Source organism: Silurus aristotelis (genome assembly GCF_946808225.1).
Source record: "Silurus aristotelis genome assembly, chromosome: 4".
In the NCBI taxonomy this organism is placed as follows: Eukaryota; Metazoa; Chordata; class Actinopteri; order Siluriformes; family Siluridae; genus Silurus; species Silurus aristotelis.
This window is the reverse complement of record NC_139577.1, coordinates 27533874-27678052: the sequence shown is the minus strand read 5'-3', so window position 1 is coordinate 27678052 and position 144179 is coordinate 27533874. Positions and strand designations below refer to the sequence as shown.

The 144179-nt window shown below is 38.9% G+C and overlaps 7 protein-coding genes and 1 long non-coding RNA gene across 11 annotated transcripts; 6 read left to right on the top strand and 2 right to left on the bottom strand.

The window, feature by feature from the left end:
- Positions 1-33843: 33843 nt before the first annotated feature.
- Positions 33844-43711, top strand: scoca (short coiled-coil protein a). Of its 2 annotated transcripts, XM_083538886.1 has the most exons (5): positions 33844-33936; positions 33998-34230; positions 40632-40703; positions 40797-40877; positions 41563-43711. In XM_083538886.1, the coding sequence occupies exons 2-5, from the start codon at positions 34167-34169 to the stop codon at positions 41703-41705; spliced, it is 360 nt and encodes a 119-aa protein (XP_083395012.1). In that variant the 5' UTR covers positions 33844-33936; positions 33998-34166; the 3' UTR covers positions 41706-43711. The 2 variants fall into 2 exon arrangements, with proteins under 2 accessions (XP_083395012.1, XP_083395013.1); XM_083538887.1 differs by lacking the exons at positions 33844-33936; positions 33998-34230 and adding an exon at positions 38760-38912.
- Positions 43712-44605: 894 nt separating this feature from the next.
- On the bottom strand, positions 44606-55365 carry clgn (calmegin). Of its 2 annotated transcripts, none has more exons than XM_083538728.1 (15): positions 55168-55365; positions 53371-53550; positions 53204-53277; positions 52756-52814; positions 51568-51709; positions 50912-50993; positions 50630-50822; positions 50169-50358; positions 49877-49990; positions 49109-49265; positions 48066-48281; positions 47664-47780; positions 47286-47445; positions 46890-47059; positions 44606-45521 (listed from the first exon to the last, which is right to left on the bottom strand). In XM_083538728.1, the coding sequence occupies exons 2-15, from the start codon at positions 53548-53550 to the stop codon at positions 45438-45440; spliced, it is 1938 nt and encodes a 645-aa protein (XP_083394854.1). In that variant the 5' UTR covers positions 55168-55365; the 3' UTR covers positions 44606-45437. The 2 variants fall into 2 exon arrangements, with proteins under 2 accessions (XP_083394854.1, XP_083394853.1); XM_083538727.1 differs by lacking the exon at positions 55168-55365 and adding an exon at positions 54550-54901.
- Positions 55366-62535: 7170 nt separating this feature from the next.
- Positions 62536-86302, top strand: naa15b (N-alpha-acetyltransferase 15, NatA auxiliary subunit b). The gene is made up of 20 exons (XM_083538665.1): positions 62536-63049; positions 71660-71744; positions 73241-73345; positions 73774-73931; positions 75083-75217; positions 77238-77391; positions 77761-77880; positions 78047-78142; positions 78279-78385; positions 80030-80102; positions 80212-80381; positions 80553-80705; positions 80841-80969; positions 81504-81717; positions 81840-82033; positions 82546-82654; positions 84510-84608; positions 84704-84847; positions 84952-85049; positions 85669-86302. The coding sequence occupies exons 1-20, from the start codon at positions 62996-62998 to the stop codon at positions 85867-85869; spliced, it is 2598 nt and encodes an 865-aa protein (XP_083394791.1). The 5' UTR covers positions 62536-62995; the 3' UTR covers positions 85870-86302.
- A 5740-nt stretch (positions 86303-92042) lies between these two features.
- Positions 92043-93981, top strand: rab33bb (RAB33B, member RAS oncogene family b). The gene is made up of 2 exons (XM_083539539.1): positions 92043-92342; positions 93246-93981. The coding sequence occupies exons 1-2, from the start codon at positions 92151-92153 to the stop codon at positions 93687-93689; spliced, it is 636 nt and encodes a 211-aa protein (XP_083395665.1). The 5' UTR covers positions 92043-92150; the 3' UTR covers positions 93690-93981.
- A 65-nt stretch (positions 93982-94046) lies between these two features.
- Positions 94047-95050, top strand: LOC310724997. Its single transcript, XR_014533233.1, has 2 exons — positions 94047-94517; positions 94584-95050. It is a non-coding gene; the product is annotated as an uncharacterized lncRNA (long non-coding RNA).
- Positions 95051-97859: 2809 nt separating this feature from the next.
- Positions 97860-109450, top strand: htra3a (HtrA serine peptidase 3a). 2 transcript variants are annotated; one of them, XM_083540573.1, is made up of 10 exons: positions 97872-98573; positions 100594-100693; positions 102358-102580; positions 104288-104482; positions 106796-106828; positions 106922-107036; positions 107229-107288; positions 108197-108254; positions 108557-108652; positions 108746-109450. In XM_083540573.1, the coding sequence occupies exons 1-10, from the start codon at positions 98156-98158 to the stop codon at positions 108912-108914; spliced, it is 1467 nt and encodes a 488-aa protein (XP_083396699.1). In that variant the 5' UTR covers positions 97872-98155; the 3' UTR covers positions 108915-109450. The 2 variants fall into 2 exon arrangements, with proteins under 2 accessions (XP_083396700.1, XP_083396699.1); XM_083540574.1 differs by lacking the exon at positions 106796-106828 and having other exon boundaries at positions 97860-98573.
- A 16639-nt stretch (positions 109451-126089) lies between these two features.
- On the bottom strand, positions 126090-127385 carry LOC310725432 (uncharacterized protein). Its single transcript, XM_083540370.1, is given in 3 exon segments — positions 126090-126715; positions 126719-126936; positions 127362-127385. Coding segments are annotated over 3 exon segments (735 nt in total). The 5' UTR covers positions 127381-127385; the 3' UTR covers positions 126090-126217.
- Positions 127386-127571: 186 nt separating this feature from the next.
- On the top strand, positions 127572-130345 carry LOC310725622 (GTPase IMAP family member 8). The gene is made up of 3 exons (XM_083540617.1): positions 127572-127580; positions 127976-129293; positions 129387-130345. The coding sequence occupies exons 2-3, from the start codon at positions 128015-128017 to the stop codon at positions 129455-129457; spliced, it is 1350 nt and encodes a 449-aa protein (XP_083396743.1). The 5' UTR covers positions 127572-127580; positions 127976-128014; the 3' UTR covers positions 129458-130345.
- Positions 130346-144179: the final 13834 nt, after the last annotated feature.

Here is a 144179-nt window from a genome sequence, read left to right as displayed (position 1 = left end):
ATTCTGGACATTCTGTAAGTACATCTGTGGATATTACGGTAAGTTATGGATCTTCAAGCACAGTCTCGATTGTTGTAGTTACATTAAAACTTGTTTTTTTATTGATGGTGTTTGAGTAAAAGACAGGAGATGGAGCTGAAGATAGCAGACCTGAAGATGCTGAGATTTCCATTGGGAGTGACGAGGATGGACAGGATTAGAAAAGAGTCTATTAGATGAATAGCACATGTAGGACGTTTTGGAGACAAAGTGAAATGGTTTGGACATCTGCAGAGGAAGGACATGGGGTATATCGGTAGGACAATGCTGAAGATGGAGCCGCCAGGAAGGAGGAAAAGAGAAAGGCCAAGGAGGAGGTTTATGGATATGGTGGGGGAAAACATGCAGGTAGCTGGTTTGAAAGAGACAGATGTAGAAGACAGAGTAATGTGAAGATGGATGATCCGCTGTGGCGACCCCTAATGGGAGCAGCCGAAAGTAGTCGTCATCGTTGATGGTGTTTGGCAGAAAACCTTATCCAGATTGACATGGAAATGGAGAGATCAGTGGAGCAGTGGGAGATGGAGAGATCAGAGGAGCAGTGGTGGAGGATGGAGAGATCAGTGGAGCAGTGGTGGAGATGGAGAGATCAGAGGAGCAGTGGTGAAGGATGAAGAGATCAGAGGAGCAGTGGTGGAGGATGGAGAGATCAGTGGAGCAGTGGTGGAGATGGAGAGAAAAGTGTAGTAGTGCTGGAGGATGGAGAGATCAGTGGAGCAGCTATGGGGATAAGGGCCTTGCTCAGGGGCCCAGGAGAGGCAGTTTGGTGTGGCGAGGACGAGGGTGATTTCAGTGTTTTTATTATTTTAGTAAAGTCATTTGGGTTTCAGAATGTAAGATGATTATTAAAGAAGCAGTTGAAGGTTAAGGGCCTTGCTCAAGGGCCCAGCAGGGGCAGCATGGTGGTGCTGGGATTTGAACTTACAACCTTCAAATCTGAAGCCCAAAATTTGAACACTGAGACACCACTTTCACACTCATTGGGCATAACTAATACAACAATTCCGTAATGTCCTGAAAAAGAAAAAACAACTAGTTTACTTATACCCCAAGAAAACAAGCCAAAATAACAAATTGGTGGCATCATAAACAAGGTATGACAATCAACTTTTTTGGAATACAGAGAAGAAAAATTAAGGAAACAACCCAAAAAAATAATGAAAATGTAATTCTTACAGAAATCTTAGAAATAATGAAATGGATTCAATTTCGAGTCTGATTAAAAATAAAAATCAATAAGAAAAATTATTGGCATGTTCTTGTAGATTCTTGTTTTACGTATCCAATTCATGTGAAAGCAATGTCCTACGTGCTAACAACAGAGCAACAAACGGGAGAGTGGAGGGATAAGATAACAGAAAATTAGCAATAAATGTCATGTGATATTGGAGTGTAATTGCTGATCATGCATGACTGCTAATTGAGACAAGGCCACACCCATGAAGATCAGCAACCCCTGTGTCAAATTCTCTCGGTGTTGGTCATCGTTTCTCGTTGCACCAGAAGACACACACACACACACACACACACACACACACACACACACACACACACACACACACACACACATATTCAGGACAACAGGTGGTCTAACCACTAACAGCTCTTTGGAAATTAATGGCCAATTATCTCAGTGACATCACCAGGCTGTGTTATGATGTCGAAACCGACTCAAGCCTGTCTGAGCGCAGAGCAGCAGACTGGCCCTCGTTTTTTTCCTCACAAGCGCTAAGCACTTGATTATTGTTTTTTAAATTCGCAGAGTTGTGCTGAGTCATGCCGACTACAGTCTACTGAAGTGTGGTGTTTCGCCCTTTAAATTCCGTAACACACACCTGCACACACACCTGCACAAACACACACACACACACACGTAATATCGCCTTATCACGCTTTATTTATCAAACTAAATATAATTGTATTCATTTACACAATAAATGTGATGTCCATGAATTAGAAGTTTGTTTGTGGGAAAAAAATGTAAACAGTTTGTAAATGTTTATATGCATGTAAACAGACATCAGTATCAATATGAGCCTTGATTGTGCTTCAAACCACATATTGAATAATGAGTTGCTGTGATTTTATATACAGGTCATGTTGTCAAATATAAGAATGAAGATGATTTATTTCTAATGTGCCAACAAATCTGAAGAAAATTTTGCATAGTTTTTATGAATGACTTTCAGGACAAACCCATAAACAAGATAAGATACCATTCAATTAAAAACAACAACAACAACAAAGAATGCTGAGGAGCTGCAGTGGCTGAGCTGTGTTATTAGATGTTGTAGTTTATGCAGCACTTACAGTACAATTGCTCTGAATGTTTGTGAGCTCTCTGAGAATTTTATCTTTAATTAAATTAATATGTTGGTATCATTGAATGTAAGTCAACTACAGTGAAAATGCTTTGGTTTTCTGTTAATGTATTAAACTGACAGGAATTTGTAAATATAATAAAAAAAACAAATGGTTAAAATAATAAAAAGGTTCAACACTCAATGGTAAAACAGTGCTTTGTAAAATTCTGGATTTTTAAATAGTATTAATTTGTTAGCTTGTTTATTATTTTTTGTTGGGACGATTTGCGGTTTTATTACTGATGGTTTCCTATGTGACTCTCTGCTTTGTGACATTTAGCTAATGAATGTAATGTTTAAGTACCTCTAGAGCATGTGTCTCTAAATCCTGAATAAAACAGTAATACAGAAGGTTAAATAATATTATTATTTGTGTGTGTGTGTGTGTGTGTGTGTGTGTGTGTGTGTGTGTGTGTGTGTGTGTGTGGTACAGAGCATTAGAGAACGATTGGAAAAGGAATGAGAGAAGAGAGAAGTTATGTGTGCTTGTAAAATAACAGTGTAACTGCTTACAGCTCTTCTGAAAACCTGAAGTGGATTTCTGACAAATGGATTGGATTGAAAATCTTTCTCATAGCTCTCTGTCTGTCTGTCTGTCTCTCTCTCTCTCTCTCTCTCTCTCTCTCTCTCTCTCTCTCTCTCTCTCTCTCCCTCTTTCACCTCATCTCTTTTGTGTGTGTGTGTGTGTGTGTGTGTGTGTGTGTGTGTGTGTGTGTGTGTGTGTGTGTGTGTGTGTGTGTGTTATCGGCTGCATCTAAGGCATGCATACAGTTATCACAGCCATGCACTCCACTGTACGTTCAAAACACACACAAGATAAACCCCACAGAAGTTTTCAAAGTATGTAAACTCTTTTTTCTTTTGATCTAACACAATTGTACAAAATCACACTTGATCATGGTTTCCCTTTTTCCCCCTAACAGTAACAGATGTTATCAGCTTTTGCTTTCTTTTTTTCTCCATCTATCCATCTTCTCCCGCTTATCCGATGCCGGGTCGCGGGGGCAGCAGTCTAAGCAAAGATGCCCAGACTTCCCTCTCCCTAGACACTTCTTCCAGCTCTTCCGGGGGGACACCAAGGCGTTCCCAGGCCAGCCGGGAGACATAGTCTCTCCAGCGTGTCCTAGGTCTTCCCCAGGAAGGCGTCCAGGAGGCATCCGGAACAGATGCCCGAGCCACCTCAGCTGACCCCTCTCGATGTGGAGGAGCAGCGGATCCACTCTGAGCTCCTCCCGAGTGACTGAGCTTCTCACCCTATCTCTAAGGGATCGCCCAGCCACCCTGCGGAGAAAGCACATTTCGGCCGCCTGTATCCGGGATCTTGTCCTTTCGGTCATGACCCAGAGCTCATGACCATAGGCGAGAGTAGGAACGTAGATTAACCGGTAAATCGAGAGTTTCGCCTTGCGGCTCAGCTCCTTCTTCACCACGACAGACCGGTACATCGACCGCATTACTGCAGAAGCTGCACCGATCCGTCTGTCAATCTCCCGTTCCACCCTTCCCTCACTCGTGAACAAAACCCCAAGATACTTAAACTCCTCCACTTGCGGCAGGAACTCCCCACCAACCTGAAGTGGGCAAGCCACCCTTTTCCGACTGAGGACCATGGCCTCGGATTTGGAGGTGCTGATTCTCATCCCAGCCGCTTCACACTCGGCTGCAAACCGTCCCAGTGCATGCTGAAGGCCCTGGTCTGATGAAGCCAACACGACAACATCATCTGCAAAGAGCAAAGACGAAATCGTGTCGTCACCAAACCGGACACCCTCCGACCCCTGGCTGCGCCTAGAAATTCTGTCCATAAAAATTATGAACAGAACCGGTGACAAAGGGCAGCCCTGCAGGAGTCCAACATGCACCGGGAACAAGTCTGACTTACTGCCGGCAATGCGAACCAAGCTCCTGCTTCGGTCATACAGGGACCGGACAGCCCTTAGTAAAGGGCCCCCGATCCCATACTCCCGGAGCACCCTCCACAGGCCGCCGCGAGGGACACAGTCGAATGCCTTTTCCAAATCCACAAAGCACATGTGGACTGGTTGGGCAAACTCCCATGAACCCTCCAGCACCCTGTAGAGGGTATAGAGCTGGTCCAGTGTTCCACGGCCTGGACGAAAACCACATTGTTCCTCCTGAATCCGAGGTTCTACTATCGGCCGTATTCTCCTCTCCAGTACCCTGGCATAGACTTTCCCAGGTAGGCTGAGAAGTGTGATCCCCCTATAGTTGGAACACACCCTCCGGTCCCCCTTCTTAAAAAGAGGGACCACCACCCCGGTCTGCCATTCCAGAGGCACTGTCCCCGACCGCCACGCGATGCTGCAGAGGCGTGTCAGCCAAGACAGCCCCACAACAACCAGAGACTTGAGGTACTCAGGGCAGATCTCATCCACCCCCGGTGCCTTGCCACCGAGGAGTTTCTTTACTACCTCGGTGACTTCAGCTTGGGTGATGGACGAGTCCGCCTCTGAGCCCTCAGCCTCTGCTTCCTCAATGGAAGACGTGACGGCGGGATTGAGGAGATCCTCGAAGTATTCCTTCCACCGTCCAACGACATCCCCAGTTGAGGTCAACAGCTCCCCACCTCTACTGTAAACAGCATTGGTGGGGCACTGCTTTCCCCTCCTGAGGCGCCGGACGGTTTGCCAGAATCTCTTCGAGGCCAGCCGATAGTCCTTCTCCATGGCCTCACCGAACTCCTCCCAGGCCCGAGTTTTTGCCTCGATAACCACCCGGGCTGCAGTTCGCTTGGCCTGCCGGTACCCGTCAGCTGCCTCAGGAGTCCCACAAGCCAACCAGGCCCGGTAGGACTTCTTCTTCAGCTTGACGGCATCCCTTACTTCCGGTTTCCACCACCGGGTTCGGGGATTGCCGCCTCGACAGGCACCGGAGACCTTACTGCCACAGCTCCGAGCGGCCGCTTCGACAATGGAGGTGGAGAACATGGTCCACTCGGACTCAATATCTCCGGCCTCCCTCGGTATCTGGTCAAAGCTCCGCCGGAGGTGGGAGTTGAAGATCTCTCTGACAGGAGGCTCGGCCAAACGTTCCCAGCAGACCCTCACAGTACGCTTGGGTCTGCCGAGTCTGTCCAGCTTCCTCCCCGGCCATCGGATCCAACTCACCACCAGGTGGTGATCAGTTGACAGCTCCGCCCCTTTCTTTACCCGAGTGTCCAAGACATACTGCCGCAGGTCAGATGAAACGACCACAAAGTCGATCATCGACCTACGGCCTAGGGTGTCCTGGTGCCACGTGTACTGATGGACACCCTTATGCTTGAACATGGTGTTCGTTATGGACAAACTGTAACTAGCACAGAAGTCCAATAACTGAACACCGTTTGGGTTCAGATCAGGGGGGCCGTTCCTCCCAATCACGCCCCTCCAGGTGTCACTGTCGCTGCCCACGTGTGCATTGAAGTCTCCCAGTAGAACGACGGAGTCCCCAGTCGGAGCACTGTCCAGCACCCCTCCCAGAGACCCCAAGAAGGCCGGGTACTCTATACTGCCGTTTGGCCCGTAGGCACACACGACAGTGAGAGACCTATCCCCGACCCGTAGTCGCAGGGAAACGACCCTCTCGTTCACCGGGGTAAACTCCAACACATAGCGGCTGAGCTGGGGGGCTATAAGCAAACCCACACCAGCCCGACGCCTTTCACCATGTGCAGCTCCAGAGTTGTAAAGAGTCCATCCTCTCTCGAGGAGTGTGGTTCCAGAGCCCAGGCCGTGCATAGAGGTGATCCTGACTATCTCTAGTCGGAACCTTCTTTTTTGCGTGAGGTTCTTTTTTTCTTTTTTACTTAAAATGTATCTTATATACATACATACAGTATAATGTTTAAATACTATAATCCTTTATTGGCTGGTTAGGATATTTATTTCAATATGCAGTAGATTGCTGAAGTGGCATAGCATGTAAATGTAAATTCAGTAGTGAAGATGAATAGATGAAAAAAGTGTAAATGCATATCTATATAATCTTATCTATATACAGTGGAGTCCAAAAGTCTGAGGTTCTACTGAAAATGTGAGTTTTCTATGTAAAATTTGAAATAACAATATGTTTAAAAGTTTTGTAATATTTTAAACACAGGGCGTAAATTTCCATTATCTTGAATACGAGGTGGTATCAAAAAGGTTTCCAGACTAGCTTTGTTTACAAGAAACTACTTTTTGTATCTACGTTTACACAATATCACTTTCAAAATAGTCCCCTTGCACAGCAATACAGCACTCTCAGCATTCTTGCCACTTCTGGAATGTGTCCTGGAAATCTTCTTTTCAAAGCACGTCAAGCACCTTTTGTGATTCACGCTGGATCTCCGCAATGGTGTCAGAACAGCGACTTTTGAGCTGTATCTTCATCTTTGGGAAGAGGGTAAAGTCTGCAGAAGACAAATATGGTTAGTAGGATGGTGTGGAAGTGAGATCATGTGGATTGTTCTCCGACAATTATCATGCACAAGTTGCCGAATAGTTTCGAAGTTTTTGGTGGTTGAGTCCGTTGAAGATCTTCCTGATCTCACGTCGTCTTCCAGTGATGTTCTTCCGCTCTTGAAGCACGCGTGCCACTCAAAACTCATTGCAGCATCGTCATATGTCAAAGGTATGTCGTCCAACATCTCTGTGGCTGATTTGCCCAGCTTTACAAAGAATTTAACTTTCTCTCTTTGTTCTAACTTGCTGTCCATGATGAATTTTCAGATGTAGTAACTCAAGTGATCAGAGTAGCACCAGATAACACCATTATGTGGGTTATATGGTTTTGCAAAAACATTTGCATGCTATCATTAAATAATACTATAATATAAATACTAATAAAGTACTGTAGTATATAAAAATATAATAAAATGTGATAGAAGGGTATCTGCCAAAAAGTGTATAGGACTGTGGTGAGACCTGCAATGTATTGTTTAGTGGCATTGAGTAAAAGCCAGGAGGTGGAGCTGGAGATAGCAGAGCTGAAGATGGGGAGGTTTTAGTTGGGAGTGACGAGGATGGACAGGATTAGAAATGAGTTTATTAGAGGGACAGCACATGTAGGACATTTTGGAAACAAAGTGAGGGAGGCGAGATTGAGATGGTTTGGACATGTGCAGAGGAGGAACATGGGGTATATCGGTAGGAGAATGCTGAGATTGGAGCCACCAGGAAGGAGGAAAATAGGAAGACAAAAGAGGAGGTTTATGGATGTGGTGAGGGAAAACATGCAGGTAGCTGGTTTGAAAGAGGCAGATGTAGAGGACAGTGGGGTATGGGGAAGGATGATCCGCTGTAGCGACCCCTAATGGGAGAAGCCGAAAGAAGAAGAAGAAGAAGAAGAAGAAGAAGAAGAAGAAGAAGAAGAAGAAGAAGAAAATATACGAAAAAGATTATTTTTGGCTCAAGCTGTTGTCATTTTTAATGATGTTTGTTGTATTAAATTAGATACGCTTGCAAAATTGAAGCACTGTCACTACAGCCCTGTATATTTATGAACCCCACTGTATTCATGTTGTTGATTAAAATGAATGGAGATTCTTAAAAAAAAAAAAAAGCAGTAGAAAGAAGAATGCATACAATTTTCCAGGAAGATGTGAAGAATTTTCAGTGGAATTGAGGTCAGTGTTTTATTAGTGGGCTTATAAGTGAGCACCGATATGAATTCTATCAGTCTTTTGCCCTCTACATGTGCGATTTTTGGCAAACTTATAAGGTCACTGTGTGAGATGGCTCTAATAAGTTTGGGTATGACATGTATGTAGACCAAAGGAGTCAAGACCAAAGAAATCACCAATTTCACGTTAGTCATCTTTCGTCTGGGCCAGACCAAAATCATTCAATGTACACGAGGCATTAGGAGTGAATTGTTTAAATAGTGAGACATTGGCCATAGGATCATTTATGACTTTCTTATGAAATTGTAAGAAACTGTAGAATTACTCATCCAGTATTACTTCACTCAATCTCCCACTTTTTCTGCCTCCACGGATCCAAATTCTGCTACATGTTTGTATGTACTGCATATTTTATGCATATATATATATATATATATATATATATATATATATATATATATATATATATATATATATATATATATATATATATATATATATATATATATTCAATTTTTCACTTTTTGTTATATTGCAGCTATTTGCTAAAATCATTTAAGTTCATTTCTTTTCCTCATGAATGTACACATAGCACCCCATACTGACAGAAAAACACAGAATTGTTGACCTTTTTGCAGATTTATTAAAAAAGAAAAACTGAAATATCACATGGTCCTAAGTATTCAGACCCTTTGCTGTGACACTCATATATTTAACTCAGGTGCTCTCCATTTCTTCTGATCATCCTTGAGATGGTTCTACACCTTCATTTGAGTCCAGAAATTTTTTATTATACTGATTGGACTTGATTAGGAAAGCCACACACCTGTTTATATAAGACCTTACAGATCACAATGCATGTCAGAGCAAATGAGAATCATTAAGGTCAAAGGAACTGCCTGAAGAGCTCAGAGACAGAATTGTGGCAAGGCACAGATCTGGCCAAGGTTCCAAAAAAATTTCTGCTGCACTTAAGGTTCCTAAGAGCACAGTGGCCTCCATAATCCTCAAATGGAAGACGTTTGGGACGACCAGAACCCTTCCTAGAGCTGGCCGTCCGGCCAAACTGAGCTATCGGGGGAGAAGAGCCTTGGTAAGAGAGGTAAAGAAGAACCCAAAGATCACTGTGGCTGAGCTCCAGAGATGCAGTCGGGAGATGGGAGAAAGTTGTAGAAAGTCAACCATCACTGCAGCCCTTCACCAGTGGGGCTTTATAGCAGAGTGGCCTGACGGAAGCCTTTCCTCAGTGCAGGACACATGAAAACCCGCATGGAGTTCTCCAAGATGGTGAGAAATAAGATTCTCTGGTCTGATGAGACCAAGATAGAACTTTTTGGCCTTAATTCTAAGCGGTATGTGTGGAGAAAACCAGGCACTGCTCATCACCTGTCCAGTACAGTCTCAACAATGAAGCATGGTGGTGGCAGCATCATGCTGTGGGGGTGTTTTCAGCTACAGGGACAGGACGACTGGTTGCAATCAAGGGAAAGATGAATGCGGCCAAGCACAGGGATATCCTGGACGAAAACCTTCTCCAGAGTGCTCTGGACCTCAGACTGGGCCGAAGGTTTACCTTCCAACAAGACAATGACCCTAAGCACACAGCTAAAATAACGAAGGAGTGGCTTCACAACAACTCTGTGACTGTTCTTGAATGGCCCAGCCAGAGCCCTGACTTAAACCCAATTGAGCATCTCTGGAGAGACCTAAAAATAGCTGTCCACCAACGTTTACCATCCAACCTGACAGAACTGGAGAGGATCTGCAAGGAGGAATGGCAGAGGATCCCTGAATCCAGGTGTGAAAAACTTGTTGCATCTTTCCCAAAAAGACTCATGGCTATATTAGATCAAAAGGGGGCTTCTACTAAATACTGAGCAAAGGGTCTGAATAATTAGGACCATGTGATATTTCAGTTTTTCTTTTTTAATAAATCTGCAACAGTGTCAACAATTCTGTGTTTTTCTGTCAATATAGGGTGCTATGTGTACATTAATGAGAAAAAGAAATTAACTTAAATGATTTTAGCAAATGGCTGCAAAATAAAAAAGAGTGAAAAATTTAAGGGGGTCTGAATACTTTCCGTACCCACTGTATATATATATATATATATATATATATATATATATATATATATATATATATATATATATATATATATATATATATATATATATATGTGTGTATCCATATTTTTTTCTATGCCATTTTATTTACTTCTACATTGTAAAATCTATTCCGCTATTATAGTTCATTTTCTTTTCTTTTTTTTTTACATTAAACTTAAAGTGGATGGGGGAGTGGTGGCTCAAGCGGTTAAGGCGCTGGGTTACCGATCGGAAGGTCGGGGGTTCAAGCCCCGGTATCGCCAAGCTGCCACTCTTGGGCCCTTGAGCAAGGCCCTTAACCCTCTATGCTCCAGGGGACCCTTACGAGAAAAATAAAACCAAGGAACGTGACGTCGGAGCGACGTGGGGCCGCCTTCCCGTGGGCTCACCACCTGCAGGAGGGACCGTAAGGGACCGGTGCCGAGAGGATTGGGCAGCAGTCGAAGGCGGGGGCCTTGACAGCCCGATCCCTGGACACGGAGAAGTGTCTGGGGAATCTGCTTAGACTGCTGCCCCCGCGACCCGAATTATGGATAAGCGGGAGAAGATGAAATGAAATGAAATGAAACTTAAAGTGGTCATAAAAAGTGTTTAACTGCACGTCGTACTGTGTGTGATTATGTATTTACTAATTTCAAGATTTTTAAGATCTTCAAGATCTTAATTTCTCAATGCATTGATCTGCATGATTTGGGTCCATGTATGTTTTATTCCAGTGGGGAGCCATGCATTTCACACCTAAGCCCTGAGTGGTGTTCTACCTGACACAATTCACCTCTCAATACCATCATTATGACCTTGCCACTGTTTTAGGAATTCTCTATGAATTCTTAATTAGCAGCAAAATCCTGCCAATTTTCTCGATGCCATTCACCCATACTCTCCATTCTCTTGTTGTTTCCCGATCCATATTAACCACTCAGAGCAAAGTCAGAATTGCCAAGATGTTCCAGAGTACCACAAAATGAAATATCTTGTTTAAAAAAAATTATAAAAACATTACAAATGAGGTGTATTGCAAATATTTAACGTTTTAAGCAAAAAATAGTTTTTAAACAGTTATTTCATCATTTGTTTTTCATTTGACAAAAACATACATAATGAATGAATGCAGCATACACAGACCCATTTATAAATTGTATGACCAATGAACATCAATGCACACACATTTGAGCATTTTCTGAATTTAAGAAATTGTTAAGGCTTGGTATGTGAGTTCTATTGTAGAGGAATAGAAAGCTTTTTGGATCGGTTGCTGCAGCTTAGTATTATAGTAAATATTTTAGCAGAATACACTTTCCGAAAGTGTTGTGGACATGTCCCAAGCATCCCCCTCACGCACCGCACTCCAGGCAACCTAATATGTTTAAATTTTAATAGTATATAGCTGTTATTTTTGCACAGGATTTTGGCTATTGGTACAAATGTGTGGCAAATCAATAATTCAGAAATTAAACTCATTCAAACTCTGCTAGGAAATAGAGCTATCGGATATTTCCACAGTAATGTGTTTCGAATAGACATGCATCGCATTTCTTCTAATATTGATTAAACAATCGGTGAGCTCCATTCTTAGTCAAAGAAAATGATTCCTGAATGATTTTACAGAGAATCATGCAGTGGTAAGACAGACCCACAGAGACTCCACAGATTTCTCATCCCGCACACTAGGAAACACACACTAAATTTGAAGAATCAAATATTCACCTGCATTATCTATAAAATTAATCTATAATAGTGTAACAAATCACACAACAAACATGACAGAAACTAGTAAAAACTGTTCACAGCATTAGACATTATAATGACAAAGTATTGGCACACCCTAAATTTTCCACTTAGATGTGTAAACCCCAAATTTGGAGGCACACAATTGTACAGGATGTTTTTGAATTAATAGCATTACATTTTTTCTTCACTTGAATGAGGAGAACCAGACCTGTTCCAGGATGACATTGGCCTTGTGTACAATGCAAGCTCCATAAAGATATGCTTTACATGTTTTGGAGTGGAAGATCTTGAATGGCTCAGCTCTTATCTCAATTGTCCTGAACATGTTATTTGGGATAAACTGGAACACTGACTGCCCCTAGGCCTCCTCACCTCACCTACATCAGTACCTGACTTTACTAACACACTTGGAGCTGAAGGAGCTCCACAAGCACACTCCAAAATCTAGTAGAACATATTCCCAGAAGAGTGGCGCAAATGGTTACCGAGTGGGTGGTTTAAAAAGCACATATGAATCTTATGGTCAGGTGTCCACAAACTTTAATCCATATACAATATGTATGGTTCCCTTTTAGGAACTCGAGCTGTGTCGAAACGCTTTGGGAACGCACCTGAGTGTTCACGCTCTGAAATAATGTGTGTAATCAGTCAATAATTGCGAGAGAAAACCACCTATCTTAGTGTCATATGGGATTTGACTACTTTGGGCACGCAGCTTTCCCCTGCCCACATTGTGGCCATCCTTATGGCCATCAGGAAGGTCAGAGAAGGGCAGCCTCTGATCTGCTTGACGATGCTAGAAGCATGGCCAGCATCTCTAGGCAGTTGATCTGCCAGTGTAGATGGGGCCATTCCCGCAGACCTCCATCAGAGCAATCATGAGTGGGCTCCATGACGCATCTGTCATTAGCATTAAGCGACAACCAGGGACTCCCAGCACGAGCCTAGAGATAGGAACTGGGGATCTCTCCAAACATCTAAGGCACGTAGGCATTGCCACGTAACCTTGTTGGTGTGGAGGGGGTTGCCCCTCTGCGAGAACCCACCCCCTCCACACCGACAATGCCAGGGGTCACCACGTGTTGGTCCATACAGACAATACTGTGGTGGTCTCCTACATCAACCATCAAGGAGGTCTGCGTTCGTGCCCCCTGTGCAGGCTGGCACACCAGATCCTCCTTTGGGCCCAGGGGAAACTCCTCTCTTTGAGAGCAGTTTACATCCCGGGCCGGTTGAACAAGGCAGCAGACACCCTGTCGAGGCAGGGGGTGAGACCCTGGGAATGGCGGCTCCACCCCGATGTGGTGGAGCAGGTTTGAGAGAAATTTGGAAGAGCCCAGGTGGACCTGTTCCCACGGTAGTGGACCTGGAAGCTATCCTCAAGCACCCTCTATGGGAGATTCCTCTAAGGAGGGCTCACCTTTCCCAGCTTGGGGGTGCCATTTTTCACCCCTGTCCAGAGCTGTGGAGGCTGTGGCCCCTGATGGTGGTGTCTGTTCTGCTTGTGGTGTAAGCACCACCAGCTGAATCCAAACCACTACCCGGTTGGTTCAGTGATGGATTTCCTCCAGGGACAGTTCACCAAGGGGTTGGCTCCATTCACCCTTAAAGTCTACACGTCCACCATTTTGGCTTATCAAAGTACCAGGGTGGGACCTGGCTTCAAGCCCCTAGCCGAGGCATCTTGGAGGCACCTTTCCATCAAGACTGCGTTCTTGTTGGCCATCTGCTCTACCAAGAGAGTAGGGGACTTGCAGGCCCTTTCTGTGGCCCCCTCCTTCCTGGAGTTTACCCCAAGTATGGCTAATGCCTTCCTGTACCCCTGTATGTGTTACATCCCCAAGGTGCCCTCGGTCGTCCCATGACCCATAAGATTACAGGCATTCTATCCTCCTCTGTTCCAGGCCTGCATGCACTGGACACCTACGTCCACAGGACGAGTCCTTGGAGAAAGACGATCAGCTGCTCGTCTGCTACGTCCCTCCCAAGAGAGGCCTCCCTGCTAATAAGCAAACTCTGAGCAGGTGTATTGTTGATGCAATCACATCATCTTATGAGTTCTCTGGTCTCCCCGCTCCCTTCAGGGTCAGAGTTCACTCCACCCGGAGTGTGGCTGCTTCAAAATCTTTGTCCTCTGTAGTTCTCTTTTCAAGACATTTGCAACGCTGACCTTTGTTTGGTTATATAACCTAGACTGCAGTGCCACTCCTGGCCTCTCAGTGATCCTCTAGCTGTGTTTGACAGACATACACTAGGCAGGGACTGGTCTGTCTGGCATGATTGGACAGTCATTCCCAAAGCTATCGATGCAGCTCGAGTTCCTGATAGGGAACGTCTCTGGGTTACATATGTAACCCTGGTTCCCTGAGGGAACAAGACTCTGCCTCTCTATGCCACACCTCCGGCATCCCTGCAGCACTTCCTTCTCCCTTACAGAAGCTTCCAATTTTTGACTGATTACACACATTATTTGAGAGTGTGAACACTCGGTAACACTCGCATTCACAAAGCATTTCCACGCTGTGTCTCATTCCCTCAGGGAACCAGGTTTACATACGTAACCCAGAGACATTTGTACAATATGAAGAAACATATTATGAAAAATGTGAAGAAACCATAGGCCAGATAACTGGAGTATCAAAAGCCAAAAGTTGCATATGCATTTACTCTAAATGCATGTATGTGCATGCAAACAGAACATTAATCTGTTCTGTGCACAAGGATAAAAATGACAGGCCAGAGGAATGATGGAAGGATGGTATGATAAAGAAAAAGTAGGAAGCAAAAATTATACAGATTGCTGTAAAGGTGATTGGTACAAATAAATACGCACTACAGCTGAACTTATATTCAAAGACACAGTCTTATTCTTGTCACTCACCAGTAAAACTGTAACTCAAAAAAAAAAAAAATTCTCTATGCAACAGCAACATACCGAGAGATGTGTTAAAAAGTCGATGAGAGCAGAAGGCAAATCAGCATGGAGCTGAGAAGTGTCAGATCCCAATTAGATGTATAATGAAATGACTTCGTGCTAAATGACTGGAGATGTAGAATAACATTTAGCTTCGATTTTTGGTGTATTTTAAAATTCAGTAGGTGAACAGACATCCTGGGCATACAGGGTCAGAGATATAATGTATGTTTGCCAACACTTACAACACACATAAAATGCTTACACATTATAAAACAAAATATATAAATATACAAGAACTTATACTCTGATCTCCCCATGTCTTGATCGTACTGAGGTCATGCAGCAGGCAGTGCCACAGGAATAGAAGAATAGGATTAGGAGGATTCCATAATTATGGGTCACTGGCCCTGTGTGGTTGTGGGCCACACTGACCAAATCCACTTTCGGTGGCGCTACCAGCACTACAACAGTTTAATGTGCACCCAGAAGTGTAGAGGATTCCTACCTCAGGGCACACTGTTTCTATAAATGCTAGCCTGTAGAAGAGCATGAGCGAGAGAGCTCCCACATGACATATGATTTAAAATCCTGGACCTACACCTTAGTGTATCCATGTGGGAGTAGAAAATCCTCTTAATGCAAAAGAGCAAAGGGTCTTGAGAAGAAGTTTCATCAGCCTACAAATGAATGAAAACTAGCTCAACAAGTAAAGCCCCCAAATCAGTGGCTGATCATGCTGTGTGGTTCCAGACATGAATAATGAGGCTCCAGTTAGTAATAAAAAAAAAAAACTATTTGAGACTGGAGCAAGTCACTGGGGAATTTTATCTGTGCAGTGAAACATTTTAATCAAGGCATTTAGAGAGAAAGAAAAAAAGACAAGAACAACCATGAACAAGAACGCCTCTATTTTCTAGTGTTATCACTGATCATTCTTTTCATATAGCACCTCGGCTTCATTTTTCCTCATGTTCATTCTTCTTAGAGAATGAGAAAAAGAAAATGGAAATATTATTAGAAGGGATCTTTGTAATATTTGGCCAAAGTTTAGAAGAAACCAACTGGTTCTTGGAGATAAAAACATAATAGTTCAGTAATAAAACCTGGTATCTGGACATCACCAGTGGAGACCCACACTAGTTTTCAGACTGATCCAGTTTGATTCATAGTACTTTTGACACATCTAATAATTTATCTAAGTATTAATAAATCTAATAATTAGATTATTAATGAGTAAGTCATAGTGCTGAGACAACATGAGGAAGAAAACTTATAGTAGTGTTATTAGCATGTTAGCTAAATAATTTTCCAATAAGTTTATTATGTCTGCAATTAAATTTAAAGTCCATTTTGGAAGTAGAACAATTTTTTTGATTTACCTTTCAGTGGCCTTCAAGTGTAGGTGATCTGTTCCAGATCTGAGTTCCTAGAAACATTTTTTTTTTAAAGGTAGGCATCTCACATGTGGCTGTTTTTTTTTTTTATTTGAACATCAAAAAGTGGACTTCTAGTATAATCTGAGAAGTTCCCTTAGGTCGGTTTTGATCTGAATTCAATTCCATTTGATTTGTATCGTGCTTTTAACAATGGACATCGTTCCAAAGCCATTTTCCAGAATTAGAGACGACCTGAGGTAGAAATCTTGAGAAAGACAAATGAAAAATAATACCCTTTCCAGGTGATTCAGAATATAAATCATTACCCTTCTACAACTTTAGACACCAAAGTCAAACGGTAATAAGTGTGTTTGGAAGGATGTTCATGTCATTGTCTTTCTGACTGAAGCACCAGTTAGGAAGTCTATAGCATCCAATTCAGATTATCCACTGAAGCATGGATAATACTCAGGCAATGCGAAGTGCAAATCTTCAGTGTTCATGTGGGACCATTGACAGGTGTAGAGAGTCACGTGGACTGAAGCGCCATTTAGAAGCTCTTGAGTGGCATCAGGATGTGACTATGCACTGCTAATCTTATACTCTGCATGGTTCACTAAGTTAACCCTATAACACACTGCTCTGTTTGATATTTGGCTTCCGTCACACGAAATTTTTCGTTCCACTGACGAATGGTGGAGACCGCAAACGTAAGCTCGTTGAGAAGAAGTTTTACATTTCACTACACTCCTAATTCTTTATGTTTGAAAAATTAATGCGAGTTCGTACCACATGAAAATAAGTGACCAATGGTGGATGAAGTACACAAACCATGTAACTGCATTAATGGAGAGATACTCTAGGTAAATTATAACTAATTATTACTTATTATTATATTTATTTTTGTTACAAGACTGTTGCTTAATCAACTCAGTTTATGCGAAAACATTCACAAACTTATGCTGAACAAAATTCTAAACGCAACACTTTTGTTTTTGCCCTCATTTTTCATGAGCTGAACTCAAGGATCTAAGACTTTTTCAATGTACACAAAAGGCCTATTTCTCTCAAATATTGTTTACAAATCTGTCTAAATCTGTGTTAGTGAGCACTTCTCCTTTAAGGAGATAATCCATCCACCAGATTTGTGAACAATATTTGAGAGAAATAGGCCTTTTGTGTACATAGAAAAAGTCTTAGATCTTTGAGTTCAGCTCATTAAAAATGAGGGCAAAAACAAAAGTGTTGCGTTTAGAATTTTGTTCAGTATACATTACATTAACTTCGTTGCTGTCCACCACTGCATATGAATGATACAAGTCAAGTGTATTTGTATACCACTTTTAACAACAGACATTGTCTCAAAGCAGCTTTACAGAATTTAACAGTTAAGGTGAACCCCTGATGAGCAGCCATGGTGATACAAGACCGATACATTACAGATGACCTCTTTAGAAAAAAAAAAAACAAGCTCAACAATGCTCTAAACTGTATGAATGAATAGCATTAAGTTTTATACACAGCTTTAAAATAATATAAAATTAACATTTTAAAAAATCTGCCTGGTTTATGCATGAACATTCTGTTTGCTGTACATGTTGCAGCAGGTCCCCAAAGACATTTAACATGCTGAAGGTCTAATGTGACAACCTGTCTGCAATCTGTGACTATTGTCATGGTAAATATTTAATATTCTTGGTACTCACTATGTGCACTTTATAGAGTTATGTGTAGTCTGTGTTGTTTTCGCAGCACCATGTTACAAAATAATTTTACTGTAACAGCTGCATGTGGCTGAAATGTTAATTAAGCTACTTGACCTGAGGTATACCACAAACGTATACCACATCATTGCCATGTTTCTTGTCGGTCAGAAGATGCATTTTAAGTTTACTTAGGCAACTATAAATAGATAAAAAAAATAGTTTTACTTTTTGAATGAAAAATGTAAAAAAACAAAATATGTAAAATAAGTGGAAAAAGATCAGAAAATGCTAATAAAGAGCATTATTGCTAAATACACCTTACAGTGTTTGACTGCTAATGTGTCACTGACCCGATTCACCTCATTACAAGCGGCCCTGGTTTCGAAATACATTTTCGCGGATTTACGTAGCTGTTACAGTACATTCCTCAGCGTGTGCAATTATTTATTCGGTGAACAAATGCTGCTGCGGATTTACTTGCATACCTCTTGGCTGAACTCTGCCTATAACATACCTGTTTAATAATGCTATTTGAGGATTTACTTGTCTGTTTACTGCACTCTGTGTAGTGGAATTACCTGTCAGTTGGCCAAACACATTTTGTTCTGGTCATCCACTTGTGAAGCACATATTTTCATTCTGCAACCTGCTGGACTCTGGCCTTCTTTAACCCATTGTGGTGGTTTTCCTTTGCAAAGTTACTGAGTTAGTTAAAAGTTTCTTAGTTAGTTAAAAGTTTCATGGGTTTCCACCATACAGTATAAAGGACATCAACATCCTTAAAAAACAGCAAAAAGCATAAAAACAAAATATAAAGCCTCAACATACATATTATATTTCAACACAAACACACACACACACACACACATATATATATCTACACTTCCATATGTTCTTATCCGAAGATCGATATCCCCACCACATCAAGATGCCGCTCCTGGGCCCCTGAGCAAGACCCTTAACCCCTATAGATGCTCAGATGTATCAGATGTATGGATGAGAAACATGGGCATCTGCCGAACACCATCAACGTACAGTAAATTTGCATACATATCCACATACACTCACATACCCAGATTCATGACTATGACATATAATACACTATTTAATGCCTAATACATGTTTTTTGATACATGTGCTTCTCCAGTCATAGCTTTTTGTGTTACTTTTAATGTATGAATATTATTCATTATTCATACAATGGTGCATGCTAGTTAATTAATTTTCCAATAAGATTATAATGTCTGCAAGTGAATCTAAATGCCAATATAGAAGTGAAACCATTTTCCAGATTTATCTTTCATTTTCCATGAAGTGTACATGGTCTGTTCCATTGAGTACAGTTTATTATAAAATCCTGAAAGAAAATTTTGTATAGAGATTTAACAATGGATATCATTACAAAGAATAAACTTACTTGAATAGACTGCAAATATAAATTCTATCATCAAAAATTAATCTCTATAGATTTATCCCTTATATGTAACCAGTGATGAGAGTAGTAGTAAAAAACACCCTGAGATTGTATGAGGAAAAAGACTGGAGAGGAACCCGACTCAAAAGGGAAGCCATCCTCATCTGGGTGACACCAAATATCCATTTATTATAGTTTTATCATTGCTGAGGTTACGGATACCTTTCAGTATCTGTATTTTATCGGAGTGTTTTCATTTTAATAAACATTTTAATGTTTTTTACTTCACTACATTTCAGAAAAACATGCCATTCCTCTCAACTTCAAAGTGAAAACATAAACGGTGTTATATGAAAACCTGTGGTGAGACCACAAGCGTAACCCCACGTTTCCTGTGAAAAAGTGTGTGGAGTTTTTGAGTTCTCTCTCTTTGACATTAGAAAACCCTATCCTTAAAATCCATGATGTGCAGGAGAATGAAGAATTGTGGCAGTTATTTAAATATAGTTCTAGTTGATCTGTACTTTCACTTTTGATACTCGAGTCCATTTAATATCAAGTACGTTTATACTTTTATAAGTAATGCAAAAGGAGTGCTTTTACTGTTTGGAGCAATGCTGCAGCAGAGGATTTATATTTTTCCTACAGAAATTATGTGAATGTACTACAAATATTTATAACTCCAAGGCAACACAACAGGTTTTCTAGGACTGACAAACTACAACACACAATAAACACAATGGGTTGTTTGTGGTGAGACAGAAGTTTTTATATATTATTTTCAAAAACCATCAATACATTGAGGTCAAATTGTGGTCAAACCTACACAAAAGGTTTATTGAGTTAATTTGTGTCCAGTTGTCCAGTCATTCCTCTCTCTCTCTCTCTCTCTCTCTCTCTCTCTCTCTCTCTCTCTATATATATATATATATATATATATATATATATATATATATATATATATATACACATACACACACACACACACACACACACAAGATTTGTTTGTTTTAACTGTATTATTATATATATATTGTGTGTGTGTGTGTGTGTGTGTGTGTGTGTGTGTGTGTGTGTGTGTGTGTGTGTGTGTGTGTGTGTGTGTTATATCCATGGTTTATGTGCTATGAATCTGTACTGAGACAAAGGTGTCCTGAGACAAAGATGACATCATGGTGTCATGACAATTGTAGGCAGGGTCACTCCAGATCTCCACAGCAACGCCGGATGCCTCTTCATAGACAAATGCCCCTCCCAGACTCCTTCATTGGGTAAACACTCATCCTCACACAGACACAGACACAGACACAGACACACACACACACACACACACACACACACACATACAGTAGACCAAACTCAACTAAATCATATCATGATTCTGACAAGGAGCATGAGGGCAGATTCTTTTCTGCTATTTGGGTTCAAATATATGGCAGAAAATATCCGGAAATGCCTTATACGAAACACTTTAATATCTGTAGATAAATATTTTTTTTGTAATTCGAATTTTATATATCGATGATATTGTTTTCATTTATTATGATTTCTATAGTAACAACCCCTTTATTGGGACAGCTAAAGTTAATAATAGGTTAATAATAAATAAAGAACAACACAAAATATCCTGCACAACATTTACCACAGAAACCTGTATAATTGTTGACATGGTGAAACTTTCTACAATGGGACATTTATGTAAGAAGTCTTCAGGGACAGTCACTGAATTTGCAAAGTATTTAAGACAGTGGTTTCTGACTACAGGGTAGAAGCAAAAGAGAAAAAAAACCAGGAACCAATGTATGGATCTAGTGGATCTTCTACACCATTAATCATAATTATAAATGGTTATGAAACAGAAAAAATGCTGTATGTTAATAAAACATACATTTTTAATCCTTGGCCATTTATTTTTATGTAGGAGAATGGAAACACTTCATGACATGCATTTTAAGGAATGTAATCCGTAACCCAGGTGGGTAATGTGTCAGGCTGCCTCAACTACTTTGTCATCTTTGTGATCTATTTACATTCATGGCATTTGGCAGACATACAGAGCAACTTACAACTGTGCAGATGAGGGTTTTGGGCCTTGCTCAAGGGCCCGGCAATGGCAGCTTGGTGGGGCTGGGATTTAAACTCGTCACCTTCCATGCCAAAGTCCAATCTCATAAACAATGAGCCACCACCTCACTGCTTTACAATTTTGTAATAAACAGCACTCCCCCCAAGTGTTTTATACGGTATAAATAATTAATTATTGTATTAAATGTACTAATATTTGAATATCGCTTTTAATAATGGCTGTTGTCCTAAGCAGCTTTACATAAATAAATTGATTTCAAATACAAATTTTACATTTATAAATTAGTCTCTAAATTTATAAGTTTCTAAGTTTACCCATAATGAACAAGCCAGTGGTGTCAGTGGCAAGGAAAATCTCCTTTAGATGCCATGAGGAAGAAACCTTGAGAGGAACCAGATTTAAAAGGGAACCCATCCTCGTCTGGGTGACACCGAATGTCCATTCATTATAACTCTATCATTATTAAGGTTATCAACTGTTCACTGATGGAGACTCGAGTGTAAAACTAAAAGCTATTGTATTAGACTATTTGTATTAATTACAGTCCACATCCATCTTAATGGTTCTTGAGTTCAAGCCTCCACAATAATCTCATGAATCTTTAGACTGTTCATGTGTTACCAATTAAAGAGCGCTCCATCAAGAGGATGAATCAGGCAGGTCTGGAAAGAAGAAAGGGACAGGATCACTGGTACCTCAGGACCATGCAGCATAATAATATTAGTTGAAAGGGGTAGCTCACTGGTTTAAGCATTAGACTTCTGATCAGAAGGTTGTAAGTTCAAATCCCACCACCCCTAATCTGCCACTGCTAGGCCTTTATTCAAAGCCCTTAACTGCTCAGTTGTATGATTTAGATTGTAAATCACTCTGGATAAAGGTGTCTGCCAAATGCTATAAATCTTACACTTTCTTTCCCTTTTGGTGAATGCAGCTAGACACACTCCTGAGTAGAGAGAAGTGTGCTTCTGTGATGTTTTTATTACTGCAAAAACAGAATTATTTAATGGCCTGCCTGAGTGTTCTCTCCTACCTTCCTAATTAACTGCTGTATGTGTGTGATAGAGAGTGTGAGAGCTGGAGAACAAGACAGAGTGAGAGAGAGAGAGAGAGAGAGAGAGAGAGAGAGAGAGAGAGAGAGAGAGAGAGAGAGAGAGAGAGAGAGATGGAGGAAGACAGAATGTCCATTTACCAACTCTTTTTAGTTTTAACTTTTAACTTTTTAACTTAAAAAAAGAACAAGGTGGGATTTGGAAACTCATCTCTGGGAAACTGGTGTGTTGAAACGTGAAACACGAAACTCCTACGTGCTGGGTTACTCTGCTGTGCTGGCAGATTGGCACTCAGCTGGCTCCAGGAAGAAGAACTACAACCAGACATGTTTTCTTCTTCTCATCCCTTTATTCCCATCAGGTTTGTTTCTTTATCCTCTATCCTACACTCCCTCCTGCTCATTTCTTAGCCTTATTTTGCTCGACCACATGCTCACTTTCCTCCTCTTCATATTCCATACTCTTTACCTCTTTTCCCCTATACTCACTATCTAATGCACTAGTTGCTTATCCTCATTTTTGCTCTCTGCTTTGGAATTGCGAGCGTTCTCCAAGCAACCCTAGTCATCACTACATTCACTTCTTCCTGTTGTTCTCCAAACTTTCTCCAGTGTTTCTTTCATTATTTTGTTCTTTCTGTCCCAATGGCTGCTGAAATTTGATTCTTTTTCATCTTACCTACACTAAAATGTCTGTCCTTTTTTTTCTCAAACACCCACCTACCCTCATCATCATCATCATCATTATCATCACTCTACTTTTTAATGATTCTAATCCACAAGCCTCTCTTTTCTTCACCCGCTCATCTTTATCCCTAACTTTGACCCAGTGCAGTGTGGGTGTATCAGTGTTAGCCCAACTCACCAGGGTGTCCTTAAACACGGTATGTGATGAAAATAAAGCATTGCAACACGCCCTTTTTTGTTATTGCGTTTATTAAAAAATGCATGAAAAATGTTATAAAATATCTGATGTTGACCCAACACAGCTAATTCATTATTCCTGATAATTACTTTAAGAACAATTTCCACCATACAAAATACAGTCCTAAGCCAAAATATAAAATTTGTAATGGTTTAAACAAGTAAAAGATTTTTTTAAAAGTATTTTTTAAAAATGATACTCTCGAGACGTTCCTTTGCCACCTTTTTTCATATACTCTGCTGCAGAGAACTGTGTGGAGAAAAGCTAGACACAGGAAAATATACTTTTTTTTAGAATACAAAGGTAAACACATGTTTGGGTTCCCAAACTAATCATCAATAATTATCAACACTGTATAGAACAGGTTTAGCCACAAGACTTATACACTTAAAGAAATCAAATGAAAATACTATCCCATAATAACTTACTTGATCTATTTGTTCAATTCTTGTGACCTGTGATTTGTTTCAAAGAAGCTTAGAAGCTTCAAAGCAGCCAACGGCCATGGTTTATTACCTGAACTTTATAATCAGAAACAACTTGGTATTAAGAGGTGTTCCCCAAAAACAAGAAAAACGTGAGGGCTGCGTGTTCAGCTCCTCCGCACGCACGATGGGTCGCCCCAACAGTCTGCCACTGGCTTTTAATCCTGAAGTGTCAAAGTGCGTGTGTGTGTGTGTGTGTGTAGGCCTGGGGTGAAATATGTCTTTCTGTCAGAGACAAGTTGCAGGGCCAAATTATACTGTCAGGGACACCAGACTGAGTGGGACCCTAAATTGACTTTAAAATGGGTAAATTTGACCCACAACATACCACAAAGGTTAAAACCATAAGGATTTGTGGATGCGGTATGTAGCATGTGGTTTTTAATGTTCAGTAGCATAAATGCTGTGAATATACCAATCCTGATTAATCCCGACAATAATGCGGTCTATGTTACTACGGTCATACCTGCCAGTGTAATGCTCTAAGATATGTTTAGGTAAGTCGTTGGATCCAATTTTTCCTAAATTTCCTAGTGCATAATAAGTGAGGCCTTCATTAGGCAAAATGCACTCTTTATTATAAAACTTGTGGAAACCAAATCTGGTCTGATACGTGTCAAATAGTAAGTAAAGATTATAATCAAATACCTTGATCATGTGTAAAAGCCAAAACAATAGTTGGCGTCCCTGTCTCGGCAAAGGTAGACGAAATAAAGTGTTATCCAGGTCCTCAAAACTGTAGAGTGTACGTACTCTAAAACACACACAAACACATTTCACATGAAAAAAACATACGGAAAGTCTACACATTACCCTCACAACTGATTGACTTAGCAACAGGATAGTTAGCTTTACCTAGCCACCTTCATCGCCTAGCCATTGTGCATTTACAAAACACATACAGCTACAAAATCTAATAAAAATATTTGTGTTCAAGGGAACATTCGAAAGACTAAATTTTACTTTCACTATTGAATCGTCACCTGTGAGAAGAGGTACGCCACATCCTTGCACGTTTCTTCATATTATATATATATTATAAATAATTATCATAGCCCGTTATGCTTACTTACTACGTGACAAAGTTGTGTAGTGGATACTGCGCATGCGTACAATACATTCTACTAATGAAGTGCGCATGCGTACTGTACTCTACATTCTACTGTCGTTCGTTGCCATAATCCAGAATTATGCTCACTGTTCTGCAATAGTAAGCATAAATGCATCACACAATATAATCTATTATTAATAAAGAACAGAAAAGGATCATATATGACTTTTCAACTATATGGCGGTTTTTGATTTCCATGTTCTAATTTTCAAAATCAGGTATTTAACTGAGGCTGCATTCAATTTATACTTGTACTGTTTGTCCAGATCTATAGGTTTGGTACAAATGAAAATGAGCTTTTCTAACGATGTTGTACTTACCATTTTATAGAATTGTGTATAATTTCCTCTGAACAACAAGTGGTTAGAAATCCAAGCTGGTGCGTAAAGTAGCAAGTCCAGCACAAAGTTGGTTAAAAAATGCTCTGCAGGCATTTTACCAATTTGTTACCATCTAAAAGAAATTAAGTGATTCAAATAAAAACATTCTTAAAGAAAATAATGAATGGTATGTGGTTAAAAAAAGAGCCCAGAGCAGAGCTGCTGATCTCACATCACTCTCTACAACACAAACCTCAGGGACAGATCTCTCCTATTTACATGGTGGTGAAATGCAAATACATCCAGCCATTTCACTACATCACACACACACACACACACACACACACACACACACACACACACACACACAGCATGATAAGTAAATGCATCAAACATCTAACATAATCGATAGTTTACATGTTATATATAGCTTCTAAAAGGTGTTAAACACAAACTAAATGCATTCATCTGCATGAAAATGAATTGCTTGATTTACATGTTACAAACTTAAAGTCTCTGCCACTTCCTCCCAATCCTAAGCTTTCCTTTTATTCCATGTATATGCAAGTTATGAGAGGTTATGGCAGGATAAGATGTTAATGAAATCATGGTTCCAAGCTTCATCAAAAAGTGAATGAGAAAAACAGGAACACAATTGATCAAAAGAATCATCTGAGCCAGTTGTTTAGTTTTTTTTTCTTTTTACTGTGTCATACCTAATTTGCAAAAAAACTCTCCATTCTGTACAAAATATAACTTCTTGGTTTTAGCTTTAAATATGATGATATTATGGTCACCTGTTGCTTTCTAGGATTGCACACAGGTATGGTGTAGATCAGGGATCACCAAACTTTTTGAAACTGTGAGCTACTTCTTGGGATTAATGTGAAGGGCTACCAGTTTGATACACACAGTTTTCAGTTTGATCTGAAATTAAAAATTTGCTCAATTTACCTTTTGTTATATGTTATTATTAATAACTAATGATATTCATCTATGTGAAGACACTGATCATGTTAATGATTTCTCATAATAATTATCAACAATGATTTAACAAAGTAGGAAACAGCTATTTTTAGAAAAGGCCTGTGGGCTACTCATGTGGTCCTTGCGGGCTACCTGGTTTAGAGCATTCACACCAACGAAAGCAGCATCCTCATGCCATTTTAGGGGTGTAGCAAAAGCAGGGCATGATTACGATGGTTTGTAAGTGACCGGATGGTGTGTCAGAGGTGTAGATCTGACCTGTTAAGAGTTAAATCTACTTATAATTTCCAATGATGGCAAAGCTGATATAAAAAGTCTGGGGAGGCTTAGTGGTGGCTGTTGCTTTTCCAAAATCTAGTGTTTTTACAATTACCAGGAGAGCTGTTGCAAACCACAGACATCTGTTAACTCACAGTGAGTTACAGAGAGAGAGAGAGAGAGAGAGAGAGAGAGAGCGTGAGTGAAATGGAGAGAAAGAGTCTGTCTTTCCTTTCTTGGGGCTAAATTTACCTATTTTTCTTTTTTACTGTCTTATTTTCCTCTCTATCCTCCTGTGGAAACATTCTCACCCAATCATTGCATGTTTTTTCTCTTACTTCTCTCACTCGCTTCGTCAGAGCTGATTGGAACGCACTGTTTACTGTTCAGTATCGATGCAGACAGAATTGAGTGTGTGTGAGTCCAGACATTGTAGCCGTGATTATCATTAAAGCTCACATGTTAGCAGCATTTCTCCTCTATGTAATCTGCAGGCCTGCAAACCGACAGGCCTCTAGAACCCTGCAGACGGAGCGGGGCCCCATCCAAAAACACTAAAAGTTGCTAAAAACAGCCACCTGGTAAATGAGAGATCGTGGTTTGGATCGCACGGTGGTGGAAGGAGCTCATTACAAAAAATCTGCAAAGGTTTAAGTCTTTCCGAAACACTACAGTGCACAAATGCACCCATCCAATTTGCACTACCATTTTCTGCTATTTTTAAACTGAACGCGGCACGACTGAACAATAGGTCCAATTTTACACTAATGTCTAATTTTACATTAAGGCTCTCATGAGGCCCCCAGAACATTAATAATTACACACTAGTGTCTTCATTAAAGCATATTTGAACTGTGGAATTACTCTGAAGTCATTATACAAAAGTTATTTACTAAATATAACTTGGTGTGTGACGACCTGCTGACCTGCCGTTCAAATTGAATAGGATATATGAGGTTACAGAGTCTCTAAATGGGTGGCTTCTGTGTCCAATGTAACACTGGGTGTATATCAATACAATATTGATGCTACTTAAACATTTGATTTAATATTGGGTCTTATTTAGCACTGGATCTATTTTAACACTGAGTCTAATGTAATGTTAGACCTGTTTAACACTGGCTTTATTTTATACTGGGATTCAGTTAACACCAGGTCTCATTTAATATCATGGCTACATTTACACTGGGTCTATTGTTATACTGGGATTAATTTAGCACTGTGTCTCATTTAATATCAAGACTATTGTAACACTGGATCTGATTTAACACTGGGGTGAAATTAACACTGGGTCTATTTTAATAATTCACTGGGTCTATTTAAAAATTGCACTGGGTCCCATTTAGTACTGGGACTAATGTAACACTGTAATAGTCTAATTTAACACTGTGGCCAGACACTATTTTGGGTATAATTGAATTTTTTACATTGTGCCTGAATTCACAATAGGTCTAATTTTACACTGGGTTTAGTTTTATACAGGAGCTAAAGTAACCCTGTGTGTCATTCAATACTGGGTCAAAATTCACACTGGATTTAAATTAACACTTGTCTAATTTTAAACTTGGTTTTATTTCAAACTGCATCATACTGGGTTTTAATTAAATTTACTACTGGGTTTAAATATACGGGGCTTATTGTAGCCTGTTCTTAGATGTGCTTCTGTCAAGCATGATCCAGAAAAGAATTTAGAGTTGCAGGTATCCACCAGGTGGTGCCACAATCTCCAGCTTAATTACAGAAACGTGTTCAGGCGGCCATCTTTATACTTGGAAGGAGATATACATTATATGGACAAATGCACTGAGATACATTCAATTCCCAGCCACATGTGATTCTTCCACAAATAGTTGCCACAAACCTGGAGGCACACACCTGTAGAGGATGTCTTTTGGATGCAGTAGGATTAGATTTTGCCTTTACTTAAACTACGAGACCCAAATCGGCCTCTGTTCACATGAAGGTATGGTTTACAAGGGTTCGTCTCGAAAAGCTTTGACCTCCACCTTAGTGAACACCTTTGGGATGAATTGGAACACTGACTGCACCCCAGGCCTCCTCACCTTACATCGGTACACCCTAATAACACCCTTGTAGCTGAAGGAGCAGAAATCTCCACAAGTACACTCCAAAATCTAGTGGAACATCTTCCTAGAAGATGGGAATTTCATAAAGGGATATTCAAAAAGCATATACCAATCTTATGGTCAGGTGTCTACAAACTTTTTTTTCCATATAGTGTATTTTCAAATGAGCTCATAACAGTTGGTGTTTTACCCTAAAGGTCAAATCTGTCATTTGAGAAAAAAAAAGAAATAGATCTTATAATCTACAATAGTAAACAACAACAACAACAACAACTTTCTTTCGGCTTCTCCTGTTAGGGGTCACCACAGCGGATCCTCCGCATGTTTAATTTGGCACGTTTTTACGCTGGATGCCCTTCCTAACACAACCCCCCTTATTTATCTGGGCTTGGGACCGGCACTGAGAGTGGCTGGGTGTTGGTTCCCTGACCGGGGATCGAACTCCGGCCGCAGCGGTGAGAGCTTCGTATCCTAACCACTAGACCACCAGGGAACCCCAATCTACACTAGTAAACATCTGGCATTTATAACAATATAAGTTGAAATGTACAGACTATACCCTGCAGCATATACAGTATATCATTCTCAGTTTGTGACATCAACAAGTAAATCTCATATGTCTAAATTTAATCACATTTATTCCTACAATAAAACACAATTATTATTATTATTATTATTATTATTATTATTATTATTATTATTATTATTATTATTATTATTATTATTATTTTACAAGATCTTAGATCTGTGTGAATTTGATCTGTTTATTCCTATTAAACAAAACAATCTGTCACTAGAATAAGACCGTTTCAATGTAAACTTGTGTTTAAATGTCTAAAAAATAGTAGAATAAACATTTAATTATCCTGATAAATTATGATACATCTCATACAGGAACATTTATATTGCATGTTTGTGTCTTTTCTGTGTGTGCAAGTGGAAATATTTTTATCTGGTTAAATTCATCTATTATTGATCATTATGTTTATTATAAAGCCTATAATAAAGACGATATAGAAAAACTATTATAATAATTATTATTATATTTCAATATCATTCTGCTCCTTTCTAGTAAGAAACACTTGATCTGTCGATTCTCATTTGATGTTGTAATGAGAAATATTAGATAAATGTAGGTGTATTTTTAGTTGCTATGACTTTGTGGTTAGTGTAGTCTCTCTGTCATTCGCTCTCTCTTGATTGTTTGGAAGTTTAATCTGTGTGTCATTAATCTCATTTGTTCAGCGTATCAGCATCATTAACGTTCATTTGCAAGCCCATTAAAGCTAGAGTTAAACCTGTGTTGCTAAGTGCGTGTACGCATGTGTGTGTGTGTGTGTGTGTGTGTGTGTGTGTGTGTGTGTGTGTGTGTGTGTGTGTCTACATGTTGTTGTTGTCACTTTACAGCAGTCGACAGTGAACCCTCTCGCTAGATGGGACATATAGTCCTGTGAGGCTTGTTGGGGTCTGAGCTCATTACAGCGTGATTTGTTTGTTTGATAGGGCACAAAATGGATGTGCTTGAGGAGTTATTCAAAATGGACATGTTTAATGAATTCAAAACTACACAACTTCAATTGTGGTCTTCGACAGGCGATGTAGTGCACATTTCTGAAATTTCCCCACTGTGGGACGAATAAAGGTGTATATTATCTCTATTTGTGTACACTGACACCATTATTATAATGCTTGCAATCAGGGATTTCTGTTTGAATGTACATGTTTCTTTATGCTCCAGTAGTTCATGCTGGGTTTGGCTTTGGCATGGAGAAGCTGGTTTGGGTCTGTGATGATCGCAAATGTTGAGCTATTTTATGAATTGCTCAGTAGCTCCTAGTTTTATAACCATAAAGACTGTATAAGACTGTAGAAAGAACATTACTTATAATCTTACATTCCAGTGCTCATGTTAGTTCTCATTTTCCAGTGTTCTGTATTGTTTAAAGACTATAATCACTCTTGATGTCACATGAAGTGTGTTTTATAGCACAGAAGGAGTATTTGTAATGTAATGCATCTTAAGTTTAAAATGATATCATTTGTGAAGAGGAGATCTGGTATATTTGGTAAATTTAGTAATCAACTTAAAAAAAAAAAAAATTGGTAAGGGAGGGGGATGGGGTGCCTGATGCTGAAGAATGAAGCTTTTAAATGGAAGTAGTTGGAATTTAGACATTATTAATGTATTCTAGCATTAATAAAGGTCTTCTATTAAAGGGTGCCGTCTGTATTTTTACAGCCCTGAGAAGAACTGCAATTAAAATGATAATAACTTTGACAAGTCTCAAACGTCCTCCAGCCATCACCAGCACTCGCTGTGGTACAGATGTGCTTACATTGCAGGTTTCTTTTTAAGAAAAAGGGTTGGAGCTTAGCTGCTCTTTTTTTTTACCAGAGGTGGAGCTCATTTCCAAACTGAAAGAATAAACTTATACAGCGTAGCAGTTTAAAAAAAAAAATTCCTTCCTCTTTTTGTTTGTCTTCTTCCTCCTATATTTTCTTCCGGATTGATAATCCCAGACTCTAGCTAGCTCATCATTCACATGGTAGTCGAGGAGAGCACTGATTAAAAAAAAAAACTTTCTTTTCGGCTTCTCCCGTTAGGGGTCGCCACAGCGGATCCTCCGCACGTTTGATTTGGCACATGTTTTACGCTGGATGCCCTTCCTAACGCAACCCTCCCCAATTTATCCGGGCTTGGGACTGGCACTAAGAGTGGCTGGGGATGGTTCCCTGACCGGGAATCGAACCCGGGTCACAGCGGTGGGAGCGCTGCATCTTAACCACTAGACCACCAGGGGACCCTTGAGGAGAGTACTGATTATTGTCCCTAAATGTAGGAAAAAATAACAAGCAAAATGTAACTTTATTTGTTAAACTTTTACTTCTACATGATTTCATGATAATATTTTACAAAATCATGTCTCCCAAGTTTGGCTCCCATACTTGCCTTGTGTCCTCATAAAGACCATCTAATCCTGTCAACAGTGTCCCGGTCCAGCCTTCAGGATGACTTCATAGGGTTCTTCTGCTGTCAAAGGCATTCTTAAAGTCTATCTGTAAATAAAAACAAAAATAATTCTCTACATAAACCGCCTAAACCTCCATGAAGTTACTGAGGAACTCAAGGACTATGAGGATGGCTTGGACTGTAATTAATATAAACAGTCCGCCACGATGGTTAAGGACCAAAGTTAGCACTAAGAGTTCCTTGTTTAAATGTCCATCAATGAACGGTACACCTCAACATTGATGGCATTTTAATGAATTTGGTCAAATCAAGACAAGTTAATAAGCTTTTATTGTCATTTCAACCATATATAGCTGATACAGTACACAGTAAAATGAAACAACGTTCCTCCAGAACCTTGATGCTACATAAAATAACATAAAACAACAATCACAGTAACAGAAAACACAGGGCCAAGGACTAGTAAGAAAAATCCTTGCCACATAAAGTGCATGTGTGCAACCTGGTGCAAACAGTGGAAAAGACCACACACGACAGTGCAGTACAACACACAAAACACAAAATAGCTTCGCCATTAAACCTGTCGTAACAAAATTAAGTGAACAGTAGCAGAAAAATGCAAACGGAATATTGTAAACAGAGTATTGTGCAAATGAGCAAATAGCAGCAATCAAGATAAAGTGAACAGGTACACTGATAAAGATAAAGTGACCAGGTACACTGGTCCCACCCAGATGAGGATGGAATCTCTTTAGAGTCTGGTTCCTCTCATGGTTTCTTCCTCGTACCATCTCAATGAGTTTTTTCTTGCCACAGTTGCCACTTGTTGACTTATTAGGGATAAACTTATATATAAAAAAAAAAAAAAAAAAACGTATAGGCACTAAATTTATACGTTCCAATTTCATAACATCTTTATCTCTGTAAAGCTGCATAATACAGATAAAACTGAATCAAAGTTTCAAATACAACAATTTTACAAATTTTGTATGAAAATAATATACATTTTCCCAAATTATAATAGAACAGTAAGTTATTAGAGGGACAGCACATGTAGGATGTTTTGGTGACAAGGTGAGGGAGGCGAGATTGAGATGGTTTGGACATGTGCAGAGAAGGGACATGAATTATATTGGTAGAAAAATGCTGAAGATGGAGCCACCAGGTAGGAGGAAAAGAGGAAGGCCAAGGAGGAGGTTCATGGATGTGGTGAGGAAAGACATGCAGGTAGTTGGTGTGAAAGAGGCAGATGTAGAGGACAGGGTGGTATGGAGACGGATGAGCCGCTGTGGCGACCCCTAATGGGAGCAGCCGAAAGAAGAAGAAGAAGAAGAAGATAATAGAACAGTAAGTTACAGCTGGTGAGTCAAAACAGATGCAGAAAAATGAAAGGTTAATCAAATCAGAAGAATACAAAAACTGGTATAAACATATCACAATTCAGACTGTCAACCAGGGAAAAGGGCTTGATAAGTCAGTTGTGTATATCTCTGAGGGTTACTTTGAAGAACAGGTATCATGGAGTCTACTATATATATATATATATATATATATATATATATATATATATATATATATATATATATATATATATATATATATATATATATATAATCATGTATATATGAATATATGATTACTGAAAAAATGCAATAATAATCAGGTGAATGTAAATGAGTCTGTTGTTGAGAAGTGACGTCTCTGGGGGCCATATTTGTATGCTTTGGTGCATTCTGGGAAACAGAGTTCTGATAAACCATAGAAAACTGCACATTAAACGGTTGTGCAGTTAATTTTCTGAGCACATGGACACCGTTAAAGCTGCAAATTAACTGAACATGCTGGGCTTAAATTTAATTTCTGAAAAAAAAAAAAAAACTTTTAGGTTAAACTCCACCATCTAGTGCACTAGAGAGAGTACACGCTCTATTATTTCCTACCAGGCAGCAGGGAGTAATTCAGGACTCTGATATTAACATGTCCGGATCATAATAATAGCTATAAATGAAGACTGGCTGTGAACTGAATCCCTCCTTAGTGATCAAAGAGCTCAGTAATTAAGGCAGTAATGTTGAATGGTTAAGTGTTATGGCCTGTTCCTGTGGTTAATGTGTCACTCATTAGAACAATAATTCATGTCTTTTTTTTCAAATGAAAGTCCAGTAAAGAGTTCTAGCTTAAACTCGTAAAAAAAATAAAATAAAAAAAATAATAAAAGTGACCTTTGAACTCTTTGCTCCTCATGGTGTTCTTGCCCCGGGGCAACATGTCACATGAGCCACCTTGCAGGTCCGGACTGTTGCTGTGGAGACACTGAATAATTGACAGGGTGCGGCCCAACGGCTTCATGTACCACAATAGAATGAATGTGTGTGTGTGTGTGTGTGTGTGTGTGTGTGAGAGAGAGAGAGAGAGAGAGAGAGAGAGAGAGAGAGAGAGAGAGAGAGAGAGAGAGAGAGAGAGAGAAAAGCAGAGAACTGTACACAGGGAAAGTAAGACAACAAAAAACTAGGGGAGGTTCATTAATTAACTATTAAGAATGCGTTGATTTTGAAGGATCTGGTCGATACACAACAACACACACACACACACACACACACACACACACACACACACACAGAGGAAAATGGAAGGGGAAGTGGACGACGAAGACGGGATGTTCACCAACATTCCCCTGGCTGATGACTCAGGTAAGGGCTCATAATGTCCTGTTTTGATGCCTGCTCATCATTGCTCAGAAACAACATTTGGATTATACTGAAAAATAAACTTTTGACTGGATATGGACAAAGACACACACACACACACACACGCGCATTACAAGGTCCATGTTATCGAGCACAGACATGTGGGCTTGTATGTGGGACATGTGGGTGCTGGTAAATTGAACTTTCCACATGACACGTGAGTTAAAGAATACACGCAGGCTACTCAGTACGGCTCCACTCCAACAATACGGCATAATTAGGATGTAAAAAGGAGGGATAATAAGATTAAGGCCGTACGGTAGGGCTTTTTCTTCCTCTCTCCTTCGTCCACAGAGACAAACAGAGGTATGCACACAGGAAGGAATTTGCTGAGTCTGCAGATTCAGTATATTTACAGCCTCATGATTGCTTACTGCATAGCATAGTATCAGCACTGGTTTTTCCTGCTCAACTCATGGTGTTTGTGTGTGTGTGTGTGTGTGTGTGTGTGTGTGTGTGTGTGTGTGTGTGTGTGTGTTTTAACTGCCAAGATGACAAAAGCTATCTATCTATCTCTTATCCTTGTTTGTTAACCATCTGGCCTTGAAATGCATTTATTCAGACAGTGACAAATTAAAGGAAAAACTAACACGGAGGTGTTCAGTCACTATGAGAACAATTACAACATGACTCAGCATCGATTCTGCACGTCCCAGGACTCAGGATTTTCCCTCTGTCATATTTTGGCAATAGTGATCGGACATGCCGCTCCGACATCTCGCAGCTGACTGTGCTGTGAAGTTCAGACCATGTGATTTACATTCATTTCCATATCAAACCATTTAGTGACACCACTGTGGTTGGGGGTGGAGTCATTCTAGAGGAGACCACGCCCATTTGGTTAGAAATATATTATAGGATGAAGGTGATGATTCAGATTGTATTTAGAATTAATTTGAGTTGAAGGCACTGGAGCAAAAAGAAGTATTTTGGCCTTTAATTTGTTAGAATGTGTGCAGCGAGATGTTTAGTGGTAAATTATAAATATACGCTGATCAGGCATAACATTATGACCACCTGCCTAATATTGTGTTGGTCCCCCTTTTGCTGCCAAAACGGTTCTGGACCACTTTTAATAAATACTGCACACTGCAGACCAGGAACATCCCACAAGAGCTGCAGTTTTGGAGATGCTCTAAACCAGACGCCTAGACATCACAATTTGTCAAAGTCACTCAAATCCTCACTTATATCCTACACACTAACAGGTGCCATGATGAAGAGAAAATCAGTGTTATTCACTTCACCAGTCACAATGTTATAATGTCATAATGTTATGCCTGGTCGGTGTAGATACAGATACTTTAAGTGTTTTATGAAATGTGAGGTAAATAATAATAGAAGACCCCATGAGAAGTTCCAGTTCAGTCAGAAGAGTGCGATACTGATCATTACAAGGGTGAATATTTATTTATGGATTTATCTTCAGTAACTGATTTATATTGGTTGTGGTGCAGAGCCTATCCTAGGAATACTGGTGTAACACTGTCAGGGTAAAAAACCAACTTAAGCACATGAGCACTTGTTTCCCATCAGCCACTGCACCTCACATCACTAATATTAAGTCACAACTTGTACAGCACTCTGTCTAGCATTTGGTTTTTGTTTTTTTACTCCTTGTATGTCTTAGCGTTCCAGTTGATATTTCTTGGTTTGGTATCTAGGATGCCAGTCCGGCGGTTCTCATTCATACACTCATTCTTAGTGCTCTGATGTTATTTGGAGATTGGAAGAAACCCGAAAACCCAGAAAAAACCCCACAGAAACACATGGAGGGAGAACATGTGATTGATTAAGGGTGGGAGTTTGTATAAAAGTATATTTCTTATTACTACTGTATTAAAGAATATGTTTAAAGTATTGTATTATGGTGATGGTGATTCAGTACATAGCAATTCTACCTCACAGTTTCAGGGTCCCATGTTTGATCATGTTTGATCCTGAACTCAGGTTACAGTCTAAACCTCCTCTTAGGCCTTCCTCTTTTCCTCTTTCCTGGTGGCTCCATCCTCAGCATTCTCCTACCGATATACCCCATGTCCCTCCTCTGCACATGTCCAAACCATCTCAATCACGCCTCCCTCACCTTGTCTCCAAAACGTCCCACATGCGCTGTCCCTCTGATAAACTCGTTTCTAATCCTGTCCATCGTCATCACTCCCAACGAAGACCTCAACATCTTCAGCTCTGCTACCTCCAGCTCCACCTCCTGTCTTTTACTCAAGGCCACTGTCTCTAATCCATACAACATCACAGGTCTCACCACAGTCCTATAAACTTTCCCATTCACTTTTACAGATACTCTTCTATCACAAATCACTCCTGCTATCACTCTTCTCCACCCACTTCACCCTGCCTGTACGCTTTTCTTCACTTCTCTAACACACTCTTTATTAATTTTTCACTGTTGATCCCAGGTACCTGAACTCCTCCACCTTCTCCACCTCTTCTCCCTGCAACCGCACCACTCCACTGCCCTCCCTCTCATTCACACATATGTACTCTGTCTTACTCCTACTCTGGGTTAGTAATCAGAAGGTTGTGGGGTTCAAGGCACTGTATGACCATGCTGCCATTCTGGGGCCGTTGAGCAAGGCCCTCTCTGCTCCAAGGGGCATGTATCATGGCTGACCCTGTATTTAAAATATGCAAAGTATGTGACACATATACAGTGAGGAAAATAAGTATTTGAACACCCTGCTATTTTGCAAGTTCTCCCACTTAGAAATCATGGAGGGGTCTGAAATTGTCATCGTAGGTGCATGTCCACTGTGAGAGACATAATCTAAAAAAAAAATCCAGAAATCACAATATATGATTTTTTAACTATTTATTTGTATGATACAGCTGCAAATAAGTATTTGAACACCTGAGAAAGTCAAATGTTAATATTTGGTACAGTAGCCTTTGTTTGCAATTACGGAGGTCAAACGTTTCCTGTAGTTTTTCACCAGGTTTGCACACACTGCAGGAGGGATTTTGGCCCACTCCTCCACACAGATCTTCTCTAGATCAGTCAGGTTTCTGCCCTGTCGCTGAGAAACACGGAGTTTGAGCTCCCTCCAAAGATTCTCTATTTGGTTTAGGTCTGGAGACTGGCTAGGCCATGCCAGAACCTTGATATGCTTCTTACAGAGCCACTCCTTTGTTATCCTGGCTGTGTGCTTCAGGTCATTGTCATGTTAGAAGACCCAGCCTCGACCCATCTTCAATGCTCTAACTGAGGGAAGGAGGTTGTTCCCCAAAATCTCGCAATACGTGGCCCCGGTCATCCTCTCCTTAATACAGTGCAGTCGCCCTGTCCCATGTGCAGAAAAACACCCCCAAAGCATGATGCTACCACCCCCATGCTTCACAGTAGGGATGGTGTTCTTGGGATGGTACTCATCATTCTTCTTCCTCCAAACACGTTTAGTGGAATTATGACCCAAAAGTTATATTTTGGTCTCATCTGACCACATGACTTTTTCCCATGACTCCTCTGGATCATCCAAATGGTCATTGGCAAACTTAAGATGTGCCTGGACATGTGCTGGTTTAAGCAGGGGAACCTTCCGTGCCATGCATGATTTCAAACCATGACGTCTTAGTGTATTACCCACAGTAACCTTGGAAACGGTGGTCACAGCTCTTTTCAGGTCATTGACCAGCTCCTCCCGTGTAGTTCTGGGCTGATTTTTTACCTTCCTTAGGATCATTGAGACCCCACGAGGTGAGATCTTGCATGGAGCCTCATTCCGAGGGAGATTGACAGTCATGTTTAGCTTCTTCCATTTTCTAATGATTGCTCCAACAGTGGACCTTTTTTCACCAAGCTGCTTGGCAATTTCCCCGTAGCCCTTTCCAGCCTTGTGGAGGTGTACAATTTTGTCTCTAGTGTCTTTGGACAGCTCTTTGGTCTTGGCCATGTTAGTAGTTGGATTCTCACTGATTGTATGGGGTGGACAGGTGTCTTTATGCAGCTAACGACCTCAAACAGGTGCATCTAATTTAGGATAATAAATGTAGTGGAGGTGGACATTTTAAAGGCAGACTAACAGGTCTTTGAGGGTCAGAATTCTAGCTGATAGACAGGTGTTTAAATACTTATTTGCAGCTGTATCATACAAATAAATAGTTTAAAAATCATATATTGTGATTTCTGGATTTTTTTTTAGATTATGTCTCTCACAGTGGACATGCACCTACGATGACAATTTCAGACCCCTCCATGATTTCTAAGTGGAAGAACTTGCAAAATAGCAGGGTGTTCAAATACTTTTTTTTCTCACTGTATATGTATATTATGTTTTAATAACTGCATGTAGGGTTCACACCCTATCCCTCTACTTTCATCTCAAATCACACACTTTACCATATAAAGTACACTAAATTACGTGTATAACCTATCCTTTTATCGACTATATAGGGCACCTACATGGGAAGTAGAAAATAATTTAGGAGTCAGCCATGAGTATTGATTTTTGACGCTTCGTTGGCGCCCTCTAGTGCACCGAGTCGGTATTTCAGCAAGGGTCTACCCTCAGCGTGTAGGCAGCATTGCAGAGCGCCTTCGCGTGTGTATTTCTTTTGTATTGTTTTCTCACCACATTTGAACTATTAGCTCACCCAGAAACTCAGAAGAGGTAAGATAATACACGCTGATATAACGAACCAGCGTCTAAAATGTGTCTATATATATCTTGTTTATTCCTGGATAACGGTAGCTAGCAGAAGCCCAGCCCATGTTAACGATTTAGCGGCTGATTTAATTACTTATCATTAGTCCTTTTGGTTATAATACAGCATGTTTTCCATTGTTAATAAGAAATTATGGTGAAGTGTCCATTATTATAGTCGTATATTAACAATTTAAGCTAACGAATAGCAAGAGTTAGCGCCCTCTTTTAGCCGAGATTAGCCTCAATGTTATGTTTTGGCTCGTTAGCAACGTGTAGCTTGGATCTGCGCTATAAAAACGATTTTAATGTTTAATAATATTCTGCTGTTTTATGGGAAAGAAGTTCTGGGTGTTAGAACAAAAACAACGGAGTTATAGCAAAGTTTCTCCACTTTTAAGGGGAAACTGTCCAGTCTGTCGAGAAGCAGCCGCCACGTGACGTCATCGAGTCACTTGAGAATATTCAGGAGTGTATCTGATGTCTATCTGTCTGTCTATCTATCTATCTATCTATCTATCTATCTATCTATCTATCTATCTATCTATCTATCTATCTATCTATCTATTTATTTAATAGTGTATGTAAAATATATAATGCAGGACAAAAGGTGCAGCGATTTATCGGAAAATAAATAATTTCTTTGGTGATCAATAAAATAAAATAAAAAGACAATTTCCGCCTTTGCCAATTTCTCCCACACTTGTTTCAGTCGCCGATTTTTTCCCCCCTTCATCGATAAATAAGGCTTGCACTGATTCTGCATTATGGTGAGCTGCAGTTTCATTATATATGTAATTAAATTAATAATAAATCATATATCAAATATTATTTGCATGTTGTACGCCCCCTACCATGGATTAGCTGAAACTAATCCATGGTGCAATAAAAGTTTGGGGACCACAGCGTTAGAGGGGGGAAGTGACTGGCGTTAATACAAATATATATATATATATATATATATATATATATATATATATATATATATATATATATATAAAATGTGTGTGTGTGTGTGTACTGTACTTGTGTACTGTACTTGCTCAATGCCCATAGCCTTTATTTTTATTTGTGCTACACATTTATCTGCACTTGTCAGTTTCCACAATGCTTATATTTCCTAGTTGATGCTAAACAGCATTTTGTTGGTGTGCACTTGTACTTTGACAAAGTTGTATCAATCGATTTAAACGAAGTCGCTCCGTATTTGTAAAGAGTGGAACTTTTCTGAGCTTTGTCACGTCACTGGACACACACCCTTGCTGATGTCTTGTATCTTTCATTGAATATGAATGGTGTCCGGTTGCTTTGTCGATGAGTCGCTGTTGTGCATGAGACCCGGATTTGTAATTGGCTGAAAGGTGTGTGTTCAAACTATGGAACCATTCTGTATAAACAGCTATATCCATATCCTTTTTCCAAAATCTCACTCTCTTCCTTTTCTTTTGCTCGCTATATATTGAAATGTATTCAAACAAATATTCTTATGGCACTACTTTTTCCCTCTTGCGTTTGATCCACAGCAGATCCGTATAAAAATTACTGGTGAAAATGAACGTTTTTTGTAGCCATTCAGTCGATTTTCACCCAAACCACAGCTTTGTCAATGTTGGCAAATGATGAGGGTATAAGAGATATTAATCTTTGCCTTTTCTTTTTTTTCTTACCATGTCTTGTTGATTTCAGCTGATTGTGACTCTGCAGCCCTGCGCTTTACACTACAGGAGCAGCTCTCCACCATGAACTGTGACATGAATGGTAAAGACACAACAGTTCAGAAAAAACCTTTTCTTTTTTGAACAAGAGTTCAGTGTGCTCGTGTTCTTCTTTCTGTCTTTGTTGTCCAACAAGGAGACATGGAGAATCAGGTCGAAGTGGAGGAGAAGACTCGCCTCATTAACCAAGTACTGGAGCTCCAACACACACTAGAAGGTAATTTAAATAATCAGCAGCTATTTTATCGCAACACTCAGCATTTCTCTCACATCATTCATGTCTGGCTTGTTCAAACCTGTCCGGGTACAGACCGTGTGATTTCAGTTCTCATAACACTATGAAATCTGTGTTGACGGATGTCCAGATGTGTTCTCGGTGTCAGATCCTCTAACGGTAGACTGGCGATTGAGGGAAATGACACGTTCTGCTCTGCTTCTGCTCAGTCAGACTGATCCGAAGCTAGCAGGAACAAGCCTATATACATCTTTAATAAGGAAACAGGAAGCTGTTACTCAACCGTTATTTATTTCCACGCTCATATAACGAGATATCGCAGAGATGTTCTCTCCGCTGATATAATTCAACATTTCTGCTCTGTTTTCAGCCAAAATGCTCACGAGTTGTAGCATGAAATTGATGTTACTCATGTCCAGTTTCATTTCCATTTATACCAGAGGTTGATGTTGGCATGACCTCAATCATCAATTTTAATTATGGTATTTTTTTTAGTGAGTTATTAGAATTGAAAATCAAATCTAATACTTGTCTCTGTACCAAACTGAGACACACCCACGTATTCCACACTGTAATACTGTCTCACTCATAACCCACTCCTATCCTGAAGAGCATTAGTGTTTCGCTCTCATCTTAATGGATCTAATCTCCCTTCCTCTCCTGTAAGATCTCTCTGCTCGGGTGGATGCGGTGAAGGAGGAGAACCTGAAGCTGAAGTCGGAGAACCAGGTTCTGGGCCAGTACATCGAGAACCTCATGTCAGCCTCGAGTGTGTTCCAGACCACTGACACCAAGAGCAAACGGAAATAAAAACACATGGAGTGTCGTCTTCCTTCCCAACAGATAGTTCATCCATTTTAACACAGAGGCCAGTATGCACCAACATTCAGGCTTTCACTCGTACACACAACGCTGAGCTCGGAGTTTAATTTGCTCTAGAAACACTTCTCATTCCTCGCCTCTGCGCTCCCCGTCTTGCCGCCTCGGCAGGTTGTGGATAATGCTCATGCAGGAAGAAGCGCAAAGTCCTTTTTTCAGTCTCTGGTCAGATATCGAAAGCATGAATCGGCATCTCTGTAGCTTCTCTGCAACCTGTTTGATAAAATAGAGCTGCTTCTTTTTTTTCTTTCTTTTTTAAGTACAAGGCAACCTCAATTTTTGTTTGACCTGTTTGATTTTACGATATCAAAATGAAAGCACAGAAAAGTACTTTGCAGCACAGGAAGATTAACCTTGAATGTGTATGGGGTGCCATTATTTATTCTTCCAAAGATACATGCATGATTTAAGACGATATTGATGATTGATTATTGGTGAATGAATGGCAATGATGAAGAACTATCATGGACTGTAATTAAGTGATTTTGCAAGAAGTTAGTGGAAGCAGTTCGAAATATTCAGGAGCCGTACACATCATTCTGCCCCGTTAGACAAAGGGAATATTTGTCCTATATGCAAATACAGTGGACTTGCACTCGTATCCTAGCTAGGTACAGGTGTGATACAGCAATCCTGGAGCAGAAAGGGTTGAGAGCTTTGCACAAGGCCCAGTAGTTTGTTTTTTGATTGTTAGCCTTAAACTAGCAAGCAGCCACTGCCCCAGGGAGCATCCTTGTTAGACATAGGACATCCCTGTTTATCAGGAGATCAATGCTAAAAAGAAAAACCAAACCCTAACATTTTCAAAATCCTTATTTGTGGGAACAACTATGAACTCGCCGTTCCTCATCCCCAAAAGAATACTAGATCCAAAATTATGCGAACACCTGATCATCAAATCCACGTTTGGGCCTTTTCTAAATTGTTGCAATATAATTGGAAGCACAAAATAGCAAATAGCGTCTTGTACATTGTTGCATTATAAATTTCCCGTTTAGAGGCTCAAACATGTTGCGCCTAAACGTGACCAGAGGTTCACTTCTTTCTTGATTTACAGAAACAAGAGCCAGTCTGGATCGTTTAGCAAATTCCCAAGTCAGAATCTCTCACAGTAAATTAATATGGATGACATAATTACTTGCAGCAATATGTGAACACAGTCTTTCACTTTTGAGTTATAAATCCAGACTGCTGCTACCAACAGGGACTCTTAGCTATCGTCTTAGTTTCATAGATAATTTCAGACACTGACTTCCTGTGTCAGTGATCTGTTTGTTTACTCATGTCTTCAGAATGAATAAATATGACTATAGCAAGCAGCAGAGAGAAACAAAAGTAAATTGCACCAACAGTACAGTGAAGTGTAGAAAGAGTGGCTCAGATATAGAAAAGCACAGTGGAGACGGAGATGAGACACCACTAATAAATGCGCTGTCTGGCTTTTACAGTGAAAAAATAAAAAGAGAAAAGACTGCCGTGCTGAGCGATATCGATCTGAGAGAGTACTCTGGATCTAAGCGTGCGTTCGCTTCCTGCAAACCGTGTAGCCAAAGCAGCCGGAAATCACACCCCAATGACTAGATACATCCGCTACCTGATCTGGCAACCGATGCAACGCCGACTCGGCAAATAAACAGCGTATGCTGGAAGGTGGATCCGAATAGATTGTAGTGATGGACAATAATTAGCGTGGATGTTATGGATCTTACGGTTTGACACGGCACAGCAAAAAACAGAACTCGAATCTGAGAAACATGATAGAGCTTCCTTGTTAATGAACATGTATTACACTATTTATTTTTTAATGTACCTTAATACTGTATATGAACATTTCTTCTTCAGGTATTAACTTGAGCCTGCACACATCTAATGTAGATAAAGACTTGTGTGTAAATTGTACTATAACTAAACTTTTGTGTTAATAAATTTTTGCTTGAGTCGTTTATTTTGCACACCGTTTTTTTTTTTTTTTTAATTAAATGTTTATTTCCCAACTGCAGTGTTCAGATTACAAACAAACGGAAAGTAAAAGCATTTTGTTGGTTGCATGAGAGAAACCAGGAAAACAAAAACGCCATTATATTCCTCTTATCCTACATGCCATCCACCAGAAAATACTTTGAGTGCTTTCACACTTGGTGTTTTATTTTCCCCCACTACATAGGAACCACTTTTTGTTCTGATATGAAAATAGATGACAGCATATGATGCACGACTGTATAAGAGCATGCTTACTGGTTCCAGCTAGTACTGGCTACCTATCCAGATTTATATAGATTATTAGATTTATTATAAATGTAGATACAATTAGTTTAGCACTGGTGATGAGAAGGATGTTTATCTATGCTGTAGCCTTGGAGGCAGAAAATATAGAGGATTTCAAAATATCCAGCCAGTGAAAGGTTGGATGTGCCCTAAAAATCGTTTTACATTTATGGCATATGGAAAATGTTCTTATCCAGAGTTAATGGCCTTGGTCAAGGGCCCACCACTGTGCTACCACCTCCCTCATTTTAGGTACATTGCAGTGTTGGACTATTCAAGAATGGATTTTTTTTTTTTTTAAACTTGTGAATCTCAAGTTCACTTAGTAACAAGGCTCATTCTTCCAGCACCTTGTCATCCAAGTTTGCTTTGCTCATTTTTCAAAATGACACACACACACACACACACACACACACACACACAAAAAGCACTTTTCTGAAAAGGTCAACACTGGAAGCAGTCCACTGAGAAAAGAGAAAAGAAAAAAAAAAAAAAACTTTTCCGAAAAGAAAACGTGTAAACAGTGTGCAGGTGGTGCTAATAAAAAGGGGAAAAAAACACACAAGTGTTAAAACGGCACTGCTGTTATTAGTCGAAAGGGACAATCGTGTATATTTCCTTTATGGTCAAACTACTGCATAAAACATTACATCTAATTACATTTGGATTATTTTGGTCCACGTGAGTAACACCAGAATTCTGAAATTTTGGTTGCTCATGTTGCTTGCTGTATCTTCTGTACCTCATCAGATTTGTGTGAGGTATCCAACTGAATGATTGTTGCTGGAAGCTACAAAGCTTTGTCTGGTGCTGTGTGAAAACACTGAGATTCTACAAGTCAACTCAAAACTCACTATAAACTAGGAGTGATAACTGCAGAAAGCAAGATTTTTAAACTCTCCAACATTAAACTTCTCTTTTTTTCTAAATGACATAAATAATAAATATGTTCAGTGCGCTTTCTTTGAAACAATAAAGCTAAAATAACAAACACGCAAAATCGACACTCCTTTGAAATAAGTTAAAGAAAAACTTTGAAATTAAATCACAGGCATGTCGTAATGTCAGGTTTGAAATGAAATGCAGCGTTTTGTGTTTTTTTTCCCTCTTACCCTTCATGTCTGCACAGTCAGTAGTAAAATCTGGTCTCATTGCTACTTGTTTAATCCTCTTTGAAGGAAATAGAGTTTTCATTGGTACGGCTTAACTGAAAGAGTAACCCATATAAACTACTGGTGGAGAGGAAGACTAAGATAGCAGAAGAAAGAGAAGGAGGAGCTCCGATGGAGGGGCGGAGACTGTGGTCATCACAAAGGGTCATGCAGCATTTAGAGAGGCAGAGATGAGGACGAGAAATGGAGAAACGGGAACAGGGAGAAAGGATAAGAAGCAGGCCTTTCAGTCCTTCCGTACTCTCCTTTTTCTCACAGCTTGTTTCTGTCCATCTCCAGCGTTGTCAATACCCTCATCAGCGTCCTTCATCTGCACGAATAACAACAGGATTTATAAACCACTACACTTCTTTAAATAGTCATTACATCAATGGGCTAAGGTTGTCGTAATTCACAAATCGAAGTCACAAATAAAGTGTGCCAATCTTTTCCACAAAGGTCCGGTGTGGGTGCAGGTTTTCATTCCAACCATTCTAGGGAACACCTGATAGTCATCAGGTAGAATTTGGTGTTGCTCTTGCTTGGTTGGAATGAAAACCTAATGAAAAGATTGGACACCCGTCCTCTAGATTATAAAGTCTAATATTTTTTACATATAGGGGGTCAGTCTTACACAGCTTATAACAAAGGTTCCTAACACTGGCCAAGGAGTCCCACCTGTCCTGCATATTTTATGTCTTCTCATATCCCCACTTAAACTAAGGAAGGGGTATTAATATGCTGGTTAGTAAAATGAGGTGTGTTGGGAAAAGACTATCACATACTCCAAAATCAGAAATTCTGTAACACAAATCTAGTGGACTGGAAAGTTTTAGCCTTGACCTACACTTTAGTGCAGGGGTGTAAAACTCAATTGAACAGGGGGCCAAAACTCAAAGCACACTTTAGGTCACGGGCCGAACAGGATAAACATTTATTGAACACACTTAAACTAAATGTTTTTGAACATAAATATGATAAAAAAAATAAAATAAAAAAAAAGACAGGAATATTATTCCAGAATAAAATAAAATTAAACTTTAAATAAATTAAATTATTTTGCTCTCCATTAAAATATATCCTATCAAAATTATACAAGTTAGAAATATGAAAATACTGCGAAAAAACCCGGGAAAATTGTGCTTTTAAAGTAAAATAACAACAAATCAAAACAATCAGATTTCTTTGCTTTTATGCCATTTAAAGAACTGGAATGTTCCCAGGTAGTCTAGTGTTCGGTAAGGCAGCTGAAGAGCTGCATTATGGGATCTGTAGTTTGTGTGTTATCAACGATTCATATCGCCGGGCCATTAATAACAATAATAATAGATCTATAAAAAAATGATCTTGCGGGCCGGATATAATTGTACATCCTTGAGTTTGACACATATGCTTTAGTGGCTTTTCTTACCAACTCACCATTATCCTAATTTCCTTCATCCATCAGACAGCTGATGGCACTAAAAAACAGAATCTTGAGTCCTATATTTTTTTTTCCTGCACCCAACATATCTGATGCAACTAATCAGCTAGTTAACAGCCCTTCCTGAGTTCAATGTGATGTGTAAAAACACACTTTACTGGTGGTTCTCCAGGAGCAGTGTGTGTAACCTGTGCTTTAGTTGAACCAGGTGAGCAAGTAGCTAATTATGTGCTTTATAATTAAATTCATTCAAATCAACTTATAGGATTTCTCTACCTCATCATCTGAAGGCATGCCAATCGATTTGCTAGTTTCCTCCTCCTCCTCCTCCTCCTCTTCTTCCTCATCCTCCTCCTCTTCATCCTCTTCTTCACCATCCTCTTCATCCTCCCCCTCCGCTGGAACTTCATTTTCTTCACCGTCCTTCTCAGGTCTGTCTGCATTTTCTGGTGAGAAATAAAATGTACCGGATTACCAAAATAATCAATAAAACCAAGAAAAATAAAAATTGGCTTTACTTTTAAAAGTGTCCTTTGGCACCTTCAGTAAATTTTCCCTATACTTGCGCGCGCGCGCACGCACACGCACACACACACACACACACACACACACACACACACACACACACACACACACACACACACACACACACAATCCCATCTCTTTACTGACCAGTTGGTTGAGCTGCTTTCTCTGCTTCAACAGTGTCCTCATGCTTCTCTATTTCCTGCTCTTCCTCATCTCCCCCCTCCTCCTCCTCCTCCTCTTCTTCTTCTACCTCTTCCTTTTTGGGTGGATCGATTTTCTTATAGACGTAGTCATCCTCAGACTTCTACAGGTTGCAGCAAAACAAAGTAATTTGTTAAAGTTATGTTTCTAGTTTGCAATTAGCATTAATATATTTTGGCAGTAGTTTGAATAACCATTTTATCATTCATAAAATTCAGTAATGGATCTGTAATGAGCTAATTGTTTCTCTGTATAGGGGAGTCAGGTGGTCAATGTCATAAATGTCCACCATATCATCCATTTCTACTGCTGAGTGCTCACCTTTGGCCAGCAGAAAAGAACAGCCAAACCAATGGGCAGTCCAACAGTCAGAATATACACGATCCACAGCCACGGCTTCTCCTCGGCTGCCAATGTCAGCTGAGTAAACACCCCTGGCTGGGAAAAAGACAGAGAGAAACAGGCACAAGTTTCAGAGAAAGAAAACCAGAGACATAAGATAGAGACAAATAGTAAATGACAGACAGAGAGAGAGAAGAAAAGAAAAGACAAAGATGGGGAAGAGACACAAAGAGTGAGAAAAGGGCAGACAGACCAACAGAGAATTAGATGGAGACACAGTGAGAGAGCATGAGAGAGAAGGAAGAACAATTAATTTCCATATTTTCTTTTCAATAACATTTCAGATCATATGTTACCAGTTATGAGTTTGTGTGTGCGTACCTCATTTGCATTAGCCACCAGTTTTTTGAGCCCCCAGCTATCCGCGGCCCAGCGGTCTGCCACCTCTTTGTCTGCAGTGATGATGAAGTTATCAAAGTAGATGTCAGACGTCATGGACCACAGCTCCAGTCCCACCGCCCGGAATGGGGTCATCTTAAACGGCTCTAGATCTTCGAAATAGTCTGGATTTGGGATTCTCCGAGCGCTCCACGCACCCTGTATTCACACAGATCACTGCCATCAGCACTTAAAATAAACAATTATTTAAATATATGTGGATGGGGAAATAATGCACTCGGCATCTATTTAAAAACAATGTTATACACACCTAATCTGTGAAGATGTTCTATATATAAAGTGAAATTCACGCACTAATATTATCGTTATACCGCCTTTAGCTTTGATTACGACGCGTATTCGCCGTGGCATCGTTTCAATAAGCTTCTGCAGTGCACAATATTAATTCCCATTCAGAGTTGCAGTAATTTTTCACCGAGATCTTATATTAATGATTAGAGAGTCGGACCGCTTCTCCAGCACATCCCAAAGATTCTCAGTGGAGTTAAGGTCTGGACTCTGTGGTGGCTAATCTGTGTGTGAAAATGATTCCTTATGCTCCCTAAAGCACTCTTTCATGATCAATCAAAACATTTTTCTGACCACATTTCTTCCTCGAGGACGATGGTTCCCCACGATCCTTCTAGTTTTTAATAATGAGTTGAACAGTTTTTAACCCAATTTAAGTAGTTTCAGCAATCTGCTTAGATTTTTTAACATCTTTCCCCCCAGGATGTGTCTTTTGACATGGTTGTTTAAGAGATAAGAAGCACATCAGTTAGGGTTAAATAACTTGTTGCCTGCTGAAACATAATCATCCATGCAGGAATTATCCAATGGAAGGCTCTTACCTATTTGTAATTGATGACTTTTGTTGGACAGGCAGTGTATAAAAAGCATATTAAACAACAAATAACACAACCTATAGGAGTATTAACATATATATAGTACTATAAATGTTTGCCCAATCTTTTCAGGGGTAGTACCTGGTAGTTGGGGTTGTCTATGAGCGGAGCTTTCCATTTACCCTTGTACTTAGGGTTATTGATTGTGGGAGATTTCCACTCGCCACAGCCAGGAGCAGTTTCACATGCAGGGTTAGGAACCTGAGGGGCTTCCCACTCACCGTCCATCTCCTCATCCCTTAAGAGAAAAAAATAAGAAATAATTGGTTTCTCTCTGAAACACCTGACAAAATGTATTCAAAAAAAAAACCAGAATATTTACGTCACCTTTGTACTTAGGGGCCAGCATTGTTCACATACTAACACAAATATCGTATGTACTGTAGATGTGAATAATTAAAACACGTTGCATGCTAAATCACACGCCAGAGGCAAAATTTTCATCAATCAGTTTTCCAGGTCGAATAGTAATGTTTAGTGATTTCATTCATTATCTGAGTCACTACTCATGACACATCACTATACAGTTATTACTTAATAACGGTCTTATATCGTAATAAGTATATTTAAAACCAGCCACCCTATAGAAATGTCACATTCATTTCTAGGGATGTGCACAAGCACAGTGCCAAATGACCACAGGATATGCACAGTGGCCATCCTGCATACACGTCTACATGGTTAAAAACAAGTATAAATCAGGGTTTAAACAATACAAAAGCAAAATGATGTCACTAGAAGCTTACTGACTCCGTTCAACTGTCTTTTATTCTTTAGCTGGAATAAAAAAATTATAAATAAATAACTACTATGGATATAATTTGATCATTACTACTTCTAAGTATTTACCAATCTTCAGGTTTCTCAGCTGTGGAATCTGGGACAAATTCAGGCTCATTATCCAGCCAGCCCTCAGGTTTCACTGCATCAGGATCAGGGATTGTTAAAGGGGCATTCTCATCCCTACCGAGAAAGAAAAAGAGTGAGAGAGAGAGAGAGAGAGAGAAAGAGAGAGAGAGAGAGAGAGAGAGAGAGAGGAGAAGAGAGAACACCGATTGAGGTTGGTAAATGATTCATACCGCAGAAGACAAACTCTTCAATATGTAATATTGGATCCTTTATCTCAACTTTATAACCTTACCAATCATCAGGCTTGACTGCCTCTGGATCAGGAATCTTAGCTCTCTCATCCCAGTCACTTGGTTTGGAGTCGTTGGGATCATCAATCTCTTTAGGCGGATTTACAGGTGGAACCACGTCACTCAGCAAGCTTCCTTTGCCAACACTGGATTGGTCAATAAATATCTCGTAGGTATTGTCTGGGTTCAGAACTGAAAGAGGAGCGAACGTGCCAAAAACACAAAAAAGAACATGCTAAAGTATGTACTTACTCTGTCAAACAAAAAAATATTAGAATGTTTTGTTTCTGTTTTAATTAGATTCTATAAATAAATTAATCCCTTCATAGGCAACATCCAGCTTTAACAATATCTCAAAGACAAAAGCATATTGTCACACTGTCTACCTCGATAAACTTTATTTTTTAAACATATGCATCAAATGAGCTGAAATTACAAACAAACACAAAAATAAATTACCCACCCAGTGTATAGAGGTGAGTTTTCTTGTCGGAGTACACCTTTCTGAGATCTGTGTCAGCCCTCTTGGCATGTTTCTCCTCAAAATCTCCATTTAGAGGATTTTTATGCCTGAAGATGAAGTGCAGTTTGTAGTCTTCACCACACTTATCTGGCCCAAACATGATGGTGTATGGTGTGCGGTCATGAAACTGCTCCTGTAATGCCAGGTTAAAGAGTAATTATCGTTCGAATCCCTGCAAACGTCATGTTGTGGCATAATTTCCTTAAAACTGAACACGCTTACCAAGTGCAGTTTGGGGGAATCAGACAGCAACTTAATGTAGGCACCACCGCAGTCAATGCCATCCTGGAAATTTACTTCATACCTGATATAGATATAGATACAATCATTTGTATGAATTAAAAATATATGCAAATATGAGAAAAATAAAAAAAATAGTCAATTGTGCAAAAGAAAAAGAAAAAAGCGCTCTTTTGCTATAAATAGACTGCGTCACTACATGGAAACAATATTAAAGTTCAAATTCATGAGTCACAGTATCGCAACACTGACACGTACTGGATAGCTCGACTGTCCAGGACATCTGAACAGCCTCAATATGCTCCGTCATTTTAATAATATCCAACGCACTCACGTCTTAAATTATATTGAATTATGTTTCAATTAGCTAACAAATTAGTTTATATATTCATTTGCATTTTGTCTTCATCAAATCTACTTTGTGCTCTTTTGGGTGCGAACCATAAATCACCCACAATTATACAGCACCATTCTGTCAGATGGTACAGGCTTTCAAATGACTAAACCCTTCCATCTCTCCCTCAACCCCTTATTCCACAAACACCCCACCCGCCCTCCAGCTTATTGCCACTTATCTTTAACTCATTCCAGCCCAGTGACAGGTTGCTATGGGAACTGTAACCAGGAAGTTCACTCACTGCACCACGAGTGGCTTGTTCTTGAAGACGAATGGTTTGTTGAGAGGAGCTGCGATGGCGTGATGCTTTGCGCGAGACTTTAGCACCAAACCCATGTCACCGGGCACTTTGTTCTCCTTCAGAGCCTCCACCTCCCACTTGCCTAAAAAGTACATGTGTTGTACTCATCAGTGACACAATTTTATTATTTCTTCTAAAAATATCTGAATAAGAAAAGAATGACATTCAGCAATATTAGATTTCATTTACATTTTTCTCTCATTAAGGCACATCTGGGCATAAATGCAATGAACAGGCATAACTTCATGGCCACTGATCAGCCAAAACATTACGACCTCCTGCCTAATATGGTGTTGGTTCCTCTTTTGCTGCCAAAACAGTTGTGACCCATTAACCATTAACAGCATTAATTTCTTCAGCAGTTTGAGCTACAGGAGCTCGTCTGTTGGATCAGACCACATGGATCAGACTTTGCTCCCCACGTGCATCAACGAGCCTCAGCCACCCGTGACCCTGTCGCCGGTTCACCACTGTTCCTTCTTCGGACCACTTTTATAGATACTGACCACTGCAGACCAGGAACATCCCACAAGAGAAGCAGTTTTGGAGATGCTCTGACCCAGTCGTCTAGACATCACAATTTGGCCCTTGTCCAACTCCCTCAAATCCTTACACTTGCCCATTTTTCCTGCTTTTAACACCTCAACTTTGAGAAGAAAATGTTCACTTGCTTCCATTAATATATCCTACACACTAACAGGTGCCATGATAAAGAGAATCAGTGAGCCCCAAGGGAATCAAAAATTAATTTAAAGAGTGGAATTAATAATGACCAAACGTAAGGCACATCTAGGACTATTAGTGGCTTTTGAGTGTCAAAGCAGCGATCAAACTTGTGTGTATTTAAAGCCCAAGAGCCACTGTTATCAAACACCTCTTACCAATACTTCAGACAAGGGCATTTCTAAATTAAGCTCTACATCTGTAGCTGATGGAACATGGATGTTATAAACCCTTTAGGAACTGGAATTATTCACCCAAATGTTGAAAGATTAATATCTTTTCTCATGTTTGGTTCATGTTTAGACCTTCATTGCTTTAGGAATGTTTGACAGAATTCAATACATTCATTATAAACGAATTATGGGAGGGGCATAAAAAAAAAAAAGACATACACTGACAACTCACCGTCGTACTTAGCGATATCATCATCTGTATCCTCTTTCATTGTTTTGGACTTTATCCATCTGTGTAAAAATAAAAACATCAAAAAACTGCATTTTCAGTAATTCCATTTGGGTTTTAACTATTACTGTCGATTCCCACTCACAAACTAGCTCTCCCTTTTTTTTAACACTGACCAATCAGAAAAGATGAACGCTAGCACCCGCTTCCGTTCCGTAGCTTCTCAATTTGCTGTTCACGCTCTTAAAACAGGGCAGCTGAACCACCTTGGATGAAAGCTGCTCTCTTCCTTACAAAAGTACATGAGAGCCTAGTGCCACTGTTTAACAGGGAATAAAATAAATCCATCCCTTCCTCCCCAAGAGAGCACTGCTAATTAAATTCTCTTGGACCATCAGTCATGGAGACTGTGTGTGCTTTTTTTTTTGGTCATAATTAGGCCACACATTACCTGCTGAAAGATCCATCATCGAATGTCTCAGAGAAGAAAACCTCACCAGTAGGTACCGGGGTCTTATAAGTGACCTGTGTAGATGCACAAACAGATCATGTGATCAGTAATAAACTAATAAATTTAGATTCAGTAGCAATGCAACCAAACCGTTAATGACCTCTGACCTGGAAAGAGACGTTAGCGTCAGCATTTACTTCACTGCTGTCTGCCTCAGAGTCCAGGTCTCCGTCCTCCACTTTTACCTCATTATCATCATCATCCTCCAGCGCTTCCTTCTCTTGGGCCCATGTTACCATGGACAGGAGCAGGAGCAGGAAACATGTCCAACTCCACTGTAGATTCATCTAATCACAAAATTGAAAAATTATCAATTTTAAATATATATTCACATAAAAATTAGCCCACAATTGATCAGTTAATGTTGTGCAAACAGAAATACGAGCACTAAGATACTGCATATAATCAAATACATGGCATGTTTCAGAAAGTTCAATTCAATTTGATCTGTATAGATAGATCAGGTCATCAAGCAATAGAATAGGGTTTTTTAGTCCGAATCTTGGCATTATTGTTACAATCATTGCTATACAAATAAACTTGACTTGACTTGACTTGACTTATCAGCTATCAGTGACAAAAAATAAAATTATTACGAAACGAACAAGAAGGTATGAGAGATGAGCTACGCTTTCTGATTGACATAGTTTTTCTGTTAGGAAGGTTTACTTTTTAGCTCGAAGGACCACTTGTAAGGGAGTTTCACTATCTAGTGTACGCTGATCAGGAGATTGTACTCGCCCCAGCGTTTCAGTAAAAAAACGGTACACGATTCAGAACACTCAAATTTTACTGGGTTTAGAATTGATCGTGTGCGACTCTTGTTGTCGATCGCTAGCTGCTGTTCGGTTGGTTGCGTGATGTCGAATGACCACTGCTGGTCAGTTTTCTGGCCTTCATACTCTTGATGGAGAACGGTGCACTGTGATGACACAGGTAACTTATCATGAGTGGTAAATTGTGTATCTGCCTCTAGTGGTGAAGCGTGGAAATACAACTCAATAAGAATCCTTTCCTACATCGTCCCTAGCTGCATTGTTACATTTTCATTATTGGAACTATAGGTTAGGGGATCTGTAAATTATCGAAAACATTTTATATAATTTCTGATCTAAATGACTCAAAAAAAAAAAAATCCGTTAATTTGGATGAAAAAAAGATTCAAAGAACCGAGTCACTAAAATGAACCACTGTATTAGAACTCCAATAAAAAGCTTGCTGCCCTCTACCGGCACAACGTAGTAATTAACGGTGGCACGATTAATTGAAAAACACTCAGCTCTTACCTCAGTATAGCCCTCAGATCTCATCTCTCAACGAAAAGAAATTGGGCCTGCGAGTTCCTTTTATAGCACCACATTTATTTTAATTATGCGTTACATAAGCAGCCTGGGCATGTCCACGGCAGGCTAACAGTGCTAGTCATCTTAATCATCCGTTTATACTTAGCAAGCTAGCAATACCGTTATTCACCCGGACACTAGAGCTAAAATGTCTCTAAATACATTGCTATTTAACTGCTACTGTTTAACTAATCGTTCCTGTAACTGTGAACAAATGTACAAGTATTAATATAAAAAAATACGTATATAAAGAGGATTAAATAGTGCTATACAGGACGCCTCAGGAATAACGGCTTTAATTGTTAACAATAATGGAGAAATTCTGTCAAAAAAGAAGACAAGACAGGTCGTGGGAACTCCAGTGACTCATTAAATCGTGTCGAATTGGATTATTCAGAGTACAACAAGACCATAAATATGTTTTTTTTTTATTTATTTTTTTTTTTTATTCTAATGCAAATATTCATGCTAATGCTAAACCGCCTTGCTAACTAAATGGAAATGACCGTTACCCTTAATTTACTTGTATTTGAATACACAACACACGGCTTTCTCACTCACCTTATATACTGTCGAATATATATATTTCCCCTCTGAAAGACTCCTCTGTCCACAAACCGGCCCTGATACACAGCCGAGAGTCCCTGAATTAATCCTACTCAACTGAATGAAGTGCAGGACAGCAGAAATGGAGCACAGAACGCACGGCGCAACGCGCTGTGATAACAGCGTTCCAAATCACGCTGTTCTCGGTATGCATGTGCACTATGTAGTCTGTAAAATAAATAAGTTTGTACCCTATGTAGCGCACTACAAGATAAATATGGGAATGACGCCTTTTCCTTCACGCCGTTAAAAACGTTTTCGGTTTCGGGGTGTCAAAATAAAAGCTACACTCTATAATAAAAGTAGTGACGAATCTGCTGAACTACTACTATCACTACTACTAGCTACCATGTACTGGAACTGCAATGGACATTGAGTGACCCCCAGATAAAAGTCTGGTTCCTTTTAAGGTTTCTTCCTCATGCCATCTCAGGGAGTTTTTCCTTGCCACAGTTGCCAGTGGGTTGTTCATTAGGGATAACCTTACAATTATAAGGAACAAACTTGTAAACGTTAATCTTATGCATTCTTTTCTACAAATCTATCACTTATTAATCTCTATAAAGCTGCTTTGAGAGAATATTCATTGTTAAAAGCGCTGTACCAATAAAAATAATTATCACTATTACTACCACTACTTTTACTACCACTACAACTACTTGCCACATAAAGTGCACATGATGCTAGGACAAATTACTTTAATCCTTAGCTCTGTGTTGTGTCATGTAGCTCTATGTAGTGTGATGTTGCTCTATGTTGTTTTTATGTAGCACCAGGGTTCTTTAGAAACGTTGTCTCATTTCACTGTGTCCTGCGTCAGCTATATATGGTTAAAATGACAATGAAAGCATCTTGACGTGATTACCACTACCACCAGCACTACAACTAATACTACCACCACTACTTCCACCACTACTACTAGTACTACTACCACCACCACCATAACAACTAGTAGTACTACTACTACCACCACTACTACTACTAGTACTACTAACACTACTTCCACCACTACCGCTAGTACTAATACCACTGCTTCCAACACTACTACTAGTACTACTACTACCACCATTATTACTACTACTACCACCACCATTACTACTTGTACTAATACCACTGCTTCCACCACTACTACTAGTACTACTACTACTACCTCACTATTACTACTAGTAGTACTACTACTACCACCACTACTACTACTAGTACTACTAATACTACTTCCACCACTACCGCTAGTACTAATACCACTTCTTCCAACACTACTTCTAGTACTACTACTACCACCACCATTAATACTAGTACTAATACCACTGCTTCCACCACTACTACTTGTACTACTAGTACTACCACCACCATTACTACTAGTACTACTAACACTACTTTCACCACTACTATTAGTACTACTAGTACTACTACTACTGCTGCTAAAAAAAACTGATGAAATCCTAAACACTTAACATTTATTTTATTGTACACAAACAGCTGGATTTGGAGGAAAACCCGTTAAATTTGAGAAATGCAAAACTTAAATAATACTAATAACAACAATAACAACAATAATAATAATAATAATAATAATAATAATAATAATAATAATAATATTAATAATAATAATTGTTGTAGTAAAAACCTCAAGCAAATATTAACGTTATTCACAAAGAAGACCATATTCAATTGCAAAAATAACTTGCATCTTTCTAGGCCTACAACTGCCTGTGTTTCCAAAACAGCATGGCATGTGGTAGTAACATCAAGCAAAAGGAGTCATTTTGGTGGCTTTTGTGCTCATTTAAATATTGTGTAGAATATGTACAATATGTATAACAATGTTACACGCATTTAAGACTTCCTCATTTTGAAAGTAGTGTTTAGGTTTGCATTTTTCTATAGAAAAAAAATGTAAATCTGAGAAGCCAAAAGAGATTAACTGCCTAAATAAACTCACTTATATCTCATTTTCTATTAATTAACTTCAAATAAATTTTCCCACCAAAAAAAAACACCCCCACACAATCATTTACATTCAACGTTTGTTGCCACTTTAAATGTTTAGAGCTTTTGAAATGCAAAAACAGTTGATCTCATGCCTGAGTTCCACACTATGTGGACGAGAAATATTTATACTCTCCCTCGTCTCTCATATGAGTTAAAGCTTCCAGTATGTGGGTGTGGACAGATGGTGTAGTAGCCTCGATAGAGCGGTGAATTTAAAGCATGTGTCCCAACTGCTTCCTTGGTACTGTTTCACCATATGATCTGCAGTTACAGAAGTGTTCAGGGACATGTTTATGATATCTGATCATATTGTCCCGGATCCCCTAATGATAAAAGCAAACAATGAAGTGTGTGTCATTTATCAGCTTGTTCAATTGTTATATTATGTTATAATTGGATTTATCCAATCATGAAATTCAGAATCATGATGACCATCTAGAAAAGTGAAAGCGCCAATGGGATCCCACTTCATGTGTGGAGTTTTGACATTGGACCTCCTGGAGTGTTTAAAGGCTCTGGCATGGAGAAGCTGGTGTTGGGTTTTGTGATTATCGCAAATGTTGAGCTATTTTATGAGTTGCTCAGTATCTCCTAGTTTTATAACCACAAATGACTGCATAAGACTGTAGAAAGACCATTACTCATAATCTTACATTCCAGTGCTCATGTTAGTTCTCTCTCTCCAGTGTTTTGTATTGTTTAAAGACTATAATAACACTCTTGATGTCACCCAAATGAGGATGGGTTCCCCTTTTGAGTCTGGTTCCTCTCAAGGTTTCTTCCTCATAACATCTAAGGGAGTTTTTCCTTGCCACAGTCGCCATGGCTTGCTCATCAGGGATACACACCTTTCACCTTAACTGTTGATTTCTGTAAAGCTGCTTTGAGACAATGTCTGTTGTGAAAAGTGCTATAGAAATACACTTGACTTGACTTGACTTGATGAATCAAGTCAAAATAAGATCTTGATCTGGTGAGACCTGTTTAATATACTGATTAAGGCTTTGCACCCTGTCCCATATTCTCATATACCCCTCTATCACAGCTTTATGTAACACTGTCATCCCTCAAATAGAAATGTGAAAAAAAAAAAACTAACTTGCATTGTGTTCTCACATTCATAAAAATTCAGCTTAATGATATGAAACTACGTGTTCTAGCCTGTGGATAGTGTATGTGTATATCTGAATACCATTACTTGCTCCTTGCTTGTGCTACATACTGTAAACTCTGTCTTCATGCAGCAGAAATGGTTAAACTAAATGCTTTTCTACCTCCTTTATCTGTTCTAAGCCAAATCTGGTCTTAAATATCCTGATGCAGTTTAGCACTGTCTCGGACCAGTGTGAATTAATTTCCTAATACTTTTTACATGAGAACCTTCTTGCATTTATGTGTCTTTTTTTTCTCCTCTTTTTTTTGTGAATGTAAGTAACATTATTACTCTGGCTATCATGAAATCAAAATACTTCCATTCAAAAAAAGAACAAAAAAAGACCTGACCTGGTTGTTAGTATGAATGGGCATATGGGGCATATGTTGTATGCAGTCAGGTTTATTAGAGGAGAATATGCAAAAAAAAAAAGATGCTCTTATCCCATGTCCATATATATATATATATATATATATATATATATATATATATATATATATATATATATATATATATATATATATATATATATAAATATATATATATATATATATATATATATATATATATATATATATATATATATATATATATACAGTGAGGAAAATAAGTATTTGAACACCCTGCTATTTTGCAAGTTCTCCCACTTAGAAATCATGGAGGGGTCTGAAATTGTCTTCGTAGGTGTATGTCCACTGTGAGAGACATTATCTAAAAAAAAAAATCCAGAAATCACAATGTATGATTTTTTAACTATTTATTTGTATGATACAGCTGCAAATAAGTATTTGAACACCTGAGAAAGTCAATGTTAATATTTGGTACAGTAGCCTTTGTTTGCAATTACAGAGGTCAAACGTTTCCTGTAGTTTTTCACCAGGTTTGCACACACTGCAGGAGGGATTTTGGCCCACTCCACCACACAGATCTTTTCTAGATCAGTCAGGTTTCTGGCCTGTCGCTGAGAAACACGGAGTTTGAGCTCCCTCCAAAGATTCTCTATTGGGTTTAGGTCTGGAGACTGGCTAGGCCATGCCAGAACCTTGATATGCTTCCTACAGAGCCACTCCTTGGTTATCCTGGCTGTGTGCTTCGGGTCATTGTCATGTTGGAAGACCCAGCCTCGACCCATCTTCAATGCTCTAACTGAGGGAAGGAGGTTGTTCCCCAAAATCTCGGAATACATGGCCCCGGTCATCCTCTCCTTAATACAGTGCAGTCGCCCCGTCCCATGTGCAGAAAAACACCCCAAAGCATGATGCTACCACCCCCATGCTTCACAGTAGGGATGTGTTCTTGAGATGTTACTTATCATTCTTCTTCCTCCAAACACGTTTAGTGGAATTATGACCCAAAAGTTCCACATGACTTCTCTGGATCATCCAAATGGTCATTGACAAACTTAAGACGTGCCTAGACATGTGCTGGTTTAAGCAGGGGAACCTTCCGTGCCATGCATGATTTCAAACCATGACGTCTTAGTGTATTACCAACAGTAACCTTAGAAATGGTGGTCCCAGCTCTTTTCAGGTCAGTGACCAGCTCCTCCCGTGTAGTTCTGGGCTGATTTCTCATCTTCCTTAGGATCATTGAGACCCCACGAGGTGAGATCTTGCATGGAGCCCCAGTCAGAGGGAGATTGACAGTCATGTTTAGCTTCTTCCATTTTCTAATGATTGCTCCAACAGTGGACCTTTTTTTACCAAGCTGCTTGGCAATTTCCCCGTAGCCCTTTCCAGCCTTGTGGAGGTGTACAATTTTGTCTCTAGTGTCTTTGGACAGCTCTTTGGTCTTGGCCATGTTAGTAGTTGGATTCTTACTGATTGTATGGGGTGGACAGGTGTCTTTATGCAGCTAACGACCTCAAACAGGTGCATCTAATTTAGGATAATAAATGTAGTGAAGGTGGACATTTTAAAGGCAGACTAACAGGTCTTTGAAGGTCAGAATTCTAGCTGATAGACAGGTGTTCAAATACTTATTTGCAGCTGTATCATACAAATAAATAGTTTAAAAATCATATATTGTGATTTCTGGATTCATTTTTTAGATTATGTCTCTCATAGTGGACATGCACCTACGATGACAATTTCAGACCCCTCCATGATTTCTAAGTGGGAGAACTTGCAAAATAGCAGGGTGTTCAAATACTTATTTTCCTCACTGTGTGTATATATATATATATAGTACAGACCAAAAGTTTGGACACACCTTCTCATTCAAAGAGTTTTCTTTATTTTCATGACTATGAAAATTGTAGAGTCACACTGAAGGCATCAAGGGCTATTTGACCAAGAAGGAGAGTGATGGGGTGCTGCGCCAGATGACCTGGCCTCCACAGTCACCGGACCTGAACCCAATCGAGATGGTTTGGGGTGAGCTGGACCGCAGAGTGAAGGCGAAAGGGCCAACAAGTGGCAAGCATCTCTCGGGGAACTCCTTCAAAACTGTTGGAAGACCATTTCAGGTGACTACCTCTTGAAGCTCATCAAGAGAATGCCAAGAGTGTGCAAAGCAGTAATCAAAGCAAAAGGTGGCTACTTTGAAGAACCTAGAATATGACATTTTTCAGTTGTTTATGTATATAATTCCATATATAATTCCACATGTGTTAATTCATAGTTTTGATGCCTTCAGTGTGAATCTACAATTTTCATAGTCATGAAAATAAAGAAAACTCTTTGAATGAGAAGGTGTGTCCAAACTTTTGGTCTGTACTGTGTATATATATATATATATATATATATATATATATATATATATATATATATATATATATATATATATATATATATATATATATTTTAAAGCCATGTATATCCACAAACATTGACTAGTTTAACTGATATGTTTTACTGGTTAATATTATACAATATTAACTATAGTTAATATACTATCACTGAATTCATTTTATCACTGTTAAGTTTTGATTCAAATTGTATACAAATGTGTGAGTATTTTATTTAGAATACATAAATGTTGGCAGTCCAGACTAAGCCACTGTAAAACTGTATACATTTACATCAGAAAGGTTGTTTCAGTCACCTTGCACAGTGTCCGGTGTCATATAAGAATGAGTTGTCTCTTTGAGCCTGCTCCTTATAATACATTTTATCTAAAATAAGAGCCTTTATTTATCCTTGAGCTGTACATTCATCAGGATTCTGTATTTGTTATTATTCCAATTTACTTTCTTACGCTGCAATGGTGACTATACATATCTCTGGAACCTCAGGAGTGAAATGTGAAATACACCCTGGATAGAATGAAGATGCTGGTTTTGGAAGTAAAAGCTTTACAAGCTTATATGTTTGAGCAGTTTGAACAGCTAAGGTGTGCAGGTGAGCGGGTGAACTACTAGATTCAATTGCTGCTGCATTGTTGTCTATAGGCAGAGATGAAGAGGTGAGGGATTTACTGGCACCACTATCAGCAGGTTGATGAATGACATTGTAAATAATTTAGGCGCAAGAAATTAGGCAAACAACCAAACAAACAACTGTTTATAGTTTTTTAAATCTTTTTTTACATTTTCAAATGGCAAGAACTGCATTCATGACAACTGGGAACTACAACTCAGAACCTTCTTCCTTTGAGATTAAAGCATTCCAGTGAAGTTGGAAATTAAGTAAAAAATCACTGCAAGCTGTCTACAAAAATAAAGTATTGCTATTTTAGTGCTTTAATGTAATGTCTATTTTTCATATCTTCTGGGAATGTGCACATACAGCCTTGTTCTATAAAAATTTCAGAGCATTTCTTTGTTGGGTTAAAACGACTTTGATATAAACCAGATCATTTATATCAAATATCTAAATATTAAATTATATCAAGATCATTATTATATCTTAGATCATTTATCATATATATATATATATATATATATATATATATATATATATATATATATATATATATATATATATATATATAATTGTTCGAGCTTATTTTTTCAGTGTGCTGTATTTTCTTTGGGTGTGTCATGTGTTTGGCATTTAATAATACTTTAATGCATAATAATTATATAATATTGTATACTCCTGCCATTGTTTCGTATGTTTTGAAGTTAATTTAAAATGAAAAACAATCATAATCTATGAGCGCCGCCATGTTAAGTGACGTCACTGAGCCGAAACTGCGCTCTCTGTTATAAAAAAAAGAGTAAAAAAAAAGACACCAGATTTTTTTGGTAAAAAAAAAAAAAAGTTTAAAAAGTGGAAATGGACATGTCCAATTGTGTCCAGGCCGCATTACGAGTTCTCGTGGACGCTCTAGTGTGTAAAAATAAAGCGAGCTTCTTGAGTTCCGACTAGTTGTATTTGACCCTGTTGTCTTGCCTAGGTGCCGGCGCGCCCCCTGTAGGCGGAGAAGGAGACAAGCAGCGGAGAAACCGAGCCGTCAACTTGCAACTTGACCCGGAGGAGAAGCAGCGGCACGGTCGGCCATTTTGGGAAAGAAGGGGCTTTTCTATCACCACGTGAGGACTGGAGGGGTGTCCGAAAAGGGCAACAGAGCTGCGCCTGAACTGAACTGAACTGAACTGAGCGAAAAGGGGGGGGAAATCAGGGAGACGCGACCAGCTTTACAAGCCCGACACTCGTTCCACATGTTCTAAAACCGAGGGAATAGTGTTCAGCCATGCCGACTGTAATCTTACCACCGAAAGAAAACGCTCTTTTCAAGAGAATTTTGGTGAGTACGCCTGAAAAAAAAGTGCGCCGATCCGTGCAGCGCGGCTCCGGTGCATGTTCCCGGCACAATGTGCTGTCAGATGGTGCTTTAGCCGAGTTAGCGAGCTAGCGAAATGAGCTAAAACCCTGGTGTGTGCATGAACTAGTCTGTTGCAAACTTACAACTTTTTGCACTATTTATGAAGATTGATCTCTTGAAAACGCTCATCTCCTCCATCCTTCTCTCTCCCAACCTTCTCCCATCTACCTCATTGCAGTTCCCTACCTATGCTAGCAAGCTCAACTTAGCATTGACAGACCTAGCTAGCCGTTTTAACAAGTGACATAAAAACTATACATTTATACTTTATTTACAAACGTCACGTTTCTGGGCAATATATGAATATTATTGTTTATTATCATTATTTCTAGCCCATATTTTGTACGGTGCAGGGTTAGCTAACAGCTAGCTAACAGCTAGCTAACAGAACCAAAGTGGCTAAAACGCTAATTCCATGTATAAAACCACTCAACGTGTTTATTTGCTCACAATGCGCTCAGAACACTCAAACGATTCTTCTTAGTTATTTTGATTATTATCGACATTTCCTAGATCCGTGTATTTTTTTTTACTTTTAAAACTCGTAGTGTATTTATTATTATTATGAAACGAATTAGCTAGCTAGCATTAGGCTAGCATGTCCCGGCCTGCTAGTAAAGACTGGAGCTGGTTAGTTCAAGTTTTGTACAAGGGCAGTGTGTGGAAATGTCCATGAATATCATTGTTTCCCGACAAAAATGTCAATAAATGATTGTTTTGAAAGAACAATTGCAGGTCCTGCTCTGTTCTGGTATAAGTGTGTGTGCTCCTGAGACTGACAGGCACATGGACAATACAGCTAACTTGCAGTGATGTTGAAGCTCAGGGGTGTTGCATAAAATATTAGTTGTGCAAGAATTATTTAACTCCCTGTTTTCTACCAGATTTAGAAAAGTTCTTCCTTCTGGACATAAAAAAGATTGACACACGTTGAATGTGATTTGAGAACAATAAGGCAGGTGTAATTGCACTAATAAGTGTGCATTACACTTCATATATATTGCATGGATTTGAGTTCAGTAGGAGGAACACGTGTGCAAAGGGATTTATGAACTTTACTGGTTGCTGAGGAGAAATTTATAAGGATAATGTCGACACCGTGCTGGTTTAGTGGTTAAGGCTCTGGGTTGCTGATCAGAAGGTTAGGGGTTCAAGCCCCAGCACAGAAATGCTGCCACTGTTGGGCCCTTAAACAAAGCACCTAACATTGTGTATCTGTAATGACATTTTCCCTTGGGGACTTATGAAGTACTGTTAAAAAAAAAAAAAAAAAAAAAAAAAAGGTCTGCGTTGTTGTGTGGATGTGAGTATCGGCTTACTGTTAAAGATGGACTCGTGACTGATGGCGAAGGTGTTGGAAATGGGTGGAAAATCACGGACCTGGTTGAAGTGACAGCGTTCTATAACATTTTCCTGACCGCGTGTTACTATTTATCTGAACGCTGAAGGCATGCCCGTGTCCATTGCTCAAAACAGAGTGGTGCAACTTGGTGTTTGGAGTTCTGCACTTTAGGAAAGTATTGATATCTGGTAATAAAATAAAATCTAATTCTCACCTCCTCCCAAATGTACTCTCACCTGTCCCACTGCCCTGTGCTTATTATTGTTTGCACCTGTTCCGGATAGTTTGTCCTTTTTGTTGTTTCTGATTCTGAAAAATTAAAACCACATGGTACATGGGGAACCAATGTATCTCGAGGACACGACGTGATCCGTAAAGGTGTTTTTATGTTTTCTGGAGATCAACGAAGGGCAGACTGATGGACAGTGTCCTTTTCCAACTGTATACATTTTTCATCGTTGGAAATCTTCCCGAGCTGTAAAGTTTTCCCGAATAAAAATTATTCTCGAACAACAGAAACAAGCTACTGCTTTTCATAGTTTTATTTGTAGCCTCATCTTTCGTTCATGCACACATTCTGTTCCCAGACAACAAGACGGAGGTGTTTCGAAGCTGCCTTTTTAGGCACAAAATCCGCATTCACTGAATTCGCATTCTTCATACCATGTGTGAATGTGTTCAGTTGTGATTTCTTCACTCGAGACAGAGGCTAATACCAGGTGCCGGAGTTACCAGGCCGGCGTGTGGACGCGTACTTTAACACACTTAATTCCTGCCTTCACGTGCAAAAAATCAGTCGACATCATGCACATTTGCAGATTCAAATAGATCACGTCAAATCGGAAAACATGTGGCCGTCCCGGCAAAATCAGTCAGATGTCATGGGTGAAGGAAATCTGGCAAACAGCTCAAAATAAAAAAATAAAAAAATCTCCCTAGTGCGCTCTTTAACACAAGACATTTTTTAACACTAATATTTTCATGTACTCGTAAATTGCTGCAGAAGATCATGTTTGAAAATCATGAAACTCTCCTACCTTCAGAACATTTGAGGGGGAAATTGTAAGCAAACTTTTATAACATGCATCATAGAAACGTTCCTGAAGACTCGCCCATAAATCCAAAAAACACATACTATAGTTCTAAATAGTAAGCGCATATATGAAGTAGCACATTGTGGTGAATTATTTAGACATTGTGTTTAGTAAACTAGTGATTATGGACAAAGGTTTATTTTTTATTTTTTTGTTATTTATTATTATTATAGTTTATTAAAAAATTCACCCAATTTATGGGTGGACAAAGTTACTCAAATGTGCATTTCAATCATTTGAGGCTCACAAAAAAAAAAAAAAAAAAAAAAAGGCAACATAATGCGTCACAAACGTTGTGTTAACTTTCAGCTTGAAGCTGATTAGGATGTAAAGCACTCAGTACACACTGACTGGTTTATTCATTTGATTTGTATTGGGCTTCTAACAATGGACATTGCCCCAGAGCAGTTTTACAGAAATAGATTATGAACATAAATTTTCTCTGCTAAAATAAGTTCCTACAAGTTTAGAGAATAGAAGAATTGAATAAAATTTACTTGTCGCATATACATTACATTACAGTGAAATTCTTTCATCGCATATCCCAGCTTTCTCAGAAGCTTTGGTCAGAGCGCAGGGTCAGCATTGATGCAGCACCCCTAGAGTACAGAGGGTTAAGGGCCTTGCTCAGGGGCCCAAGATTGGCAGCTTGGCGATACTAGGGCTTGAACCCCCGACCTTCCGATCAGTAACCCAGCACCTTAACCAATATTAACAAGTTTAAGTTGAAAACCTCCCTAAGATTGTAGGAGCAACAAACCCTGGGAGGAACCAGATTTAAAAGGGAACCCATCCTCCCATCATTGTTGAGGTTATCAGCTGTTCACTGATTGACACTGAGAGCCAAAGTGTTTATGGCAATTGTAGCTCTGGCAATTGCAGACTGTTTATAGTAATTACAGCCCAGATCTATACTCCTGCGTCTTGCGTTTAACTCTCTTCACAGCAATCTTGCAGTAACGTGTCCGCTTTATGTCGCTGTGGGAAATTCTGTTGTTTGCATATGTGAAAGTGACCTGACCTTCACCCAAGTCTTATTTAACAAACACCCTTGCAGCACTTAAGTAGTCTGAACAGTCAAAGGAACCTTGATGAAGCTCCAGGTGTCATGTTGCAGTGACTGCCTCGTAAACAAGGGGCCCGGTAGTGGCAGCTTGGTGTGGCCCAGATTTTGTGTTTAACTCTAAATGTTTACGATGCTTTTTTTGTAAGCCTCAAATGATCATAATGCACATTTGAGCAACGTTCCATACCGTGTCAATCCCACTGTTTAATATGATGATATACCTGATAAGAGACGTTATAGTGATTTGCATAAAGCCAGAGTCATGAGGCATCACTTCGGTCAGAAAAAAAATGAAAATAAGACTGAGGCTACGTTTCAATGATGCATGAAGTAAAATTTGGCTTACAAACTTCCTCCTTCAGTGATACTGAACATTATTTTCAGCAGAAACTTGAAAATATTGTTGTTTTTTTTACCCCCCATCTTAAGGTTTGCACTAAGCAAAGTTTTAAATGTATATATTAAATATTTGGAATAATATATTGTGCTGTAATATAATGTAGTGTTTATACAGTCTGTGTTTCCCACCATTATTCATTACAAAAGATCAGGGTTTTTGTACCTGTAAATATATTTAATGCCTAGATTTCCCCACACCCAAACAAACTCCAGTGAACGCTTAGCAGAAAGTGCATCCTCCGGTCACGTAGTGAAACAATAACGATCACACTGTGTTTTTAGAGAGCGGTGATTTCCGTTGTGATTGCTTTTTAAGGACACCACTCGGGTTTGGTTTAGAAGTTTGGTACATCCATGTATTCAGGAGATGCTCTGAGGTCTGTAGATGTCATGCTCTGGGTTACTTTGTCACTTTGTCAAAGGTAAGTTAAAGAGAAGAGTCTGTGCAAAACAGTGTTTGTTAGGCCTGTGCAAGTTAAGTGTCTGTGCAAAGACAAAGTGTTTATCGAGTCCTGTGCGACTCAAAGTATTTTGAAGAGTTATGTGCAAAACCGGAGTGTTAATGTGCACAGTGTGTAGCGCAGTTCAGAACAGTTGCAGATGCTGCCGCCCCAGAACACCGAGTAGGGCACTCGCCACGACATTCTGATAGAACATCTGCAGCAGATGTTGAAGAGCGCCAGCCTTCTGAGCCGGCTCTGTCCTTTCCTGTACAGATAGTCCGTGTTGGCAGTTTAGTCCATTCTATCATCCAGCTGCACTGCCAGGTATTTCTAGGTTTTTACAATCTCCACACCGTTGATAGTCACAGGCTCCGGTTGAGGCCTGGGTCTCCTGCAGTCCACCACCATCTCCCTGCTCTTTGTGGTGTTTAGGTGCAGGTGGTTAAATTCACACCATGCAATGGAGTCCTGGATCAGTTTCCTGTACTCCTCCTCCTGTCCCCTCCTGGTACAGCCCACAATAGCAGTGTCATCCCTGAACGTTTGTACAAGACAGGACTCAAAGTTGTAGTGAAAGACCGATGTATACAGGGTGAACAAGACCAGAGAGAGAGCACAGTCTCTTGCAGCACTCCAGTACAGCTGACTACAGTGTCAGACCTGAAGCCCCCCCCATTCACACGTACTAAGGTCTGCCTGCCAGGTAGTCTGTCACACATGCCACCAGGTGTGAGCCCACTCATATCTCTAAGTTTATCTCTGCGGAACAGCGGCTGGAAAGCATTGGAGAAGTAAAGAAATTTAATCCTCACAGCCCAGCTGTCGCTGTCCAGGTAAGAAAGGAATCGGTGTGACAAGTAGATCATGGTGTTCCCCACTCCCACCTTCTCCTAGTATGCAAACTGTAGAAAGCCGAGGCCATGGTGCACCTGAGGCCTCCTGTGGTGTAGCAGCACCTGCTCCATTGACTTCATTGTATGAGACGTCAGAGCGACTGGCCTAAAGGCATTCAGCTCTCCAGGACGGGGCTTATTTGAAACTGGGATAATTCAGGATGTTATCCACAGCCACGGGACCCTCTCCTGTTTCAGGCTCAGGTTATAGATGCGCTGTAGATGGTCTCCCAGCTCCAACACTTCAGTAGTTGTGGAGAAACTCTATCTGGGCCAGCTGCTTTGCTAGGATGAAGCCTCCTCAGCTTACTGCACAGCTGTTCTGCTGTGATCGTGGGTGGAGGGACATTCTCCCCTGTGCTACAGTTAGTTCCAGGGGGTAGAGAGAGAGAGAGAGAGTGGTTCGCTCTTCCCACATCTGGTGTTACCCCGCTTCGAGCTGTATCCGGTGATTATCTTCATCCCATCCCACATCTTCTCCGTGTCCAGCTTCCACTTGTACTGCTCCTTTGCCTCCCTGAGCTGGACTTTGGGTTTTCTCTGCACACTTTTAAGCTTTTGCTAATCACTGTTCTTTAAGGCCCTCTTCTTCTGGTTCAGAAGGCCCTTGATGTCACTTGTGATCCAGGGCTTGTTGTTTGCATAGCAGTGTACAGCTTTTACTGGAACATCATCATTTATAAAGAAGTTGATGTAGTCAGTAGTGCAGTCACCAGCTTCCTCAATGTTTCCACTGTGCCCCTGCATTACATCCCAGTCTGTATAACCGAAACAGTCTCTGAGTCTGCTCTGGCTCAGGAGACCACTTCCTGAATGAGCATTTGGTTGTGGGTAGCCTCCTCACTCTAAACAATGAGAACAGTGGCGTGTCCAAACTCTCTGGGCAAGTAATAGCGACGCAAACTTAGAGCCAAAAGCAGTTGGAGATTGTCCCTGCAGCAGTTGGAGATTTGAATGCTCACATGCCCAGGATTGCAACACCTAGTGTTTACATATATGGCGAGTCTTCCTCCTTTCCGCTTCCCGCAGGCTTTAGTGTCTCTATCTGCCCTGACTGTGCTGAAGCCGGGTAGCTCTACGCTAGCATCCAGAACGCTAGCGTGAGCCACGTTTCACAGAAGCACAGTAAACTGCATGCTCTGTAGACTTGATCATTTTTCAGCCGCGCAGTTAGTTCGGCAATCTTGTTCGTAATGAGTTCACATTTCCCATGATTACAGAAGGTACCGAAGGCTTATATTGACACTTTTTCACTAGCCGCTAAGCGCAGGCTCTGCAGCCACGATACAGCCTCCTCACCTCATCAGGTGAACCACACCGGCAGGAGATTTTTTTTATTTATTGAGAAAGTAGTTGAATCCCTGAAAAAACGGGTTTCGGCTTGCGATAATCCATATCCGTAGGAAAGATAATCAGATGCAACAAAAGCATACACAAGTAAAGAAGGGAGGGGGAAAAAACCCCACAAAGCTTAAAAGAAAGAGTAAGGTACTGGAAAGGCTGGCACTCTCTGCGGAGCCGTCTCTACTCTCTGATTTGTTAAGATTGATAGTTTATAACATTTGTGAAACTAAGTTATAGTTTTTCCCATTTTTTTTTTCTTCTAATCATTTTACTTTTATTACTAGTCATAATTTATATTTATTCCATGTGCTATTTGTTGTGTTAATGTGCTTTTATTGTTTACATTTTACATTATACCTTTTATATACCCATGTCAGAATTTCATTTATCCAAAACAACGTCTCATTTTTACAACTGAGTAGTTGAGCGTAAAAGGTTGTGGGTTGCTTAAGGACCCAGCAGAGGCAGCTTAGTGGTGCTGGGATTTGAACTAATGACCTTTCAATCAAAAGCCCTGCACTTTAGCCACTGATCTGCCATGTCCCTCTGTGCTTTCTAAGCTGCTTATGATATTTTATTTTTATTTTAATTTTTTTGTACAAATTGTTAAAACTGCTACATCCAGCTGCATTGGGTTTGTTTTGGTGTTGGTAAATGCCCATGTCCATGTAATTGACTGTTTGATTGTAATATTTCTCATTGGGAAGTGTAATTGAGCACATATTATAACCGACAGACGGATAGATCGAGCGTATTTTATTCAACCCAAATGGGAAAATTTTCCAAATTAAAGACTTTCCAGTTCTACTGCAGGTATAACAGTATTTGTCTGTCTGTGATGGCCTTGTTTGTCTTTTCTTTTTTTAAAGTAAGGGTTTGTGGTTTGTGCTCATGTACCAGTGTAATCGTTGTATGCATGTAGCACACTTGCTGGATGAGTGAGGGAGGGAGGGAGAGGAAAAACCCATCAGGGGTGTTTACTGGCACCTTTTCCCACACATTGTTGCTTGCCTTGTTTTTTTTCTTGTTGCTTTTACTGTGTATATACACACACACACACACACACACACTGTAAGTTGCCAGTCTCTGCCCTGATGACCCAGTATATTAGTACACTAAGAACAGTAAATGGAGCATGTCACTTTCAAACAAGGACATAAGAACATGTAGATGTTTTTCAGCTCTCCTTTTTCATTTCGTCTCCGGGAGTTTTTTCTTGCCGTAGTCGCCACCGGCTTGCTCGTTAGGAAAAACATAAACAGCATTTATTCTTACAGTATTATCTGTACGAAGCTGCGTTGAGACAATGTCCATTGTTAAAAGCGCTATACAAATAAAAATGAATTGAAGCTACACTGTATTACATCATGAGCCTGTATTCTACCATATTACTGAGGTTTTCATACTAGTAATACACCTCCTTTGTTCAATCTTACTATCATCAGTATATCAAGCCCATTCTATGATTGTTAGGTTATGATCTAATCGGGGGGGATCAAGCTGATATCAAGCCAAAGTTTTTTTTACAGTGTAAGTCTGCTTAATTGTAGTATTGCATTACATTGGAAAGTAAGAGCTAATCGCTAGTGGCACTGTTTCTAAAGATCGCTGCTTGAAAATGAATGTATTTGTACGCTTGAAAATGAATGTATTTTTTTCACGGCTGTTGGGTAACTAAAACTGATTGCTTTCTACAATTTGTTGGTTTCGTGGACTAGATTATGTTGCATTGGGTAAGAATCACTGTGAAGAATCACTTCCAACTTCACTCTAATGATGTAACATTTTATAGAGGGTAAAGACTGTATAAATTACACACACTGCAAACCATGGCAACCTAGCGAAAGGAAACGGATTTTAAATTGGTGGCATTTCATTCGACTGAAATTGTTGAATAATTTATTGAAATATTTAAAATTTCTAAAATAACCTATGTTTCTTTTGTTTGAAGAGATGCTATGAGCACAAGCAGTACAGAAATGGGCTGAAGTTCTGCAAGCAGATTTTGTCCAACCCCAAGTTTTCTGAGCATGGAGGTAACACACACACACACACACGCACGCGCGCACACACACACCCACACACACCACCTCTACATCAGGATTGTATCATGACCACATTGATCACTGGAGACCCATAGTGATCGTGGCGTCATATATATATATATATATATATATATATATATATATATATATATATATATATATATATATATATATATATATATATATATATATATATATATAAAAGCAATCAATCATTACTAACTGATTTGTGTAGCTTTTTTTAATTATGTCTGCTGCATTGCAAAGACAAGCAAGAATGACAACTTGTTCAGCCACCCCCGCCCCCGCGCGCGCTCGTTCGCTAAGCTAATTAGCCAATCAGAGTTCTATTTCTTGCGGATCATGTGAATGATTCGACATGTTAAATCAGAAGAAAAACAGCTGAAGCCGTCCAAAAAATGCCAAGGTGCGAAACAAAACTAAAGCCCAGTTATATTTGGGTCACTGGTGTTAAAAGCTCATTGAGCAGCCTTGTAATATTTATCTTTTTTCTTAAATAAACCAGAGACCACCCCCCCCCCCCCCACACACACACACGTTAAGTATCATGCAAAAAGTTATTCATGTGGCTTGTGGTTTCTTTTATGTCCAAGGCTGCAGTCATGCACTAAGTGGATTAGCAGATTAGCAAAGAGCTCCTAGCCACATGCACTTCATTCTAAGCATTTTCTTAATGCCTGAAAACACTAATTTTTTCAGAGGATACAATGAAACTGCTGTTAGATCAGACAGTAAATGGGAATTAACCACAGTTAGGAAGAAGTAACAACTGCCACCCCAAAAATGCAATTTTATGAATAGAGTACTGTATTAACATTTTACTTCATTTTATAATAACCAATTATATTTTTATAATAAATGTCATTATTTAAACACAAAACTCCATAAAAACAATTCCCTATAAGTTTTTTTTGGTCTAAAGTGCTATCCGAGAGAGACCGGGAAAATCAGCCAAACAAATTAGTTATGAGGCAAATGCTATTCCACGATAAACCGGGGTCACGAGATTCAAACCGCGGTAAAGCGGGGGATTACTGTAAAAGCATAAATAATTAGCATTAAATTTGCCTAGAATTTAGAGATCTGAATTCAGATGCTTTGTCCGTCACCGTCCATGGAACTGCAGATGTTTGTCACGTACATACATGAAAAATAAATGATTTATGACATTTCTTGCTTACTTGTGTTGTATTGTTTCGGGTAGCCTTAATTATTTATGCGTTTGACAGATTTTTTTTTTTTTTTTTTTTTTTTCCCCCAAAGTGATTTAAGCCCGAGGCAGAATCCCGAGCTGTCAGCTGAAGCATTAAGGCTTAATAGTGGATCTCTAACAAGTCCAGGACTTTAACGCAGAACCTTGTTTTGTATTTATTTATTTTTTGTCACTGTAGGCTTTTTCTTCAGAAATTCTGCCGTATGTGAGCAGAGTTTTCCTTACATGTCACTTTTTTTCCTTCCCTATACAGAGACGTTGGCGATGAAAGGGCTGACACTTAACTGCTTGGGGAAGAAGGAAGAGGCATATGATCTTGTCCGTCGAGGGCTAAGAAACGACCTGAAAAGCCATGTCTGTATCCTAAACACGATCAGAGACACATTTTCAATCACACGGGCGATAAAATTGCCCGCTGAGATGTGCGCATGATGGTGAGAGAGAAGACTGATACGGATGCTGCGGCTGCCGAAGCGATGGCGTCGGGCCAAAATTCCTGCTCTGAGCCTGACTGCAGCCTGTACTGACTGCTAGCTGATACGCACGCACACACACACCCGTGCACGCACACACAGCAGACCACATTTTCCTCATTGTATATGTCCCCTGTGTACAGGCAAAAGAAGTTGCTTTGAAGTGTTTCTAATTTTAATGCGGTTAAATATAGACCACTGTAGTTTGTTTCCAGCAGATAGTTGATACGTGCTAATATAAGTTGGGGACCAGATTGATTAATAGGGACTCGTCCCGGCCATATCGAGTTTTTGCCTTAACACCATTCTGCAGGCTGGCACGTGTACGGTTTGCTTCAGCGCTCTGATAAGAAGTACGACGAGGCCATTAAGTGCTACAGGAACGCTCTGAAATGGGACAAAGACAACCTGCAGATCCTGAGAGACCTTTCGCTGCTGCAAATCCAAATGAGGGACTTAGAGGGCTACAGGGTAGGTGTGTGTGTGAGTGAGAGAGTGTGTGTGCGCCTTATTATAATATTATGTCAGGCCATTTAAGAGGGCATGAACCAATAGAATGCCCAAAAAATGAGTGGGAAAAGGTCAACGACCCCAAGTAAATCGAGTTGGCTTATCATACTCCTAACCTAAACGTTTTTAAAATAACCCGACATATGAGGTAAAGGGTACTGGTGATCCTCATTACAGAGCTTTTACGCTGTAAAGGAGGACATCTTTATGCAGAATCTTTTGTACGCAGCTCTGCATAAGCTTCTGAATAAACTAGATATAATCTACAAAACTGCTGGAGAGAAGAAAACACTAAGACTTTTATTAATCGATGGTTACTGAACAAACGAGCAATCAAAAGACTATAGATTGTAGCCTAGAATTCTGGGAACCTTTTAGGACTTTCAGAATTTGTCCCAAATCTCGGCCACAAATCGCACATTGTTCACCTGACCTCAGTGAGATCCCCTGTTAATCAGAAAGAGAAGAGCACGATGACCAGACTCTTAGGAAGGTTATAGAAAATAAACGCATTTTTGCAACCATGATTGAGAGAAAAGCATCCCAGAATGACAAACCTTGATCTCATTATGATTCATTCCTCTCAGCCAAGGCTACAGTGGACACAGTCATACTGGACTGTTTAATCCTGTAAAAAGACCATCAACTCTTAAATTATAAATACATGTACTGAAAGTCTTGCGATTGCTCGGATTCAAGTGTCCTTTAAAAATGACCGAAATGTTCAGTCATTATCTTATGATTTGTGATGTTGTTTCCAAAAGTTTCTGGTACCTGTTTGGAGCCAAGGATGTAAAAATAAACAACTTGTTTCCATATCCTGCCAGGATCAGTCGTAACTTGCCTCTGATTTAATGTCAATGAAATTATGATCAGTTTTTTTGATGAAGTGATGAAGAATCAGTTTATCATAGAAGGCTTTGCATCTTTGCTCTTCTTTTTATTTATAGATTAATATTTACTAGTGGAAAAACCAGAACAGACAATTTTTCCTCATGTACTCTGTGTGTGTGTGTGTGTGTGTGTGTGTGTGTGTGTGTGTGTGTGTGTGTGTGTGTGTGTGTGTGTGTGTGTGTGTGTGTGTGTGTGTGTGTGTGTGCGTGCACACACAGGAGACCAGGTACCACCTGCTGCAGTTACGACCTGCTCAGCGGGCATCATGGATTGGTTACGCCATTGCATACCACCTACTGGAAGACTTCGAGATGGCCGCCAAGATCATCGAAGAGTTTCGGAAAACACAGCAGGTAAATTCTACAGAACAGACGGAGCAAAGTGAATTGAGTAAATACAGCAGGGGAGTTTTCAGTTGTGCTGATTATCAGATTATTAAACAATCCTGAAGATATATATATATATTATATTAGTGTGTATATATATATGTGTGTGTGTATATATATATATATACACATACATACAGTGGAACCTCGGAGCTCGCGGCCTCAGCGCTCGCGACTTTCATTCCGACCGGCGACTCTCATTCAAATCGGCTCGTGAGCAACCGCAAGCTGCTCAAAACGCTAGTTTTAAAATTTCTAATCAAGGTTTATCTCATTAAAATTGTCTAATAATTAAGTGTTATGGAGTGAAAGTGTTATTTACTCATTTAAATCAATTTCGTATAGTGTTCTTTGGGTTTTTACTGGGTTGGAAGGGGCGTATCAAAAGGTCGCGAAAATTCGGAGCTCGCGAGGGTTAGGGACCAAGACCGGTCGCGAGTTCCGAATTTTTGCGACCTTCTGAGGTTCCACTGTGTGTGAGTGTGAGTGTGAGTGTGAGTGTGAGTGTGAGTGTGAGTGTGAGTGTGTGTGTGTATATATATATATATATATATATATATATATATATATATATATATATATATATATATATATATATATATATATATATATATATATATATATACTGTGTATATGCGTGCTGTATGACACCAGCAATTTGCTTGGCAGCACAGCTCTGTCAGCCACTCCCATTTCCTGACTTTGTCCCAGCATGCATTTCCATTTTTACAGGAAGCTGTGTGCTGGTATGATAGCAACACATTGAGTTTTTTTTTTATATAACCTAGCATTCAGAAAGTAAATGTGGTAATTTTTTTTATAATTTTTTTTTTGGTTGTAGTAAATGCGCTCTCTCTCACTGAAAGATTCAAGTGTATGCAAAAAGAGATTTTTTGGAATAAGTATTTTTTTGTCACAAGCATTAATAATTTCATCGCTTTATGTATAGCTTGTGTTGTTTAGCATTACTTAAAGAATTACAGACGCTCCCAACTTTATAAACATTTACTTTACGAACTTCCGCGGATACAAACAAACCTGTCCTCAAAGTGAAATTTGTTCGGAGTTAAAAAAAAAAAAAAGTGAAATATTTTTTGAAGTGAAAACAAAGGCTGCGTCTACACTAAACCGGATACATTTAAAAATGCTGTTTTCGTCTAAAAAGGCTCCGTCTCCACACTTGCGTTTTTTTAAAAAGTTGCTCATCCACACTGAAGCATCCCTGTACTGCGCCTGAGCAAAACATAAGAAGGTTCAACCCACGTCATTTCCGCCTGCCATTTATTTATTTCCCGGCTCTCTGAAACATCGCTGCAATAACTAAAAATGTGCCATCTTTTTCTAAAGCCTCCATTTCCACAATCCACATTGCGATGTGAAAACGTCATTTTCCAATTCATCCTTTTTGGAGAGCGTTTTCAAAAAGCTGCGTATTCCTCAACTCAAAACGTCGTCTCAGTGGAAACGGAAAGAAACAATTTGTGTGGACATGGCCTAAAGATGTTTTTTCTTAGAGTTTGAAGAAGACACTAAGCGCTGCCAAAAGATCGGCACAAGGCTGGATCTTCACAGCTGTGAGTGGTTGTTTCATTGTGAGGCAACAGTTGCCATGACAGTACCATGCGACTCAACACATCATAGATTCCGACTCTGACATACAGCAGAGATTGTAATGTTACGCATGTTTTATTTGGAATTTAAAATCATTATTTCAGACGTTAAATAGGGTCTTAAAAATCTTTAGGTTCTTCTAAGTCTACATATTTGAGTCTGGAAAAGTGTGGAATTTTGAAGGTGTAGGAACCCTGAGTTAGCGAACACAATTCCACCCTTATTTATACAACCCAGATGATGTCCACTGACGTATTGCAGCCATTTCATCTACAGCCGTGAAGTAATATCACCGTTAATGATACTACGTTCAGCATCTATTAACGTTCTTTTATTATCTTGCTCCCCGTCTGTCTGTGTGTGCGTACATGTGCAGACTTCCCCAGATAAAGTGGATTATGAGTACAGTGAACTGCTGCTGTATCAGAATCAGGTGCTGAGGGAGGCTGGACTCTTCAAAGAGGCTCTGGAGCACCTCACTACTTACGAGAAACAGATCTGTGACAAGCTGGCTGTAGAAGAGACCAGAGGTACACACACTTCAACAATTTCAGATTCAGTCTACATTCTCAGGTGAAAGTGCGGAGGATTGGATCGCCACTTGTGATCGTGTATGTCGGTAAATGCAGAGGGTGACACAGTTAACATCGATGACTAACAGACTGGTGGGAATGCAGAGTAGCGGAAAACAGTAAATCCTGTTTCTCTGCCCTGGAAGAAAAGAAGTAAAGGAACTATGAATTTGTGTTTCGGCCTTGGATATATTATCCACTTTATTGATCCTGTGCATGAGAAATGCCTTGGAATATTCCACTAGAGGTTGATGGTCTGCATACTGGATCAGTAAAACGATGCAAATATACATATTGGCACTCTGTAATGGTAGCGTGTGTATGTAGGTGAGCTGCTGCTGAACCTGGGCCGCTGTGAGGAGGCAGCAGATGTGTACAGAAGACTACAGGAAAGAAACCCTGAGAACTGGTCTTATTATCATGGCCTGGAAAAAGCTCTCAAACCTGGTACTTGCATTCCGTACAGCGATAAATGAGCATGCTGAAAACTGTTAACATACAACTTGTGTCTCATATATATATATATATATATATATATATATATATATATATATATATATATATATATATATATATATATATATACACATTTGTGTGTGTGTGTGTGTTACAGCCTCTACAGATGAAATGTTAAAGATCTATGAGGAATCCTGGGTAAAGTTCCCGAAAGGCTTGGTGCCTCGCAGGCTACCACTCAACTTCCTGTCTGGTAAGTAATGCCAGCTGTAAACCGTCCAGCTGTTGTGTGTGTTCATGGTTTTTATTCTGCTTTAGGTTGTTGCAAAACATTTCCTAGGATTCTAATAGCTGCCTAAAATGTTTTTTAAAATATCTTTCTCGTTCAGGTGAGAAGTTTCGGGAATGTCTCGACAAGTATTTAAGATTGAACTTTAGCAAAGGCTGTCCTCCGGTTTTCACTACACTCAAGCCCTTATACCAAGACAAAGACAAGGTGGGAGAAGTGCTTGTGTTTTTCTTTAGCTATCTGACCTATTCCTTTATTCTGCACAGCAAATTGTTGAAGGCGGTAAATCTGTACGTAAAAGATTCAGAACGTACAATCTATTTACATGCTCATCACCCATGAGATTTACAAATAATAATATACACTGACCAGGCATAACATTATGACCAGTGAACTGAATAACTTATTATTTTTTCATCATGGCACCTCTAAGTGAGTGGGATACATTAGTCAACAAGTGAAGATTTTCTCCGCAAAGTTGATGTTAGAAGCAGGAAAAATGGGCAAGCATAAGGATTTGCGTGAGTTTGACGAGCCAGATTGTGATGTCTAGACGACTGGGTCAGAGCATCTCTAAAACTGCAGCTCTTGTGGGGTTTTCTGCAGTCTGCAGAGGTCAAAATCTATCAAAAATGGCCCAAGGAAGGAACAGTGGTGAACCGTCGACAGGGTCGATTAAGGGTCGATTAATTATATTAATCCTCGACAGGTCAGGATTGTTTTGGCAGCAAAAGGGGGGCCAACACAATATTAGGCAGGTGGCCATAATGTCATTCTGGGTCGGTGTATAATGTTTTAAGTCTGGCAAATTTAATTCTGCTTTTATTATGTTTCCACATATGTTTCTGATTTTGTTAAAATACCAACCAAGTAAAAACTGTTCCACCTTCAACCAGATCATGCATCAGCGAACGCCAAGCGGATAAATGATCTGAAAAAAAAAAATGTTTGCGAATAATTGATTAAGGTGACAAATACATTTTAATATTGAGGGTAATATATATTTTACTGATCTTATAGATTCCCAAAGGTGTAGTTGCTAAGAACACGTTTACACCGAATTATAGATATGCACACACACACACACACACACACCACACACACACACCACACACACACACACACACACACACACACACACACACACACACACACACACACACACTGGTACCTTGACCTACGAGTTTAATTCGTTCCGTGGCTGAGCTCGTAGCTCAATTTGCTCGCACATCAAATCAATATTCCCAATAGAAAATACTTAAAATGGCATTAATCCGTTCCAACCCTCAAAATGCCACCCCATTTTTTTTACGTTTCATGTTCTTTTATTCGGAAAATACATTTCTAAATAACAAATATTGTATAAAAACATAATAGAAAGAGTATGTAAAGATATAATAAGGTTTTATGCAGTGTACTTGCCTTGGAGATGAGACGACTTGAGCTAACGAAGATGCTGGCGTAGGTGGAGGGTAGAGGCGATAGACGGAGGAGGATGGAAGACTCGTTTTTTGGCTATCACTACTGTACACTACGTATCCCTAAACCTTTAATTTTTTACTTTTTCTTCTTTGCTAATCTTAATTTTCATCACGGTCTTCGCTTTCTGGCTTCGTTTCGCCATCTAGCAGCGGCTTCTCGAGCTCGTACCTCAATTTTTTTTGCGTAACAAAGCAAAACATCGTACTTCGGAAAACTTGTACATTAATTAATTCGTAGGTCAAGGTACCGCTGTATTTACACTCAACACTTCCCCGCTCGTTTAGACTCTGGCAGATGGGAGGTGGTAGCAATAAAATGAAGCAGTTCAATGTACAAAAAGTCTGAAGTGTCACTTATTCTCATTTGCAGGTGTCAATAATTGAAGAATTAGTAGTAGGTTTTGAAACGTCTTTAAATAGCTGCCGAATGTTCAATCAAAACGGTAAGTTCAACAACCAAAAACACAACACTGAATATAGAGTCGGTTTCCTAGTTGGTTACTGCATGTGTGTTGTGGTGTCTGATTGGATCATTTTTCTTATGTTATTCAGATGATGGGAAGGAGGAGCCCCCCACCACATTACTCTGGGTGCAGTACTTCCTGGCACAGCACTACGATCAGATCGGACAGCAGACGCTTGCACTAGAGTACATCAACGCCGCAATAGAGAGCACGCCAACACTCATTGAGCTTTTCCTAGTCAAAGCCAAGATATATAAGGTTTGCACATGGACATTTCCTGTATTAATAGTGATCAGTTCTGTAGGATTCTTGAAATGTCGCTTTGTAAAAATTGCGAGTACCTTTCCGGTGTTGTTTAATCTTGGATGAAAAAGGAGGAGGATCTGTGAAGTATAACGTTTAGACCATTTTGGTCTCTCTTTCCTATAGCATGCTGGGAACATACGGGAAGCAGCTCGCTGGATGGATGAAGCTCAGGCTCTGGACACTGCTGACCGCTTCATTAACTCCAAATGCGCCAAGTACTTGCTCAAAGCAGGCCTGGTCAAAGAAGCGGAAGAGATGTGCTCAAAATTCACACGGGTACCAACAAAAGATCCATAGATGATGATTATTTTTTAAATAATTCTTTTTTTTTTAAACACTGAATGCTGTAGATGTTATTAAATAATGTACCACTTTTTTTTTGTCTCCTTTCTTATTTTTTCTTCTCTCCAGGAGGGGGCGTCAGCAGTAGAGAACCTGAACGAGATGCAGTGTATGTGGTTTCAGACCGAGTGTGCACTGGCATATAAATCTATGAAGAAATATGGAGATGCACTCAAAAAATGCCACGAGATCGAGAGAGTGAGTTCATGTGTTTCTTCACACAATAACGGTTTCTATCCGACATGATACTGTTGTGAATTTATTAATGTACACTGTTTAAAAAAAAAAAAAAAGTTTTTTATTACAAGTATTTTATATATACACGCCTCATGAGTTGCCTTTTTAAAGAAAAGAGGCACATACTTCATGCTTTCTTTGGGCTCTCTGTGTGCCCGAACTAATTTCTGGGTAGTTAAATAAATGTGAGCAAAAAGCCGAATTAAAGAAAACAAGCGAGCTCTTTTGAACGTTATTTACCTTTTTAAAGTCTAATTTCGTTCTGCCAAATTGTGTTTTAATAAAAATAACTGGTGGTCTGTCACCGTTTTTGTTTATTAATTTTTTTGACAAATGTTCTGCAGTAAATGAAATAATGGAAAAATGGAGATTGCAATTTCTATAAAAATGCAAAAGTGTCCAAACAATATTTTTAATATCTGCTTTAGAAATAATACATATTTTGGCAAGATGGTTATTTATTAACATTGCCGTTGTTCATCTTCCGTTCTGTAGCACTTTGTAGAGATAACGGACGATCAGTTTGACTTCCATACGTACTGCATGCGGAAGATGACTCTTCGCTCGTATGTAGACCTATTAAAGCTGGAGGACGTGCTGCGCATGCACCCGTTCTACTACAAAGCTGCAAGCACCGCCATCCAAATCTACCTCAACCTACATGATAACCCTCTCGCCGACGATAGCAAGGAGCTACAGACTGATACCGGTAACAAAACGTGCACTTTTACAAACACCCCCGGAAAATATGATGATAAATGATAGCAAACAGAAACACATTAACCTGTGGACTGCATGTGATCGTGTTAACATAGTGTTATGTTTTCATAGGGAACCTTACGGACAAAGAGCTAAAGAAGCTGCGGAATAAGCAGCGGCGAGCGCAGAAAAAGGCTCAGCTGGAGGAAGAGAAGAAAAATGCAGAGAAAGAAAAGCAGCTGAAGAACCAGAAGAAGAAGAAAGAGGATGATGACGAGGAAATCGGAGGCCCCAAAGAGGAACTTGTACCAGAAAAGCTGGCTAAGGTTTGTGGGCTAGTGTGTTTGGTCCTTTTTTTTTTTTTTTTTTTTTTTCTTTTTTTTTTTTTTAACCTAATGCACAACAGGCAATAGAGTTTTTCAGAAACCCAAAGAGGAACTTGCACTGGAACACACAAATTTTTACTAACAAGTGAAAATCCCCCAAAATACCAAACCTGTTTAATCCCGATGTCCATTAAGCATGTTTTGATGGACTGTGGTACTTATAGCACTTGGAGAAACTTGTTTTACTCTGTTGACACTCTTAAAAATGTTTTTTAAGCAAATGAACTTAAACATAATATTAAAGTTTTTAGAAAAAAGTCATCTTAAACATCTTATTTAAAATTTGTATCTAATTGAATAACAAAACCAAGCTTTCACCATGACCATAACCATTGAAGTTGACATGGTGCCTCAAAATAAATAAATAAAAAACTCACACTGTGGATTATTTATTTATTATTTTTTATTAACTGAATATATTTTTCTCTTCTGCATTTGCCCTCTCTGTCCAGGTGGAAAACCCATTAGATGAGGCTGTGAAGTTCCTGATTCCTTTAAAAAACCTGGTGAAGAACAGGATCGAGACTCATCTTCTGGCTTTTGAGATCTACTTCAGAAAAGGTAGAGAATGTGTAGTTTAGAACTACATTAAATAGGTTGTAGAGAAAGCAGTACTCGCACTACATAAAATAAGAGTATCTCGCTTTTTTTATATATATTTATTTAATAGTTGTACACTTAAATTACAAGTCTCAAGAGAAATTACAGTTTAACCTGCACCATGCTGCATTGGTTTGAGCCCTTTAGGTACAACCAAGTTGTCGGATGCAACAAAACTTCATTACTGATGTATTCATTGTAAATTCTCTCCATACATCTCAACAATTGATTGACTTTATAGCGCCATAACAATAAGATCACAGCACCATGGCACTGTAAAACGACAAGGAAAACAAATAAACAAAAATAAACAACCCAACATTTACAATTACAAACACCCACTGCATTAACTTAAGTTTGTTTGTTTTCACGCATTTCTTTGGTAAAATGTTGATTCATTTAAATGTTAAATGTTTAGTTAATGCAGTGGGTGTTTGTAATTGTAAATGTTGGGTTGTTTATTTTTGTTTATTTTTGTTTATTCTGCTTGCTGAAGGGATACTAAAGCTGAAATCTTTAATAATCTTCAATAAAAATTACGTCGATTCTAGTGCCCTCTAGTGGTGACGCCAAGCACGGCGAGTTAAAAGGGAAGGTCATTACACACACACACACACCTCACAAAAGTGAGTACACCCTTCGCATTTCAGCAACGATTTTAGTATATCTTTTAAATCTACAGTACTATAGAAATTAAACTTGGATATATATCTTTGTGGAGAGTAATAATTCTAATTCTCAAATCCTCAGAGTTCTTTGCCATGAGGTGCCATGCTGAACATCCAGTGGTCAGTATGAGAGAATTGTATTCAAAGCACAAGATACACAAATGTGTCCTGTCAAGCAGACAAAAACATGAAAATAATATTACATGTGTCTTTGCATGGTCACACGTCATACAGCTGTCATCATTTAGGGTGTATTCGCTTTTATTGTTAGCTATTTAGTCAATAATGGCTGTATGTTGAGTTATTTTCAGAGGACAGTAAATCTGAACTGCGGTCCAATCTGCAATCTAAAATATAGTCATTTCTATAGTATTGTCCCTTGATATTTACTGAAATGGTTGCTGAAATGTAAGGCGTGTACTCACTTTTGTGAGATACTGTAGTCATTTTTATCCTCACACATTCATTTACTTACTTGCTCATTGACTCAGCCTCTACAAACGACCGGCTGTATATGGTATCAGTCTAAATGTAGTTCAGATTCCCTTTAAACTCTGAACACCAGATAATTTTGGTGAAATTCTGGCTTTCACAGACATCTACACTGATTAGGTATAACATTTATGACCACCTGCCTGATACTGTGTTGGTCCCCCTTTTGCTGCCATAACAGTTGTGACCTGTCGAGCATTAACAGCAGTTTGAGTTACGCTCATTTGTTGGATCTGAACACAGCCAGCCTTCGCTCCCCACGTGCATCAATGAGCTTCAGCCGCCCATGACAGTGTCGCGGGTTCACCACCATTCCTTCCTTGGACTACTTTTGATAGATACTGATTACTAGCCGGTTAGCAATCGCAATTTGGCCCTTGTCAAACTCGCTCAAATCCTTACGCTTGCCCATTTTTCCTGCTTCTAACATCTGTGAGCAATTTTTTGAACAAAATGTTCACTTGCTGCCTGATGTATCCTACCACACTAACAGGTGCCATTATGAAGAGATAATGTTATTTACACCACCGGTCATAATGTTATGCCTGGATGGTGTATATCTTGAGAAGCTTTTCCTTTTCCCAAATAATGTTTGCTAGTTCATGACTTCAGCAAAGATGATTTTGAGGTTAACATCTGCTTTTTTTGTTTTCCAGACAAGTTCTTGTTAATGCTGCAGTCAGTAAAGAGGGCTTATGCTATTGATCCAGATCACCCCTGGCTCCACCAGTGTTTAGTGCGCTTCTTTAAAAGAGGTAAACTATTATAACTGTTGCATCTACTAGCCATTTGTTTTAATCCTAGTATGTTTTTGAGACTGGTATAGTCATTTTTTGCTTTTTATTAACAGTATCGGAGGCTAAAGATGCAGCCGATCCAGTCCGCACGGTTCTCAAACAGGAAATTTCCCGATTGTTTGGGGACAGCAATGCCAAGAGCTTCAACCAGGCTTTCCTCAGCAAACACTCAAACTCGATCCCTCATCGATTAGCAGGTGCATAAACACCAGTTTTTTTGAAGTACACATACACCCTAAATATAATGTAATGTGCAGGGTTAACCTGTTTTTATCTTTTTCTCATTTGCTTTCTCATGAAGCTGCCAAAGGCATGTTCTACTTGGATCCTTCGACACAAAAGAAGGCAGTGGAACTTGCTGCAGCACTGGATGAATCACTTAATAACAGAAGCATTCAGGTAAATCTTTAAGTTATGGGGTTTTCTTCCAGGCATAGTGCTAAATTTACTGATGATAAAGCTGAGCCAAATAAACTATAAAAGTTGAGAGATTTTTTAAGATCAAAAGTCCAAAACTTTTGTCAGCTGCTTTGTGATGATTTTCCTAATCTAGAACCCTTTGGTTGACACGCCGTAAGATCTTCTGGAACAGTCTAGCGTGATTTAGGAACTGTCTCAATATCATTTGTATTGAATTAATCTAGCATTGCAGAAGTCTTTTTTTTTTTTTTTTTTCTTTTCTTTTCTTTTTTTTTGCCCCATGTACCTTCCAACAAATACGATTGGTTTGTCCATAGGGGAAGTTCAGGGTTAGTTCACTTCGCTCAGAAATCCATGTAGTTACTTGCACATACTCATATTCCGTGTTTTGTGACAACACATTATTTCCTGTAAGTGTACTCACAACACTACAGAGCACTGAAATTGAACTACTCAAATTAATAAGGTCACCAACAATGCCTCTTTGTTTTCTTTGCTGTTTATTTCAGGAATGAGTTTTAGTTGCAGATTTAAAATGGATTTAAGGAACATTAACAGACCCTGAATAATCCCAGCATTCTTTTCTCTTCCTGTGTAGATCTGCTCGGAGGTGTTGGAGAGCCTGCGTGGCTGCAGCCTTGGGGCCGCCACGGAGACGACCGAGTGGTACCGGGCCGAGTGTCAGAAGATCTACCCGTATACGCTGGCCTTCATGCCTCCCGGTTACGAGGAAAACACAAAGATTGCCGTGAACGGGGACCTCTCCACGGAAACCGAGGAGCTAGCCAATGACATGTGAACACCTGAAAGGGGGTGGGGCTAAGGGAGCAGGGAGGGGGTGGGCGGAGAAGAACGAGGGGTGACCGCACCATTTTTCAAACACCCAAGATGACATGTTGCAGAACTTCCCACGTTTTCTCCAACCCCCTGAAATCGGGATCAGGGCCTGGAGGAGGCGAGGGCGTCCGCGGAGAGGAGGACGAGAGGGGAGGGGGAGGAAGAATAAAATGGCCATTTTACTTTTTTTTTTTTAACCTTGCTGATGACTACACTCTAACTGAAAACTAGATGGCACACAAGCGCTCTGTCGTAAAACGTGTCTGAAGGTGACGAGCTACAAAGTGCAAAAGGCGAATCCCATAGTCGAACCAACCGAGCTCACCCAAACCCATCTATCCCCCCCTCTGTTTTAAAGAGTAATTTATATGAAAAATAAAAACGGCATAAAACGAGTTTTGGAGCGCGGAGTTGGTTTTGTGTTGGTGTGATGATGGCACTGAGAACTTGTCGTAATAAGGCATGAGTTTATGGGTGGGTGATAAGCAGGTGGGTTATTACCAAGGAGGTGGAGTCTAAGTATGCTGCTTAGGTTTTTTTTGTTTAATGCTGATGTGTGCTGTATGTCATCTTTAATACTTCATTATCACTGAGGTTTGGCTAAGGTGAGCTAAACCAAAGGTAGCAACTAGGACCTCAAAATCAGTCTCTCAGTCAGACGGAGCTCCCTTTTATTTGTTTAAATGCAATCAGTAGCGCATGTACGAGCGCCACGGACAAGAACTTTACGATTTCTGTGCCAATTGGAAAACCTGTTGACTCAAAACTCAAGTCTATCGGCAATTGTTAAATTCCGTCTAACTCGGATGTGCCATGGATTAGCCATGCGTTAGTAACTCCTTGATATGGTGATACTGGAGATAACACACTGATGCTTACTGTTCATTAAAGACAAAACAAAGCAATCTGCGTTCGTGTTAGATCACAAACATAGGTCAATTCAACAATCTGGAAAGACCATTCACTGAGGAAATGATAGAAACGAGAAAATAAAAATATATTGGTGAACTTTAACCTGGGAATTCATGAGCTTAGAACTTCTGAGCAAACAGAAAACAAGTAGGCATGATAAATCTCTTGTGTTGGTTTAAAAAAATAAAATAAAAAGGCACCACAAAAAATCTTTCAAACATTGACGCAATGTGATAAAATTACCTTTTGATTTGTTCTTGTGGTTGTAGTGTGGCCTGAGCTACTAAAGTGTAATAATGAGCCAATCTTTTTTCTGCAGGTGACTAAAATAAATCTACAAAATTCTAGCTTTATTAACATTTTAATTAGACTGAAGAATTCACCCACCGACGTCATCGAGTTTCTTAATTGAATTCAGCAACTACCCTCTGACTTTCATTACAAGTTCTGAGTAAAAGGCTTACATTGACCTTGTCTGTGATGTTCGCACATATGTACTGGAGTATTCCTTTAACCTATAACACACTCTCTTGCCCCTGCTTTATTTTCAATGTGGAATGACTAGTTTGTTGTATGATAATGAATTTTTTTATTTTTTTTTGTAATAAAAAAAAAATAACGAAATGAAGAAAAAAACAAACAAAAAAAACACATTCGGTTCTATGTACATTTTGGTTTGTACATATTTTTTGCCAGAGGGATGCATTTTTTAGGGGGAGTGGTGGCTCCAGCGGTTAAGGCGCTGGGTTACCGATCGGAAGGTCGGGGGTTCAAGCCCCGGTATCGCCAAGCTGCCACTCTTGGGCCCTTGAGCAAGGCCCTTAACCCTCTATGCTCCAGGGGACCCTTACGAGAAAAATAAATCAAGGACCGTGACGTCAGTGACGTGGGGCCGCCTTCCCGTGGGCTCACCACCTGCAGGAGGGACCGTAAGGGACTGGTGCTGAGAGGATTGGGCAGCAGTCGAAGGTGGGGGCCTTGACAGCCCGATCCCTGGACACGGAGAAGTGTCTGGGGAATCTGCTTAGACTGCTGCCCCCGCGACCCGAATTACGGATAAGCGGGAGAAGATGAAATAGATGCATTTTTATTATTATTACATATACACCATAAAAAATGGAAATGATCGACATTATGAAATTGACTCTTCTTAGGAACATAAAGATGTACAACAAAAAACTGGGTATGAATCTTTAAAAAGGTTACATATATGATAAATGCAGAAGGATTTACAGAGCAAGGATGGGTTTCTTATTGAAACTATGAAAGGAACAAAACAAAGACTTATTGTTTGATTTAGCATATTCTTAAGCATAAGTTTTTTTTCAGCTGTCCATAATCTGCCCTCTGGTCAGCGAAGGGCTTCTGAAAAAAAGCAATACAATAAACCTGTGAGGTGTGTAAACTTTGTGCCTTTTAAATCCTTGACGTATACGGTGCTGTGTTGGGGGAAACAGCTTTGTGTAGCCACATGGGAGTGATGTAGCGCTCATGTGCTTTTGGTGGGGGTTTTTAAAAGCAGTTTAATTTCTCAACAACTTAAATCATATGTTAAACTGAATATGAAATGTTTGTGTTGTTTTGCTGACATTGAATCTGATCATTAAAATGCAGCAAAGTACTTACATTCAATTCAAACTGAATCCCTGAAGTCACAAACCAGCATGCTGAATAATCTATGAACATGCCTGAATCATCTAATCAGCTCAGCGAGTTGAAATGTGTCTATTGGAGCATCTGCACCATATAATGTGAAGATGGCATTGAAAATGCACTTTTCAAGGAACGTACAGCTTGGGTGGACGTGTGAGCTCGAGGTAGGTTTCTTCTTTTCAATATACAAAAAGTTTGAGCAATCTGTAATCGTCATTATTTTTTGTTCGTTTCTGATCATTTTGAATAGTTTAGTTTAGATGAGTCATAGTGACCCTGACCAGGGTAAAGTAATTACAGATGATCGATGAATAAATGAATTGATTCAGTCCTAACTGCTGAATCCAGTATGCTCACATGTGCTTTTGTTGACATTCAAGTTTTAGATTGGTTCCACTTAATTCAACTGGCTGCTCATGAGAGTCTCCTCTATATAATTTCAGCAGGATCCCAGTTTTAGTAGCCATGATGATGTACTGAAGTTGTGGTTAATGGTTTAGTAATTAGGACTTTAGCTTGCTAGCTAAATTGTGGTAAGGCAGTTGACTGCTGTTTATTTATTTTTATTTTTTTACTTCTTCAGTTTCCAACTTAAATTGTTGGAAAAAAAAAAAGTACTAATACAGTCCTAACTCTTTTTTTTCTCTCTCTTTTATTTATTTTTTTCTTTGAAACATACTGTTTTTAGGTGACTGCATAAAGATGTACCCTTGGTGGTACCCCTTTAGTGTCGATGAAAGTCCAGTTTGGTTTAGCGTAGACAAATGTATTGTCTAAATGTAACAATGTTATTGAGTTTTTTATTTTGCCACCGATGAGAAGAGCCAGGAAGTGCACACACTACCTCACAGCTTTTTGGTTCCTAGTTTCATCAGGAGCTCAGACTACTGTCTGTGTGGGGTTTCTGTGTATTCTCACCTCATGTCGGTGTGGGTTTCGCCGGGTTCTCCAGCTTCCTCCTATTAAACATATAAAACACTGTGATGAACCTTGGAGTCTTATTTAGGGTGTATCCCTGCTTCAGATTTGGTGTTTTCCATGATTTGCTTAGACTCCACCACAACCTAGGCTAGGAAGTATAATAAATAAGGAACTTTCTGCTAAAAGATAAATAGCCCTCACCTTAAATATACAGTGCTTTGAGGAACTACACCTACAGCTGCCTAATTGCTGTTGTGTACAGTCTATCCAGTCTCACAGCATTTAGTGATGGTGTAACAAAATATAATCTATTAATTTGTACTCATTCACAAATTCCCCTCTTTTTTCATGTCATGACATTCCATCTAATGTATTTCAATAGGAGAACTATATTTTGTATCTCTGCCACATTTTTCTGTCTGGCACCAGATATCACAGAAGCTGTATTGTTTTTATCTCATTTGTTTTGACTAGTATTTAACATTTAATCAGGAGATTTTATCCTTGTTTTTTATTGCTTTGTATTATGTAACCTACTCGCTATTATAAACAATCAATAGTGGTTCCATCCAGCCAAAATACAGCACATTATTTTCCTGGTTAATTAACGAGACTGCGTTAATTAGAGATTCACATTTATTGCAGTAGAGAAACTATACAATATATTTTTTTGCCCCTATTCTTTAAAAAAATTAATGGGAGGGAAAAGATGATGCATGATCCTCAGCCTCCGTTGCTTTAAAGACAGAGACAGCACACTGGTTAATTCTTCTCATTGCACTCAAACCTCTGTCCAGGTAAGTTATGGGGGTCATAACTAATGATCACACCTTGTTTTAATGTTGTAATTGATGCCTTTCTTTGCCATTAAACTCACATGGTTTAAATATTAGAGCAACAATTGAAGCCCGACCAATGGTTTACTCCTTATCAGTAAAAGAAAAATTATCATTATCTCTCTCTTTCATTACCTTCTCTATTTGTCTTTGTTTACTTGTCTGTCTTATTTATCTTTGTCTGTCTGTCCTTAGTTTGTCAGGTTGATCTAATGCCAGGCGGGTCTACAAAAAAAGATTTGTCCCTTTCAGAGCTTTGATGAGAAGCGAGAGGAATGGGTGGTTGGTTGTAAGAAGAACCACAACGTTGCAACCATCAAGGATGAAACCATTGGCACTGTACGTGCGATTTTTTTTAACATTTAACCATTTGAATAAATTCAGTGGTATAATTTGTGATTAATTTGTGGTCAGAAAGGCATTATTTTTTATTATTCATTTTCTTTTTATGATTTTATATCAACATATTTAAAAGTACAATTTAACTATCAGCTTTGAAGGCAGATGTAATTGTGATTTAGCAAGAATGCCTTTAATTACAGTGGTAATACCCTTAAGTAATTACATCTACATCATTACATATACATTACATCAGCCTTAACACATCAAAAAAACACAGGGCTGCCTTATAACAGAATCACACATGCAATAACTTCTTATCAAGGGGATGAGAAATAACAAATGGACATGTCAGCTGTAAATGCATGTGGAGCATTCACCCATTTGGACATATCACAAAGGTTCTGCTTATATTTTTAATAAATCTGTAGATTATCACTGTCTAATTGTACAGTGGTTACACAATCTTGCCAATGTAGGTGCTCAACCTGAGCTGCTAGTGTTGCAAAAAAAAAACCTATACCCTCCTGGTGTCTGATTCATCTTTTTGCTGTTTTTCTTAACTTAAAACAAGTAGTTTTTTGTATGAACCTTTCCTGTTTGCACATACTTGGATATACAAAAGCTATTAACCTGGATGCCATAAATAATGTTGTATGTTCTCAATAAGTAATTTGCTTAGTTTTTTTTTTACACTTATTTAAATGTATTATTACATTTTATATTTAAAATGTTAAATTTTAAACATCTAAGATTTTCCTATTTCCTGTACGGCAGTTAAAATGCATGTAACATGCGTATGGTTTTCATCATCCCAGATTTCAAGGCAACTTTATGTGCAGTAACGTTAGGAAAAGTGATATTACTGAATCATTACAGTGATGATGTGGGTGAACCATATTGATCGAGGGAAAATGTCTAGAGGAGCTCACACAATAATGCAATGCTCCATGCTAAGTTACCATTCATTTGATTATAACTTTAGCTTATATTGAAGTTTAGCTTTGTTTTTTTTTCCGTGTTATTTTCGCTTATAAGACTAAACCAATGTGTGATCATTAGTTATGACGGGAGAATATTTTTACTGTATTTTGAATGAAGGGAAGCACTGACGATGGTTTGTAATAGCAAATAGGTTACGTAATATAAAATAATAAAAAAACAAGAAAAAGATCTCCAGATTAAATGTTGAGTAATAGGCTTGAAGATTAAAAACAAAAGAGGAAAAAAAACAATACAGCCTCTGTGATTCCCAGTGGCAGAAAAAAAATGTGGTGAAAGATACTACTGAAATATATAAGATGGAAAATCGTGTAGAGTGACACGAAATAAAAGAGGGCAAGTCGTGTCCATGAACACGAACCAATAGATACAATTTTGTGACTACATTATGAAGTGACGTGAGACTGGATTGCTGTATAAAAACATGTTCTCGAAATGGAGCAACTCTCGCGAGAGTTCATGTAAGGTCAGTTCCTCCAACAGCGCGAGAAATGAAACGGTAAGTCCAGTAGCGCTCAGGCTGGAGGAAGGTACGAGGGGATGAGCTCTGACCCGAGAGAAGTGAGAAAAAGTTCGACAGATGGACACGTGTGAGTCTTGGATCCCGGTTGTGCGTCGCACCTGTAAGATTATAGTGCTGGGCGACGCTGGTGTGGGAAAGACGAGCCTCACACACCTGTACTGCACCGGACAGTTCCCCGAAAAAACCGATTCCACCATCGGAGTGGACTTCCGAGAGAGAGTGGTGCATGTCGGGGGAGAGACGATCAAGGTAAAGGAGGAGAACAGGAGTTGCATGGAGGAGTAATATAGTTAAAAGACATTCAATCAATAAGAATGTTTCTATGTTAAATAGATAAAAAAAAAATAGATGTGAAGAATCATATAATAGTAATATAATACAGAACTTTTTTTTATCTATCTATCTATCTATCTATCTATCTATCTATCTATCTATCTATCTATCTATCTATCTATCTATCTATCTATCTATCTATCTATCTATCTATCTGTCTGTCTGTCTGTCTGTCTGTCTGTCTGTCTGTCTGTCTGTCTGTCTGTCCCTATATCTGTCTGTCTATTGTGTGTGTGTGTGTAAAAATTATTTTCACTGCATGTTATACTGTGTATGGTTATGTATGTAAAAAAAAAAAAACAATTTAAGAATTATTGGTACTTTATATAATATAACAGTGAATTGTGTGTGTGTGTGTGTGTGTGTGTGTGTGTGTGTGTGTGTGTGTGTCGTTACAGACAGAAGTTTAAAGTTTATGAAAGGGGCTTTTGTGGCATACAGAAAACAGGAAATGAAATAACTTTGTGCTGAAAAGCTCTCTGTTGCTACACAGATGAATAATCTTCCCTAATATGGAGAATGTTGAAAAATCTTCACCTTAATTCGAATAGTGCTTTTTTTCTTTGACACAGGAACACGTACTGAGCTTACGCGTGCATGCGGAATTGAGAGTGTCTATGCGGGGGAGGTTGAGGGGGTTGATAAGACTGTAGTACTGTTGTGTTAAAAGAGTGTCCACCAAGCACAGTATCAAAGAGATTGAAGAGACTGGGTCATGCTCAAGCTATGCGATTTCTTTTTTTAACAAATCTGCTCATAATCAGTAACTGTGGTCATTTCTGGTCTTTCTTTTTGCTTTTTTTTTTTATCTGTGTCCAGGTACAGTTGTGGGACACGGCAGGGCAGGAGCGTTTTCGAAAATGCATGGTACAACACTACTACCGCAACGTCCACGCGGTCGTCTTTGTCTACGATGTCACGAACGTGTCTTCGTTCCGCAGTCTGCCCCTCTGGATGGAGGAGTGTCAGCAGCACTTGATTAAATTAGATGTCCCCCGTGTGCTTGTGGCTAACAAGACCGACTTGATGACCAAGACCGCAGCCACAACCATCGAACAAGCACGGCATTTAGCTGAGGTCCACTCAATGCCCTTCTACCTCTATTCAACTAAAAGTGGTAACAGAGAGCAGGTAGACGCCATCTTCAACAAACTGGTACAGCAGATATGTAGACAGCGAGGGAAAGAGGCCGAGGCAGACAAGAGTTTTAAACTGACTCCAAAAGAGGAAGAGAAAAAGGAGAAATGGAGCTGCAACTGCTGATGGAGGGATGATGGGTGAAATGAGGACATTCTGGCAGTATTTAATTCCAGACTTCCCCTGTACTTCAGGATTGTTTTTTTTTACACATTGTTGTTGATTTCTCAAGACTCTGAAGTGTCTAACATCTGCAATCAATCAGAGCAAAGAGAAATGCACTAGCCGTAGACTAAAAACAAACACACAACAAAACAACAGTCTAGTTAAAACAGACATTTTTTGCACAATGATATCAGATAAACAACAAGCATTTCTATTTGTAATGTAGAAATTAAACCTCTCACCTTGGTTCAAACTTGTTCTAATATTTATATATATATATATATATATATATATATATATATATATATATATATATATATATATATATATATATATATATATATGTGAGTTCGCTGCAGGGTGCAAGAGATGCGCTTCGGGACTTGTATCATATTATGGGCGAAGATATATAAAGCTTGTAGGACAAAGAAAAACTTTTATTGCATTTATTGTATTCATTCATCGTTATTTAAATGAGCAACATTGTTGTACAACAAATGATGTCATTCTCAATGATCAGCCCACACATGACTTCCTCTTCAGTTGTTGCATCTTTGTTTATCCTCTAATACACAGAATCTATTGACATGATTTTAAACCTGTTTGAATGACACTGATGGTTTCTTCTGATCTCAAAAGTTATAAATCTAAAGACTTCAGGCTCAGGCTATAATAAAGAATAATGTTGATACTTATATTTACTCAGGTTTACACGATAGCACATTTTTTACAGATTGGAATGATTTATAAGTGCACATAAAGATGAGGATGGCTCACTTTACTCTCAAGGTTTCTTTCTCATGCCATCTCAGGTGGTCTTAACCATATATGTTTACAATTATAGTGTTATTCAAGTGAATTGCATCGAATGGCATCAGTCGTAAAGATTGTTTTTTTAGCATGTGTTGATCAAAAACATGCATCTGATTGAAAATTGTGTGGAAAAAAATGTCGGTCAAAAGATGTGAGCCACAATAATCAAAGACGAAATGACAAATATCTGCGTATAATGCTGGTGTGGTGAAGATATGATATCAGTGTCACCGACCTGTTCAACTCATTAAGTTGTTTTCCTTTATATGATTAGTCACTACCACAGTATTAATGGTGTACCAGGTTGTTTCTTACCAACATACAGTACTTGCTTGCTACTAATATACCAGATTTATATCAGGTGTATATTTATATGCAGAATGACTGACTAATTTGTTTTACATGATTGTCACTCAATCATAGCCCAAGGATCTTAACCTCATGGGCATCATTTCATTTCAATCCAATGCCCACTGGCATTTTATATTTTTAATAAACATAAATAAATCGACTCTGTATTTCATTTAATCCAGGTGTACGGGGTGTCTGTGTATGGGCACAGCATCTGTGTATCATTTGTTGTATGATGTAAGTTCCTGTGAGTGAGTTCATGAGTGTGAAGGTTTACTGGAAATTATACACCTATTAGCTTGGTGTTAGATTCAACACACTGCTGTGGCTGGAGACAGTGAATCGGAAAGCGCAGAGTAGGCGTTAAGCTTGTGGTCACACTAGATTTTCACATTTTTCTAATTTTATGGGTAAAACAGGTGATAATGAATGTCTGGTGTTATCTGTTTATCTAGAGAAAGTGCTACTTTAGTAAACTAAAGAAATTATAACTTACATATATTCATATACATATTTCTGTTATGTAAAATTGGGTGTCCTGAAATGGTAATTATATGTCACACGTTTTGTTTTGGACTGGCCCAAAATTAAAAGATTGGCAGATTTAAAATATCATCTAGATGAATTTTTGTTGAAAACAGAATAGCAGGAAGTGGATGCAAAATTCCCCTTTCCATGTACCAATAATTCATTTCCAGTGAATGTAGTTTTACTCTAGTGGAAGTTTAGCATTATTCATTATTTGGAATTTACATTTACGCCATTTGGCAGACCCCCTTATCCAGAGCGACGTACACAAGTGTAGAATGATTTAGGTGGGACTGTAACATTACATTTACTCTGAATGAATGGCCTTTAACAGTCCTTAACTTACTGTGGATATTTGGCATATTTTGCAGATTGGAAGAAGCTAATAGCTTATTATTGCCCATTCACATTTTCCATTTCTGTCAGAGCAGTGTCACTATAGACCAATCAGCATCACCATAACATTAAAACCACTGACAGGTGAAGTGAATTACACTCATTATCTAACTACAGTGACACCGGTCAAGGGGTGGTATATATTCTATACATCTAAGGGAGTTTTTCCTTGCCACAGTCGCCATGGCTGCTCATCAGGGATAAACACACACCATTCACCTTCACTGTTGATTTCTGTAAAGCTGCTTTGAGACAATGTCTTGTGAAAAGTGCTATAGAAATAAACTTGACTTGACTATATTATGCAGCCATTGAATTGTCAGTTCTTGAAGTTAATGCGCTGGAAGCAGAAAAAAAAACACAAGCTTGAGGATCTGAGTGACTTTGTAAAAGATTTATTGTTATGGCTTGATGGATGGGTCAGAGAACCTCCAAAATGGTAGGTGCATTGCAGATTGCTGTGTATGAGGCTGCTCAGAGTGACCATGCTGACCCCTGTCCACTGCCAAAAGCTAAAAAAACTTTCTTTCGGCTTCTCCCATTAGGGGTCGCCACAGCGGATCATCCGTATATTTGATTTGGCACATGTTTTTACTCTGGATGCCCTTTACTCTGGATGACCGGCACTAAGAGTGGCTGGGGTTGGTTCCCTGACTGGGGATCGAACCCGGGCCGCAGCGGTGCGTAGCTGTGGTAAAAGGCAAACTGGTTTGGATATCATGTGGAAAGTCAGGTGTGTGGGTCAATGGGGAACAAATGGTACCAGGATGCACAATGGAAAGAAGGCAAGTCAGTGGATTCAGTGAGATGCACTGGGTAATGTTCTGCTGGAAAACCTTGTGTTTAGGTAATCATGTGAATGTTACTTTGACACATACTACCAACCTAAACACTACTGCAAACCAAGAACACCACTTTAAACCAGTGGTATCCCCTAGTGACCTCTTTCAATAGAATAAGGCTCCTTTCCACTGCAAAAGATGTTCAGGAATGGTTGGAGGAACATGACAAAGGGTTCAAGGTGTTGGGCTCTACATTCAAGGACTTGGCCTCCAAATTCCCTAAATCTCAAATAAGGATTTGTGGGGTGTGCTAAAAAAACAAGTCTGATCCATGGAGACCCACCTCACAACTTGGAGAAATTTTAAAGATCTGCTATTAAAGTCTTGGTGCCAAATACCACAGCACACCCTCAGAGGTCTTGTGGAATCAATGCTATGGCACAAGGAGGGCATACACAATATTAGTCACTATTCTTCATGCTAGAAAGATCACAACTTCATCATCACTGTATATTACAGGTAAACAGCAGCCAAATGCAGTTTAGCATTTACCAAAAATGCAGATAAATATGTAAATATATGTACAGCAAATACATATAAACACTATAACAGTGATAATGTGCAGAAGTTGTTTAGCAAGTAAATACATGTTAAACAGGATAAATATATTTTGAAACCCAAACTTCTTGGAAAGATGGGGTCTGAAAAGGCTGAAGTTGGCAAAATATGTCAAGCACTTTTTAATGACATTTTATATCAAACAAACTTAATCTTATTTAAGCATTTTTATCATCAAATTCTACAAATTGTCATCAAGTCACAAGAAATAGATCTACACCAAACCAACAATGAAGTCAAACACATGGTGGTCTCTTGGATGTTTTGGAAGGATATTTTAGAGTGCCAGGGGTAGGATATATTTTTATCCTCAGTAAGTTTTTTTTTCCTGGTATGGGTTCCGGTGTGTCCAGAGCCAAGAATACACTGTGTATGTTGCACAGTTCAATCACAGGGCACCATGTCCAAACATTTAGTGTTTCACAATTTATTTTATAAGGATTTATAATATAAGGAAGTTGGAGAACCCAGAGAAAACCCATATGATCAGAAGGGGAATATGCAAAACTCTAAACAGACAGCAAAACAAATAAAAAATCAGGATGGGGAAAAAAAGCAACATTTTAAGATTTTATTTAAGGATTATATAATCATGAGCAAAGTTTGAGTTATGAGTTTATTGGACACTAGATGGTGTGTGTGTGTGTGTGTGTGTGTGTGTGTGTGTGAGAGAGCGAGAGAGAGAGAGAGAGAGAGAGAGACACAGATATTTGTCAAAAGGTAACTGAGAGTAGAACAGCTGAGCATTTGTAAAGGAAACTGCAGACACACACAGTATCAGTGTGTGTAAGAATTAGTGATTCTGAATTGAGTTTGTGAAAATGCTTCTACGATGACTATCCTTTTGACAGTATCTGTGCACGCGTTGGTGTAAGGAAATGTAAATTATTCACCCAGTTCTCACCACCACACCATCGTATTCAGCGTTCTAGCCGCAGGATGTACTTTCTTTTCTTCTCCGCGTGTCTGCTTTGCGCGCACGCCCTCGCGGGACCCGCGCCCTGTCCTACTAAGTGCGATGTAACCAAGTGCGCGTTGCCGCGCGCTCCATGCACGAGCGGCCGCGCGCTGGACCGGTGCGGCTGCTGCGCGCTGTGCGCCGCGGGGGAGGAGGGAGCGACGTGCGGCCGCAAGCGCGACCTGCCCTGCGCCTCTGGGCTGGAGTGTGCGCGCTCTGGAGGGAAGAGATCCACGAAGGGGGTTTGTAGGTGCAAGAGCGGCTCGCCGGTGTGCGGCAGCGATGGAAAGACGTATGAAAACCGGTGCAGGCTGGAAGCGGCCAGTCGCAGAGCAGAGCAACGTGGAAACTCTCCGGTCACGCACGTGCACAAGGACCGGTGCACATCTGCAGCTCCAGGTAGGGAACAGCAGGATAACATTACTGAACTATATTGCCTGAACTATTAATATTATGCATTATAAACATCTTCTCTTCTGTTTAATTACTTTCCATAAAAAAATAAATAAAAAAAATTTCTATTGTTGAAAGCTGTTAAATTGTTAAAACTAGTAAAAAGAACAAACTCTTCAAGTCCCTATGTGAAAAAAAAAATCCATCTAAATTATTTAATTTCAAATATGTTTCAGAACACAAAGAAATCCTTGAAATAAAGTGCGTCTTCGAATCCATGATGTGTGTTCAATCATCTAAAATACATCTAAAACACAATTTATTGGAATTGCAAACATTTGATTTAGATTTTTGCCTTTGAACAGATACATAAATGATGGCTCTCATTATAGTTACACTTCATTGCATTCTTATTATAGTCTGTTATTTAGCCTTTTTCTGGCGTAGTGGCTGCTGGAAACTTGCATAACTGAACTCAGAAACATTTAGCTGAAGACTTAACAAAAGTTAAACAAGCCAATACCCCTGTCTGGGATTAAAAAATATTTGCATTCCATCCAAACATTCATATCTTAAAATATGCAGTTAAAACCAAAAATAGGATGGAACAGATAAATCATAGAGAGATTACATTTGTATTTTCAGTTTCTTTAGAATTGCATTGATGGGGTAATGGATTAAAATATAGATAGTCATTGGGTTGTATAAACATATTACCCAATGAAACTCTCCAAAAGCACCAAGAAAAGTCATTAAATAATCAATAAAATATGCAGAACCTACAGGACTATAGTTTTTTTTTTAGCAATGTAAGCACCTCATAATGCACATAATATGCAGTAATGCACCTCAGAAACTTTTCTTTGGTGCTTAAAATGTTGCTGTCTTTTTTCTCTCTTGATTTTTACTGTACATATGGATTACACATAACATGACCTAGGAGCAAACACTTCTGATCAGCAGTACACTTAAATAGAAAATGACCAATTTGTTCAGATGGTGAAAAGTTTAACAGATTAGAGATCAATCAATATATATGTATGTATGGTTAATCACTGTACATCATGTAGATTGCCTTAACCATGAGAAGGTCACAATTTGGCAATTTAGGTACAACAGATCATGTAAATATGGGAGCCTAAATTCTGACACATGTGGAATACACAACAGTAAGGTTATCTGAATTCTTGAGCATTATGGTGTACACTGATCTTTACAGCATTAGTATGCAATAAGGCAAAGTAACTTTAATAACGTAAATAACCATTTAGAAAGAAAGCTTAGTATATAGGAATAATATATATATATATATATATATATATATATATATATATATATATATATATATATATATATATATATATATATATATATATATAATTATAACTTTTATATGCCTCATTATTATTTTTCTCTCCTTTTTCTACTTAGTTTTTTAAAATTTTATTCTGTTTAATGTTTAATATTAAATAATTGTAATAATTTCATTGTACAAACTGTCATCTGACATTTGTACATATGACAAATAAAACTTGAAACTTGTTATATTTGCTTTTTATTTCAGCCCCTATTTTTCACAGTTTTCTCTTTGTCACTAGCTACGGTAGTTCCTTACTTATCATGACAGCTACTAACCAGGGCAAGTCATGGATGGCACATGCTCCCTGTGAGACAAATAAAGTCAGCCATTGCATATTTTCATGCTGCTGCTCATGCTACAGTACTTTGCTACAGGGCAAATAAACGGAACTGAAGAAAAAATGCCTGCTTCCGCACACACACACACACACACACACACACACACACACACACACACACACACACTAATGGGAATAATCCCATCTCTCCCAGCCAGACAGCTGGGCTGGCAAAGATCTTGTGAAACCACAGATTACTGTAATATATTCAGGAGTCATGGTGTTGCTCTTTTCGCATGTTGTTTAATAGAATGTGTAAAATTTCACTATTAATATTTTTACAGTCTAGTATACATTATTAACATGCACAATTCTTTCTGCTAGTATAGGTCCCACACACCACAACAGCCCCAGGTACAAGTATAACTTCATTGCTGATGTTGTAGAAAAAATTGCCCCTGCTGTGGTCCATATCGAGCTCTTCCTCAGGTAAACATAACCTCTGTGCATGTTGTTTTGGTGTTGGAATGTTGCTGTTAATGATGTTAAATGTTGCTTAATATTCATATACAAATACTACAAAACAAATTGTAACCCCGGTTCCAAAAAATGTCCTGAAAAATGTAGACTATAAATAAAAACAGAATGCAATGTTTTACAAATTTTATAAACACATGTTTTATTCACAATAGAACATAAAAAAAACATATATTTACTGTAAATACTTGAACAATGTAAATGTTAAAGCTGAGGAAATATAAAATTTTGAGAGAAAACATGCTTATTTTTAATTTGATTGCTGCAACACCTTTTAAAAATGTGAAGATGGGGCAATAAAAGGCTGGAAATGTAAGTGTATTAAACAGTTGGATGAACATTTTGCAGCTAATTAGGTTAGCAGGTCAGTGTCATGCCTGGGTATAAAAAGAGTATTCTAGAGAGGCACAGTCGGCAGAGGTTCACAATCTTAGTTTACTTTAAACTCAAAAATCCTTAAACTTTTCCTCTTGTGGAAAACTTTAAACTGACTTCCAAAAATTCTAACACTGAAGACTCCTCAAAGAAATGTTAAATCGTCCAAGTGAAGGAATTTTTACTATAGAAACGTCAACCAGCACCTGACCAATCAGAGTTGAGAATTTAACTGTGGTATAAAATTATTTACTGCATCCTCTCAGAACTGTCTGTTCTTCTTCTCTAGTTTATATCACTTGTCCAAATGATGAATGCAGACTGATTAGGAAATTGTTGAGACATTGCTCAGAAAGCATATCTTACGTAGGTTTGGTTTTCCACTTGTGGTTCCAGTTTGGTTTGATGGTTGAGCAAAACAACTAATATAGCAATAAATGTGAAATATGTTAAAGACAGCCAAGCAAAATAGAACAAGATGACTGTGGTGATTGTACAGCCATTGCCAAGTTAATGGTTGTGTGTTTAATTTCATGTTTGTTTCTTCGTGACTGTAGCTCAAACATCAAAAAGTATTTAGGTCGGTATTATTTATGCCTTACCACGCCAAATTGCATTAGTCGTCATATTTTATTTACTACTTGCATAGATACAATGATCTCTCCCAGGATCTTTTCATAAAAATATGATGGTGACTTTCATTTTGAATACACAATATATCCCATATGTACCTCAGGTGTTCGCAATCTAAATAGTGCTAATGGAATTAACTTTGCCAATTTGCCCCAAACAAGACATCAAGAAAAGAATAACATTTGACTGGATGTTCTGCTACAGGAGCACATAGTATCAGCAATTAAAAATTTTAGTAATTGAAAAAATTCCATTACTGCCAAAAGCAGTTAAAACAGACGTACGCTTACATTTTCCTAAAGTTGATAATAGAGAGAAAGAAGAAGACAACTTATTTTTGTTACACAGAAACTGTTAAGTGCAAAGTCCTCTAACAAAAAGTTTAAAAGTTGCTGCTTTACAGTTACAGTTATAAAACAATAAAACTGTAGACTTCTTTTATAAATGTTGAAAATCTCCATACAGTAAACAAATATAAACAAATATATTATTTTAATCCCATATAATATTCTTAGATCATGTGGAGTGATAAGAATTAATAATAATTGGAATAAATAATTGTTACTATAATAAAGCTAATCTACACCTTCTGATATGTTTGTGTTTAGCCATCCGCTGTTTGGCCACCATGTACCATTGTCCAGCGGTTCAGGATTCATCGTGACAGAATCTGGGGTGATTGTGACCAATGCTCATGTGGTGAGCAGCAGTGCCACTACGGTGGGCCCACAGCAGCTTCGGGTCCAGCTTCAAGATGGGAAAACATACGAGGCGTCCATAACGGACATCGACAAGAAGTCTGATATCGCCACTATCAAAGTCAACTCACGAGTAAGTTAACTGACAAGCTCAACTGGATCAAATCTTTTACTGTGTCCAGCTAGGACCATAAAAATATGCATATATATATATATACGTGTGTGTGTGTGTGTGTAGCTAGGACCATAAAAATATGCATATATATATATATATATATATATATATATATATATATATATATATATATATATATATATATATATATATATATATATGCATATTTTTTTGGTCCTAGCTACACACACACACACACACACACACACACACACACACACACACGTATGTATATATATATATATATATATATATATATATATATATATATATATATATATATATATATATATATACACATACGTGTGTGTGTGTGTGTGTGTGTGTGTGTGTGTGTGTGTGTGTGTATATATGTATATGTGTATATATATATATATATATATATATATATATATATATGTGTATATGTGTATATATATATATATATGTGTATATGTGTATATATATACACATATACTTTATTACACACACCACTTTGTGGGAGATAAGGTGGCATTATTGATAATTAAAGGAATATGAAGAAGATTTAGCCTCATCGTTTTTGAGGATTGTGCTGAATTACAAGCCTATTTTCTAAATTAACACTAAAGTAATGAATCCACAATATTCCAAATATATATTATTTTAGCACTATACAGCACAATATTTATGATCCTAATTCACACTTTTACAATATGCCTGTCCATAGCAATCGCACTCATTATGACCACAGGATATCTAAATATTAATTTCATTGCAATCACACTACAAGAATTCTAAGCTAAGCATGGCCTAGCCATGAACCAGAACCAAACATTTCCTAAAAAGGCTTCACTTTATTAGGCTGTAAAGTTTCCTGGCACAGCTGAGCCTTTTTCCTTGAGACATTTATGGGTGTTAACGAACTTTCCACATGCGCTGTATATTACTCGTTTATTATCAGCTTTCACCGCTGATGGCAATTCTCACATGTACACCACAGCTGGCTGTGTCATGAACGAGGCGCTGGTTTATATCTCACTCCTCAAGTTGTCTAGGCTACTCAGACATGTTAATGATGGCCTGCTTTAGTGCTAGCATGGGAATTTTAGAAATAAACACTTGAAAGTGACCAGTCAGACTGGAAATGTTTGGTTTATATTATTGAAGATACAATCGAGAGATTGCATGAAAGTCGGGGATGAGAAAAGCAGTGGCGACAGAGAGCGTTCTGGCTTATAGAGTATTAGCAGACCTCACAGAGAGTTTGCTTCTGTTTGTATCATTATTTTTCAGTCTCATATCCCTTATGATGGTTACAGTGAATTAGTTTTTCTTTGTTTCTTTTTTTAAATCCGAGTCTTATTTAATGGCCATAAATGTAGACCTTTATATTGAATAGGAATTGTTATCATTTTATCTATCTTTAAGATTTTATACATAATAAGAGACAGCAAAGCAAGCGTGAGCTCTGTTTTTGCAATGGAATTATATGATAAATTGTGATTTGAAGTTTGCGTGCTTTGGAATTTGAAAGGTCATGTCTTGCCTTTTCTTGTATTGCTAAAACATTGTGAGAATATTAGAAATAGTAATAAATATTTTACATTATATTGCTATAAATACAATCCTATGTTTTGGGTCAACCATGTACATCCAGGTACAGAAAAAATAGAATATTTTTTGTGTATGTCTTTTATGTATCAGAAAAAGTTTCCAGTTCTTCCTTTGGGTCACTCAGCTGACCTGCGCCCAGGCGAGTTTGTGGTAGCTATCGGTAGCCCGTTCGCTCTTCAGAACACTGTGACTACAGGCATTGTGAGCACAGCACAGAGAGACGGCAAGGAACTCGGCATCCAGGACTCGGACATGGGCTACATTCAGACTGATGCCATCATCAATGTGAGACCTCAGTCCGTGTGCCATCTATAATAACACTGCACAACAATATTTATGAAAAGTTTTGCTTCCTTTTGCTGATTGTGACAAGTACCTGGTGGGTATGCACAAATATAATTTTGCTGCATCATGTAGGAACTCTGAGAAATAGACTTTTTACCGGCAATAACGTATTTAACTATGTTTATGTTTCTAATACGCTATTAAGTTCAACATAATTAAAAGTGTTTTGCTCCTGATTCTTGTTTGTATTTAATGTCTGGTGCATCACTTTGCAGCGTCCAACAGTAGTCAGCAAGCATTGATGGATTTTATTCCATTGTAGCAATGTCCTGGTGAAACCTTTCACCGTGTTCGTCACTGACAGCACCGAAATTTGCAGGGAAGAAGTCCAAGTGTGTGTGGAGGAAATTAATCTTGAGAGACATGTTACACTTCATTGTTTTGTATGCTTTGAGAAGTTTGTCTACCAGCTGAATCTAATGTGGGGCTCTGTAATTGCCAAGAAAATTGTCAACAACGTGTTTGAAGACTTTCCCGGCAATCTTTTTAGGCACAACTAACAGATCTTTGAACTGCTTGTCACTCATAACATGTCTGATCTGAGGGCCAACAAAAATGCCCTCTTTGATCTTGCCCTCAGTTATTCTTTAAGATATCTGTCTTGAATAACAAAATCCTTTGACTTCTTTGTTCATAGTTGTTACGAAATTCTTAATAAGTCCCAATTTTATGTGAAGAGGAGGCAAAAAAATCTTTGCCTGGTCGACAAGCGGTTCATGCGCCACATTTTTCTGCCCTGAGTGGCCAGCTCTGTTTACAATAATGTGACTCTTTGGCATGACTGTCTCATTCACAGATGAAACAACAGTACTTTGTATAGCCGAGCTGCAGTCCCAATAAGAGAGAAACGACTTTCAGATCTCCACAGATATTCCAGTTGTACTTACTGTACTGGATGTGCTTCAGCAACACTTCCATGTTCTCGAAGGTTTCTTTTATGTGTTCTGCATAGCCAACAGGTATTAAAGGGTGAGTTTTGCCATTGTGTAACAGAACAGCTTTGAGGCTTAACATTGACGAATCAATAAATAGACACTCTGGCGGGTCATGATCACAACCCAAAGCAGAGAACAATCCTTCAATGTCAACGCAGAAACAGAGACTGCCAACTTGTGCAAATAATTTCGTTATATCATCTTGGCAGCTTCAAAAAACAGAACTCTTTGTACCTGGTGACAGCAAATAATATTCCTGCAGTCTTGAACACAGTAATTTGGCTATTGCTTTTGACAAACCCAAATCTCTGACCAGGTCGTTCCCTTCTGACTGTGTTATGGGATGTGAAACGCCTGAGGAGCATGTTTCAAAATCTGGATCAATGTCACTGCCATTTATTTACACTGCAGTTTCTTTATCTGGTTCGTCTAAGGTCCATTCCTCTGGTGGTTTGCTAATTGGAAGACTGTCGTCATGTGGCACGGGTCTAATTGCTGAAGGCAGATTAGGGTATTCAAATGATTTCTTGTTTTCGGCAGAGAAACCAGACACATTAGTCAAACAGAAGTAACAGTCCATAACATTGTCTTTCTGTTCTCGCCATATCAAACGCAATTGTCTTTTGAGTGCAAGATGTGAGGCACCCATTCCTTGTCTTGATTACAAATTTCACAGCCAAAGTACAGATGATCTGCTTTCTTCACAAGAGCAGTCATTGAGCATCTCTGATGAACAAGTGTATACTCACCACAAATAAAGCAGAAAGCGTCGCAGCTGTTATGACATTGGCGAGACGTAGCGACCAACACCAATCGTCCTGTAAAAACGTATAACTAAATTACTTGTTACAGTGCTAGTGAGGCAATGGTGTATTCTAAAACAGTACGTACACACTATAAGGTCTATATTATTCCAATGAGCAGCATCTGCGTATGCAAGCACTATTATAGCCTGCTGAGACAGTGTCAAGCTGGCTCCGGCCAGGCTGCATACTTCCACAAACCAGATTATAACCTGGCCTGATTTCATGCCTGGACATGCCCAGACTGCACAAAACATTGTTCATAGGTTTCTTACAGAAACGAAAATTTTTGGACACAAATATAAGAAAAAGCATGACAAAACTAAAGATTGCAATGAAAAGGCATGTGATGGGCAAATTTGGGTGTGATTTTTCAGAAGCCAAAATTCTATAAGGAATAGTGTTCAAGGAGCAAAAACATTGTTGTGCAGTGGAATAGCACCTAAAAAATATATGATTGATATTTGATTGATACTTGAGTGACATTTTTCTTCCTATACCTCATTCTTGAATAGTATGGAAACTCAGGTGGCCCTCTTGTTAACCTTGTAAGTATTAGCTGTGTATCATTTTTCCTTTTAACACTAGCATAGTTTAGCCCAAATGATTTTCCATGACATTTGACTATTTTCCAACCTCAGGATGGTGAGGTTATTGGGATAAACACACTGAAGGTGACAGCTGGGATTTCCTTTGCCATACCATCAGACCGTATTAATAAATTTCTAGAGGAATCTTATGACAAGCAGTACAAAGGTAAGAGCTCTATTATAACTGCAGTGTACCTATCTGGAATTTATTCATCATTCAGTCATTAAGTTGAGGCAATGTACCCGGTCTCTATTACAAACAATTTATACAGTTCAGGAAGTTTTTTTATTTATTTATTTATTTTTTTAATTTTTTTAAATAAGGACTTTGAAAACATTCTCAGTTATCTAATTGCAGATAAACACAGACTAGTTAGGCTGCAGTACGCACCATCTCAGCCTGTGGTGTCTGACTCAGGTGAGTATTTATACTATATATTTAATTTCCTGTTAAATGTAATTTAACAAGGAGGTCGTTTTTTTTGCAAAATGTGAAAAAATATAGGAAATACTGTTTATTGTTGCTACAGATTGTTGTCCCTTTCATTGTTAAAAGAGCTATACAAATACAAATGTATTGAATTGATTGTGATAACAGGATCTTGTTTAATAGGCATTACATAAATGTAACTAAAGCATGATGTGTTATTCAGCAATTAATTAAAGGTTATAAATGTTGGCACATCGCTGTTTCCTCTTATTAATGATATAAGACCAACAACCCATTTCATACTGCCCCTGTCTTTAATTATATAACCATAACAGCACACACCATTGTGTGTTAATCCATGCATCCTTAGTGAGATCATTAGCACCATACCATTTAAAAAAGTGGAACATTACTTAACATAAAACATTTCTCAGTTTTCAGATGTCTTATATGTTTAGTCCATTAAAGAATCAAAAATGCATTTTTTTAACTTACCCCAATGAGTCACTTAGATTAAACAGCCCTTCATTTGATTTTGTAGTTTTGTATTAGAGATGTAAGATAACATACTGCAGCTAACAACTGAATGCTGTTTGCTTTAACCAAAACATATTCTTTATCACTTCACTTTATATATTTGTACCAATGACACTGTTACATTTTTAATTGCATTTTGAATTATTATTTTTTTTCTTGTAAATTATGTGATAGTCTGTGAATTCAAATATCCACAAGACTTTAAACCCCTCAACATTGCGAAACCTTTTTTAAAGTCAAATTCTCTTTTAGGTGTAATCAAATTGGATTCAGTATACTGTCTAAGACACAGCTTCAAAACTTTTGCTGGTTGCATTTGTAACATTACTATATAAGATGATTAATGACCTTGATTTCAGATGTAAAAGGTACTAAGAAAAGATATCTGGGAATCAGAATGATCACCCTCACAAAGAAGTAAGTACAAATACAATACTAGTCATAATACAAGCCTAGTACTGTATAATACTAGCTATGCATTATAATTACACAGTACATACCTGATTTGTACAGAATGATTCCTACACCTGTTTAGTTTACAAATGCCAAGTTAACATTGCACAAAATGTGCAAATGTTATTTTTGTTGTAAATAATTGAAATAAATATATAATTACTTCTGTAAAAGGTCATCTGCCACATACTCTAACTTTAAATTATTTTTTTCTGTTATATCGAGAAATACTGTGTAGTTTTTTGCTTCCTTTTAAATTTTTTTAGTTTGGTTGAAGAGTTAAAACAACATGATCCATATTTCCTGGATGTCAGCAGTGGAATTCTCGTTCACGAGGTCATTCCAGATTCCCCAGCGCAAAAGTAGGTCCCTGACGAGTTTAAAACAGCAATTAGGATTCTTATCAAATCACAATTAACTGTGAGAAATTTCGTAAATTTATCATTGGTTTTCAGGGGTGGACTTCAAGCAGGTGATGTGATTGTGAAACTAAATGGCCGTCCATTGATCAGCACTGAAGATATACAGTTGGCGCTTCATGGAGACATGCCCCTTCTTTTGGAAATTCATCGGGGTGACAATAATCTACTCTTCAACATCGAACCACGTGCTCTTGTACAGTAAAAATGAAGGTTTGCTGGAAAACTGGTGTAGTTTTAAACAACATTGGGTTTTAATGGAATTTAAAGTACAATTCTTTTAACTAATAGAAAAAGATGGAGGTGACATATGAACAAAAAAGTGTAGTTTAGACCATATATTGACCAGAGAACATCAGTACATTGTAAGTGAGGACTAGGATTTGACCATTTTCTCTGAATTCAGCTGAAAGGATTTTACATTATATTATTTTCAGATTTTAAAATACAGCTATACAGTCACTGGAACCAAAAATCTGTCTTTAAATCCTAGTCTTCTCACTGTATTTACTACAAACTACCTGAAAATATTCTTAAACATTACTTCCTAAATACGTTACATAATTTTTAACTGACTGGCTGACTGAAATATGTTCTTGGCTACATACAGTAGCATTGTAATACAATGTTCATTATTTATGTGCTGTTTATCACACTAATGCAAGCAGGTCTTTCTACATACACTAGCATGTATATATATTTTACATGTTTTATATTACAAATAAATCTTTTTAAGATAAAGTGTACATTGTATTGCATTATCAAATCTTTTATCACCTACCTAAACAGCAAACAACTAAACAACTAAAACTTTGCATGACAATACATGTTATAGACAACTTACCTGTTTGCTGAAAATGGAAAACTTTCCTGATTCCAGAAAATGTTTAATTTTTATTTAGAACAAACACATAAAACTTGTGTTAAAGCACTTAGGAAAGGAATGCAGTCTAGACACACAACCTCAAACCAGCTGAGCTATGCAGGGAGGGGCTAAGTCAAATTTTTAAGAAAAATATCGTCTGCTTTAGCAAATAAATATGATATTCTGAATATTTTTATGTTATGACATTTGGATAAACTAGTAGTGGATTGATTAATTGAACTATTAAAGCCAATCAATGAGATAGGAAACATTTAGAAAATGTGATAACCAAGGCAATAATGAAGCGGGAAGTATTCAGGACACTGATCAACACTGACAACAGGCAGACTGCAAACAAGTGAGTGTCATTAGCAATAAGGAGACTGCAAGCAGTGAGGATGGGAGGTGATGAGGTCCATCCCATGGCACCACTTACATTCATATTCACATCTACGAGCAATTTATATTATATTAGATACTTATCTTATATCAGACTTTACAACCTTGAGGTCAGGAGACCATGGAGCTGTGAGTGGATATTTCTATAAAGTCCTCAAGTTTGAAATTGTCTGTACTTTGACTACTTTGTATAAATGTTGGATTTTTTTTAACAAGATTTGTTTGAATTTGGGTTGCAGTCACAACTCTACTTTTTTAATCACTGTAATCGACTGCATAATGAACACCAAGCTCTTATATGATAATTATTGCTGTTTGTGGAAACTGTAAGTGAAAATGTTCACTTCTTTTTTGTTTTGCTATTCAGTCTTACATTAAAATGCCTTTATACCTTTGAAGTACAGAACCTACTTCAAAACATCATTGTGCCATGATTTCAAATTTTTGCTTCTTAATTAACATTCTCAGTTAAATAAAATTGAATGTAGATATTGTTAGAATAAAACAATTTCCTCTTAAGCTGTTCGATATATTTAAAAAAATTATGGTCAAAAGCTATTTCTTATCATTAGTTTTTCCCTTTACAGTGATTAAACAAAAAAAGAGCAAAAGAGCGGTGTGTGGCGCCCCCTAGTGGTACCAAAGGGACACACAAGGATTTTAACTTGGCGTCAGGAGCTTCCTGTGAAGGAGAATTACAGACATAATGCAACAGAATAGTAAACCAGACAGTTAAATAATGCAATATATACAAAAAAAACCCCTGTTAAATAAATGGGCAGATGCTATTTACAAGTGTGCAGTTTACAAATAGAGCATTGGATTCTATGTACAAATGTGACAGTTATGATGGACAATGTGTGGTTATGAATATTTTACTTGTTCATGCTGAGTCTAGCCTGTGGGAAAAAACTGTTTTTGTGCCTAGCTGTTTTGGTGGACGGGGCTCTGGAGCGCTGACCAACAGGGTGCTCGATTAATGCATTGAATGAAGCACACAAAGCAAGTAGAGATCTTCTTCTTCTTCTTCTTCTTTCGGCTTCTCCTGTTATGGGCCACCACAGCGGATCATCTGTCTCCATACCCCCCTGTCCTCTACATCTACCTCTTTCACACCAACTACCTGCATGTCTTCCTTCATCACATCCATAAACCTCCTCCTTGGCCTTCCTCTTTTCCTCCTTCCTGGTGGCTCCATCCTCAGCATTCTTCTACCAATATACCCCATGGCCCTCCTCTGCACATGTCCAAACCATATCAATCTCGCCTCCCTCACCTTGTCTCCAAAACGTCCTACATGCGCTGTCCCTCTAATGAACTCATTTCTAATCGTATCCATCCTCGTCACTACCACCAAAAACCTCAACATATTCAGCTCTGCTACCTCCAGCTCCACCTCCTGTCTTTTACTCAATGTCCCTGTCTCTAAACCATACAATATCGCAAGTGGAGATACAGTAGGTAAAATATGACTCCAGTAAAAGTGCTCCCTTTAAACATTCACTTGAGTAAAAGTACAAACGTATTTGCCTAAGAATGTACTTAAGTATCCAAATAGCTATGATTTATTATGGCTATAATGTTTCTATTATCATTTCTGCCATTTTTGTTTTGACTGTTGCTTATTCAACTCAGATTATGTGAAAAGACTCTAATGTTACTTTAAGCACAACAATCTATTAATAGAATGATATTAATGTGTCAAACGCTGATTGATATCTATTAAAATTATCATGAGCCCCAAAACCTTCTTTTCAACTACAAAACCACGGCAAAATACAAAACAAGGACATGGGTGGCATGTTAGAGTCAGGAGTTTCTTCCACATTTATTACTTTCAAAATGTTCTCCTTGCTGTTGAACTGACACAAACTGTATGTTTGTAAAAATCACCAAGCGACAATCAACTTTATAATGGGGAAATGCATGTTTAAAATCCAACAATCACTGCAGAATATAGACAACATCATAATAAAGGAAGATTATCTAAGATTAGTGAAGCAAAACTTCAAGGTTCCAAAGTTTTTCCAAAAGGATACATTTCCTAAGCATACTTCAAAAACCGAGGAAAATCGAGGAAAACTATGAGTGCACCACAAATTCTATAGAAAATTCGTAATCTGAACTGCCTAAGCTAACCAAAATATTTTAAGAAGCTTGTGGAAGGCTATTAAAAGGAAATGCCACAAATACCTGGTGAATGTAATCTTTTGACCAACAGAAAATGTAACTGAGTAGCTAAAAGCTGAAATTAATCTCTGAATTAACGGAATTAATCTGCCAATTAATCTCTTAATATCTTCGATTATTTCCAGTTGACCGTTGTTTTTATTTGACAATTGACCATTAATATATTTCATTTGTATGTCTACCTTGTGTCTGTCTGCATTACTTTTCAGTCACATTCACACATTTTATTAACGGTTTTACTTTCATTTACTGTTTTTGGATTTACTTTTGCTCCTCAGAACCACTATGTGGTTTTGAACCATCTGTGCAGAGAGCTTTTTTCTTTTTTTCTTTTTCTGTATCTTCTGCATCTCTTCTTGTGATTCAGCTGTGTTTCAGTTTGACTAAGTTTAAATTCACCAGTTTAGTTTCCCTTTAAATTAATTTGAGAAAGAGCATAATAATTATGCACACCTTTTTTACTCTAATTTGCACAATGGAAGCTTATTGATACATCCAAGCAATTTTAGAATAATTGTACTGCTACTACTACTGATACTAATACTAATACTACTGCTAATTCTGCTTCTTCTTTCAGCGTCTCCTATTAGGGGTCGCCACAGCGGATCATCCGTCTTCATACCCCCCTGTCCTCTTCATCTGCCTCTTTTAACCCAACTACCTGCATGTCTTCGCTCACCACATCCATAAACCTCCTCCTTGGCCTTCCTCTTTTCCTCCATCCTGGTGGCTCCATCCTCAGCATTCTCTGACCGATATACCCCATGTCCCTCCTCTGCACATGTCCAAACCATCTCAATCTCGCCTCCCTCACTTTGTCTCCCAAAACGTCCTACAAGCGCTGTCCCTCTAAAAAACTTTTCTAATAATAACGTTTCTAATCCTGTCCATTCTCGTCACTCCCAACAAAAACATCAACATCTTCAGCTCTGCTACCTCCAGCTCCACCTCCTCTCTTTTACTTAATGCCACTGTCTCTAAAACATACAACATCGCAGGTCTCACCACAATCCGATAAACTTCCCTTTCATTCTTGCAGTTACTCTTCTATCACAAATCACTCCTGCTATCACTCTTCTCCACCCACTCCACCCTGCCTGCACTTTTTTCAACTCTTCACTTCTCTAACACACTCTCCATTACTTTGCACAGTTGACCCCAGGTACCTGAACTCCTACACCTTCTCCATCTCTTTTCACTGCCCTCCCTTTAATTCACACACATGTACTCTGTCTTACTCCTACTGACTTTCATTCCCCTTCTCTCCAACACGTACCTCCACCTCTCCAGGCTCTTCTCAACCTGCTTCCTACTCTCACCACAAATCACAATATCTTCCGCAAACATCATAGTTCATGGAGACTCCTGTCTGACCAAGTCCGTAAACCTATCCATCACCACTGCAAACAGGAAAGCCGCACATACTTCTCTGACACACCTGACTTTCTCATACAGTACCACACAGTTCCTCTCTTGGCACCCTCTCTTACGCTTTCTCTAAATCCACAAACATACAATGCAACTCTTTCTGACCTTCTCTATACTTCTCCATCAACATTCTTAAAGCAAATAATGCGTCTGTGGTGCTCTTCCTTGTCTTAAAACCATACTGTTGCTCACAGATGGTCACCTCTTCTCTCAGCCTGGCTTCCACTACTCTTTCCCATAACTTCATAGTGTGGCTGATCAACTTTATTCCCCTGTAGTTACTGCAGGTCTGCACATCTCCCTTATGCTTAAAGATCGGTACCAGCACACTCCTTTTTCATTCCTCAGGCATCCTCTCATCATCCAAAATCCTGTTAAACAATCTTGTTAAAAACTCCACTGCAATCTCTCCTAAACATCTCCATGACTTTACCGGTATGTCATCTGGTCCAACCGACTTTCCAATCTTCATCCTCTTAATCGCTGCTCTCACTTCCTCCTTACTAATTTTATCCACTTTCTGCTTCACCATCTCCACACTATCCAACATTCTCTCTCTCTCATTTTCCTCGTTCATCAGCTGCTCAAAAACTCCCTTCAGCTTCTAAACACACTCTCCTCACTAGTCACCACATTTCCATCTCCATCCTTTATTGCTCTAACTTGCTGTACATCCTTCCCAGCTCGGTCCCTCTGCCTGGCCAATTGGTACAAATCCTTTTCTCCCTCCTTAGTGTCCAACTTCTCATACAGCTCCTCATATGCCTTTTCCTTGGCTTTTGCAACATCCCTCTTTATCTGCTGCTGCATCTCCTTGTACTCCGGTGTACTTTTTACATCACTCTTTCGATCCCAACTCTGTTTTGCCAACCTCTTACCCTTACCCTCATTCCACCACCAGGTCTCTTTGTCTTCCTTTCTATTTCCAGATGCCACACCAAGTACCTTTCTAGCTGTCTCCATCAACACTTCTGCAGTAGTTGCCCAACCATACAGCACCTCTTCACCACCACCGAGACCCTGTCTGACCTCTTCCCTGAATCTCACACTACAGTCTTCCTCCTTCAGTTTCCACCATCCTATTCTTCTTTCAGTCTGTTCTCTCCTCCTATTCTTCTTCACCTCCAAAACATCCTACAGACCACCATCCGATGCTGTCTAGCTACACTGTCCCCTGCCAACACCTTACAGTCTCCAATCTTCTTCAGGTTGCATCTCCTACTTAGAACATAGTACACCTGTGTGCACCTTCCTCCACTCTTATACGTCACCCTATGATCCTCCTTCTTCTTAAAATAAGTGTTCACCACTGCCATTTCCCTCTTTTTAGCAAAATCTGCCCCTCTGCATCCCTCTCCTTAAAGCCATACCTACCCATGACCTCCACATCCCATCTGTTCTCTTCACCTACATGCCCATTGAAATCTGCCCTAATCACCAATCTTTCATTCCTAAGTTCACCTTCTACCACTTCATCTAACACTACAGAATTTTTCCTTCTCCTCCATCTCACAACCCACTTGTGGCGCATAAGCACTGATGACATTTATCATCGCCCATTCAACTTCCAGCTTCACGTTCATCACACTATCAGAAACTCTCTTCACATCCACTACACTCTCACTGTACTTTTCCTTCAGAATACACCATTTTTCTTTCCATCCACACCATGAAAGAACAGTTTAAACCCACCTCCAATGTTCCTGGCCTTACTCCCTTTTCACTTGGTCACCTGAACACACAACATATCTACATTTCTCCTCTCCATCATATCAGCTACCTCTCTCCCTTTACCAGTCATAGTACCAACATTTAAAGTACCAACTCTAACCTCCACTCTCCTCTACTTCTCCTTTCCCTGCTGTCTCTGTAGATGTCTTCCTCCTCTCTTTCTCCTCTCTTTCTCCTCCTTCGGCCAACAGTAGCCCAATTTCCACCGGTACCCTGTTGGCTAACGATACCTTTGGCGGTCGTTGCCAACCTGGGCTGGTATGAATTTCTCATATTTGATTTGGCACATGTTTTAAGCTGTATACCCTTCCTAACGCAACCGTCCCTATTTATCCAGGCTTGGAACCGGCCATAAGAGTGCACTGGCTTGTGCAACCACGAGTCGGAAGCGAAAGTAGCTCTATCATGTTTAATGTATAAACAGCACACAAACACCAGTCAGAGAGCGTACGAACCGCAATGCGGATTTAGTCTGTAAAGTTGCTATAATCCGATTGGAAAGTATCATCGACAGGTATGATCAATGGAACAGGTATGATCCAGGAAGCGAGTGTAATCCATTGGACAGGAAGTAGGAGTGGGAACCAGCGGGGAAAGCTGGCAGTCGGGAACCAGGTCATTTTCTGTAGTCATCGAATAGATCCAGCCAGTGAGACTATAAATGAGAGTTTCTAAAGGTGAATGGGAATGAGGAACAGGTGTCGAAAGTTAATGCAGGAAGCAGCAGAGAGAGAGAGGCAGCATGAAAACCTCCTGACCACCTGACCTCTGTGCTGAACCTTACCCATGCAACCCTAGCTTGTCATAGCCCAAATGAGCTTATGTGGACCATCCTCTTATGGCCCCACTACCTGGGGGAGTAGTAAAGGCTTGGTCCATTGTGGATTGGATAGCAGTCAATGGTATAGGCATTGGTGGACTGATCCCTGGCAATTGCAAATGGCTTTAGAAACATGTAAGGTATATCCAGATATAGTTATAATACCTCAATGCACAGAATTTGCTCTGGAACCATGGTGCTGAATTCGATGCCACTGGGCAATTGTAGTTACTCTAAATGAGAGGCACAGAGCAGGAGTACTTATTGTACTTATGTAGTGGGTTCGCTCTGCGTTGTGTGAGTTTTTAAATGAAAAGACTCCACATGTTGGTACAATCGTCGTATGATTTACTTCGAGCTTCTGTGTTCCATCACTGTATTGAAACAGACACCATCAGATAATAAATGGAGAATCTCTGGTCTAGCCGTGCCTCTCATTGCTATCACATTCCGCAAAAGAGAGCGAGAGGACCATACATTGACAATTTCTAAACTATAATAATAATATAACATTGAAAGAAAGAAAAATACAGAAAAATAAAATACCATAATGATCCAATTACATACCTGTATTAAAACAGACACCATCAGATAATAAATAGACAAGTCTCTGGTCTAGCCGTGCCTGTATAAAAATAAAATGCATCCTCAATTAATCAAATTTATAGCAATGAAATGATTCTTTTAACTCAATTTAACTAAAGGATGCCGCACATGTAATGGCGGCCATTACCCGAAATAATTATAAAAATAACTATACACATTACAACATTCATCAATTGAATTACTAACCATAAACCAAGAGAAAAATGAACAAATAATCATATTTAACACAAAAATTCCTTAACCGATTAGTATTTATTATTATTCTGAATCTTTTTCCAGAAGAGGTGATAAATCAGACCTCTCATTGCTATCACATTCGGCAAAAGAGAGAGGGCACACGGAAATGACGTCATCTCTACCTTCGCGCTTACACGTGAAAGCTTGCATGAAAGCACTTCATATTCTACCTGTGACCACGTGACCGTGCATCATTCATGCAATCGCCAATATAAAATCTAAATGAATAAAGAAAACGATGGGTTACTTAACGTAATCCCGGGTTCTTTGATAACAGAGTGAGGTGTTTTACTATGGGAATCGCTTTGGGCGTGACCAACTACGGAAGCTCTTATGACACCACGTCTGTCTTGACAGACAGGTCGACCTGAGATCAGGCTCCGCCCTACCTTTATCTCTCAGGTCGACCCCATCTAACATCATTGCAACGAGATTTCTTCCCGTCCTCGTGCAAGGAGGGAAGTGCTGGTGAAACACCTCACTCTGTTATCAAAGAACCCGGGATTACGTTAAGTAACCCATCGTTCTTTTTCTAACTTCGCTCGGTGTTTCACTATGGGAGATATAGACCACTCCTGGATTGCACATGATCCCGCTACACCCAATCACATGGGCACAGGACGTCTGGCTCCCAGCACCGCATGTGCCAAGGATGACTCAGACACATCTAGTCTATAAAACCGCACAAAGGTGTGTGGCTTGGCCCAACCGGCCGCCGCACAAATTTCTTGAACAGAAACTCCCTTAAACAGGGCCCATGAAGTCGCCATCCCTTTCTGAAATCCGCTGTTCTCCTGACGTATGTACGGAGAGCCCGCACTGGGCATAAGGAACTCAACCTCTTCTCCTCCTGAGATGAGAACGGAGGAGGGTGTAAAGCCAAAAGTTCTGTAACGGGACATCTATAAGAAGAATCCACCACTTTAGGTACAAACGCCGGGTTAGGGCGAAAGGAAACCTTTGTGAGCCCAGGGGCAAACTGCAAACAGGATGGACTGACAGACAGGGCCTGCAGCTCGCTAACACGCTTCGCAGTCACTAGAGCCACAAGCAGTGCTGTCTTAAGAGAAAGAAATTTCAGCCCTATGCCATCCACCGGCTCAAAAGGGTGATGAGAAAGGGCCTCCAAAACCAAGGACAGATCCCACTGAGGCACTAGCCGTCGAGACACCGGCCTCTTACGGCGTGCACCTTTCATAAACCGACTAATCAAAGGGTGCCGACCCGCAGGTTCGTTATTAAACCCGACATGACACGCAGAAATAACCGCCAGATACACCTTTAAAGTAGAAAAAGCTTTTCCTTTATCCAGCAAATCCTGGAGAAAGCACAAAATGTCTCCCACAGAACACTGAAAGGAGACAATGTGACCACGGCCACACCACTCCTCAAAAACTCGCCACTTATTGTCATAAAGCGTGCGAGTAGACGAGGCCCTAGCACTCTGGATAGTGTGTATAACCGATCGTGGCAAACCTGCCACATTCAAGATCCACCTCTCACGGGCCAGGCCCATAGAGCTATCCTGTCCGGGTGCGGATGATAAATCTCCCCGCCCGCCTGGGACAAAAGGTCCCTTTGTGGAGGGAGCGGCCACGGCTGATCCGACAGCAGCTGAACTATTTCTGCGATCCAGTGTCTGGACGCCCAGCGTGGAGCTATCAAAATCAGTGACAAGCTGAGTTCTCTGACCCTGGCTAGAGTGGGGGAGATCAAGCTCAGCGGAGGGAACGCGTAGAGAAGAACGTTTGGCCATGGGTGGGCTAACGCATCCACACCCAACGGTGCATCTCTGTCCCTTAGAGAAAAGTACAGAGGACACTGAGCGTTTTCTCGCGAGGCGTAGAGATCTACGGCAGCCCGGCCGTATCTCTGCCATATCTGCTCCACCACCTGAGCGTGCAGTTTCCATTCCCCGTACAGGGGGTTTCCCCTGGACAACAGATCTGCACCCTTGTTCCATATCCCTGGAACATGAGTCGCTCTGATAAATAAAACGGAATGGTTTGAAATTCGTAGGCAGTGCCTCTGTGTGCAAACCTCAAATATTTTCTGTGTGACGGGTAAACGTCTATGTGAAAATACGCGTCCGATAGATCGATCGTCACAAACCAATCGTTTGGACGGATCGACCGACAGAGCGTTTTGTGTGTCAACATTCTGAATGAATATTTTCTCAGGTGCTTGTTTAACACACGCAAGTCCAAGATCGGACGAAGAGATGTGCTTCCCCTCTTCGGGATCACAAAGTATCGGGAGTAAAAACCCTGACGGCTTTCTGCCTCCGGAACAACTCTGACTGCCTTTTTCCTCAAAAGAGAGTCGATCTCGGCCGTCAGGACGAGAGCCGACTCTCCTCGAGCCACCAAGACCAACACACCGTTGAATCTGGGTGGTTTCATAGCGAATTGGAGCCTGTATCCCCGTGAAATAGTGTTTAAAACCCACGGGTGCGCCACGCATGCGCGCCAATTGCCGAGGTGCGCAGAAAGGGAGCCCCCGCGTACACAACACTGGTCGCGTGTTGATGACGTCACAACCGTTGCCGCGGAGAGCTCCGCTGGCAGAGCGAGCGCGCCCTCCAGCGGCGAAACTGGGGGGGTGCACGCTGAACTTTCGGGATTCTTGTGCACAATCGCCCTCGGCTGATCGCCTGGATGCGAAATTGTAACATTTATTTTGTTTTTTGTGTCTGAACACATCGCCCTCAGCCCGTGGCTTGGATGCGATGGTGAAAGTTTTATTGCGCAATCGTCCGAACTGACGTGCGAGTGAACACATGTCATGAGTGCTTGGTGACACTGAACATTTTCCCTCATTCCTCGAACCCGAGGAGAAACTAGGGATGAAGCCCCTAAAGAACTCAAAACTGGGCCGTGTTCTCTTCCCCTTTTCTTCGCCGGCGGAGAAAGGAGGATCGGAGAACATTCACGTGTTAGGTAGCACGCTTCTTCTTCCGCTCCTCGGGGTGGGGCGGACGGTTTCTCGCCGCTATGGCCGCAAATGAATGCTTTCCCCATGGTCCTGAGCCGTCCGATCTCGGACATTGGCCAGCTTGTTGTCCGCCGGAAGCCGATCTCGCACTTCTCGCGCTCATCGGTCTCCCTCTCGCAGCCGCGGCTGCGGCAAAACCCCGTCGCGCTGGCTGAGGGGGCGGGTTCTGAGACAGCTTACGAGGCAAACAGAGGTTGAATGCTTCATCCTCCTGTTTCCTGAGAGTGCTGGTTTCTCTCATCTTTTCCAGAGCTGGACCGAACAGACCTTTAGCGGGGTCGTAGGCAGCGTCCATGACTTCCGCTTTTTGTGTGTCACCCAAGCCTGACAGGTTAAGCCACAACGCTCTCTCACCTGACACAGCCAAGCCCATCACGCGGCTGCAGCCCTGAACCGCGCCTCGTGAAGAGCGCAGGATTAGGTCGTTCACCACACAGATCTCGTCCCAAAGTACCGGGTTCGGTACTCCCGTGTCGAGCTGTCGTCCCATCTCCTCCAAAATCTTCGCCTGGTACGCGGACAGTAACGTCACCGCGTTTAGCGAGCACACTGACTGCGCTGCGTATTTATACATCCTCTGATGGATGGACGCCGTCAATCTCTCGATTTTTCCAGGCAGCGCAATTTGAGAGGAGGCAGAGATAGAACGCCGATTCGGATGGAGGTGATAAGCCACCGAAGGCTCCACAGCTGGGGGTCCGGCCAACCCCAGCTCCTCCATCCCTTGAATCTCCAGCTTGGAGCACCCTTTTGCTGGAAGTTTGCTCTTGAAGGGGCTCGACCAGTAACGGGCCATTTCCTTCATGCAAGCCGGCACGGCGGGCAGGAGCTGTCTAGTAGCGGGTTGAGCAGGCGGCAGCCTTTTCCCGTCGTTAAAGGTCTCTCACAGCTCCCTCCGCGTCCTGGGCCGCGGGCCACGCTAGTCCTAGCTTAGCCGCGGCTCGCTTGCATACCTCGTGCAGGTTACCTTCGGCCTGTGAGGTTGCATCGCCCGCGCTCTGGGGCCTCGACTGTTGAGCTGGGAAGGGACCACTGTCGTCCTCATCCTCGTCCTCCATGTCCAAGTCGAGGAGGTCTGAGTTCGCATCCGCGTCCTCGTCGCACGGTCGTTCCTCATCCTCCGCGAGGAGGTCGCCGAACAGAGGCGGCATGACCGGCGATTCGGCCTCCATCAGGTCCGCCCAGCTCGTGGTAGCTCGCGGCTGATGTTCAACGGCCATAGACCTCGTGGCGGCGCCAGACAGGCACGGGTCCTGTTGGTTAGCCACCGCCACTCTCAGCCGTCTCTCCAAATGTTTCACCGGCAATGACGCGCAGTGAGCGCATGCTTGCGGGTCCACGAGCGACGTTTGAGCGTGCTTCGGGCCCATGCACGTGATGCACATCAGGTGAGGGTCCCTGCCCGAGATGGTTGCTCCACATGATGATGGACACGGGCGGGATGCAGCCTCCCTGATCTTCGACTCATTCCCTTTGGTGGGGGGGGATGACCGTCGACATGGCTGAGTACGGAGAATATTAGACTCGTCACAACACGTTAGTCTGCCGATGTTCGCAGGGTAGTTAGCCCTTCGAAGGCTTCGCCTTGACGCGCTAAGCCTGTAATAGCTTGACGCTACTATGTCCCTACCGTGTAACTAAATACCCAGCAGGTCGGAATAGGAATAGCTCGCCTCGACGCGGATGCTATTCCGTGACGATGCTCAGCACGATCCCGTATGACTGATCTCGCGTTCGGTGGCGGAATCCAATGACGGCCCGCGCGATAACCAGTTGAGCGAAAACAGCCGAGAACTGGATGTGCTGAGAGAGCTTAGTGTAGTCCCTCACGGGAAGAAAGCGCAAATGATGTTAGATGGGGTCGACCTGAGAGATAAAGGTAGGCCGGAGCCTGATCTCAGGTCGACCTGTCTGTCAAGACAGACGTGGTGTCATAAGAGCTTCCGTAGTTGGTCACGCCCAAAGCGATTCCCATAGTGAAACACCGAGCGAAGTTAGAAAAAGAACTCACACCTTAATGCCACTGATTATTTGTAACTCCAAAAATCTAGTGTGACACCATTACTCTTGCCACAATTATATCCCTTATACTTATAATCCTGTGCTTTTGTATTCAGTCTTAGAAGCTTTTCTTGTAGGAGAGGCCATAGTTCTTTTGTGGGACTTATATCTTATATATAAGCATATCTTATGCTTATATCTGTAAGGACCAGGACACCTGGAGATTGGAAGGAGCTGCCTGACCAATCTGAATCAAAATGATGATTGGTTATTGGATTTTTGTCCTGATCAAAATTTGTCCATATACCATGTTTGAACAAGTCAAGTCAAGTCAAGTTTATTTCTATAGCAATTTTCACAAAATACATTGTCTCAAAGCAGCTTTACAGAATTTTAAGAGTTAAGGTGAATAGTGTGCATTTATCCCTGATGAGCAGCCATGGTGACTGTGGCAAGGAAACAATCCCTTATAATATAAGGGTGTTCTTAAGCTTACTTGGTATATAAGCAGCCTACTCCATAGTTTGATGATCGACTATGCAGTTGCATCATAAACTTTTTGACTGTAAGCTTTGGACAGTTGGGTGAACAAGTTGATCACCTGATCACCATCTGCTGGTTAGGTGGTTTACATGGCAGAGAAAATTCCAAACAGATCTGGTAAGCCTAAATATGTAGGTGTTTACTAGCAGGGCTCTGTATGGGAGATCTTTAGCTTTCATCTAACGTAAAGCTTATTCTGCATATCACATGAAGCTGGAGCCATGGAACTGTGATTGAATTGAATGAGCAGTGTTCCATGCCTGTCATAGTAGTAATCCCCCAACCAATTAATGGACACTGGGCTAATGAAACTGTAATGCTGAAGAAGAAGGTCTTTTATAACTTGGTTAGAAAGCAAGCAGCTGACAGATATAGGCCAATGCAGCTGTTAAAGGGAACACTCAGAAAAATGTCAGGGAGACCGATGTTGGAAGGAGTACTTTAAGGACCTTCTCAATCGCACCAACATACCATTCATTGAGGACATAGAGTTGGTCCTCTACAAAGTGTAGCACACTAAAAGATGGAAGGTTCACCAGTTTTCCAGGTTTTATCCATTTATGGATAATGGTTTTCACTATGATTCACTGGAGTACAAAAGCATTGTATCCCTTTCCAATGCTATTTCTACTTAAGTAGAGTAACAAAGTATTTGTACTTTGTTACTTCCCATCTCTGCATAAAACTCATTACAGCATTTTATAAAAAGAACATCACACCATTGGTCAAATATGGTGGTGGTTGTGTAATGGTCTGGGGCTGATTTGCAGCTTCAGGACCTGGATGGCTTGACATAATTAATGCAACCATAAATTATGCAGTCTACCAGAAAATCCTGAAAAAGAATGTCAGGCCATCAGTTCATGATCTCAAGCTCAAACACACTTGCATTATGCGGCAGGACAATGTCCTGAAACGCACCATCAAGTTCACCCCTGAATGGCTGAAAAACCATAAAAAAATAAATTTAAAAAAGGTGCTGTGACATGACTTTAAACAGGCCGTTCATCCTTGAAAATGCTCCAATATGGCTGAATTAAAACAATTATGCATAGAAGAGTGAGCCAAAGTTCCTCAAAAAGTGACATGAAAGACTCACTGCCAGTTGTTGCACATGCTTGATTGGAGTTACCGATGCTAAGGGTGGCACAAACAGTTATTAGGTTTATTTTTTAAATCAATGTTAGTTAGACTGTGCTCCTGCTTGCCTCATATTTTAATCATATATCTGCTGTAGCCCATTCACCACAAAAGTGTGATATGTTGCACATTCGAAGATGCTTATCTGTACATTGCGTTTTTGCAATAGGCTTCCTGGTATCTCAGATCTGGTAATCTGAATGTTCCCACGAACAAAGTGTTTCAACATGCAGACCTTCTTCTTACAGGATGTTTTTTTGTTTATTCCACCATCCTTAGAACTCAGTAGGTTCTACAGTACACAAACCAGTCAATCTGACACTAAAACCCATATCACAGAGAGCATACTATTTCCCCCATTTTGATATTTAATGTAAAACATTAATTGAAGCTCTTGACCTAAATCTTTGTGATCTTATGCAGGCTGCTGTAGTCTTCTAAGTTTGTTTTTACAAACATGAAGTTATATCACATCATGAAGGAGCTTTCATCATTGCTGGAGACTTCAACCACTCCAGTCTGCGATCCACCTGGATAAAAACATCTAAATCAGAATGCTGTTCATTGACTTTAGTTCTGTGTTCAATACAGTCCCCCCCGCACTGTACTGATCACTAAGCTCAGTGACCTGGGTATCTGCACCTCCACTTTCAGATGGATTCTGGACTTTCTCACCAACAGACCCTGAAGCAGGTATCCTCAACCCTCATTCTGAACACCACCATCCCACAGTGCTGTGTTCTGAGCTCACTATTCTACTCCGAGTTTACCCATGATTGTGCTCCTCTGCATAACTCCAACATCTTCATCAAGTATGCAGATGACACACCGTGGTCGGCCAGATCAGCAACTACGATGAATTGGCCTACAGGAAAGAGATCTGAAGCCGGACAGCATGGTGTGCCACCAACAACCTGACCCTCAACGCCATGAAAACTAAAGAGCTCATTGTGGACTTTCGGAAATCTAACAGTAGGAGACATTTCCCAGTCTACATCAATAAAACTGAGGTAGAGAGTGTCTCTATATACATTGAGGAAAATATGTATTTGAACACACTGCTATTTTGATTCTCTGGTCTGATGAGACCAAAAATGAACCTTTTGGCCGTAATTCTAAGCGGTATGTGTGGAGAAAACCAGGCACTGCTAATCACACATGGTGGTGGCAGCATCATGCTGTGGTTTTTTTTTCAGCTGCAGGGACAGGACGACTGGTTGCAATTGAGGGAAAGATGAATGCAGCCAAGTACAGGTATATCCTGGATGTAAACCTTCTCCAGAGTGCTCTGGACCTCAAACTGGGCCGAAGGTTTACCTTCCAACAAGACAATGACCCTAAGCACACAGCTAAAATAACGAAGGAGTGGCTTCACAACAACTCCGTGACTGTTCTTGAATGGCCCAGCCAGAGCCCTGACTTAAACCCAATTGAGCATCTCTGGAGAGACCTAAAAATGGCTGTCCACCAACGTTTACCATCCAACCTGACAGAACTGGAGAGGATCTGCAAGGAGGAATGGCAGAGGATCCCCAAATCCAGGTGTGCGAAACTTGTTGCATGTTTCCCAAAAAAGACTCCTGGCTGTATTAGATCAAAAGGGGGCTTCTACTAAATACTGAGCAAAGAGTCTGAATACTTAGGACCATGTGATATTTCAGTTTTTCTTTTTTAAAAAGTCTGCAAAAATGTCAACAACTCTGAGTTTTTCAATCAATATGGGGTGCTATGTGTACATTAATGAGGAAAAGAAATGAACTTAAATGATTTTAGCAAACGGCTGCAATATAACAAAGAGTGAAAAATGTAGGGGGGGTCTGAATACTTTCCATACCCACTGTACATGCCCACAGTTTTCCTAATTTTTTCACTCTGCTACTTGAAACCAGAGTGTAAAAACAATGTGGTTTTATGCCTGAGCTGTTGATGTTCTTGTGCTAAAAAATTTTATCAGTGTGAATTACTCCTATTAATACCCTATTAAAAACTTCTGCAACACCCACCAAGCACCCACCCATATGAAACACACAGACACACAGGTAGTAATATATTAATAAATGCTTTATTTTGGCGACAAGCATAAACATTTTATAGATAAACACTAAATCCATATCTACTTTTTGTAATAAAAACTACAGACAATCATTTATGCCACACTATTTTTTTATATGTTGAAAACAAAACAAACAAAAATTTAACAAAAAACAAAAAGCCATTTAGATTGTAGGCAAATTACAGATCAACTTATCAGTCTAAAATAATCTCCTTATCAAAAGATAAGCTCTGAATTACAATACGTCATTCTAAATAACAGCGATAAACTACAAATAAATGTAACATCATTACTGGACCAACAACATTTATCAGCTAATCAGATCAATATCCAAATCGAAATATATCTATTTTCATGATACATAAAGCACTAGTCTACAAGAAAATGCACATATAGAACATACCATCCTATAAAAACATTAATCCATGCTAAACAGGAAACAGTACCTCAAATACATTTATTTCAGAAGAACCTCATCAAAGGAGAACTGTACATGAGTCACTACAGCAAAATGCATAATTTTTGTCTCTCCTGCAGTTTCTGCACTTTGTGTTCCATTTCTGCCAATCTTTGTTCTCTCTCTTTATCATTTGCTTTTGCATCATTGAGAGCCTGTGCAATTGTAAACAAGTCATAGCTATAGTAAGCTTGATTGTTTTCCTTCACCATGTTGTTAATCTTCTTCATGAATTCAGTTATCTGCATACGATCCTTTGACCTGTTGTTAAACACATGGTATCTGTTTTTGCATGCAGAGATCAGGTTCTGAAGATCAGGTCCAGCCTCTTCTATGTAGTCTTCAATTGTTTTATTGTCGAACTCAAGATCATCTCCATGAGTGAACACTACAATGATATGCTTGCACACATCATCTCCAAAGATTTCTTGAAATATCTTGACAGTGTTTCTTTCCTCTTCAGTGTGACGCTTCACATCAAGCATAAGGAGAAATGCATAAGGACCAGGAGCTAGCAGATTTGTGCCTCTCACAATCTCTCTTTAAATGAATGCTTGAGACATGGTTGTGTCATATAAACCAGGTGTGTCAATAAGTCTAACACGTTGTAGGTTGATTACACATGTTTCAGATATGCATTCCTTTGTTACAGATGTGGCTCTAGTTTCCGACATGAAGATTTTCTTACCCAGAATGGTGTTTCCTGTAGCACTTTTGCCAACTCCTGTCTTGCCCAGGAGGACCAAGCGCAATGGAACTTTATCTGCAAGATAGAATAAACTCTTTGAAGGTTTAGAATATATTACATTCACATTATTTAACAGAGGCCCTTATTCACAGAGACATAAAAGTATCAAATTCATACAACTAAACAGTTGAGGGTTAAGGTCCTTGCTCAAGGGACGAGCAGAGCAGCTTAGTAGTGCTGGGATTGGAACTCATGACCTTCCTGATCAGAAGTCCAACATCTTAACCACTGGGTGACCCCTTCACCTTAATATTATATTATATTATTATTTATGAGGCATGTAAATTAACAACAATCTTTTGATATATATATATATATATATATATATATATATATATATATATATATATATATATATATATATATATTTATATATATATATATATATATATATATATATATATATATATATATATATATATAAAATCAGCCCCACTCACCAGAGCACAGGCCAGCCATGGTTGTTGCAGTTTGCAATTGTATTAGTTTAACCATTCTCAACATCTTTATAAGGCTTCATGCTGACATGTGACTTGTAAATCCCTCCTATCTGATATAAATGGGTAAGTTGACTTGAGGTTGGACTCCTCAGAGGTTTTAAAAGCCTTAGCCTGAGCCCACCCGCACTTATTTTTGACTTCTGTGTTGACTTCGCAAACGTAAGTTTTTTTTAACATAGACATTCATTGAATCTATGTGTATGTGTATGTGTGATTTAATAAGGAATAACAAAAATATATCCATAACTTAGGTTGCTCTAATAATGCAAACTCTGATTGAATATTTCCAATATTTTGAAACAGTTTTACTAAAACATTGGCGCAATTATAAGTGAAAGTATCCTTGTGAAAAATGATTTGGATTTACTATTAAAATCGTGAAACTAGGCTTTATACCAAAAACTTAATATGTTTACTGAATTGGGAATTGCCTGTGTGATACATTCAGTTTGCTAAATATGTGAGTAAATAGACAGATGTGCTCATTCATATATGTAAAGTGAATGAAAACATATGTAAAAAATGTTTTAAATGATTTTTTTATATTTTTGCAGGGAACATTTTATTTGAATTATTGTGATTTTTTATCACTTATGTCTCTAAAGGCACAGGAAATGTTTGACAATATAGTACAGATTGTTTTAATTGGTGCTACTGGCTCTGGTAAGAGCTCTTCTGGAAACACCATATTGGGAAACAAACTGTTCAAATCAGAGGCATCTGCAAAATCTGTGACATGCAAGATTGAATTTGCTACAGAGATAATCAATGGCTGCCAGGTTAAAGTGATAGATACTCCAGCCTGGGATTGCACTGCACTTGCTGAACATGAGATCACATCACAAATGACAAATGCTCTTCAATCGTTTGATGGACCGTATTCCTTTCTCCTGGTAATACGTGTTGGTTCTATGGAAACTGAAGAAGAAATTAATCAAATCTATGGACTTAAAAGTGTGCTTGGCCCCTCTTTTCTGAATCATACCACCATCCTGTTTTCACGCAGTGATGACCTCGAGGGGAAAGATTTTAATGACTTTATTACAGAAGGAGGTAAAGAGCTTCGTGATCTATTAAAACAGTGTGGTAACAGATGCCACTGCTGGAACAATAGAGATAGCAGATCTGATGAGGCAGTGGAAAAACTGCTAAAGGATTTGAAAAAGACAGAGATGATCAACCCAAGTTCCCAAAACCAAATGAACAATGAAAAAGAAAATCCTGAAGAAGAAAATGCAGTGCCTAATAGGAAGAGGTCAAGAGATGCAGGAAACATAGAAACACCATCTGAAAATCAAATTCAAGTTTTATTTCTTGGAATGGACAGAGTGGGAAAATCCTCAAGCATCAAGACCATTATTGAGAAATGTGTACCAAGTAAAATAGGAGAAGATGCATTTTATACACACACTAGCTCTGGAATGAGTTTGAAGCTGATCGAGGCTCCTGGCTTTGATGATAGGCTGGAACAAATTCAGAAAGCCATCTCCAAATCTGTGTCTGACTGCTCTCCTGGACCCCATGTCATTATTATAGTGCTGCGTGTGGGTCGCTTTACTCCAGCAGTTAAAATGGCAATGAAACTTTTACAGGATTTTCTTGGATCAAATGCAAAAAGACACACAATGATTCTTTTTACTGGAGTGGATCATTTGGAGGGAAAACCAATTGAAGTCTTCATTGAAGAGAATCAGGATCTTCATGAATTCGTGAAAAAACATGAGAACAAAATTCATGCGCTCAATAACAGAGAACCCAGCAATAAGACCCAAGTGGATGAACTGTTGAAGAAGATTAATGACATTTATGAACAAAATAATAAAGAATTTTACACATATATGCAATATTGTCCAGATCCAGATGACTCAACAGGTAATATTTACATTTTAAAATGGTTTACCATCGCAACTTATTTCAATATTTAAAAGTTTGATAACAGATGTTGTTTATTACGTGTTTAAACAGGAACAACATCTGCAACTGGAAGTAGCAAAAGCAACAAAAATCTGCTTAAACCTTTTTCCGAATGCTGGTAACTCACAGAGTTCACCTGGGATGTCTGAGTAGCAAAAACTTATGAAGTTATCAAGCTCATGTTAAAATAAACATGGGTACATTTAAGGTACTCATGTCCAAAATGATTTTGATTACTTCCAGTGATGAAAGTAGCTCCATAACATATGTAGTAAGAAGATTAATAGCACTTCATTCTGTAATTGTTTAAACAAATACTTTGTAAAAACACCTAACTCTTCTAAATTCCCAGACTAATGATATATAGCCAGCATCATCTTACTCCTTTAAGTGTGTGTATAAAATGTACTGTTTTTTATTATTTTGTTACTGATCTTACAAATCATGTTTATTTTTTGCATTTTGTTTTATTATTGTAAACCAATGCAAATGCATTTTTTGATAGATTTTTTTTTTATTTATTTTTTTTACATTTATTATAACTTTTCTTCGTACTAGAATTGAATGCTATGGCCACATATTGCTCACCCTACAAATATTTTGTATTTTCTTTTATACACAGATGTGTGTTGTGCAACATGTTTCAATATCAGCTTAGTCAACATAAACAGGAATAAAATACAAATAAACTTAAAATGCTCAAGTACAAATCATTTCATTATTTTAATCCTTTTTACATTATGCAATTCTACTTGCTTTTCACTTGTATTATGTTTTTTTCTTAATTTCTCTCTTTTTTTAATCTTATTATGCTATTTTTCTTTGGTTAGTCTAATGACAGCGTATAAAAAGGAGTGTTACAGAAGATAGAGAGGATTCCAAATGGTTACATGAGCTCCACCTTGTGGATATATTACTCTCAGATCTTTGTTCTTGGAGTTCTAGAAGTAGTCCATGTATAAAAATGTCATAACTACCGTTTGTTGTTCACTTGCTTAATTTATGATTAATTTTTTTATCCAAACAAAAATAAAACTGTAAAAAAAAAAAAAAAAAAATCATGTCATAATTTGTATTTGTTTAAACATATGATTTTGTGATTCATTACTGGATTCAGGGCTGTTTTTTATGGTTATTTATGGTGCCTAGATTCTGTCATTAATCGGCCATGTTTATAATCAAAATTTTTTTTAACGAGTCTAAATAAAATATGTAAATACAACCAATTCCAAAATGTAAAATAAAGCAGAATGCAATGCTAAATCTAATAAATCACAACAAACAAACAAAAAAAAAACCTATCAAATGTTTGAACTGAGAATATATATAAATTGTAAGAAATAAATTGTTGAATCTGAACTGAGGAGACCAGTTACTAAAGTTTTGGAAGAGGAATTATGTCACATATGTGTCTGATACAGGATTCTAGCTGCTCAACATTTCTGGATATCCTTTGTTGTATTTTTCGTTTCATGATGTGCCAAATGTTTTCAAATTGGGAAAGGTCTCGAGTGCAGGCAGGCCAGTTCAGCACCTGATCTCTTCTACTATGCAGTCATGCTATTGTAATAGATGCAGTATGCAGTTAGCATGATCTTGCTCAAATATCTTCATCATTGATGGAGCTAAATGTGCAAGCTGCCCATTCCTCAGGCACTAATGCACTCCCATACCATCAGAGATGTGACTTTTTGAAATGAGCGCTGATAACAGGCCAGATGGCCCTCTCTCCTCTTTAGTTCAGAGTAAGTGGTGTCCATGGTTTCCAAAAACAAATAACAATTTTGAATCAGTTTTAAACTTTACCTTGAAAAAGCTCTGGCTCAAAGAGGATCACAGAATTTTTGTATGAGGTTCACACATGCGTTCTTCTTTTCAGCTTTAAACTGAATTTGTGGATGACAAATGACATGGCAAACTGTGCTCACAGAAAATTATTTCTGGAGGTGTTAATGAGCCCACGCAATGATTTTGTCAGGAAACCACCAGTCCTGCCTCCCTCCAATGCTCACACTCTCGCTCAGCCTCCGACTAATCACCTACACCTGTGCTCCATTTACCCGTCCCCTTTATAAGGTCCCTCTTCCCCTTTACTCAAAGTCCGATCTACAGGTTACGATGATAGATGTTTAGACCAATAAAAGACATTCTGTTTTACTCCCGGTTTCTGACGCCTGGTCTATCCGTGACAGATTTCCATTGCAGAATTCTGACTGTTTTAAATGTAGTGCTACCTGAGGGTCCAAAGATCACGGGCATCCAACATAGATATTCGCCCCTTGTGTGCAGAGATTTATGCAGATTCTTTGAAACTTTTGTTGATATTATGTATTGTAAATTATAGGATATTTAACTGTTTTGCAATTTTGGATGCTCTGCCCATCTTTATTTCTGAGAGATTCTGCCTTTCTTAAATACACTATTTATACCCAATTATCTTATTGACCTGCTATAAAGTAACCTTATTAGTTGCTAAATATTTCTCCAACTGTTTTTAATAGCCCTGTCCCAAATTCTTTTGAGACATGTTGCAGCCATTAAATTAGAAATGACTAATTTTTTTTATAAAAATAGTACATTTCCTCAGGTTTAACATTTGATATGTTTTCTATGTTATAGTGTGAATTAAATCTGGGTGTATGAGATTTGCAAATCATTGCATTCTGTTTCTATTTACATCTTACACAGCATCCCAACTTATTTGAAATTTTTATACACAATCTTCAGCATTGGTCCTTATATTGATTCATGAATGCCACCATTTGGATGTGTTCACATCTTTGCTTTTGGAGTCCATCACTAGATGGAGTCCTTGAATTAGGCTGCTAGTGTTGCTGCTTCTCTCAGAGACATGCCATTTATAGAGACACTGCATATTATAAAGGTATAATAAAACCAAATTAAAAGAAAAAAATATATTGAATATATATAAAATGTATACAATTATTTTAAATATATCTAATGCTTACTAGTGCTTTATTATTCATTATATATTTCGATAAATACTGTTATAAGTTATTGGTCCATTCTAGACAATGTTTTGGTACACTAGAGTTTATTTTGTTGTGCTTTCAATGTGCATCTGTGTTCCACAGCTGCGCAGGAAGAGTCTGTTTTGTCCATTGCAGCAGGTTTTGTTGTTTATGTATTTGTTAGGATCTGCCATATGCATACAACATGAACCAATAGGAATCATGAAAATCCACAATGAAAGTATTCATGTTTCACAATATTTGAATTTAGTCCAGAGGCTAAAACTTTTTGTTGCCACTTTATAAAAATAATTACATCTTGTTTATTTCAAACCTTATAATCTGTCCAAGCATTGTGCAATCATCCAAAAGCATCAAAATTATTTTCCTCTCTTCTGTCTCTCTCACTCCTCTCTACTGATCTGATGTAAACCATCTGGGGATCTTAATCAATGTCTATGCAAAGCAAATTGGGAGCAACAAAGTCATTAACGGCTTGTTATATCAGTTCCAAGCCTCAGATGAATCTCTTGGAGGACATAATTGGAGTTGGACACAAAAGTCTGTAGTTCATTTGTTTTGTTGTGGAAATCTAAAATGTACCTCTATTTAAATTTTTCATTATTTTGTTTATTTTATAATCCCATGTACAGTATTGTGCAAAGGTTTTGGGCAGTTATGGAAAAAATGTTGTAAAGTAAGAATGCTTTAAAAAATAATCATTAATTATTTATTGTTATGAATGAATAAAATGGAAATTAAATTAACAGATAGGAAATCCAAATCAAATCAATATTTGGTGTAAGTACACTTTGGCTTTTAATTCTTACTTCGCACACTTTGTACACTTGCACAAAACCAGGGATTTTGGTGGATCAGAATTAAGAGTATAATTAAACAATTATACCATGCAGGTGCCAATGATCATGAATTTCATACAGTATGTAAGTTAAAACACAGTCATTAACTGAAACATAAACTAAGAAACAGATAATGTTGAAGACTGTATATACAGTGGTTGGCCAATGAAACTTAATGTAACAGCTTAAAGACACATCATGCTTACTTTCCTTCAACATCAGATGTCCAGCATTGCTATGATCAAAGAACTGGCAGGAACCAGTGGGAACCAGGTATACACTTTTACTGTCTGGAGAAGTCTGTAGAAAAGTCTTGTGTATAGAAAAAACATATACACAACTGGTGCCATTTTAAAGAACTTTAAAATACTTTGTAACTAACTTGGTTAGCATTGATTAGCATGGTGGTATATCAGCTGCATGGCCAGTTCTGTACATTTGAGGCACTAGGCAAAATTTACATTGGAGGTCCCCCGGCCTCCTTCCTTTCACCTTAAAAAAAACAAAATGGACATGACATGTCATTACCTAGGCTACACTGTAAAATATTAATTTGCTTTGATAATGTTTTTCTCATTATTTTAAAATGCTAACTTTTAAGGTTTAAGACTATAATTTTATTATAAATTACTCACACAGACACTAAGTCACCCAGGACCTTTTGTAATTTTTTTCAGTAACTTATTTACAGTAACACACTTATCCACTATTTAAAACAATGAACATTTACTGTACACTGTACAGTAAAATGGGAGTAAAAATGTCTCTTATCTAGCATATGTGATTGCTGTTTTTATTGACAACCTTTTTCTTTTTCTTTAGTATTTATAAAGTCGACATGGCGGTCATGCTGATTTGAACTCAGAATAAACCTGCTGCAAATAATAATCCATCTTTAAATGGCGCTGATGCAAATCAGCAGAATAAGGTTTAATTTATTTTAATGATACTTTATGATAAAAAAAATACATCACATAGCTGCATCAAAGCTGTGGTTCCTTTGTATGCCTGTTTAGCTTCTCGCTTAGCAACCTCCAAGGGATGCATTCAGATAGTGGGAACTTACATTAAATGGCGATATTAACTGGTTCCACTTCAGGTGAAAGACAGTTATTTATATCCAATGGATAAAGAGCCTTGTCTTATGCTGCCCATCTTGATTGGTGACCTAGTGTATAGGTTTGTTATGGTAATGGAGGCCCCCATCCAAGCCGAATGCATAAGAGCAATTGCCTGCTCTGCCTGTAGCTAGCGACAGCCCTGTTCAGCTGGATAGAAATGTCAAAACGCATTTAAAAGAATCAAAATATTTTCTCAAAAAGTAGGCCTTTAATTCCCCCAGTGACTGCATGCAGCCCTTTTAGCCCAATGGGTAAAGCCTGGCCCAAGTGTTTGATACATGTCCCAGAAGACTTGCAGCTGCAATTGCAAAATTCATTACAAATGAATTCTTATGCACCCAACATATTTACCTGCAATACTGTGTAAATCAGGTAAATCTCTGATTAAGTCTATTTTGTTTTCAGGTTGTAGCACTACTGAAAGTTTAAAAGGTCAAGCAGGTTGAATGCTTGTGCGAGGCATTATTAATAAAAAAGATATTTTATCTTTATTAAGTAAAATATTCTTTGACATGTACAGGGACATATAATGTAGACAAATACCTACACATAAAAAAAACACATCACCATTACAACCATATCATGTCAATATATCCATCATCCATTTGCTAAAAGCCAGGTTCATAAAGGTTGGTATAGAGGAAGAAAATAGGCCCAAGCCCTGACCTCGATCCCACTATGAACAACCTTTTGATAAATTGAAATGCTGACTGTATGCCAGCCCTTCCTCAGTGCCCGACCTCACTAATGCTCTGGCAGCTGTATGGGCAACTCCCCACAGCCATGTTCCAAGATCTAGTGCAATGATTAAAGGCTATAATAACAGCAAAGGGGAACTAAATTTGGAATAAGATCATCAGAAAGCACATCTGGGCATGATAAGTCAAGTGTTCACAAACATACACTGTATAATGCTCTACCACACAGCAGATAAATACTCATAAAAAGGTTGAGAATTTTTTCTGAACCATTGTGATTCTGTATAACATGGAACTAAACACATGAATTAAGCCTTAAATATTTCACTTTGTGGAAAATGTCAAAAGATTTACTTTGTTTAATTGATTATTTATAGTGCACAGCCAGTAAAAACATTACACTTTTGGCAAAGTCCCATAAAACACTAAATACTTAAAGGCATAGTCTGTGAGTTAGTACAGTCTGTGCCTCGCACCAAAGAGTTCAGCTCTAGTTTTCCAGACTAGTTTAATTTTGACTGACATTATAAGAGTTGGCAAGTATTTAGAAATCTGGCAAGGGTTAGAAAAACACATTATCTGAATACTTCTAATAGTTCCACAGCAGTAGATAAATGGCCTACTGCACTAATCTAGAGACAGACTGTTTTTTTTTATACTATACATCACACTTTCTCTGCCTTGCTTCAGCTTGCAGAAATCTGTGGAGTTTTCTTTTAAAATATATTTAAAGCACATAACTTGAATGGTTAATTGATCCTGAGAGATTAATATTTTTGGTTAGCTGTGTTAAATTTGTAGTGACAAAATTATATAATTTATTTGACATTAGTTTAGATACAATGTCAACTTTCTCTGTTTAAGATTTAAAAATAGGTTTCGATAGCACTATGCATATTCTATTTTAATAAGTAGCCACTATGCCAAGAGTAGAAAATATACTTTTTAGCCACATTTCAACATAAAATGTGTTAAACATTTTTTTTAAAAGTCTGAATTTGTGAATTCTCAGTAGCATGCCAAGCTTATTTTACTTATTAACTTCAAAAGAGTAAAAAACATTGCTTGATTATTGAAGACGATATACAGATTGTAGTAAACAGGTGCACAACATGTGTGGGAAATATTTTTTAAGATTGAAAAGCCTTCCAGACTTTTCCCTGCTAGCTCATAAAACTGTGTGGACTATCATCAGGACAGCTTTGAATCAAATCAGAAATATAAGAAGTTTTCTTTTGTTTTAAAGTTCATGATTCCAAATAAGATATACCTATTACATAACACTTTTAATGTTATTTAATATTAATACTGTGGAAAGTAGTAAAACACTCCCCAATATTTGACAAGCAGTTCAATCTATTTGCATAAAAAAAAAAAAAAAGAAAAGAAAAAAAATTTCTGTGATTGACAGGACTGACTGAGGTAAAAATTTATTTGACCCAATTTGCCCCAAATTAATCATACCTAAGTTAGCTTTTTAGTGTAAGGTCTTTGCCCTAGGTTTAATTTGTTTTGTTTTTTTTTGTCAGGTTTTGGAATGCAGATCAGGTTTCGGCCAAATGGCAAATCCTTTACATTTACTGTACATTTCGGGCAGAAGCCCTTAAGCAGAATGACTTACAACTGAGCAGTTGAGAGTTGGGCCTTAAGGGTCCTACAGTGGCAGATTGGTGGTGTTGGGATTTAAACTTGTGACCTTCCAATCCTTATCGACTGAGCTACAATTGCCTCTTTACTTGCCATTTAATTTTTTACCTGCCTAGATCTCAGTCTAGCAAAGTATTTGGCTATGCAAAAAAGCTCTTCAGAATACAGTAGTACAGTCAATCCCAGATCATTTGCGGTTCGGAACTCGCGGCTTGGAAAAATCTCGCAGGTTCTTATTTGGAGCCTAACTAACAGCAAGTTGCAGATTATCTTTAAATTTGCGGGAATTCGCAGCGGGACCGAATGTTCAGGAACGTTAGGAATAACATTTTAAACTATGTTTTCATTAACAAATTTATAAAAAACATTTTTAAAACACATTATTGTATTATATTGATATAATATCTAGATGAATTCTCTAAGTTATCATAGTGGCTGCGGGGGTGCGTCCAAAATTCGTGGATTTTCAGAACTCATGGGGGTCTTAAAACGTAAACCTCGCAGGGGACCAAAGTAGACTCCTCAAGTCAGTAACAGCTACAGATTTCCACCCCCAGAGCCTTGAGGAGTAAAGCTAAAACTACTTTTAGTTGAAAATTCTACACCAGTTTCACCAACTTTCCAATGTGCTTTTTTTTTTTTGGTCTTTAGTAACATAGTAGCTCTTCCAAAAATCTTCCTCAACCTTCACCACCGTTCATCATGCACCCTGCTCACCCTTTATAGTCATAGTGGAGCTTTAGTCATGCTTCTGAGGTGGAATTAATAACTTTTTTCTTTTTCTTTTTCTCAACACAAATGACCAACCATGTAAACTTTACCAAGCTAAACAAAACTATGACATTAGAAATATGCGGTTGGTCATAATAATTCTGCTGCCTATAGAATGGTTTAACTAGCTGGGATACTTTTTACCCATTTCCTAATGCTTATTACCTATAAAAATAATATTTCAACAAGTCAATTCCACTTGACATTGTGCAAACCACAGTCTATTTCTAGACTAAATAGACAAGAAGGTCAACTGTATTTGGCAGGGAAAAGATCTAAAGAAAATAAGATTGTTATTAGCTAAATATCAATCCTTCACTTCCCAGAACCACAGCAATTCTGCTGCTAGCAACCACAACCATTTCCTTTTGGCAAAGTTCATTATCTAAAAGGGACTAAAAAGAGGGTTTTGTAGTCTCCAGCTTGTCATGTTATTACAAAAGGTACAAGGGCTTACACCAATATTAGACTAAACCTCTGTAAGAGAGGAATTGTCACAGCAATGAAACAGCACAAATCATAAGCTTTTTTTTTTTTCCTACTTTCTCTGGTTTCCAGCTGACATCCTTTCTACTCATCACACACAGATACACACACACACACAATCATCTATAATTATTCTTTGTATATATTCTCCTCTGTCTTTGCCTTTTCTATCAAGTCTTGCGCAATTAACATGTCTGTTTTTGTCTCCGTATTTGTTTTTCTCACCCTTTTTGTTATTATCATGATGTCCTTTTTGGTTTATATTTTGTTCCTTTGTGTTGACCCATTTCTCTGAAATAATTATGTTTCAACCCATCCTTGTAGACTATTTATTTGTTTGTTTTGAAATGGCAGGTTCTAAGCCTGCTATTTAGTTTTTTAAATTGCATGTATCCCTAAATCCATTTAAATTCAAGTAATTCAAGTAATTCAAGAAAATAGGCACCCAGACACTTCCAACAGTGAATTAAAAAGACAAATGCTGTGTTCATAAAACAAAACATAATTCTATTTAATGTACAACTTTCACATACCATACAAAATACTAGTTATTAAAAGTGAGTATAATGCATTAAATTTAAATTGAAGTAAACTGCAAACATTTGTGGCTTAACTTGAGTAGGTGTGCTAATGAATTTATATATATGTGTGTGTGTGTGTGTGTGTGTGTGTGTGTGTGTGTGTGTGTGTGTGTGTGTGTGTGTGTGTGTGTGTGTGCGCTATGGTTGTGTGCAGTGGTGTGGGAAGGGTCAACCTGTTTGTTTTTTTAAATGCAAATACTGCAAGAACAGTTCTCCCTCCTCCCACAACATCCAACCTTCCTGCTCCTGTTGTCACTGCTGTGTGTGTGTGTGTGTGTGTGTGTGTGTGTGTGTGTGTGTGTGTGTGTGTGTGTGTTTGGGGGTGTGTGTGTGTGTGTGTGGGGGGGGGGGTGTTAAATAGTAGTGAAAGTTAATATTTCACACCCACAGAAGTCAGGGTTTTTTTTTTACTTAAGTACATGTCAGAGCCCAAATTCTTTACATTAACTTGAGTGAAAAAGTGGTCAGTACATCAACTTTCACCAGAGTATTTTAAATCTTGAGTATATGTACCTCTACTTAAGTGAAGAACAGTATGTGTGCACTTTTGCAATCTCTCCCTTCAAGCTTGTGAAAGTCTCCTTGCAGTCAGTGTTTGGCGTTTGCCCTAACATACCGTAAATGAATCTTGGCTAATGTTTAACCAGAGGGATGCTTTAAGCCAGAGTGTCAAGGTGTTTCCCTGCAATAATAAAAACAACAAAACAGCTTAAGTGTTGTGAAGAGAAATTAAATTTGTTACTTGTTTTGTGAATGTTTAATGCCAATAGTTTCTTAATTTCATGAGGTTTAAGTGAGCAAATGTATGTATTTTGTGTATAATTGAACGATAGTTGTGACACACTGATGTTGATTGTGTTGTACCCACCAGTAACCACAGTAACCACAGGCAGAGCAGTGAACTCCATGCTAATGTTTATACAGTTAATTAATACAAGCACTAATCAATCAATGTATTTCCTAAGTGCCTGTTCCTCTAGTATGTTGTTGTTTAACTGTATGTTGAAGATACAGGGAAATGCAAGAATGGTAATGTTTCTTTATTGCTACAGAACCCTTTGGTTGCACTTTGAAGTTTTTAAAGCATAACTCACAACTATCCAGTTGCTGCAGTTTTGGGTGGAGTATGGTTTTATTTGTGTCTGATACAGGTTAGCTGTTTAAAATTTTTTTTCTTTTTACAATTTTTTTCATATTTTTTTGTTTCATGATAGATGCTGTATTTTGTTTAGCATTGCCTTGCTGCAATATTGAATGCCTTCCCTGAAAAAAATGTCCTCTTGATTGAAGTGTATGTTGCGCTATAACCTGTATATACATTTTGATATTTGATGGTGCCATTCCAGATGTACAAGCTGCCCATTCCATAGGCATTAGTGCACTCCCATGCCATCAGAGATGCAGGCTTTTAAATTGAGTTCTAATAACAAGCTGAATATTCCCTTTCCTCTTTAGTTCTGAAGATGCAGCACCAATAATGCCCAAAAAAGATTTTCACATTTTGATTCTTATAATCACAGAACATTTTTTACTCACTTTGTTCTTTCATTTTTACACAATTTGTAGATGCTGGGTTTTTTTTACTCTGCCACTCTAAGATTTTCTTTTTATACCCAATCATGTTACTGACCTGTTGGCAAATAAACAAAATTAGTTGCAAAATGTAATAATTATTAACACTTATTAGTAATTATTAACACTTACTTTTCCAGCCATTGTTACCCTGTCACAAATTTTTTACAACATTTTACATTTTTATTTTTACAGCAATAAAATACTAAATTACCACATTAATTCATTAAAATCTCCTCACTTTAAATCTTTGATATGTATTCTGTTATATTGTGAATAAAATATTAGTTCATTAGATTTGCAAATCAATGCATTCTGTTTCTATTTTTGTTTTTACACAGCGTCCCAACTTTTCTTAAAATGGGGTTGTATTTACATACTGATATAATGTCCATGTTACTACAGTAAATTAAGTTTGTAAATTTATGTATTTCTAATTACTTTAACAAAAAATAGTTGCTCTTTAACAATATACTTTTGTTAAACTTACAACATACAGTATACATGAGAAGAAATTCTGCCCTTGATTTAAATACATTGATCCAATTTTCTTTTCCTGAAAACCACTACAGTGTAACTGTTTGTCCTCAGAACAAATTCCAAAACAATATATCTATAGACATCTATATTTACATGCAGAGAAAACTATGCATGTGTGGCTTTTTAATGACAGGTTCTATACAGGACTGTTTTATTCTGTCACTGTGTAAACACCCACCCACCCATGCACTGTTAGTCTGGGTCAGCAGTGTTCTATGTCAGCTGTGTTCTATTGATTGAAATATACGTGTGCAATGAAAAACACATGCAAAGGAGGCAAATGATAAATTTTTTAACACAGACCAAAGAGTTGCTAAGATAAGAGGTTGTAAAGGTGGAATGTATAAGTTTGTTCCTTATAAGTTTATTATTAATTTTCTTTGCCATAGTTACTATGGCTAAGAAAAACTTGGAGATAATATGAGGAAGAAACCTTGAGAGGAACCAGACTCAAAAGGAAACCCATCCTCATCTAGGTAGCACTGAATGTCCATTCATTATAGCTCCATCAGGAATCAAGTGTGGCTCTTGAAATGAACACCTACACCCATGCCAGCCCTTTGTATATAAGACTGGACACCTGTCTGTTAACAAAATACCTTAAATATAATAAAGGTGCAAAACTTGCACTATTAGTATACTATATTTTCGACTAGGGAAAGTATATTTGCTGCTGTACATGCAAAGAGTTTTTAAGATTAACTTTAAGAGTGCACCAGTAGTCATAAAGTCTAATCCTTTATCCTATCCTATTGTTTATACCTAAGACATTCCAGTAGTGGGCCGTGCATTTGGTACCTGGGCCTTCAGTGGAGACTTACCCGACTTAATTCACCTCTTAATACCACCACTATCATGTCGCAATTATAGAAACCATCAATACTATACAAAAACGCAATATAACAACGCGTGGCATTACAGAGAGAGAAGCATTTCACATATGGAGGGTGAATATTATTTGTCCAAAACCAAATCAATGTATGTTTGAGACCAAATACATTTATTTTCCTCCGTAGGAATAAAAAAGTCTAACTCTGATGTATTAATGTGTGCAGAGTGCTACACACGTGTTTTGCCAGTCGAACTTGGCTGTAACAATTTCTCTCTGGCCAACCAATCAGAGGACGGAAGAATGTGGACGCTATTCTGGGAGCCAGCTAGCTTCCCTGTGAGGCGAATTTAAATCTGATTGCAGCCAAGAGAAACACTACGAAATAAAGGGAATAAACTGTTGGGAATAAATTAATACAATTTTATGAAACAAATATTACAATTTAGGTTGTAAATGTAGGTCAGTGCTTTTGATAGTGTTTAGGCCAGCAGAGAAGTCTTTGCTGGCCCTGAAAACCTGCCACTGAGACATTCACACTTGTGATATACCCTGAATGTGGTTTCAGCAGTAAGAAAAAGAACAGAAAAAGATTAGTTTCTTTAATAAATTTTTTTTACTATTATAGTTTATATAATTATAATAACCAACATTCGTATTGTATCTTAACGCACTGAGTGAACACACATTCCTTGCCAAGTATCAAAACGTCACATGGCACCTGTGTGCTTGTGAGTCTACGCAACCCAATTCCGCTTAGTAGCGCATGACTATAGTGTGCAGATCTCAAGCATGCAAAATGTTTGTCAACTATCGCCTCACACGACAGTGCAGGAGAACCCGACATTTGTATTTGTATTGCAGAGTTAAATTTAGCTTCTGTTGTTTTGTGCAGTTCATTTGTAGCATATTCATTAACAACACATTTGCATTTCTGTTGATTAATTAGGGTTATCCTAATGGATTTCATGTCCTGAACCCTGGATTAAATTTTATTTTGTGTATAAATAAATTGCATTAGAAAATGTAAATGTAGCCTAGACTGACTTTCAGAAGATTGAACAATTGGGATCAGCACACTGGACAGCGCCCACTTGACTTCAATTCCCGCACTGGTATTTTTTTTGCAACTCCGCTTTTTCACTGCAAGTATTTCAATTTGGGGAGATTTTAACTTTACTTCATTTCAAAGTCATATAGCTTACTTTTTACACAACTAAATAAAAAAAGAATCAGTCGTTCCTTTTCATTTATTAGTGGATAAAAACATGGTCAAGCACACAGCAAGCCACCAGTCAGGGTTTTTTTTTAAGTAGTTGGTTTGGGCTCATGATCATAATTCATGAATATTAATCAATATATGACTAATTAATGATATTCTAAATTGGTGTGTTAAAAGTAACATTAGAGTCTTTTCACATTAATTAAGCAAAGAGTCTTGTGACAAAAACTATAATAGCAACATTATAGCTATAATAATTCATAGTACTTTGGATATTTAAGTACATTTGAAGTCAAAAACCTTCGTACTTTTACTCACTCAAAAGTTTGAAGGGTGCACTTTTACTTTTACAAGAGTAATTTTTTTACCTAGTGTACTGTATCCCTACCTTAACTCAAGTTCATGGTTTGTGTCCCACTGGTTAGCCCTAACCATTTAACTTCTGATGGAAGCACCATCGCCAAAAGGTGCCACTGCTGGACTCTTGAGCAAGACCCTTTCCCCAACCACTTAGTTGAGTAAATTAGATAACTGTAAGTTGCACTGACATATGTCATGAATTAAAATTTTAAAGTGATAATTTTTTTTTAATTGTTTTTAAATGTAAGAAATCGCATGCTGCAATCTAAATTCACATTTATTATTATTATAGTTTTGTATTGTCTAAACTAGCTTTATAAAAGTAGAGATATATAACGCAGAAACCAGAGGCACCAGTATCCAGGAGGTTGCAAGAGAAAGAACGCAAAGAAAGAACCAGACTAAATGAAAATTCACTTTCACCCAGATAAAGATGGCTTTTCTGAGACTAGTTCCTTTTGTATTTTTTTCCTCATGTCGTCTGAGGAAGTTATTACTTGCCATATCTGTTGCTCATTAGGAATAAACTTATAAGGGTAAATATTCTAAATCAAAAATGTATATTCTTAATCTATTTATTTTTGTAAAATGGCTTTATGATAATGTCTACTGCTAGAAGCACTATACAAATATATACTTAATTGAATGGAATAAAGAAGCCTTCAGTAACTGTAATAAAAAAATTTACACATGCAGCTGCTGTTCAGTAGGAACATATAAAAACAAGATTTACATAATTAACTGACAAATCAAGTGATTTATAGTTCCCATTCCTCCCTCAAGCATTGTTTCAAGATTTTTCACTGACAAAACAAGATTTGATGTTCTTAAAAGATCTACTCCTTGTAACTATGAGGTTTATGATGGGACCTTTCTTACTCAACAGTGTAAAACAAAGGTGCTCAATGGAGCAGAAAAGAAGGAGGCAAAGGGCTAACAAGAAAGTCTGCATATTTATTGGCTCATTTGTGTTCTACTTCACTCCATACGTCATAACAAGGTATAACATGGCTTCAGTTTTTTATTTTGGTGTAGTATCCTGTTATGTGCACATTTGCACTAGATATTAAAAGAGGTGGTGATTATAGACTTTTGAAGGAAACTGATTGAAGGATGTAATAAGATCATCACTTGTAGCTGCCACGGGCATAAAGGACATAAATCACCACTAACATAAAGGATATA

Coding starts and splice junctions, on each gene's coding strand:
- htra3a (XM_083540573.1), top strand. CDS start 98,156: ATGTACTTTCTTTTCTTCTCCGCGTGTCTGCTTTGCGCGCACGCCCTC. Junction 104,483..106,795: donor AGACTGATGCCATCATCAAT/GTGAGACCTCAG, acceptor ATTCTTGAATAG/TATGGAAACTCAGGTGGCCC. Junction 107,289..108,196: donor GCCTGTGGTGTCTGACTCAG/GTGAGTATTTAT, acceptor CCTTGATTTCAG/ATGTAAAAGGTACTAAGAAA.
- clgn (XM_083538727.1), bottom strand. CDS start 54,573: ATGAGATCTGAGGGCTATACTGAG. Junction 52,815..53,203: donor GATGATGGATCTTTCAGCAG/GTAATGTGTGGC, acceptor ATTTTTACACAG/ATGGATAAAGTCCAAAACAA. Junction 47,781..48,065: donor TGGTGGCTAATGCAAATGAG/GTACGCACACAC, acceptor TCTTTTTCCCAG/CCAGGGGTGTTTACTCAGCT.
- naa15b (XM_083538665.1), top strand. CDS start 62,996: ATGCCGACTGTAATCTTACCACCGAAAGAAAACGCTCTTTTCAAGAGA. Junction 77,392..77,760: donor GGCTGTAGAAGAGACCAGAG/GTACACACACTT, acceptor GTGTGTATGTAG/GTGAGCTGCTGCTGAACCTG. Junction 84,609..84,703: donor AGTGCGCTTCTTTAAAAGAG/GTAAACTATTAT, acceptor TTTTATTAACAG/TATCGGAGGCTAAAGATGCA.
- scoca (XM_083538886.1), top strand. CDS start 34,167: ATGGAAGGGGAAGTGGACGACGAAGACGGGATGTTCACCAACATTCCC. Junction 34,231..40,631: donor TCCCCTGGCTGATGACTCAG/GTAAGGGCTCAT, acceptor TGTTGATTTCAG/CTGATTGTGACTCTGCAGCC. Junction 40,704..40,796: donor CATGAACTGTGACATGAATG/GTAAAGACACAA, acceptor TTGTCCAACAAG/GAGACATGGAGAATCAGGTC.
- rab33bb (XM_083539539.1), top strand. CDS start 92,151: ATGGACACGTGTGAGTCTTGGATCCCGGTTGTGCGTCGCACCTGTAAG. Junction 92,343..93,245: donor TCGGGGGAGAGACGATCAAG/GTAAAGGAGGAG, acceptor ATCTGTGTCCAG/GTACAGTTGTGGGACACGGC.
- LOC310725622 (XM_083540617.1), top strand. CDS start 128,015: ATGTCTCTAAAGGCACAGGAAATGTTTGACAATATAGTACAGATTGTT. Junction 129,294..129,386: donor AGATCCAGATGACTCAACAG/GTAATATTTACA, acceptor GTGTTTAAACAG/GAACAACATCTGCAACTGGA.